The sequence below is a fragment of the Haemaphysalis longicornis genome, unplaced genomic scaffold (genome assembly GCF_048455015.1).
Source record: "Haemaphysalis longicornis isolate Haplotype H1 unplaced genomic scaffold, Haemaphysalis longicornis Haplotype H1 scaffold_3, whole genome shotgun sequence".
Lineage (NCBI taxonomy): Eukaryota > Metazoa > Arthropoda > Arachnida > Ixodida > Ixodidae > Haemaphysalis > Haemaphysalis longicornis.
Window position 1 is genome coordinate 169,385,835 of NW_027526335.1, and position 143,607 is coordinate 169,529,441.

At 48.0% G+C, this 143,607-nt stretch overlaps 3 protein-coding genes across 3 annotated transcripts; 1 reads left to right on the plus strand and 2 right to left on the minus strand.

The window, feature by feature from the left end:
* Nucleotides 1–1,497: 1,497 nt before the first annotated feature.
* On the plus strand, nt 1,498–35,275 carry LOC144175669 (uncharacterized). Its single transcript, XM_077704714.1, has 4 exons — nt 1,498–1,593; nt 7,018–7,190; nt 12,064–12,429; nt 29,714–35,275. The coding sequence occupies exons 2-4, from the start codon at nt 7,054–7,056 to the stop codon at nt 30,021–30,023; spliced, it is 813 nt and encodes a 270-aa protein (XP_077560840.1). The 5' UTR covers nt 1,498–1,593; nt 7,018–7,053; the 3' UTR covers nt 30,024–35,275.
* A 3,432-nt stretch (nt 35,276–38,707) lies between these two features.
* LOC144175670 (glutathione S-transferase 1-like) lies at nt 38,708–66,088 on the minus strand. The gene is made up of 5 exons (XM_077704715.1): nt 65,843–66,088; nt 61,633–61,691; nt 56,069–56,210; nt 50,222–50,392; nt 38,708–38,926 (listed from the first exon to the last, which is right to left on the minus strand). Exons 1-5 carry the CDS (start codon nt 66,050–66,052, stop codon nt 38,789–38,791), a joined length of 720 nt encoding a protein of 239 aa, XP_077560841.1. The 5' UTR covers nt 66,053–66,088; the 3' UTR covers nt 38,708–38,788.
* Nucleotides 66,089–91,874: 25,786 nt separating this feature from the next.
* Nucleotides 91,875–110,930, minus strand: LOC144173522 (glutathione S-transferase 1-1-like). Its single transcript, XM_077701907.1, has 5 exons — nt 110,706–110,930; nt 104,769–104,827; nt 96,719–96,860; nt 95,920–96,090; nt 91,875–92,083 (listed from the first exon to the last, which is right to left on the minus strand). The coding sequence occupies exons 1-5, from the start codon at nt 110,844–110,846 to the stop codon at nt 91,946–91,948; spliced, it is 651 nt and encodes a 216-aa protein (XP_077558033.1). The 5' UTR covers nt 110,847–110,930; the 3' UTR covers nt 91,875–91,945.
* Between the last annotated feature and the right edge of the window lie 32,677 nt (nt 110,931–143,607).

A 143,607-nucleotide genomic window follows, 5' to 3' on the forward strand; every position in this document is an offset into this window, starting at 1 on the left:
AAAGCGCTGTTTTCGACCATCAAGCCCACCAGACGGCGCAGGCAAAATGTTACTTTTGGTATAGAATACAAAACATTCATTCCGTGACTCAAAGAGCCCACACAGTTCGCTTACAATGTGTTATTTAAAAATACTATTAACAAGTTCCGCATCAAACATCCGTTGAGCAAAAATGTACGCAACTTTTTACGAACAGCCGACTGGTGCACCACCTTGTTTCTGAATTCGCAACCACAAAGCCGCCAATTCAAATTGAAACCGCTGCAACGGCCGACCGTTTCAATGTGCGCGGAGCACCGGTTTCGTGACTGTTATTGCTGTTATGTGCTTTTGCGTCCATCAGTTGTTGAGAGGACTGGCAAAACACGAGAATTGAGTGCTTGTGGAATGACAAATGTGGGAAATTCCGCATCGGAAGGCAGCTGTCGAGGCCAGAATATTCGATTCTTCAAACAGAAGGTGAGTGTTATGCACTCCGCTAGAAAGACGGTGCAAAGGAAACCGTTGTCGCCGTCAATACTTCATTTGTGCCCTTCGTTCGAAATCTTAGCGCAAGTGAACGAGTTGTTGTGGCAAAAAAAAAAAAATGTTGTCACGAAAGCGACGTACAATTGCAGCGATCGAAATGAAATGATGTCCTGGCCTCTGTAAACTTGCGGATGTCAATAAACGATTTGTTCTCACTTGCTGCTCACTGTGGTCTGTGCCAGTCGAGGCCATCTGGTCACCTGGCGTAACATCACTTCACTAGCGCGGCGCAAGTAAACACGCGACCAGCGTGCCAGCCAGGAGCCAGCAGGAGCAGCCACGGCCGGACTCGACGCCCCTTTCGCGCGCGGGAGGAGGAGAGTCGAGTCCGGCCGTGGAGCAGCGAGCCGGCGGCCGCCGTGCGAGGGCAGCCATGTTATTAAGGAGCTCAAGCGGCCTGTGCAAAAAGCATCCGCCATGTTTACAAAGCCGTGTTTACAGCGCCATCAAGCGGGCGTACTGGGTAGTTCACGACGCCGCCACTACGCTTTTTCTGGCACTACAGGCAAAGCTAGACCTTTGCTTCTCTAAAATCCTCCCTGTTCTGTGCTTCTACCAACTCTTCCACCGTGTCATGCACCGTGTTGTGTTTGGCCATGCCTAACAGCTTCTCGGTAGACGAGTGGCGCGGGATACCCAGCGCCACCTTTGTTGCTTTGCGGAGGATCGCGTGGCGCGCTCACCATGGCGCTCACATCTTGTGGGCGCATCCAAGCAGCGTTGCAATCGGGCTCGAGAAGTGCGGACTACTTCTAAAGTTATCCGCGCGAGGCGTGCGGACAATTTTAAGTTATCTGCGCGAGGCGTGCGGACAGGGATAGCCGTTGCGGAGAAGGTATTCTAAAAACGTTGGAGAAAGGTGCGACTGCAGCGCCACTAGCACCAGCGGCGTCTGCTGCGACTTGCGCGGCTAACTGGACCAGCGACCAACTCCACTTATTGCTGCCTACTGCGCTACCGAGGCGGATTTAAAAAAAAAATGGGCGCCGGCGGGAGCGGCGCGAGTGTGAAACCGTTGGTGGTCGGAGCGGTCTGAGACTCTGTTTTCAGTGGACGGTGTGACGGGTAAGTTCTGCTTGCCTGCATCAGCCCACTACAACCCTAAAGAAATTGTGGGCACTGATGCCTCGAAATGACAACGGACCGCGTGCTTGCGTGTGCTTTGTTTGGACGTGGGTTTCATCGAAGAGTGCGGGCATTTGTCGTGCCTTGCCGGCTCTTCTTGCTTGAGGACGGGACGCTACGTTGGTTTACTGCCTTGTGCGTGTGCGTAATCTAGCACGACGTCTAGGTTAACCTCCCTCTCGCTTCCGTTTTGGCAGGTGCGGTTCCTTTTGTAAGTAAACATTGTTAGCATTCTAGTTTTCGTTATTGGGTTAACTGCTCTCGTCGATGCGGATGTATGCGAATGCAGCAGTTGTTCGGGCTGTCACTCCATGGTATTCCTACTCCTAGTATGCAGGTAGTGCCATAACTTCGCAGCTCCTTGAGAGAGCGCTGTCAGACGATCCCCAAATAGCATTTCAGTAAGTTTGCTCTGTTTCAGTGTTTGCATGTATTTTCTTAGTTTTTTCGGCGCCTAAATGCCTCAGTCAGGCGCATTTTATTTAGCTCCTTACGCATGTGAGCTTAGTCGACTTTCGCAGTAGAAGCGGAGGCGTAAAACCTAGAGTATGCCGATTAGAACATAGTTTATTGTGGTTTAAAAGGCATGCTAAGCAAACCATGCATACTGCAGTGACTGTGCTGTCGGCAGTCTGAATCACAGAATGGTTTGTGTATCTCTATTATATTTTTCTAGGTTCATTGGATAAGAAGGTGAACAGTATGCAGCTACTTACTTTGTTCGCACGCTGAACCGCTGAAAGCAGATACGGTCATTCGAAGTAAAGCAGATACGGTCATTCGAAGTTAGCGTCAAGGGGAAAAGTTGATGACGAACAACTGTTGACCGGTTCCTGTGCATCTCTTAATGCACATTTGGGTGTTCTCAGCAGTCTCTGTGGAGGAAGTGGCTAAGAGGAGAGTGGAGTACACTTGCGAAACGAATAATCAGAGAGGATGGCATAGAAAAACTATTGCTGGTTTCTTAAAGGAGCCATGAAGGGAAAATACAACTTCGTGTTATTTGAAAGAACTAGGATTCAGTATCTCACTCCGCTCCATTACAGCCCCAAAAGATGTTTTTTAACAAAAAAAAAGCAAGTATTTAAAGACTTTCAAATTTTGCACCACAGTAACGTGTTATGAGCAAGAATGACGTCATACGGGCCAACAATAAAATATAATTTTCAGTGCGTTAACTGCACGTTAGCATTCAAGTGATGCGGTCAAATGGAACTAGAGGCCCCATTACAGACGTCCAGTCATGTGTCATCGCGGCAGGTCAGTTAGACGGCCGCCAAAAGCAAAAACAAGGTTCCGTGACGTCATAGAAAAGTTGCGGGGAAATTGGCTAGGGGGTCGCGACTGCTTCACACGTTTTCTTTAATTTCTCCGTTATTTGTTCGAAGATTGCGATGATATTCGTATCATTGTTATCGGGACTAAGCAGTCTTTCTAATAAACCCAACTTGTATTTTGTCTTCATGGCTCCTTTAAGGGGTGACGCCGAGGGAGTTGTGCACGTAGCCTACTTATGTTTGTAGCTTTAAATTGAGAATATGCACAGCAGGTCCCATGTTTTGCTGTTTAATGATTCCTGCACATTTGAGATTGTTAAATACAAGAGTGCGGTTTCTTTCACAACATCCTCTCCACCACTTCTGTGCCATCAGCTGGGACAACACTATGGAAACTCTGCGGTGGTGACATTCAACAGAGCTGGGCAGCAGCTTTTGCTCGTAAAAATTGTCTCGAAACAAACAAGGGCTCAGTATAAGCTATAAAAAACGGGGAGAGAAGATTCCAAAGATCAAAGAGGCTTTAAACTACATTGGAAACCAGCTTAAAATCGTAGATAAAGTTTGTGAAGCAACCGTGATGGCTGCCTTTCTTGTATTGTCTCCTATTTAATACATGTACAATTCAGTACATATACTACGTCTCCAGATTTTTGCTGCATATTGAAGTAAAAGGAGACACACCTTATACCCGTGCTACACTAGCATCCGAATGTCATTTGAACCAAATGTCATTTGACTCAAGTACCAAGTTGTGCTGCTGCACTAGATTTTGAAATGCCATTCGGCTCAAATGACATTCCAGCCAAATGAGCACCGAGGGAGACATTTGGGATTTCAAATGCCATTTCTAGCACTCTCGCGCACAGTTAGCATAAACTGTGCATAGCATAAACAAGTTAGCATAAACAAATACGTTACTGCTGTACTTGAAACGGGCAAAATATTCTTAATTGTGGGACTTTGTTTACTTCTCGTTCACTTAAATCGGGATATCAAGATGTAATAATTCCGTACTCTCGGCATCAGTGCGAGCAAGCAACGAACCAGTGTGGCCAGACAGCACAGAAAACCTCGATTGGGATTCAGAATTGAGCAAAAACCGTGTCAAAGTTAATGTTATTGGTAATTTCATATGATTTTAATACGAAAGACTGCCGCTAAATTTGATTGTTACATTATTGTGTAAAAACAGAACTCGACAGCAGCAGCGCCATGCAGCACGACGAGTAAATGCTCAAGCTTTCAAATGCCATTGAAATTGCAGTGTTGCACGGCGGATTCTGAATGGCATTCAAAGCGCCCCATTTGAGTCAAATGACATTTGGTTCAAATGACATTCGGACCCTAGTGTAGCTGGGATATTAGACTAAGGATGCAGCCACAAAAAAGGGAGAAAATTTCTTTAGTGCCCCTTTAAGGCTTATCATTGAACTCAAACCAGCAGCTTACTGTTTTAGATCTGGTGATGTGAGGGCATGTGCCATTGCCCTGGTGCAAAAGGGAAGCCAGGAAGAAGTTTTTGCGAGCCAGCCATAAAGACAATTCAAGGCGGCAACAACTAGGCGTGTGAAACGAAGTCCTTCCAAGTAGGTGTAAGCTTCCCTTTGTACCTATCGTTGATAGCATTTGCATTCACTGTAGCAAGAACCTTGGGTAAGTCTGTTTTGGGGCCTTTTTTTTTACTGGCATTGAGTCGAGCGTAGTTGCTGTTTTCTAGACGAGAAAGCAGGCACAAAATCTTGTGTAACATGCACGGACCTTTGTGTTCTTCCTCATTCTCAGTCCTTCACAGTGGTCGAGACGGAAAGACGTCACTGAAAAATGCAATCGCAGTGGCTAATTTTACTGTAAACTAAATCGAGAAAACAGGTGGCGTGGTGGCTGTTCAATGCCAAAAAGGCGTGCACCTCGAAGCATGTGGTTGTTTAGGTTTTAGGGGCGAAGCCCCTTAGCGGCTGGGGCTGTCGGCATTTCCTGTCGTCGTCGTCGTTCTTCTCGTGTACTAGTCACGGAACTAAAACACCGAGACACTGTTTATGCCTCGCGCTAGAGAGCTTTGTGCTTCAAAGATGCGAGACTTTTACAGCAAAGCTGCATACCTCTACCACCCAATGGTTTCATCTCCGTTGGCAAAAACGCCAAGGCACCAAGCATACACTTATACACTGCATGCTTCGTCCCTCGCCAGATTTCACGTTAGTGGAGGTGGCCCGGGATTTTTTAATTCTCGTTGCATACCACCTAGATTTCTCAGAGGCAAAAGCACTAAGTGCCCCATTCCGCATAAACCACCGTTGTTGTTGTGCAATCATGAAAAGAAAATGGCCGGCACTGTAAAGAGTAGGAAAAAAAAAACGCTTATGATCTGATGGGATTTGAACCCGGGTCACTACAGTTGCAGCCCTGTACACCACTGTACTATCTCTACGTGCTGTCCGCGGTAAAACAAATGTTACTGTTCTTTTCTTCGTTGCACATACCCGCTCGGGGTATGGGACGGCAATTGGGAGCTTTGAGGGGCGACGTGCCCGCTTCACAGAACTTTGAAATGGAAATGTAAAAGTTAGAGAATATAACTTTGAGATGGAAATGTAAAAGTTAAAGAATATTGTACGCCTTATAACATCTGATTGGGGTGCCATGTAAGTAGAAGCCGGTCAAAGCAATTTCCACTGAGAGAATAAGAAACGAAACCAAAGAAAGCGGCGCTAATTATATTTAGAGGTAAAAAGTTGTTAATAAGTATCGCCAGGCCAAGCAGGGGCCATGCAGACAAAATTTAACTTTTACAACTTTATTTTATTCGAAAGTTTTGGTGTTTTATAGTGCCCTCAGCACTTGTCCGGCAGCAAACGATGCTTTATTCACTGAGAAATTAAACATTTTATGCCAAAATTTTAATTCCACTAAATCGTGTTTTCGTGATGACAATGATGTATCCAGAGGAGGGCCCAACAACTAAAGATAGCCTGCTGACCAGGGCTGCTACCATCCCACAGACGGCTGTTTGGTTATCTTGTTTATTTCCCACTTTCATAGGTGGCGCTGGAATACCACTGAAGTCCCAGTGTTTGCACTTTTCTTCTGCCCGGAATTCTATACCTGCCGCATTTTTATTATGGCTCATACTAATCGTTTCCTTAAACTTAAGCTATGACTCAACGAACATGGTCATGTAAGTGACCGTACCGCTCGTGTCAGTTGATCAGCATTCTGTCTGGCCAGTCCAGCGCGTCCGACGGCTGTGTTAGGCAGTGTCAGCCACCAAAGTGCCGCTCTAAATGCCTTGGCGTTCACGTGTTTGTTCGTAACTTCAATTGTCACCCCACAATTCTCACGGCTGTAAAAAGAATCTGCCCTAAATTTAAACGGCAATAGCTCGTTCGGCAAACTTATAAGCCCTGCCTAACTTCCGTTTGCTTTTTTCCGGCCTCAGCCAATCGCAGATCTGGCTGGTATGACATCATAGGTTCTGTTGCGGGGAATGATCTAGTGGGTCGCATGGCCATTTCCTTTTTTCCTAATTGTGTAGCTTATTTGAGCGAAGTTTATGTTGAAAGTGGTGTCAATGTGATTCTAAGGAGGCAATGTTTCGAATGAACCAAACTTGTGTTTTGTCTGCATGGTCCCTTTAAAGGCCCGTTCACACTTGCAACGAAGCGACGCGACGAAGGCGAAAGCGATCGCCACCCTTGCATGATCGCCACCCTTGCTTGATCGCCTTCACACTAGCACGCGACATCAAGCGACGGCAACGACGATTTTTTGCTGTTATTTTTTGCTTATTGTCTCGCGCTCGGAGTGAGACTTCACGGGAGTTTCGCCGCTTGTGGAGACGCAGCATCTGGGTGCTTTGGCAGGAAATGACGTCGGGAAGTCTCTCCTCCTGCTTCCGCTTCAAAAGCGATGGAGCGATGAGGAGGCGAGAGCGACGAAAACGATGCAAGGCGTCGGAAGCGACAGAAATTTCCGTCGGTTTCGCTCGCTTTCGTCGCAAGGGTGAACAGGCCTTAAGTGCCTCTAGGAGTTTTTTCTGTTTTGTGCACAGCTCGTGAAGGCTCGCTCGCTTCCCTCGTGCTTGCAGGTGCCGGCTGTGCAGTCTCCCCAGCCGGCAGCCAGGATGGGCGACGAGGCGGCGTCCGATGCCCTGCTGGGTCAGACGTGGCACTGCCACTGTGCCCCAGCGTTTTCTGACTTTAGCACTGAGCGACTCAAAGCAGTGGTATGCGGCGCCCTGCCATCACTGCGCGACTTGAGGTACGTGGTCGAACCGGAGCTTGTTTCAGTTTGGGCTACAGTTTGTGAACTCCCAGCACCACAAACAATAGTGAAGAGAAGACGAGATCTCGCACAGGCGCTGCGTGTCTCATCTTTGTTTGGTGAACATTGAAGTGCGACTGCGACAAGGACAATAGACAGACAACGAACACAAGCGCTTGTGTTTGTCGTCTTTGTGTTGTCCTTGTCGTAGTTGCGCTATAAATTTTACCCAAATATTCACCAATTTCCCTTGGTGCAGCTTCAGCGCAAAACGCGTTGGGCCATGATGCCCCTACAGCAGTAATAGCAACTAAGCCACTGTTATCCCATTGACAGGGTTTATTTTTCACACACAGCTCAACGATATACCAACTGAAAAAATGTGTCCGGCAAGTCGTCTAGTTACGTAGTCAGCTAGGGAAGTGCTTTTGCATCATCATCATCATCATCATCATCACCACCAGCCTATCTACGCCCACTGCAGGGCAAAGGCCTCTCCCATTATTCTCCAATTACCTCGGTCCTGTGCCAACTGTGACCAATTTATTCCCGTGGTGCAGCGATGGCGTAGAGGTAGAACACCCGCCTCGCGTGCAGAAGGACCGTGGTTCGAATCCTGGTGCCGGACAATTCCCACCGGATTAAAAAAAAAAAAAAAATCCGCGTATTGATGGAATTGCACAAAGGGGCTTGGGGTGCGGCCTGACCCCGGCGACCATTGCGGGTAATGCACTCCCTCACCAGAGCAGGATTGGCCACCCTGGTGTAGTAACGGCCACAACCTCCCATGAATACGCCAGCTTTTGCATAAACAAATGTTTAATGTTGCTTTGGTCCATTCTTTTAGGTATAAAGTATGGAGCCAATACACGGGAATATATATATATATATACTTTTACTTTTACTTTTGTTTGGTGGCCGGAGCTCCACTTTTCCGCCACAACAAAACTAGGGAAATCGTTTTTCAAAGCGCCGCCAACAAAATACAATAATCTGCATACATTTCCGTAATATTCATCGATGCAAAGTGGGGGTGCGGGTTATATGCAGAGGCGGGTTATACGAGCGAAAATGCGGTAAACGATGCCCTGGTCTCGCTCTCTTGGCTGTAGCGTCTAAAAAGAACGAATGTTGAATGTGTCAGCTCCGTACCAAAACTGTCTCAACGACAAACTAATGGTATTGGGGCCCACGTCTTAATACATGAACATAATGTCTTCTGCAACTTTTTTTTTTTTTTTTTGTGGCGCCTGTGTTTCAACCTTGCCATTCTTTTTTGGAATTTAAAGAAATACCAGTGCTGCCAGCACTGGTAACGAGACCAGCAATGCCACTGGCCAGCAATGCCAACGAGAACTCGCTAGCGCGCCAGTGCCAGCCTGCGCGCGTTTTGTGAACTAGTTCGTGTAGCCATGAACGTTGCGGCCCAAAAAAAGGTGAACTCAATATAGAAAACATCGGCGGAAAACAAAAATGTTAACTTGCAAAAAAAAAAAAAAGCACGTAACCGTGGGGATTCGAACTCGTGACTTGCAAAACACTAGCATATACCTAGCGCCCCAGACAACTGAGCCACGGAGTGGGATGCGAAAGCCTTGCTAATATAGGGTATATATTGTATAACCGGTTTACACTTTTATTTAGTTTTGGCATTTCAAGCAGCTTAGGTGACTATTTGTTGTACTGCGCTCGTGCAGTAAGCGTTGCCCGAGTTTCCACAGTAGCTCACGTCTAGCAATTGCATTTCTTAGACGGAAAAGCGTTCGCAGATGCGTAGTCGTGCTGCTGACCGCTGTGCTTGTTCGCCCAGCGCAAAAAAGTGCTTCCCGCACCCTAGTTTTACGCTGTACGGTAAAAATATCAGTTGATTTTATTTCTTTAGTACCTATATTGACTTCGCTGACTCTTCTCCCGCCTTCAAGAGGCCTTATATTTTCCTACTGGCGTACCAGTCAGCGAAGCGTCGCATGTGCGCTTGTGCAGCGCTTGTGTGAAGCGACCTTGACTTGGAGCTAGATACAGTGTACAAACAAACCAAGTAAAGAAAGGCACATTCTTCCATTCACAAACGTGTCCTGGCTTCGTTTCAACTAAGCGAACGAATTGCGACCAAGCAATTTTTTTTAACCTCCTTGATTGCGACGACCCGCCGGTGGCCGGCGGACGAAAGCTGGGCCGACTGACTCTGTCTGAAGGCCGGGGAGCCGTGCAGTAGCGCGGCCAATTGCCAGCTCATCCCCTCCTGACGTCACACGAAAACGCCACAGAAAATGGGCGAGCGTAAAGAGAGGAGGACAGCATTTTCGAATTAGTTTTTCTACTAAATAAAATCGCGTAAACGCGCCTAGAGTGGTCGAAACATGGCCTGGGGACTCCGGACTACAATTTGCGCTAGTAATCCCGCAATGTTTACATATCACTTCAGTGTCCCTTTAAATGATGCTCAATCACACTAACATACCTGCTACAGCGTAATTGGAAATGTATGTGTCCATTTCAACTCATTGGAGCAGTAGCAGCAAGAGCGACTGACGGAGCGACTGAGGAGCGCGCTGCAGATACCGCGGTTATATAGCCGCTCTGCGAGAGAGAGGGATGAGAGACACGCATGCGCACTAACACACAGCTGGCATGGCGAGGAGAACGTGCTAACGCAGCTGGCGGGCGAGGGGAAAGGAGGAGGGTTGCGGACGGACGCCGGATGGATGGAGGGACAGGCCGAGTGTAAGAGATGCCTTGCATCTAAAAAAAGCAAGAAACACATTTTGATTTAGCTAGTTTGCAGCACTCGCTGTCTAGCAGGCAGGTTGATTTTTTTTTCCTTCTTTCAATACGGAAGCAGTAAGCATATTTCTAAAATAAGCTAACAAGGTTTTTGATAACATTTTCACGGCTCTGTAAAACTTTTCCTATTCGAGCGCAATGAAGGCTGTGGATCGCAAATTAGCCTGTCCCAGTGGAGTGAGATTGGGTGACTCTCCGTAAAGGTGGTGATTGATGCTCTCTTATTTCTGTGTTATTTTCAACGAGCCCCTCATTTCCTATTCTGATTCGCTGTATGTATGTATGTATGTTTATATATGTATATGTACTGAGCTTTGAATATATGGCGGGGTATGACTTTGAGACTAGGGATTTTGGAAAAAACCTCGCCTTCTATTCGAATAAATGCAGTAGGTTTGATCCCGGCCACAATGGGTGTTTTTCGGATGGGGGCGAAAAGAAAAAAACATCCGTTTGTCGAGATTTCTGCACGTGATAAGGATCTCCAGCTCCTAAAACAGCCTCCTTTAGTTAATTGTTAAGTAAACTCTATGCAACTTGTAAGTCAAGCTTTTTTTATCCCACTGATTTCAAATATTGCATTATTTTGTGAGTCAGTCAGTTACTTTCCTGGATAATTAGAGATACTTAGTCATTTCTGGAGGAACAATAGACAAAGCAGTGTGAGTCATACAACTGTAATCTTTGTATTTTTCAATACTATGAACCCTGGTGCATTCAATGGGAGAATCGGTTTTTTTATGCACCGCTTGAAAGCAATTTTACAGCTCATTAAACGTTGGTGGCACCAGTGCACAATGTTAGGATATTCTTATTCCGTCTGAATTGGTGCCTTTTTAACGGCAGAGCTGTTTAGCCTACGTAATCCGTCTGTCGTAGACAGTAAACCTCAAAGCCTCAAAAAAGAAACATGTGGCCGGGGAAGTCCGGGGAATTGAACCGGCACTTTAACGCCATGCAACCGACAACCTAACCATTGGGCCACCCCAAAGGCACGAGGGCTACCCGTTAGCAGGTGTGGGGAACATTTGCAGCGCTGCTGAGAACGAGGTCGCGGGTTCGATTCCCGGCTGCGGCGGCCGCTTTTCTGATGGAGGCGAAAAGCAAAAACGCCCGTGTGTACGAGATTTCGGCGCACGATAAAGATCCCCAGGTGGTCAAAATTAATCCGGAGCCCTCCACTACGGCGCGCCTCATCGCCTGCGTTGCGTCGGCGCGTTAAACCCCACAATCAGTCAGTCTTATTCCGTGCACGAGTGGCAAGGAACTATTTTGAATGCCCATTTCAAACGCCAAAGTTTAATGAGCTGTAAAATTAGTTCCAAGCGGTGCCTCGGAAGACCGATTCTCTTATTGCACTCACCAGGGTTCCTAGCATTGGAAAAAACGAACGATTACAGTTTTATGACGAACACTGTTCCGTCTATTGTTCCTCCAAAAATGGCTAATTATCTCTAATTACGTTGGTAACTCATGCACTGACTCAAAAAACAACAGCATATTCGAAGTCAGTGGGAAAAAAGGCAGCAAGGCTGACAAGTTTCACAGAGTTGAATTGACAATTAAAGGAGGCTGTTTTAAGAGCAGTGTGCCCCCTCAACCCGGAGCCCTCCTCCCCTACAGAGTGCCTCATAGCCCAGTTGCGACTTCGGTACATTAAACCAACGCTGCCTGTATAATCCTTGCCTAACGCGTGAGCGAAAAATGGCCAAACAGCCTGTTGCTCTCTCCTACCCTTTCCCACTCCGTAGCCTTCCTACGTGCTTTCATGTCCGCCAGCCAGTGCTGCTTCTCGGAAACTATGCAAATTAGTTGACAGTTTTTCTAGTGTTCCCCAGGCAGTGCTCCGACGCCTTTGAGGCAAGCTGACAGACACACGCTGTAGAAGTGGGGGCAGTGTTCGCAACTCGCGAGCAGTGACGTCAGGCGGGATGTCCGCCGGCGCACGCCACGTACCGGATGAGTGCTTGAACTAAGCGTCCCTACCACTCTCATTGGAAAGCGGGTGACGTGTCAGGCAATGTTTATACAGGCGGCGTTGGTTAAACCATGCAATCAGTCAATCATTCAGCTCCTTGCCACGCAGCGGTGATCGGCACCTGGTGCGTCGGGTGCGGCCCAGCCAGCTTGTGGATGGGTCGGCGGTCGGCTGCGAGGTGGTCTGCGTCTACTTTCTGGTGGCTAGCCGCAAATCAACGGAGTTGCTGGCCGGTGGCTTCGTCTGCAACACCCAGGAAGTGGCACTCGTCCTCATCGCGGGGCAGCCAAAGGCGCGCGGCTTACTGGTTGAGCTCCTGGGCGGGGAGTTCAAGGCAAAGCTGCAGCCCCTGCAGCTGGCCCCCTGGCAACTGGCTATGGCTACGGCTTATGGCTTGACCCTGGCCAAGTCCGAGGACCCCCCGGAGAGCAGCCTCGAGCTGAGGTTGGAGGGCGGCGTCAACCTCGGATTTGAGTAAGCGGTGTCCCTTTTTTTTTGCTTTTCACTCGGGGGTCGTGCCCGACTTTGGTAATGAGTTTTCTCTGTAACAGTGCTCGTCAAAAGTTCATAGGCCACGTCAAGATTGTCTACGACGAATTTAACCCTTTCACTGTCGGGTGTTTCTCGCCGCGACGCACTCTCCCAGTGTTGGCTTGGTTTCCGGAATATGAGGGAGGGAACAGTGATTTATTTGACTATGACAGCGTTTATAACTTAACGCGTCAAAAAGGAAGAGCGCAGGTGAGAAATTGCTTTTCTTCCAGATATTTTCAGTTTGCCGTGCCCGCTTCTGGGACGACCCCACCACCGTTTCAACATCGGAATCTGATCCTGTGGAACTCTCATCACCCCTTCCTCGAATGAGAAACTCTCAGAATGTGAATCCGAGCTTGGATTTTATTTGAATTGGAATCTAAGAACCATCGCTTGTGTCCGCAGTCGAAGGCCCCGCGCGGTCAGCCATCCGAAAGTGACCGCATGCATTCAGGGAGCACGTTCAGCAGCCTGCGCAACACACAGAAATGAGCCAGCAAAAGCCGCGACTGAGTCGTGTTTCGATCTATTGGAAAGGCAACGGCGTAGCTGACGCGGGAACAGATTAAAAAAAAAAAAAATCTATGAACCCGTTGTAGATGGCAGAACAACCCTTGCAATCGCACTCGTGCCACATGGTCACTCATCCTGACAGAGTACAGTGCGCGGAGCAGCCAAGCTCCCCTCAACGAAAGGTGGGTGCAGACGCTCCATGCTCTTCAATGTACCGTTCAAAGAGCTAGCAAGTGAAAATACGAGCTACTAGAAAGGTCTGACAGGTGGCGCAAACAGTCCATCCGCACCCGCTCTGCGTTATGGCGCGAATTTTTGAATGCACATTGGAGGACGTACCGGTACGTCAGTGACACTGCAGAGGGGGAATGCGAAAACGTGCCGGTACGCAAGTGACAGCGAAAGGGTTGAAGTCGTGAGCAAAAAATGAATTTGCCTTTGCGTAATTTTATCTGCTTGAACAACCTTTTAGGAACTAGAATCCAAAATATTCTTGCAATTAATTGCTCATGCATTTTATGAGACGTCTTTGAAATGCTCCCTTCAATGTGCGTCTCAAGAGATCACGCGCCACTGTTGGTCGGCACAGTCCAGCTTGCAGTGATGTCATCCTAAAGATAGGCGAGTGTTAAGTGCTCATTGTGCATATTATTCAGCACTGGAGTGGACCACATATTGCGAAAATAATGCATCCTTTATTGATTGCCACAAACAGTTTTCTATCCTTGTGACCAGTGACACGGTTTCTTCGGCAACTCTACTAGCAGAACTCAGACCTACTGGCTCTTTGCACACAGTTTTCCAGCTGGAGTTAGTGTTGTGCTGTCGAATTCTCTTCGTTCCCTTATGTTTGTCGTATCAGATGGCACAAACCGGTTCAAGCAAGAAGAAAGGAAAAGTTTCCTTGCGTGCATTTCGAACTTGCGGCCACCGGGCTTGTTTGCATGCGAGTCGGTTACCTTAGCCCTTTGACCATGGGTGTTACGAGAGCGACGAGTTGAAAAATGCAGCGGAAAAGGCATTTGGTATTTTTAGTCCAGCACTCTGGTCTTCCATAAATTCTGATCTACCCAGAGCTTTAACCAGCAACTTCCTGTTGAATGATTTTGCAGTAAGCCGAGGGCGAGTATATCCAGCGGACTAGATAGCGTTGAGAACATTATTTATTGCAGGAAAGCGATCTAACTGTGTGGAATCGAAACCCTGCAACGTGCACTATCACCAGAGGTCGGCAAATTCATTCACGAGTCCACTCACTTAGACTCATTTGGACTCAAACTCACGCGTGAGTTTGAGTGAGCGTCAGGCTTGTGTGGCTTGGTGAGGAGTTTGAGTCCGATTGAGTTTGAGTACGCCTGAGACCTAGTGAGTTCCGAGTCCCATTTTAAGTTTTTTTGGGGGTTCTGAGTCCATTTTGAGTTCTGAGTCCGAGCGAGTTCTGAGTCCGAGTGAGTTCTGAGTTTTGCGCTCAATGTGAGTTCTGACTTTGAGTGGGTGGTGATTTGCAAAAAAAAAATTGTGAGTGAGTTTGAGTGAGTCACGCCAACTTTGCCGAGGCGAGGTATGACTATCACTCTTTCTTGCTTGTTATTTTACTCTTGGTGAGGGAGGTTTAAAAAATTTGGCGAGTTTAAAAAACAAAAAGGCAAATTAAAAAAAATTTTTTGCTACTCGGAGTTCCTCTGATAAACTTGTTCACGCAGCGAATCCTCGTTTCAAGGCCATTTATCTCATCAGGTCGGGAAGTTAGTGCCCGCTTCAATCACGTTAGAGGCTGTGCGATTACATATGTCGGCAAGCTTGAGCAAGAACATCGGCTAGCAGAACGATAGTTTAGACTAAAATGAAACAGTCTGCAAATATTGAGTTTATTACAGTCTGCAAATATTGAGTTTACTTGTTACCCGTTTGCTTGTGTTGTTGTTTACTTGGTTACTCGTGCCTGCACCACTCACTTGGGCACACAAATATTTTTGACTGGCAATTCGGCCATGCTGATCTGTCAATCACAGGTCAGACATTCTGCGTTCAGTTGTGTGCGAATGTCATCATGACACCACCGACATAGCTGTATGTGGCCCTTTGCAGGCCGATTCTACGCCGACGTGCTGTGCAGACAGGTGGGAGCTTTGATTGGCTTCTTAACACGGTGTCATGCCACAATATGAGGATGAAAGCCCCAGAGAAATCGTAACTGCAGTTTTCTTGCCTATTTGGCAATATCGTGCACTGAAACAGCTGTGCGTAGTTTGTATGTCGAGGGTCCACAGTTCTGAATACCCACACAACATAAAAATAGGATACGTTTTGCACACCTTTTGGTTTGGAAACCGGGTACTATGTGAGTACGCAGCTGGGATTTCTCATCTAGAGAGTAATGACCACTGCAGCCTGATCGTTATCGGGATGTGAAAAGAAGCAGGAGGATAAACTTGGCCTAACGCCAAGGAGATGAGAAGCACTCCTTGGCATCAGTAGAGTGCGAGTATTGTTTCGTTGTGCATTCGCGTATAGAACACTGGACTTAGAGCTTTGACAGAGACAGAGAGTACAAGTGGCCGCATGGCTGAAAGATGGGAGAGAAAGTGAAGTGGTGGCCAGGGTGCCGACGAGACCCAATGTGTCGTCTGCTCAAAGTTCCCTGTGTGCTACCTAAGGGAGAGGTGGAGAGAACTCGCAGGACCACGTGTTGGGTGCTGTTCACAACTTCCCTCTGGGGGCTTGGTTGGGGCTCTTTCATCATGGGTTATTCCTCCGCGCTTGGCTTGGCTATGTGGTGCCATATTTTAGTTCCTTTTGTAAGTTTGGGCTAGTTGGCGGTGGTGATGTATAGCTTCGTTTAGCGCCAAAAAGCAGAAAAGCAATTTGTTTGCCTATCTCCTATCGTGTCCCTCTCTTGTTTCTCTACTTTTGTGCTAAACAGAAGCCATGGTTTCTCTTGCTTCTCTGCATGTCACTGGTGTAGTGTGGGAAAGCTCGTCACTTATAGCGGAGTGCATCGGTGCATGTTCGCGGCGGCTGATTCTAAGTGCTCTAATGGCGATACACCTGGCGCCTAACTACAGCTAAACCTCGATACAGTAAAACCTCGTTAGAACAGGCACTCAAAGGACCCGGAGAACATGTCTTTTGTAACCAAGGTCTCTTGAAACCGAAATTTTAAAAGCTGCGCGGAGTTGGACATGACCACATTGTTATAAATCAGTAGAGAGTTATAGCAGAGCGCAGAAACAGTCCTGGTACGGTACCCGGTATGCCTGCGCATGCGCACAACCAGTTTTTTTCGCCTCGGTGCACCCGCAGTGGCGCTGGTCGCCTACCGGGTACTGTACCCGAAGCGGTTCTCCGCTCCGCTATAACTCTCTAACCTCAAACCGTATCCAGACAGGTTGACAACGAAATTCTCACTATGGCTTAAGGAAGTCGTTCTTAGTAGTTTTAGGAACTACAGATTGTATTAGCTTCCTGCCAAACTTTTGTAGGCAAAGCGCTTCACTTTGCCAGCACCGGTATCGTTAAAGCACCGGTACCATTCACAGTACCGTTAAAGGGCTCTTGCACAGTTGTCAGCCTCAACTGCCGACACTTTCTGTCCTACAATAGCCTCATCATCCTACTCCTCTGGTTCATCCTCTAGGGCACCATTTACTTGTGTGAGGGTTACATGATCTGTAGGCTCCTCAAACATACAAGGTGCACACCTGCAGACGCGCTCCTCAGAAGTTTCTGGAACCTCTGTGGTCTCTTGGATGCAGGCCCAGCCTTCGTCTTTCAGGGAAGTTTTCCACAAGGTCCTTCATATAAGGCCCCCCTTTCATCGTGTCTCTTCTAATTAGTGAAGAACTTTTTCTAGGAACTCAAAAAAAGTTGCGTTTAGGAACAGAGTGTCTCTTGTAACCATGTCTCTTGTATGCAGTGTTGCTGACATGGTGAACATAGGAAAACAAATCAAACAATTTTCGAATGTCTCTTGTTACCAAGTATCTCGTTGGGAGGCGCAAATTTCATTAAATTGTAGTAAACTTCGCAAAATCAAGGTTTCGATTTTACAGTTCATTTAATCAGTTATTGAGCTTTCACAACCTTGCTCGTTCCCCAGAAACAACTGCTATGGGAGTTGCCTCTTTACTTAAAGCAAAATTTGTGCTTGACCTGGTCGCGAAAATCGTGCGATTTAAAAGTTTTAATTCTTGGGTAACGAAATTCCAATAGCCGATAATAGTTCCTGCGTCATCGTAAAACCAGTGCTTCTTCCAGAGCGTCTAATTAAATATGATAGCAGAGCTCACTTTATTTCCATTTTGCTTTTTTTTTTTCGGTTACTACAAAACGTTGTTGTTGGAAAATTGAACCTGTGTCCATGCACCCGTGAACCCATGTCCTTGAACCGCACCGGACGCGCGCACTGATCAGGCGAGATGCTGGTTTGAGGTTACGCCTCTTTTCGTCCGTTCGGTGTTGTTGAGGGATACGTCGGTTGTGCAATAGCGGACAGGTCCTGTGAAACCTTTGCATTACTTTCTTTTTATGCACGAAGGCTGTGCAGAATGGGCGAGTGCTGCAGCCACAACATTGGAGATGAAGTCGTGACCGTGAGTTGAGCCGACTGCTTCTCTGTGTGGAGCAGCGCTTACAAACTCTTGCTAAAGTGGAAGGCCTACTTTAAACATCTTATGGGCGAATTCTGTTGAGCAGTTAGTTTTATGCCCACTGAGCTCTAGGGAAAGTGATTTCCACACCGCAGCTGTCAAATGAACATGGGTGAAATGAGGATGGCCATGCTCAAAGAGAGCAATTTATTGTCACCAGCGCTTAATGTTCAGCCTCAGTGTCGTAATTTCGTCTTCAGTGGAGCTTCTTCTCCTTTGTGGCGTGCAGCTGCACTAAAATGAAACGACAGTGATATCTATCGCAGTAGGCATCAATGAGGAACAATTCCCCTAAAAACGAGCAGTTGTGGCTCCGTTCTTTATGTGCTAGAAGAACTTGTATGTGATGGCGTCAATTGACACTACCAGGGCTGAAAGGGTTAACAAGGGTCATAACATGTCTATGGGATACACTTTCTCCCTCTTTTGTTTTGTTGAAATCATAATCTCCTCTCGGAAATCATCCATCACCCTGAACGTTAAGCACCGTCGAGTCCCCTCCGTATATCAGTAGAGGACGGGTTGAAATCCAGCGGTGTACTTTTTTCATCAGTTGGAACGTAAGCAAAAAAAAAAAACCCTACAGCAGCCAGGCAGATGCTACCTATAAATTCGATTGTTTCTCCACCTAGGGTAATTTGTTAGCAGTGACCTACTCGAGCGGGTGAGCCAAGATTACGTTAAAAGTGAGCTTTTAGTTAACTCTTCGTCACTCATTATTGCTCTGATAAGTGGGGTGCATTTTGAGGCAGCTATTACGGATGTGTGCGTACCGCATCCTTCGCCACAAAACCGGCCCCTGCACCCGCGCCCCTTCCTTCCCGGAGGCAGGCCACATGTTGTGCATCTTACAAGTGCACACACTTTTCCTACACCAAACACATACCGTATTTTCGCACATATAACCCACACCAAAAATGCAAAAACGTCAGTGGCAAAGTAGGGGCGCGGATAATGCAGGAGTTTTTCCTTTAGTGCAGCTTCACGGCAACGCACGTTGTGCCATGAAGCTCCGACGCAGTAACACTGACTAAGCCTTCCATGGCAGCGATTGTGCAAAACATGCAAGGACAGGGAAGAAAAACCAAGAACGAAAACAAGAAAAAAATAAACTGAAACAAGGATGGAATCGAAGATGACCTTGTGTACAACAGTGAGGACTGCGGCTCAAGTGATAGCTCTAGCGAAGCGCTTCATTTGACGAGTTGCTTGAGCAGTAGCTTTGGTGCAGCCTTTTGTGTATCAAATGGGCAGGCAATGAATGAATGAAAAGTCTTCATTTATTATGGAATGGCTCTTTGGTCTAATAGGGGCGAAGAAGGGTGTCGGAGAAAAGACAGAAACAAAGAAAGAAGAGAAAGAAGTGCGTACACACATGCGTGTACATGGTGTACATTTGCAATCGCATGCGGCGATCGATGCCTGTCTCATGAGCGAACACCCAGAGAGAGAGCAGGGTGTCGCGGCTGTTGTTGTTGAGGGTGGTCCATTGATGCAGAGTTCTGATGTGCGGTGGCAGGTACTGGGCACGGAGGTTCTGGTAGCCAGGGCACTCCCACAGCAAGTGGGTCACTGTTGGGCACACTTCCATGGTGCATGTGGAGCAGCTCACTATGGGGCCCTGCTCCTTGTCACCGTCGTCGCTGTCGTCGTCGGTAGCCCCGTGCCTGCATCGGTGGTGGGCCCGCCATTTGGCGAGCACGTCTTCTGTTAGTGCGGCCCCTGCACGTGCTTTGTGGATGAGGACCTGAGCCCCCCGGGGCAGTCCTCGGGGCAGTAGGTGGTGGTTGGTGGGGATGTGCTGCCAAAGGGCACGCCTTCGCTCCTTCTTGGCTGCCAGAATTTTGGCTCTTGGGTCGGGGTCGTCTGGTGCGAGCATAGTCTGGGTCACCAGGATGGAGTGGTTGTCCATTAGCTCGCTCGCCAACGCTTGTGCGGCTCCATCGCCAATGCCACCGGCGTGACCTGGTACCCAGTCCACCCTCACCTCCTCTCCATAGTGCTGGTACAGCACTGTGCTTGCCATTTCGATCCCGTGAGCAAGCGTGCCAGTCCTGGGGGTGCGGCCAAGGATTTTTATGGCCTCTCTACTGTCTGTGTAGATCACCACCCTCTCCCCTGTCTGCCTCAGTCCTCGGCGGTTCTCCCCACAAACCTCGTCTACTGCACACAGGATGGCGGACAGTGAAATCTGGTCTGGGCTGGGTTGGTGCTCATACGCGTGGATCTGTCTGCATGTGCCGATTGGGGAGATGTGCCCACAGCTAGCCTGGCTCTGTGTGGGATAGGGTCCCAGGTGGCTGCAGTGAACACAGAGTTCCAGGTTCTGTCAGTACGGGCAGCTGCTGCTCTACGCTCAGCTTCATGATCCTGCTGATGGAACTTTTTGGAGAGTGGTTTTGGAAGCTTGAGGAGCACATCGAGCCAAGGCTCCAGCAGGCATGGCAGTTTGGGTGCATGGGGGGGTAGTTCTTTTGTGAGGGTGAGGAGTCCCCTGCCCGCAGTTGTGTTTTGCCGTCGTAGTTCGTGGCCTTCATTGTGTGCTTCGATAAAGGCTTTGAGGGGAGGGAGGCCGGAGTACCTGTAGAGCTCTTTTTGTGTGACGCAGCAGGCCAGTTATTGCGCGGAGACATTCGAGATGGAGGACCTCCAGTTGTGCGTAGCGTGTTTGGTTCAATATGAAGCAAGCTGCTCCGTAGCATGCCTTAGAAGTGAGGGTTGCCAGGCATAATGTCCTGATGGTGCGTGTGCCGGCACCGCCAAAGTGGTTGCCTATGCAGCGAATGAGGTGGAGGTGTCGGCGCCACGTTGGCTTAAGCTAATGGATCCATTCCTTCGGTCCACCAACCTCACTGAGGGGAACCCCAAGGGTCCTCACCCACCGCTCCGCTGGTCGGGTGATGGTCTTGCCAGCCAGTGTAAGGCTTATCTTCGCTCGCTCCGAGTCGTAGCCACCTACCAGGAGGAGGTTAGTCTTTTCCGGTGACGGCTGCATGCCAGTGAAAGGGAGGTAGTCATCGATGGTGTCCAAGGCTTATTGCACGATTCCCTGTACATCTGCTGTGTTCAAGTGCGTGCCCTTGGGGTCCACCCACAGCGTGATGTCATCCGCGTAGAATGTCAAGCCCAGGTGTGGAATTTTTCGTAGCTCTACAGCCAGCCCTCGCATCACGATGTTAAAGAGGACTGGAGACAAGATGGCACCCTGCGGCACTCCCCTGGCATTTGAGAACGTCCTTGGGTGGCCTGGGCCAGATTTGACCTCAAACGTTTGGACTAGCAGGAATAATCGCACAAAGTTCATGATTCGTGTGCCAACTCCAGCCCCATCGAGAGCCGTCAGTATCGCTGTGTGCGCCACCGCGTCGAAGGCCTTCTGCAAGTCTACTGCCAGGAGGATGCCAGGAACCTAAGGCGAACCCAACGCCTCCCTCCTACCAACTGGCGCAGTAACAGAAGGCTGTCTTGAGTGCACAGCCCTGGTCGGAAGCCAGTCTGGGCTGGATCGAAAAAAGCTGGGTTCTCCTCCTCGAGGTGGTATGCGAGCCAAGTCAGCACCATGCGCTCGAGGAGCTTGCATAGCGTTGACGTTAGAGCTATAGGTCGGAGATTCTTAATGCTGTGGGTTTTTTCCCTGACTTTGGGATGGGGTAGATAATCGAATGTTTCCATTCTGCTGGGATGCTCCCAGTTCGCCAAATCTCGTTCAGCTTGTCCAGCAGCAGGAGCTTCTGTGGTTTGTCAACGTTGAGGAGCATTTGCCAAATGATACCATCCCCGCCTGGAGCACTGCGCACATTGGCAGCATCCAGGGCCCGTGTCAGCTCTTGCAGAGTGAATGGTGCCTCAGCTCCTAGGTCACTAGCTGGTTTCCTTGGTTCATAGGTGCGTGGGTCTGCTGGGATGGCCGGTTGTGGGAAGAATGCCTCAGCAACGGCCACCTCGAATTCTTCTGGCATCAGGTCTAAGGCCATTTGTATGTTGAGGGCCGAGTTTAGTGTTTTGTGCTTGCTGGACATGGTTCGGTGGGTTTGCTGTAACTTGCGAGTGCTGGTGTGCTTGTCAAAGGTTTCGCAGTATGCAAACCACCTCGAACGGGCAAGCTGCTTGGCATATCGGCGAGCCTGAGCAGTTTTGTTGCGCACTCGGAGGAGATCCCCGTATTGCCGGCCATTGGCCAGGTAGATTTTGTGAAGGCTCTCCCGTGTGGTCCATAGGTTCAGTAAGTGCTTATCCGGGGTAGGAGCTGACTCGTCTACCATCAGATGTCGTGTGGCCTCCTGTGCTGATCTAAGGAGCCGCCGGGTCACCGGGACCCTCTTGTCATGTTCTGCCACTGCTTTCCGGAACGCATCCCAATCTATTGCTTTGGACCGGCGAGAGCGGCCTGTGCAGCCCCCACAGACGGCTCCAGCCAGAGCGGGTAGTGGTCTGAGCCCATTTGGTCCGCCCCGCGTCTCCGTTCCGTCACTAGGCCCTTGTCAGCCCAGGTGATGTCTGGGGTGATGTCCCGCTGGTCCGCTCGGGTCCGCTCTGGGGCAATACGCAAGGATTTTTCTTTTTTTTTCTGCCGGGCTGAATGTAGCGGTGCTGGTTATATGCAGGGGCAGGTTGTATGCGCAAAAATACGGTATGATACACTTTTGTCCACACCTCTTTGCCACCCCTACCTTCCCCACCTGCGGGGCACTCGACACTCGCTATAATTCCCTCTGCGAATGCCCCGCGCCCCCATACCCCTCTTCCCTTCCCTCACATCTGGGAGCAGATGGGTCCCGACTGGCGAACGGGGGGAGTCGGGCAAAGTCCTGACCACCTCCCGGGCTCTGGCAGTTGCGGCGGCCGTTTGGGCCTCTTCCAGCCCCAATGCCTGATCCCCGAAAGACAAAATAACATCTCTCTCTCTCTCTCTTTCTACAAATACGTCTCCGTAGCGTCTGTCCACCGTCCCCGTTCCGTCCACCAAGCTGCGGAATCGTAAAACAGACGGTGTGATTGCAAACTGAACACTAATTAGACTCTCGTTATGATATGGCACTTTTATTTTTGTGTTACTTACGTTCCTGTCGACAGCAGAGACCACAACAGATTTTAAAAGTAAGCGCATTGGAAAAACAGTACTTATCGTTTACATGCAAATAAGCCCTCGATCCATGTTTTCATAAACATTTCACTTTATTGCATACAGCATTTAGACTGTGGCTGCCGATTCGTGCACCAATTCCATGGTTTAAAACGACACAACATGCAAATGGCAGAGAAACAAAAGCAATAAGCACACGGAAAATGTAAAAAAAAAGCTTTGTTTGACACTTGAGATTGTTCTGTACGAGTTTTGTAGCTATGTGGGCTGGCTCCTACTTGCAAAACGTGTGGAAAGGAAAAGAACTTGACCTCGTAGTTGCCTGAAGAGTTAAAATCCCCTCTTATTCTCACCCTGCCACCACCAGTGTTCAAGGATAGCAAATGCTTTGCCAGGTACGTACTACAACTGCCACACTGATATATTTGGCAGCTACTGACTAGAACACTACTACGTTGTCCTTTATACAGGCGCCCCTTGAAAACGATATGAAATCTCTCAATGGCACGAGCAGAACATTGTAAACATTTGTGGCCCAAGCTTATGCTTGTTGTCTCTTGAAAGTGCATTCTGTAATTCCAGCTCGCTGCACATTTCTACAGCTGTTCTTTTTCCTCCTCCTCCTTTGTTTTGCAAATGTGAAGCTGGGAGGGAATTAATTGGCGAGCGACATAGGTGTATGTTGGCTGGTGTCTCTGAGCCGCTACTATATAAACGAAAGGAAACTGACGCGAGCGAGAATAAAATGGAACTTTCATGCCAAAGGAAAAGCGCACGCTCAGCCAACGAGTGCACTAGCTTATGAGCACTTGCTCTTCTTCCTGTTACCGTATTCTCACGTGTATAGCCTGCACGAAAAATGCGAAAGTTTCAGTGGCAAAGTAGGGGTGCGGATAATGATGCACGGGGTTCTTTCTTTAGTGCAGCTTCACGGCGTTGCACGTTGTGCCGTGAAGATGACCTTGTGCACAACAGCCAGGACTGCGGCTCAAGTGATAGCTCTGGCGAGAGCAGTGACACTGAGTGAATTGCGACTTTCGCCTTGCAGTCAGTATACCCTGCTTGCTAAATATACGCTTTTTCTGTCTGCATAGTATGTGATGTGTTGCTTGAGCAGTGGCTTTGGCGCAGCCTTTCCTGTATCAAATGTGCAAGCAATACGCGAGGAGTTCTTTTTTTTCTTTTCCGGCGGACTAAAAGGGGGGGGGGGTGCGGATTATATGCAGGGGCGGGTTATAAGTACAAAAATACAGTACGCGCTGCCTTCCGTCGTGAAGTGCATGATTGGTTGGCAGCGTTCACAAAAAAATGCATGCGTGCAAGCAAATAAAAGCTCATTACCTGCATTGTCAGCCGATGGCGGTGTTCGTCACAGCCAATCATTCCGATTTCTCTTTCTTTCAAAATGGTGCATATGAGTAGTGCTGAAGCATTCGGTGAATTTGTCTTCTAGGAACGCAATAAATAAACCTCGGAAAAAACAAAGATGGGTACGGCAGCGCATCGTAGTCGCAGAGTTTGGTCAGCTCATCTGGGCTGTAGCTGCTGTTTGTGTCAAGCGCACTTTAAATTGGAGCATGCATTTTCTGGCTGCGTATCCGCTTGTATAGTGCAAAAGCCTACGATCACTTTTCGCTACCGCAAAAGTGAGTAATCATCTTGTGAAACAGAGTTGTAGCACTTGCCCAACAGCGTCAAATTCTAGGTTGCCGGGTAATTCGTCAACTAAAGCTTGATTTTTTTTTTTTTTTTTTTTTTGTAGTGGGTGTTGTGTTCAGGCAGGGGCCTACAAGAGATCGCAGAACTGCTGGCTGAGCGTTTCTTTGATCTGGGGACAAAACGAGGTTGCAGAAGCTGATGCAGTTTACACTAACAAGAAATTTCTGGGGCGTCGGGTGATCATTACTATTGCCACCGCACTGCCTGGCGACCCCAAAAGCATTTTCAACGGGGTCTTTTTGTTTATTTTGGATGTTAGAAAATACAGGACACCTGCGTGCTTCCTCAGGTAGTCCAGTAGTGATAGAGTGCTGCTGTTGATGACGCTGCTGATCATCCTGGAAATAAAAAAAAAAAATGTGTAAAAACACTTGCGTGCATGGAGGTACACCGAATACTGCCATGGTATACGTTTTGTACCCCCGGAAACCGATGTACGCTACACTCGGTTACAACTCAAGGACGGCACCACCTAATGTAGTGTATCACTCCTCCAAAGCGCCGGACCCGTGACGTCAGTGCGCGCGCGTTTTGAAAGGGGTTTGCTATGAATGCGTGATATCGTCTGCCTTGTCTCACGCAGTTTGTTTGTCGTCACTGGAGAAGTTTATAAGCATATTAAGTCCAAAAAATCACGGGAACGGCTCACGCCATGTTCGAAATATTCCCAGTAACGCCCTACTTGCGCCGCGCAGAGAAACATCCGGCTACGGTGATAAGGCACAGCGGCACCGAGTTGTCACCGAGTATAGACATAAAGATGAGTGTCAGGGAAAGAGATTCCGCTATCAAAACTGTTGTGTAGTTTTCATGAGTGACTGTTAAGCGCTTTATTTTCCTATCTGCTGAGGGACCTCGAACAAGTTAATCATGCTGACTAAACTTAACATTTAGTGCACCACTTCACTGTGTTTTTAAAAAAAATTTTATAACCATGGCAGTACTTGTATGCACACGCGTTTGTCCGCGCATTGCTGCGCCTAAGGCACAAACATCCCTATTAAGGCAGTAACTATTTTTCGAAAATCTTTCGGGCCAGCCTCCGCTATCTCCTCGGTGATGGTGACTCAGTAAATGCATATGGTGGGGTTTTTTGAATAACATTAACTTCTACCTAGAAAGTGAAACGTATCATAGGCTTAATGCTGCCCCATTTTGGTTTCAACTCCTCCTTGAAGGAATGGAGCCCACGAAGAACTTGGTTTCCAAAAAGCTGTTAGGCGTAATTTACATGCATTTTCTCGAAGTTATCGGGTTTGATGTGTGTTTCCTGGATACCGTGCATGACCCGAAGGGTGACGCTGCTCCCGTCAACACATCTCTGACAATATCCAGCGAGACCTGGAAGGTAAACATTGCACATTTTGCGTCTGTGTTGTTTTCACAAGTGGGTGCGGTAGAAATTTGGCGCAACGCTCGAATACTCTGACGACAGAAGATGAGAGATACGTAAGTAACTTTAAAAATAAATTATTTAAGGTTTGCTGCCATGTGCGTTTGAAGTCAGCCGTAATGATGTTAGTTTTGGGGTTTGGCATATAGGTATGCATAATGCTCATAACAACTATTTCATTACGAAGTTATTTTTTTCATCCGATACATAATCGACTTTGCAGTACGAGAGTTCATATGAGCTGGGTATTTTAAGCAGCAGCTAATAGACCAAAATTACTAATGCACGCACTCTTACCAAGCCATCGGGGATGTTGTTGTTGTGCACAAGGTTGTTGTGCAAGCACTTGATCAAGTGCGGAAAATTGGACATGAAGTGCAGGAACTGACTTGGATCTCGGGGATGCCTGATATGGGACCTGATGTTGGTTGAAGTCGCCTCGATTCCCAAGACTTTCCACATTTTACGATTCCACGAGGCGCCGCCACATGTTATCAAGTCAACGAGGAGGCCGGCATCTTCTGCAAGAATAACCGCCTCAATTAGAATTGTGGGCAAAAGTTCTCCTTCGACGTTTCCGTGAGTTGCGAACACCGCAAGGATTTGAGTCCACTTGGGGGCAAACGGACAGAACATGATTAGCATTCCGTGGTTACAGGGCTCATGTTTCTGGCTGTTGGCTGTAAATCTCCCGGGGTTGACAAATTCGTCCATTCTTGCTGATGGCGTGACAGACAGATGTTCGGAAAGCTTAATTTTGTCGCCAACAAGGCCTGTGTGCAGTTTGAAAGGATCCACGTTTTTGGTCACTCCTTACTTTAGCACAGAAGCTGAAGCCCGTTCTGTATGACTCTAGGTACTTCCTGAGCGTGTTTTTACGAGGAAAGATGGGAATTTTGTTTTTTGGCATGTGTCTGTACAACTTGGCGCTTATGATGTCGATTAGTATGCACCAGTACCCAATCTTGGGTGAAATCCATTCCTCGAATGCTTGTTCTCCTAGAGGCGCGAAAAAAAAAAAAGAAAGGCCGACTGTGGTTGGTTTCGTGGAGGGTCCGCGATCCTTTCTTTGACGTTATCTTCTTCCAGTTCCTGCATTTTTTTCCTCAAGACATTTTTTGAAATTCCCTCATTCTCCGGTGTCTTTGCCAAAAAACTTTCATTTGCGAAGTCTTCCTTTGGGTAGCCAAGATGATCACTTTTGCCTTGTATTTCTTCCGCATCAGTCAGAGCCTTGCCCTGGCACACGGTGTGCACGTACGTGCCTCCTGAAGGAACAAAACAGAAACTAACAAAACAGAAACTAAGCGCAGCTGAATGGACGACCAAATTTAAGTTTGAAATTTTCTACTTATTGCTAATGCCTGAGATGGTGAACAATTCCCTCGCACTGGTGCACAGATACCCCATACCATGTTTTCACGCGTACAACCCGCGTCTTCATATAATCCACGCCCCCACTTTCAGCCTGCCGGAACAGAAAAATCCTCGCATATTGCCCGCCCACTTGATACAGGAAAGGCTGCACGAATGCTACCGCTCAAGCTACACATCACATACTATGCAGACAGAAAAAGCCGATATTTAGCAAGTAGAATACATTGATTGCGAAGCAAAAGTCACAATTAACTAATAAAATTCAGTTGTTAGAGTGCGCTCGGTTTTTTCTTCCTTGTCCGTGTATGCTTTGCGAAATCACTGCCATGGAAGGCTTAGTTAGTGTTACTGCGTAGGAGCTTCATGGCACAACGCATTCTGCGTAATATCCGCACCCCTACTGTGCCACTGAAATTTTCGCGTTTTTGGTGCGGGTTATACGCGTAAAAATACGGTATACTTTGTGGGGATATTAATGCGACTGCTCCCATTATGAAGGCCCGCATTGCAGCGGGGCGAGCAGTACTCCTCGCTCCCTCTCTTACTGTAAGAGGGTACAGGTTGATTAATGTGCGGTGATCTGTGGATCGCGTGGGGTGTGAGGTAGTGGTGCTGCCTTTAGGAAACTCACTTGTGGCCGCGCACGCGCGCCGGTGTTGCCTGCGAGAGACGGCCAAGCACCGGCTCTGACAGGTACGATGCGTGTTGCTCGCTTCGCAGCTTCGACTTGAAGCGGCCACCGTATTCCCACCAGCGTGCGGTCGGCATTCGTACCGGGAGTCTGATTTGCATGCGCCCACTGGCTTTGCGCTCCCTGCGTGCGCAGGTGATGATTGAGTTGTTATTGGTTGCTAGGTCAGTCTGGTGGTCCATTCCAGTTATCTCCAGAATCCATCGTGCACGGCGCTTCGGTTGCTCCCGCTGCTGGATCAACTGATTCCCTGCCCCACATGGTCAGGCTTTGGGGCTTGATGCGTACAGCCGGCAGGTGCCCCCCTCTCTGCCCCAGAGCTAGGAGTGCTCTACTAAGACTGCTTGTTGCATCGTGGGAAACCATGAATTAAAACCGGTTCTGTGGAGCTGCTTTGTTCTTTTGGAGTGACTGCACAGACATGGCAAGGGCCACCCTGCCTTACGGTTTGGCTCGCTCGAACCCATGGCGAGTGCCTTGGTAGCCTGCACTGCATTACACTGGCGAGTTCCACAACCTAAGTCTTCTAAGGCCTCCGTATAATTTTTGTAACCCATCAGCAGCACACACATGCAAAGAACAGGCTGTGGCATTAAACTGCACACAAAGTAAATTTCAGCACACTGTTTTTGTTTCCTGCGAACGTGCCGTCCATCGGGGGGCCGCATGGGGAAGAGCAGGAGGAGGGAATGCCTCGGTCCGTTGGCATTAATAGCAGGCAGCAACTAATGAGCTCCAGCCGGGCTTCAATTGAAGGCAAAAGTTGATTGCACATTTTTTGTGCGAAGCACCAAGTGCAGTTCACGCATTTATAACAAAAAAAAAAAATAATGGATGGGCTGTTGTTGCCTGCGACCCTCAGAGAGAGCAAGTCCTATGCTACTGGCTGCCCGTCACCATGCACAAGTACCACGCACCTCTGATAAGTAAGCACCTCTAATTTTGTATTTGGTGATCAGCCGCTTTAAAAAAATGAAAGGTCTGCGTGTGGCATAATTAAGCAGTGTTATCTCTTAGTGTACGTACCTTCTTCGGGGACTTAACTTTCACAGTTGGTGCTGTAGAAAACTGGTTTGTACATGCATACAGAAGCTGCCATTTGCCCAGTCAGCGGGAATTCTACTCCTCGAAGGCTCTCCCTGGTCACTGCTCCGCGACACAGAGTTCACCGTTTTCACCTCCGTTGCAGCCTCCGGCAAAGACAGCTCAATTTTCTCTGCACGGGCTTTTCCGATGAGGTGCATTCCACAAGAAATTGCGGCCTTTTCACTGTTGCACAACATACACCATCAAAGTTTGGGAAGGAGAGTTTTTTTTTCCAGCCTGGAGGAGTGTGAATCTGGCGTAGCGCACCCGTATCAGGCACATAAACCATGCACAGGGGTGCCTCACCAACCTGCTCGAACTGTTTGTTGCTTTTGAGGCTTCCTGGATGGTCAATTCTTGGGGCTTTCGAAGAAAATCCTTCCTCTGGCTGGGAAGCTGTGCCGCCTAGGCCTTTTGCATGTTCAGGTGCAGCCAACATTGGTCGTGCACGGGCCCTTCTCGCGTCTCGGCCATTTATTATGCGCACGTAATCCCGCTTCACCGATTCGGGAGAAAAGTGTAGCTCGCAAGGTGCGCTCGAATTCATCGGGAGATTTTTGGCCCATTGGCAAGTTTTTTTTTTTTTTCTCCCATTGCCGTCTAAGGCAGGGGCTTGTTGGCACCGAAAACAGTGAAAGGTTGCTCCGGCTGCCTCTGGTCTTGTAACTCAAGTTGCAGCCTGAAACGCAGCACTCCTCTCCTGTCTCTCGCAGAGCCAGTGTGCTTGCTGAGGTGCCGGTGACCGAGGAGGTGGCCGAGATTGCGGGGCGGCAGACGTTGCAGCGTCTGTATCGGATTGCTTCGTCGTCGGTTCTCTCGGGGCCCTACGAGCGGCTGCGGTTGCGAGGCGTCATCTTCTCCCGGTTATTCTCCCTGGACCACGGAGGTGTGCTGGAGCTGCGCTCCGAGGTGGCTGCTGTCAGCATCCCCGGCATGCTGCTGTCCATTGCCGGGGAAGTCGTCTTAGGGGTGGCTGCGCCACAACTCGAGGAGGCCTCGACCTTGGAGGAGTCGGCCACCTGAGGATGAGTCTGCCGTCGAGCATGCCTGGAAACTGCCCTGGAAGTGGTTTAATGAGAGCAGTCTGGGAAGACGAGTGCGAACAAGAGGCTGTGCTCGCCAAAGACAATGGGCAGTCATGGAACGTTCAAGTGACGAGAGCTGAGACGAATGCTCAATTGTTCCTGTCTATGTGTGTTTCGCTGGCACGCACGTGGACACTTCGTTTTTAACTTTTAACGAAAACATTGCACGGGCATTGCATTTTTTTTTTTTTTTTCATTCTATGCCATGCAAGTTGGAGGAACGAGCAGGGAAAAACGAATGTTTGGAAGGTTACGACGGTTTCTGCATACCAAACTGCTTACGTGGAGTATAAGCACTTCTTGTTTTTGAATATATTTCAAATGCCCTGTTTGCTTTTTAGTGTGCTTTTAAGTGTTTTTTAAGTGTTTTAAGCAGACCACTTTCATTTGTCAGTATGTCGTGTGCTTTTAAGTGTTTTAGTGTGCTTTTAGGCAGACCATTTTCATTTTTCAGTATGTTGTAACATTTGCTTACAATTTTTCACCGCCCAAATTTGGGAGAAAGTGGATACTTTTCTCGCCAGTTTTCGAGTTTCGCGGCTGGGATCTAAAGCAAGTGCATTTGTATTCAAAGAATTCCTCAAGTTGTAAATAAAGTGTTTTAGCTGCTAAATGTGTAACCAGTTTCTTTTTGTCTGAAAGCAAACACAAAGGTTAAAAAATGTAACTGTTTCAGCCAAGTAGATACCCTCTGTTTATCCATTAAAACTGTGCCCAACCAACGGTAACGTTGGATGCCAAGCATTTTGTTGCACAAAACTCAAAACCTAAACTGGCTTAAATTATAATCTTGGCCATCGTCCAATCACATCGCAACTCGAATATGCGTCGCTGCAGTTAGTAGCGCCGGCCGCCGCGAATGTCGCATGGTATTTTTCTCGTTTCAGAATTATTTATAAATACTGCCTTATCCACCCAATGAACGACCAAAAGTTTATTTGAGCCAGTCTATGCTGTGCGAACAAAAAATTCGGGGAAGCTTGCACGCCATCGCACGACTTGAATGGCGAAGCTGTTGTAGGTGAGCATTGCCGGACACATAAGTTTCAGTATCGTTGTTTACTTGCATAGTGGCGGTGCTAGTAATCGTTGCCATATGCATTGAAGAGGTCGTCGTCCTCTTCGTGGCGAGTGGTGGATGCAAAGTCGCCCTTGGCACTGCAGACTTCCACCATCTTTTCGCCGTCAACTCGAGGCAGTGGTGGCAGTTCAGCAAGGCGTCTGTGAAAGGATTGGCACACTCGTAGCCTTGTCACCCATTATCCATAATGGCTTCTATACTCAGTGACAACTTAAGAACGGCACCGGAAGTTGCCGCTGTGCCTTATCACCGTAGCCGGATGTTTCTCCGCGCGGCGCAAGTAGGGCGTTACTGGGAATATTTTGAACATGACGCGAGCCGTGCCCGCGATTTTTTGGACTTAATATGCTTATAAACGATTCCAGTGACGACAAACAAACTGCGTGAGACATACTAAATAAAGGCGCAAAAAAAACGCGGGACAAAGAGAACTACGCAGGACGAGCGCTTCTTCTCTTTGTCCCGCGTTTTTCTGCGCTTTTATTTAGTATGTCTCCATACCAACTTGCCCACTTGTCGGTGCATGAGACAAGGCAGACGATATCAAGCATTCATAGCAAACCCCTTTCAAAACGCGCGCACACTGACGTCACGGGTACGGCGCTTTGGCGGAGCGATACACTACATGAGGTGGTGCCGTTCTTGAGTTGTAACCGAGTATAGAGAATGCGGCGGCTGCGGGAACCCCTCCCAATGAGGGTGTCGTTTAGACGCTTGCGCGCGAGGGCTCTTCTTCGGTACCGAGCGCGTGCGCACGATGACACGAGGGCAACGAATGAGGAGCGTGCGCTATGACGTGTATTTCTCCTTCCGAGCAACGGTTGCCGCGATTACGGCGAATGGTGGAGTGTTTTTTTTTTTTCTTGCTAAAGCCACTGGGCGTGCTGGGGCGCTCGGTGGTTGCTGCGAGGCACGCATTCAAGAGTGCTCGGCATTTTTTTTTGTATTTTTTTCCTGCAACACCGAACGAACTTACGGCCAGTAACGACAGCTCCGCTGTTAAAATGGAAGTTTGGCACATTCACTTCAGTGTCTTTTTTTTTAAGTGCTTCGGTGGGTTCTGTACATCCCTTGCGAGATCCTGACCTCTGCCTATACCGGTGGCTTCCAACATGACAACACTGCTACCTTACTTGCATCGGGGTGACACTTCCAAAGACCATGAGGGCCATCGCTGGCTTCGGGGTGAAAGGGACGGCCCGGGGCTTCAACTGGGAGCGATTGGGAGGCTGCGGTCGCTAAGCTGATGGTCTATGTGACATGGTGCAAGGAGCGCAAGCGGTGGTCAGTTTCTAGTTTCTCCCTTTGGAGAAAAGAAGGGCTTCGAACTGCAGGCCGGGTGTCGAGCGGTGGCACGAGGGGCAAGGCGCACATGTGGTAGTGTTGTCTGAGCATGGAGTCAACCAACTCAATGGGTGGGCACACGTTGCAATCACTGGAGCTGCAGTCAGTTGACAGGAACCCTCAGTGTACATATTGTGTGATCACCGAAAATGTTTAAGACAAAATATTTCAGAGCGGAGGGCGGAGGGGGGGGTGGGGGCAGAACCCCCCTGCTCCCCTGTTTACGGCGCCCACATGACCTTGCATAGGCCATTCGCTAAGCTGTATTCGACGATATTTTCAAGAGGGAATGATGCCTCTTTACTCGCTGCAGGTGGTCTGCTTCAGCCCAGCTGGGGAGAGAATTGTTAGGAGTCGCGCTTGGCCAGAGATGAAATTGGTACATTTCAAGAGTAAATGAAACAAGTTCGGCGGGCAATGGGTATTGTAGTTGGAGCAACGCTGCGGGAGAGAAGTGGGAGGCCTTTTCATTTATAGACGATATGAGTGGGGCGAGTTGGCATCATAGATTTTCTTAGCCATAATTTTCCCCAGGCCATGTTAGGGTGTTTAGGGGACTAGGGGTAGTTATTTCAATGTGCGGGGAAAAATAAACGCATCCGAACTGCGTGTGATCTTAGGGTGGGTGGTTGGTTCGCGAGCCTGTTGAGTGTCCATAATCTGAATCCTGAGCACATATTAGTGGTAGCAGAATAATGAGGCCTACCAAAGTGCTACATGCCCAGAGTAGAATATAGCCTCTGTTGGGCATTGAACAGCGCTTTATAAGCACTAATGTATGCTACTTTCGGACAATATTTTGTGGTGGGTGCTAGCAAACAGTCTGTGAATTTTAAAGACAATAGTCCATTTTGTGCTACTGAAATGCAGAAATTTTGGTCTGTCTGTCTATCTGTGACCCGATTCGGCCAGCCATCTAAAGTGAAAATGAAACTGCGCAATAGTCTTATATGCGTATACCGACAGCAAAATCTAAACGTCTAAGTCCGGTGTTAATGTTCATACCTGTCAACATCGTTTGGAAAAGGCAAGATATTGTAGCGTAAACTACAGTGGCCGAGGTTGAGCAGTTTCGCGTGGACCTTGAAGGGCTCTGCTGCGCAAGTGCAAGGAGCATTTGATTGGATTGGACTGGATTGTATTGGATTAGATGGGAAATCCAATCCAATTGGAGTACGGGTGTGTAGAGAATTGGGTCTGCACATTCCAAGGGAGTGACGTCATAGCCACGCAGACGCACTGGCGCTTGCGCGTGCGCAGCTGGGCGCCTCCGTTGCGCAGTAGCCAAGCCTGACGCTTTGCCGGAGCCGCTTGATAGCCGTTTCGCGTGACTCCTGGAGAACCGTGCTACTCATGCGGGAGGAGCAGTAGACGACTGGACTGGACTGGACTGGACTGGATTAGATTGGATTGGAAATCGTTTTAGCAGCAGTAAGCATAATAATCAGCTAATCCTAGACCACCAGGAACCCTAAGAATAACCAGCTGAACTTAACTCGCAGTCCGCATATCCTGGCATAGCCGTGCTAAGCCACTGCTAATTTTTACGCAAATGGTAGGCAGAAAATCAATACATGAGTGACATTTGCAGCGCTCCTTTATTCAAAAATTCACGTATGTTTGGTTTTTACGATAGCAAATGCACTATACTACATTAACTGCAGAAAACCATCGGCTGCTGTTGCCTGCGCTACCTGGCGTCATTTAAAAAATGAAAGAGAAACAGCAACGAAAGGTTCGACTAGATGGGTTCCCACGTTGCCCTATTCCACGAGCGTTCCGTTTGGAACTCTCGTGGAATAGGGCAACGTGGTTCTATCAACATTGTAGAGTGCCTCAATTCACGCACGTCTCCGCCGTACGGCAGCGCGGACATTTGGGCACCCGACTTGGAGCAGTGGAACACGGTAAATTTAAATTAACTTCAGCAAACTTCTACCGTGTTCATCTTGGGAGGAACGAGACGGGAAAGGAACAGCATGAGACGTGAGCCAGAAAGAGAAAGAAGGTTTTTGCTGGCCAGGAACGCCAGTCCACTATCGTCTTTCGTCGACATTTGCAACCGAAGGAGCCGATACGTGGCCATTTTTTTTGTTGAGAGATAGATACCCGTGAATACGATTCTTAGTTTGCAGAGCGGGGTATTTATTCGTGTTTTTTATTTCGTAATGTCCCGAGACGGTTTTCAACTAAAAATGTAAGAGGACCTTATGCGTTGTGGCAAAGCCATTTTTCTACCTCGTCCCAGAGGGTTTGTGGCACAGAACGAAATGGACGTAAGGAGGTTTGGAGACCCCCTCCCCAAAATGCCTTTGGCCATTCGAGAACAACTACATAGTTGTCAAAGCGTTTTCTGGTATTGTGACCTGCTTTCACTACTGTTTTGAGTACACGGCGGTTTTGCTTTTATTTACTGTAAAGGTGTTCTAATTTCTCATTACTTTTCTCCTTGCAATGTCAAAGTGTTTATATCTACTGCAAGAGTCAAATGTAAATATGTAATTCTTGTATCTTTGTTTGTATTCTGATGTTTCGCTGCTCCGTACGGAGTGCACTGCTCCTTTACTCCGATTGCCTGCAAATATGTTCAATTTTACTAATCACTTTTCTCTTTCGATGGCTTTGAATATTGTACATTTACAAAGAAATCACATGGCTTCTTACGATGAAGGGCCACATCACACAAGCCGCTATTGGCGTAGATGAGCCCGTTTCGCTGTAGCGTTGCTTTGGTGATGAATAAAGATTATTATTATTATTTTATACTTGAGCAATGCTTTCTATACTGAATCTGACCATTTTGCTTTGCAACTTTAATTGCTTCACGGCACAGTTGGTAGACTCCGTGCCGACTGAAACTGATGCGCTGACGAGTTCTCGTTGGCGTGGTGTTGACATAAGCACCGACTACTTCCGGGCGCAGTGCCAAATCAGTCGACCCTCGGCCTGGTGAGAACACGCCTTTTAAGACAGGCACGAGCCATGAAAGCTACAAATGGGGATGCAAAACATCTTACGATGACGCGGAGGGCGCTCAGCCGCTGCGTAAGATTGGGTAGTGAACGTTATGATTCCAAGCGGTGCTGCCAAACTTAGATGACGCATTCTACAGCCTACAACAACATGATGCTAGCGCGGAATGTCGATTCTTGAGATATCAGGGATGCACAGACAACGATAACGTCGGATGCCAACACTGTTGTTGCTCAGAACCGACACCGAAACTGGCTTAAATTATAATCTTGGCCGTCGTCTAATCACATCGCGGGCCCTATTCTCGACTGCACAAATTGCCGGCATTTCGCCCATGTTTTTTTGCGTAAGCACGGCGTAAGCAATCAGTGACGTACTGCACCTATAGCTATTACGACATGCAGTGTAATTTGACGAGTCACTCATAAAGATCGCTACAAAGGTATCAAATATTGTGCAAGAAAGATATCAAACACTAGGCATGTGCTATAAAAATTAAGACGGTAGCTGAGGCTAACAAGAAAAACACATTTCTGTAGGTCAAATTTGGCGCCAACACCACAAGGCGATCGAGTAACGTTGATCCAAAAGCGAGCGAAAGGCGGATGTTGAGCTAAAGAACATCACACAATTTTTTGCCGTATCTATTTATTTCTTTCAATCGCTTTTATTAACATAGCTGGGCTCTCTGCTTCAATGCAAGCTTTGTTGCGTTATCACCTTCCCTGCTGCCACCGCCGCCACGCCATCGTCTGCTGCTATGTTACAAGTTTATGTCGTGATCACAGAAAAAGACGGCCGCGACCATCGCTTCTATGACACATAAGAGCAGCGAAGCGCTACGCCTGATAACCGCGGAGCGCACCGATGTAGCCGATTCACTCATTCGTCACGCTCGACTTCAATCAGCGTTGTAATGAACCAAATAGTCACTTTTCTTTGTTATTTTTCTCTTCAGGTCGATCATGTGACCCAACAGCTGTGACCCAAGTATGGACAAATGCCATGCATTGGGTTCTCTTTGTCATGGAGAGGCTTGTACTGCCCTCTTATGTTGCGGTTACGCCAAACAAATAATTTTTATTTCATCGCCAAACATAAAAGCAAAATACTGCATGTTATTTGTATGTTCCATGATCGCTGACTTGGAAGCAGTTGAAACTATAATTTGTTTCGGTAGGAAACATGCTTTAAACAGCGCGCACGTGAAACTGCGCCTGCTGAAAATTGCCGCACATTTCGCGGCGCCGTAAGCCGGGGAAATATTTTGCCCTATTTTGCTTGTATTTTGCGACAAAAACAGCCGCCATTTTCAAGCTGTTACGTAGCCTTACGTCACTTTTACGCAGACTGAAGTTGCCAATGCATGACGTAATCGTTCCCGCCAACTGTATAAATTACGTCACGCCTTCTCAGCCAATCACAGAGGGGGTGTGTATTACAAGCAGTATTGTTGAATAGCAAAGACAGGCCTACGTTGTCATGTCTAGTGCTTTTTGTCTGGTTTTTCATTGCCGGCCAAGAATTATGCGCTTTCAGTGAAGAGAAATAAGGCAAACTTTAGAACTGGTGCCCGTAAACGTCATAAAACGTCAACATGACGACAGCACACACAACCGCTTTGTCAACCGAAAGCACGTGACCAAAATTGAAAGCCAATCAAAAAAGACTTTCGGCAAATTGCCGGAAAAATGGCGAGTTGCCGGCAATTTGTGCAGTCGAGAATAGGGCCCCGCAACTCAAATATGCGTCACTGGGGTAAGTTCTTGCGGCCACCGAAAATGTCGCATGGCATTTTTCTCATTTCAGACTTTATAAACAAACACTGCTTTATCGACCGGATAAACGATGAAAAGTTTATTCGAGCCAGTTTATGCAATGCAAACAAAAAATTCAGGGAAGCTTGCCCGCACACGCAAGACTTGAATGACGAAGCTCTTGTGAGCATTGCCGGACACATAGTCGAACTTCAGTATCATTGTTTGCATAGGTGCGGTGCTAGTAATTGTCGTCATATGCATCGAAGAGGCCGTCGTCTTCTTCGCAGTGATAGTGAATGCAAAGTCATCCTTAGCACTGTAAACTTCCACCAGCTTTTCCCCATCGACTCGAGGCAGCGGGATGGGCAAGTCGTCTCGAAAAGTATTTGCACACTCGTAGCCTTGTCTCCAGTTATCCATAATGTCTTATCCATAATGGCGAAAGGGTCGGCCCGGAGCTGATGGCTTCGATTGGAAGCAAGTGGAGAAGCTGCGGTTGCGGTGCTTATGGTGAACGTGACACGTCGGTGTGATGAGCGCAAGCGGTGGTCGGTTTCTCCTTTCGGAGAAAGGAGGGGTTCGAACTGCAGGCCGGGTGTGGAGTATGCCGAAGGGGGGCACGAGGGCCAAGGCGCACATGTAGCAGTGTTGCCTGCACGTGGTATGTTAACCAGCATGAATGGGTAGGCACACGTTGCAGTCACTGGAGATGCAGTCAGTCGACAGGAGCCCTCACAGTGTATATATTTTCGGAGCACCGCAAATGTTTCAGACAAAATATTTCAGAGGGGGGGGGGGGGGGGGGTCTATGACCCTTACACGAGCCCGTGAAGGCCAATCGCTAAGGCGTATTCGACGATCGCATCAAGAGGGAGGGATTCCTCCTCACTCGATGCAGGTGGCAAGCTTCTGTAGCGGCTGGGGGAGGCGTTTGTTAGGAGTCGCGCTAGGCCACAGATGAAAGTAGTACATTCTGAGTGGAAATGAAACGAGTTCGTCGTGAGATCAATGTTGTAGTAGGCGCAACGCTGGGGTAGGGAAGTTGGGGGGGAGGGGCTGGCCATTTATGCATTATATGAGGGGTGCATGGCCGAGTTGGTACAGATTTTGTTATCCGTAATTCTTCCCGGGCGTGTGAGGGGTTTTAGAGGACTGAGCGTAGTTAGAGTTCTGTGCGGGAAATAATAAATACATTCGGACTGGGTGTGATGTGACGCGCTTGGTGGGTGGTCGGTTCGCGAGCCTATTGAGTGCCCATACTCTGAATTTTGTGCATATATTAGCGGTAGTAGAATAATGAGGCCTGCAAAAGTGCCACATGCTCAGAGAGCAGAACATAGCTTCGGTGGGGCATTGAACAACGCTTTATAAGCACTAATGCATGCTACTTTCGCACGATATTTTCTGGTAGGTGTTACCAAACCGTCTGTAATTTTTTTGATTAAGAAATACTCGTGAATCTGATTCTTTGTTTGCAGAGCGGGGTTTTTATTCGTGTTTTTTTGTTCTTTAATGTCCCGAGCAGGTGTCTGCTCAAACTGTAAATCACTTCATCATTTTCCATCCCTTTTGTGCATGGGCGATTGCTGGCCTGTATACTTCCTCGAAATATGGAAGCATAGCCTTCACACGCTGGTAGTAGCCGGTTAGCTCGGGGAACTTGGCAGTGTCGACGAAAGGAATCTGAAAAAAGGAAAAAAAATCGAAATCCTAAACAACCACGTGGGCAACCGAAACAGGCAATACATCATTTTGTTAAAAGGGACCGTATTCTTGGTATTGGGCAGACGTTTTCTTGAAACCAGTACACGTGCTCCCGCGATTAATCCCGTGCGCTGAGTCTTGGCTGTGGCTCTGTGGTCGCGGCATCCAACCTAGGTGGCGTATACAGATAAGACAGCATCATGAGTCGTTGTGGCGAGGCTTAACGATATCTCCATTCGCCACGATAGTTGTTTCGTTGACGCCTTTACTCCCAATATCACAAAGACCCCACGACGCTCTGTTCAACATTTTTTCTATATCCTTAATGCTTTCATAACGCAGTGGACAAACACAACCAGTACTTATGATGGAAGATCACAAAGAACCGCAGCCAAAACATTACCCTCTATGCCCATCAGGCAACTTAGAAGCTTGCTCAAAAATTTTCTCTTTTCCTTGGTATTGGCGTTCTTCGCGCGCTCGAATTGCGTCATTGAAGCGGTGTGGCGACTATTGGCCCGCTTTCTTTCAGTTGCAGCAATGAATGCATTCGATAGCCACTTCAAAAAGAAATCCAGAAAAAGCAAAGCAGAAACGCAAGGTGAATCTGCTCCGACGAACAAATCACGCGCTGCCACTGAGTGCTGGCGATAAGTATGGCTTTCGCAGTGCTTTATGGCGCGAAGAAAATAGCGAAAGAGTTTATCAAAAGTGTTGCAAAGTTCGGTTAAGGCAAAAGCATTAGATGCCAACTCAGCTAATTAGCTGGCGTTAGTGCCGAGGCGTTGCGAAACACATCCTTTAACTGAGCAGTAGCAAAGTGTGACCGGCCACGCCAGTGCACGGCAGATAAAGTATCCAGGCAGGGGAAGAACTCAGCCAAGCAAGCGAACAGACAGGCAGCGAAATCCACCATCGTCGGCGTCGACTGTCCCAGCACATAGCTGCTGGAACGAGCAACGACCAAACACGTGGGAGACAGATCGAAGCCATTCGGAAGCGTAAAGGGGCAGCGTATCGCGAAGCAAATTGTCTGAAAAGGCAAGAGGACTATAAGGTCACCGAAAAGAGGGAGAGGAATCCAGGCGTCTATATAAGCCTCCTATATAACTTACTAAAGGAGGCTATGTGCCGGCGCTACGACAGCAACAAGCAGCAAAGTTCAGGGCATGCGGCGACCACGAGGAAAGCATGGAGCACCTGGTGCTGCACTGATGCAAGCTGCGCCCACCCGCCAGAGTCAACGCCACTGTACAACAGGCGCTAGGGTTCGAGGACGGCGTCGACAATGCCATGGACGTACATACAACGAAAGAACGATTGCAACTCTGGCAGCGATCGGTTCGGCTGGGTGCGGCTGTGGTGACGGTGCAGTGAACGCACAAGTCAACTGCAGTGAATGGTGACAGTGCAGTGGACGTACATACGCATGCAGTTTACCATATGCACAAGACTGCAGGAAAACTGCTACCTTTAGTTTTCTCGCTGGTGGAGACGGTGCAATGACTTTAGGCATTCAGCCGTTTTTTTTCTTTTTTATATGTATTTAACTTTTTCACCTGGCTTGGACATTTCGGTGTCCGCCCGATACAAAAGGCTTCTGGCCACAACGATCATCATCATCATCAAACTTAACGGGTGTCCCTATTCGCACACCCCGTGGGAACAATTTTTTCCCGAAACCATGATGATGATGATGATGCTTGATGATGCTTAGTGGCTTCCCCTTTCTAACGGGTGGCATTGCACAGCGGCCTTAGTCGCAACGCCACTGTAGAATCACCTCACCAAGAAAAAAATACAAACAAAATACATAAAAAAGTTATGTCAAAATAAAAAGAAAATACTTTTACGAAATTTTTGTGCTAGTCTGACTTCTTTGTTCGCATGTCTTTCCAGATTGTTCTCTGCTCTTTTCCCACCAACATTCTAACCTTCTTTTACTAGCCTCTACTGCTGTCCAATTCACTTTTCCCCTAACCTTAAAGCCAAGGGCTTCCGGAAGCTGGATGGCTCCATCACTGAGGGCTGGACGGATACTTTTGCACTCCGTTACAATATGTCGCATGGTTTCTGGCTCATTCCCGCAGCCTGCGCATAGTTCTTCCTGTACCGGCTCGCGGATAAGCGTTTTTGTCCGCAAGCAACCCGCCCGGGCTTCAAAAAGCAATGCACTCCCTTTGGTATTATCGAATAATTTTTCCCTTGCGATCTCCTGCTTCCCGATCCTGTATATATCTAAGGACTTCTTCGCATCCATCCTCTTTTTCCAGGTCGTTGTCGCTGTTTCTTTCACTTCATTTTTTATTGCGTTGGTCGTTTTCCCTGCACTTCCAGGTTTCATATACTTTGTCCTGGGCCTTTTGGTTCTTTTCCTCCATTGTGTGTCCACGCTTTTCATGTAAAGATACCGTAACACTTTGGCCGTCCATCTCTGATCATCCATATTTCTAAGTCGTTCTTCAAAACATATTTTGCTCTGTGCTTCTCTCACTTCGAAGGATGCCCATCCCATGTCTCCCTGCACTGCCTCATTTGTTGTTTTACTGTGTGCTCCTAATGCCAATCGACCTACGGCCCTCTGATTTCCTTCTAGCCCTGATTGAACATCTGATTTGACACACACTACTGCGTTTTAAAAGGTGAGTGCTGGTACCATTACTCCCTTCCAGATTCCTCTCACTACTTCATATCTGTTATATCCCCACAGTGCTCTGTGCTTCATGATAGAGACATTTCTTCTGCCTTTCATTCTTAAATGCTCTTCATGAGTTTTTAGATACGCCTGATCTTCGTTTAACCATATGCCCAGATATTTGTATTCCGTTACCCACAGTATTGCTGCTTTTTGAACGAATACCGATTCGTTACGGGCGTTGTCATTAAAAACTAGAACTCCTGACTTTGCTGTGCTAAAACCCCAGTTCAGCTTCTTCCTCGCAGATATCTGTGAGCTGTTGCAGACACTGTTTGCTATCTGCTAGTAGTACTATATCATCTGCATATATCAGTCCCGGGATATGTTGTTCCACTTCCTGTCCTTTGTGGCTATAACATAGATTGAAACCTATTTTACTGCCTTCAAGCTTTCATTCTAGTCTAGCCATGCACAGCATGACAACAATGGCGACACAGGACAACCCTGCTTTAAACCTCTATTTGTGACTACCGGTTCCGTGCACTTTTGGTCCTCCCAGGTAATTTGCACCTCGCTCTCATTGTAAATTCCCTGCAACAGCTGTATAAAGTCCTGGCCTAATCCCTTCCGCTCAATATTGCTCCATAGAATTTCTCTATCTACGTTGTCGTAGGCTCCCTTTATATCGAGAAGTGCTATCCGTAGTGGTCGATCCTGAACCAATGACCCCTCTATGCATTGGGTTAGGACTAATAAATTGTCCTCTAAGCGTCTGTCTCGTCTGAAACCATTTTGCATTTCTCCCAGTATGCTGTTCCCCTCTATCCACGCCTGTAGTTCCGCTTTTATAGCTAGCATTGCCATCCTGTATGCCACTGAGGTAACTGCAATAGGCCTGTACGAATTGGCATCAGCCCTGTCTCCTTTACCGTTATATATCATCTTCATCCTGCTGTTACGCCAATTGTCCGGTACTTGCTTAGTTTTTATAACTTTATCAATTGCTCGAATCAGTTGTGCCTTGCTTTTTGGACCCAGTAGGTTGACCAGCCGTATATGAATTTCATCCGTCCCTGTTGCCGTATTAGCTGGAACATTTTCGTCGGCTTTTTTCCAGTTTAGATTCTCTAACTAACTTTAGCTCTCTATCTGTACGCACTTCGCTTGCCCCACTCCCTGAATGCTGTAGCCCTCTCTCCGTTGTTCAGAACTTCTCTTGTATCATTTAGCGTATGTGAAATACCGCTTCCCCTTTTAGTACCTGGCCTGCGCCGTTTATGACATGACGTTGTACTTCTTCGGTCTTTTTCCTTAGTTCCTTTTCATGATTCCAAAACTTTCTCGGCGCGCCTTTATTCTTTGCCAGTATATTCGAGACCCATCGCTCACTTTCTCGCTTAAGTTTTTGCTGTACAAGTTTTTGTAGTTCCAGCTTCTTAAGGCGGTACCAATTCCACTTCAAAGTTATTTCCTCGGTTTGCATTCCCACTCGCTTGGCCTCCCTGTGCTCTTTCGAGGCTTGCTGCCTTTGTGTTATAGCTTCCTTGGTTTCCTTGTTCCACCAGATTCTAGGTTTTCTTTTTCCTTTCCAGTAGTTGCGTTCTTTCGCGTTCCTTATCTTTCCTTGAATGAAACCAATCAGTTCGCTGTATTCCCAATCTTTCGTCGGTTGTCTCTCGATTTCCGTCGCCAGGCTTTTGGCAATATTAGCCATTTGCTCATCGTTTAATTTCAAGTCGTGTACCACCGTTTTCTGGTTTTGACCTTCCGTTTTTCAACAGTCAATGTTATCCGTTTATGGTCACTTCCTAAGCTGTGGGCACCTATTTCATCTATTTCCATTAGAGTCAACCTTTCATACACTCCTTCTGAAAGGAGGCTGTAGTCTATACTGGACTGCTTTTCCCCTCGTTCCCAAGTAATTTGTCCCTCACATTTATTCTCTGTTTACTACAATGAGATTATGTTCTTCACACATATCTAGTACGAGTTTGCCGTTGCGGTCTGTGTATCCGTCCAGGTCCTCAATGTGGGCATTCATGTCTCCCACTAGAATCAGTCTCCCACTAGAATCACTTCTCCCGATTGTCTTAACTGATCGAGGTTCCGCTTAATGCATCCTACCAGTTTTTCATTCTTTTCTCTAACCTCCCTGTCACCACCTGACCACAGATAGGCGACTCCCAACAGCGTTTCTCTTCGTGCTAAGTGACTCGAGGGAGGCAATCGCCAATTTCGCAAGGAACCAAGTGTGTGCGAACGCAGTGAGGGTGTGCGGAGCCCTGGACTCGCGGACGCCGATAACCTTACGATGGTTCCCGGCCCACATGGGCAGCGTGGGACCCGTACGCAACCGCAACGAGGACGCGGACAGGGCGGCGAGGGCGCTAACCGGACGCCCCGTCGGCCCGCGCGCCGCGTCACCTCGTGCGGCCAAGGAAAACAACGACGCCAGAGACAACGACAACGACAACGAAGACGACGCGGGGGTGGAAGAACAGGAGCCCGCCCCGATTACAACGTACGGAGGGGTCCTGGAGTGGCACAGGGAGCAACGTAAACGCTACCCTGCGCCGCACCCGGACCTCACCCGGCAGGAGGCGGCGCTCCTCCTACAACACCGAGAGGGGGCGACGTGGACCCCGGTGTGGGCCGTGCATGTCACGCCCGAACAATTCATTACGGACCAGTGTGCGGTGTGCGGGGCCGCGAGGGCGACCATGACCCACATGATGTGGGAGTGCAACGACGCGGAAGCGGAAACGAACATACTACCGCCCCATCTCGCTCGTGCGGTGCGCGAGACGGACAAGGACGCACAGAAAGCCGCCGCGCAGTTTGCGCTGGCGGCGATCACATGCCAGCAGTCGCGGCCGGCACCCCCCTCCTAGCGAGGGAGTGAGAGCCACCGTGACCTTTTAGCCGGCAAATAAAGATGTTGTCCCCCCCCCCCTCTTACCGCTATCGTGCCCTTAACCCACATATGTTCTTCGCAGTTTTCGTTTACTCTGTGCCAATTGGCTCCCTGTTGAATAAGCATGCCGACCCCTCCCCCCCTTCTAGTACCTACCGTTATGTTACAGCCTTGCCATATATATTCATGCATTGCTGAGGGCTCTTCTAAATCTTGAAGAAAAGTTTCTGTAAAGGCATATACTTCAGTTTTTTCTAGTTGACCGCGAACCTCTAACCATTTTTCCCGTGATCTGCCACCGTTCATGTTTATGCAGCTAATCTTAGACACCCCACGCTTTTTCTTTCGGTTAAAGGAGCCATGAAGAGAAAACACAAGTTTGGTTCATTCGAAAGATTGCCTCGTTAGAACCATAACGACACCACTTATAACGCAAACTTCGCTCAAATAAGCTACATAATTAGGAAAAACGGGAATGGTCATGCGACTCACCAGCTCATTTCCCGCAACAGAACCTATGCCGTCACATGGGCTAAGCTCTGCGATTGGCGGAGGCCGGCAAAAGCAAACGCATGTTAGGCAGGGCTTACAGTTTGCATAGCGAGCTAAATGCCCGTGAAACATACTGCACATTCTTTTTATGACAAAAAACGGTGGAGTAAACGGTTGAAGTTCCGAACGAACACGCAAGCGTGTGCGCCAATGCGTACGAAACAACCGCCTGGCCGAGCTCGACATCTCGCCGTCGCGCAGACGAATTTTCGGGTTCGAGGCGCTCTGACCTTGGAGGAAAAATGCCGTAAACACCGCGCATTGACGCTCGTATCTTTCTGGTCGAAGCAGAGAGCTCGCGCGAACGGCTTTCCATACACGACACCGGCCAACTGGCATAAGCGATACTGCTACTGAAGTTGAACTATTATTAACCGTAATAAAAATACGGCACATACGTACCAGTCTGTATTCGTCCGTGGCGACGGCGCTGACGAGGCAGCGGTGCCGACGGCAGGGCGTTCGTCTGTTGTGGCTATCGCGGAATGGTCGCTTTCCCGTCCACCGCGTATCCCACAACTCTTGCCGCTCGTGCACTTAGATGCGTTGAGCGTTCAAGTGGTGTGAGGTTGTTAAATGCAAGCCGGAGCTCCTCGGCGAGAGTTTTGTTCTCCGGATCAGGCGATTCCATGACTAGGGCTGCGGGTGCACTAGGTTTTACTAGCATTTTTAAAATGGCCGCCGTCTCGGTCGACTCCCGCGTGTGGGTGCTATATGGAGTCGACATACTAAGTATCTGTTTCATGGACCGGCCCGTGTGACACCATTGCTCACGTCACCAAATGTGCAATTTTAGCGGGAGATTTAAAATTTTGGCTTAAATTGCCTTATTTCTCAGTGAATAAAGCATCATTTGCTTCCGGGAAAGCGCTTGGGGTACTATGAAACACCTAATCTTTCGAATAAAACAAACTTTTGTTTTCTCTTCATGGCTCCTTTAAGCCCCTCATTATCACCACTAGGTGCTTCTCTTGCACTGTGTCCCATACCTGCTCTTTCGCCTTCGCCTTTTCCAACCAAGAGATTGGTACACAGTGCCGACAACGGCGGATCGTCACAGAAAATGCGAGCAATAAGCCGCGAAGCTCACCAGCGACAGTCAATAGGTATGGCCTCAATGACGTCGTTTAGGCCATGCCAGGGGTGCTTAATGGGGAAAATTGAGGGGAGCACTGTTGGTTTTCCCGCGTCATTCACAGTGATTTACGCGCTCACCGCTTCACATGCACGGGTAATATTTGGCTCAGGTATTCCTGGCAGTGTAATCTAAACGTCGCGCAGGATTAGTTGCACTGCTCAAAGAGTGTTGCAGGGTCCCTTTGAGTAGTAAGCTTCCCCTCTGTACTGTATCAATAGGGCGTATGGTTGGTCGTGTCAGTGTGCTCGCGAAGTTGGATGGTTAAGGAAAATTGATCGCTGCAAACGAGGAGAGAAAGAACGAAGAACGACGAGACAAGCGCATCTGTCTCGTCGTTCTTCGTTTTTTCTGTCCTCGTTTGTAGCGCTAGATTTTCCTTAAGCAATGAACCAACTAGCCCAACAGCATATTTTACTGAAGTTGGATGATCAAGTGCTTCTTCAAATCGAAGTTTTATGCAAAGGTAACCATAGACTGGTACGGAAGTAGATTTCTGAGGGCCCTGACATCTAATTGTTGCAGGTGTAAGGACATGAGCCGCAAGTCCACTTGTCCTTGGGCTTGGTAAGGCGGGAGCGGCGTTTGGGACGTCCATAAAAAAACTCTTTCCGTAAAAAAGAACTGTTTCCATAAAAAAGGTAATCATAGTATTCAGGCATTATTGCTCCTGGTGACCAGTTCATCCGGAGATCCAAGGCCCTGTGATTTCTAGGCGACTCTTGATGCCCGTGCGTGTGTGGGACAAAATACATGTTTGTTTTATTCGAAAGATTTTGTTTTCACGGCCCCCAGGGCTTGTCCGGCAGTAAACGATACTTTATTAATAAATGATTCAATTAAATTTAAAATTTTGATTCTCGCGCCAAATCGTGCGCTTCGTGACACTGTCTGCGATGAACATGGAGTAGCAAGAACAGTTCTTCAAGCGAACAATAGTGTGGCGTTATGCTCTGCAGCGGACTGCGGAACCTGTAGTTTACCGTCAGCCCTCCCAGATGTCGCAACCACACTGTGCCTGACCACTGTTCGTCTTTGCTTTCTTTGAGACCTTATTTTCCCCTGGCTTGATTTTGTCACGGTAAAAAGTAATCGCTTCGTGAAACGTGGGGTATGCTCGACCAACTGGGTTACGTAAGGCAATGCCGCTTATCTCTATCGGCCACTGTCGTGTGAGACTGAGACCCCAAAACGCCGGGGAGCTGCTCAGCTATAGGAGACAGCAGTACGCACTTCTATGTTTAAGTGCACTTCCGCAACTTCCCTTGTTTACACCACCATTCATGCTGCTAAAAAATGACTATGCATTACATTCAAGCGAAAATAGCTCGTTCTGCAAGATTACAAGTACTGCATTACTTGAGTTTGATTGCGCTGGCCTTGAGCCAATGGCACGGCTGTGCACGGATGGCGTCATATATTTTAGTGCAGAAGTGAGCTAGTGAGTCGCACGACCATTCCATTTTTCCCTAATTGTATAGCTTATTGGAGCGAAGTTTACTTTAGAAGTGGTGTCAGTATAATTCTAACGACGCAAACTTTCGAGTGAACCAAACTTGTGTTTCGTCTACATGCCCCCTTTAAGGGGGAGCTTCCGGGAGCATTGTGTAACTGGTTGTGATGAATAAACCATTGTTGTTATTGCTATCACAGTCTAGCTAAGTGTTCCTTACATACACACTAAGCTTTATTGCACCCTTCTTGCCGAAAAGAGAGTAAAAATCTTGTCCCAGGGCGCTCACCTTTGAAATGAGTTTTGGCTAAAAAACGGTGTAGAGATAAAAAAAAAGGGTGTTCTTGTGAACACCCTAAAAGCGTGTAAGGTCTTAAGGCCCTTGGAGAACGGTGTGAGCAGCGCTGCTACGCGTGACAATATGGATCGTCTTAGCCCGCAGCATGACATACGGACACATTAAACAAGCACAAGTCGCACTTGGGACCACAATCAATTGAGCAAGGAAACCAACCGGATGCATGGGGAGAGCGATTACAAACTTACTTACAAATACATCTGCTCGTGCTTTTATAGCCAGCAGAGGAATGTCCTCCGATATAGTCGGTGGGCTTGTCGCGAAAATCAGATATTAGCGCTAATTTTGAGATTATGCATAATAATGTGAGCATAACGAAGTCAGCTTGTGGCTTTGCAAAAACGTTCTAATCGGGAGGTAGTTATTATGTTGAACAAGTCGTAGAATATTATTAAATACCAAATTCTTATTCCACACCATTCGAACAATCACCAGAAAGGGTATTCATTATTTCAACGCCCTTTTTCACACAAACGTGTACAGCTACAAATTAGGGTGTCGGAAACTGAGAAAAAAGTGTGATACTGCCGACTAAGAAGAAAGGTGTAAAATATCTCCAACTTTGCAGGCATTTTAGACCCGTTTTACATGGGTGGACAGAATATTTTTACAAGGGAAGGGATATTTTGTACCCCACGATGTATCAAACAACACGACTTGGCATAATTTATTAGCAGCGGAGTGGTTTAATCTTGCGCCAGGTTCGGTGGCGTTAGCAAAAAAAAAAAAACCAAGACAAAGAACTGCACCCCCTGTAAAGGTTACACCACCAAAGGTTGGGTAGTATATCAGTGAAGCCGGCTTTCGAGCCCGTTCGAGTGCGCGCACAAGGGGCGCATGTGTATGCGCACCTCTTTGTATACCATTAGTATTTTTGGGATTCCAAAACGTAAAAAAAAATTGGTGCAACTTGCACCGGTGGTGCAAAGCCAGAGAAACAGCAGGGCTGGGGGCCGACCTAGCTTGTTTCCCCCTTGGATCCGCTGTCAGTGTGGAGGACAAACGGGAACAGCCTGGTAAAATTCGGCTAAACTCGGCCTCACCCCTCAGCACTTTTCCTAGCGTAGCAAGAACATTGCACAATCTAAAAAAAGCTTAGCACAGCCAGAGTCCTTCAATGCTTTGAAGGACTCTGGCACAGCTTACCAAAACCTTGCAAAACTTAGCAATGCCAGAAGAAGCTGGTTTGACCCCCAGCTCCGCTGGTTATTTTTTTTTTTTTTTGCAACTGAACACATATGTCACATCCTTTCAACACCCTACAGAAAATCAATGGTGTTGCAGTCGGTCAACACCGTTTTCGCCACACAAAAAGAGTGTAAAGCTACAAATTATGGCGTTCTAACCTAAGAAAAATGGTGTAATGGTGTAACTTTCCAACATCCTTATTCCACTTATACAACACCTTTTTAAGCAATAAGGGCGTAAATATTTTATGTTTAGTTCTAGTATTTCTTAATTTTAAAAGTTCAAATTGACGTTTCACGTGCCAAAGCTAAACTTTGGCCAGGAGGCGCAAAGTCCATGGAAAAGAGCCATCACTGCACAATATGTTTTTGCTTTTGAACATTTCTTATGAGGTGGGCAGGAGGGTACGAAGGGATGTCTGATAAATCGCAGTGTAATTAGACATGATGCGTGGCCATAATGAATCAACGGCTGAACACCTTTTCCACACCCTTTCAATGCCCTACCAAAAACCAAGGGTGTTGAAGTTGGTCAACCCCCTTTTTTCCACAAAAAAGGGTGTACAGCTACGAATGGGGATGTTCAGATTAAAAAAAATTCTGTAATGGCCTCCCAAAACCTTTTTTCCACTTACGCTATACCCTTTGTGGCCAAAAAAGGGTTTTAAAAAGTTAACTGTGCATAAAGGCATGGGGACTTCCACCTGTCCCCATGCGCCGTTCACACAAGTGGTCGGCGAAAGCCTATTTCTTGAGCGGCACTGTTGATCAGCGGCAAGTTCACGCGTACGTTAGCTCCCTTTCAGACCACGCACGGCGCACAGTTCTCGCTGCCCCGCGCGACGTGCAGAGGAGTCCTGGCCTCCGAGAACGTACTCTGGTTGGCCTCTCGTGTGGACCTTTTCTCACTAAGGCACACCCTCGCTTTTGTTTCCCACTTCGGAAGTGCGTGCCGGTTGGCGGCGGTCGCAGGAGACAATATCGACGGATTCGCCACGGCCGCGACGACGACGAGATGACACAGAACCGCGGCTTACCTCTAGGGCTATGGCCAGATAAGCGAAAACGGCGAGATCGGCCAGAGACAGCTTGTCGCCTGCAGCGAATTTTCCTCCGCCCAGGAGCTTCTCGATACCCCTGAGCACATTCTCCTCGTAGGCAGCCGTCTCTTGGTCGGTTGGCTTTTTGTGCAGGAAAAAGCGGCCCATCTGCAAAACACATGATACGGTACAGTATATATATCATGGCCGCCACCATCACCACCACCGTTACCACCAACACCATAAGCTTTCTCCTGGCGTGTGTCGGCGTTTTTGAAAGTAACACTGCGATTACAAAAGTGCACGGCGCTAAAAAAGCGATTACGGAACGGTAGATGCAGTGTATTTATTTCTCGGTTTACTTTTGCTTTTTCACTGCTAACCCCTTTTCGGGACGATCTGCTCTTCTCCAAATATGGTTGTTTCATTCAGGTCGTAGTTATTCAGTATTCGATATAGCTCTCTCTCTCTCCCTCGTAGTAGTATTAGTAGTAGTAGTAGTAGTAGTAGTAGTAGTAGTAGTAGTAGTAGTAGTAGTAGTAGGAGTAGTGCGTGTGGGTAAGAGCGAGTGCTCGGAACTTCCAGGATTACTCGTTACGGGATAGTGAACAAATATCTGCGACATTCGCATTCATGTCTTCTGAAGTAGAGTTGGCGTTGTTAAGTCTTTTCAGGAAATTGTCTCCGCAATGCCTTACAGGGAAACCGCTGAATTCAAGCTATCAATGGGTTCGCCTGAACGCAGCGCTCCAATTTTTCAGTCCAACAAATACATTGGGACTTCTTTAGTTTGCGTCTTTAATTCTGAATCATAACGTGAAAATGAGAAGCCGTACTTATAAGTTGCCGCTGGTATCCCATGTTTCGTTTTGCTCGTAATCACATAACTAAAATGACTCCGTTGCGGCTCTACCGCCTAGTAAAGAAGCAAGAGCGAAAATACCCCGAGCAGTATGCGCATTACTACATATAGTTTTTGCAACGATCCAGCTTTCAGAGGCTCTCAACAACCGAAACTTGATGCAAAGAGCTAAGGAGGGTGTGAGGACAATGAACAAACTTCACTGCGCCCAAAAAAGGGGATGGAGAGGGCCGGGATGGGGTGTTCAGTGGGTCCTCTCCGATCAGATGTCGGCCAGGAGCCCGTGGGCCCTTGCGGTATCCTCAACCAGTCGGGCGACTCGTGGGACTCCGCGTCGGAGCTGAGCAGCATTGCATCTCACTTCTACAAAGTATTTATGCCGAAAATCTCTGTTGTGGGTGTTGTGCAAGTGGGATGCTGTGGGCAGCCGCAAATATTATGATGGAGGTTAGATTTCGCGGCGCACCACTGGCATGAGTCTTTATAGAGGTCAGGAAAGAGGAGGTTGTAGTCGGCGGGGTTGGGGAATGTGTTAGACTGAAAATAATTCGTGCCACAGATTGCCACCTGGTCACGGAGTGATGTGGCGGTGGGTATTTGAGGCGGCCTAAACGATAGGGGTTAGCTATTTCATTATATGGGACTGGCCTGTCCTTGCTCCCCGTGTAGAGCAAACGCTCGGAAGAGTCGAGGAGGTTCTGGCAGCTAAACCGCTGTGCCGCCGCATGAGCGTGCTCGCTTCCCGGCCGGGATGAATGGGCTAAACTATTTATTCAAGCAGCGGAACGCAGCCCGAAGTGAACCAATGCGCAAAATTAGAGGCGTGGGCTGCGAAGTCCGGAGTGTTTCAAGAAAGCGCGCTAGAAATTAAAGATGCCCAGGCAGGAAATGAAATAAAATGGTGATGCATTAGCAATACCAATGAAAGATTCCGTCAACTCCGCTATAACCAACCTCGATTACTTGGGCTTAATATATGTCGCGAAGGCCCTGTGAGTGCCCAAAGGGCCCGCGATACTTCTCAGATGATCGGAACTGATGCACTGCAGTTGCTGCACATATGTACAAACTTAAGGGGAATTTTCGCTGCCTATAATCAACGCTCTTACACTATAACGAAAACACCAGACAGCACCCTTTTAGAGGGTGTTTTGTCGTTTATAAAACCTTTACAAGCATGTTTTTCCTGTGCTTTTGCTAAGGACTAAGGGTGGTATATATATATATATATATATATATATATATATATATATATATATATATATATATATATATATATATATATATATATATATATATATATATATATATATATATATATATATATGGACAAAAAGTCAGCTTTAAGGACGCAAATAAATTTAGAGTGCAGTAACTATGACGATACATCCGCCACCACGTTTAGTCGAAATATTCCAGCTCCATTCAAAGTTAAGGCTACAAGTTTGATTGAAGGTAACGAAGTTGTGCGCAACCTTTACGACCATCACGAGGGATTAAGTCCATGGTTGCACCGATTTGCTTCGTCTTCGCTGCCGCAAAGACCTTTACTTCTTACTTAGTCGACAGGTTTATTTAAAATTAGGCGCTCAGATTTACAGGAACACCCCCTCTACAGTGAGGTCATGCGCCCAGAGGGACACAGAATTGGGTAGTAATTATTGATGTCGGTGGCTTAATTAACTAAAATTGAATAATTACTTTTTATTGGCTGCAGTAAGCAGGCATGTTTGTATTGAAAAGTTAGACGCAATCGTCTTTTTACGAAGTTTCATTTGGCAGAATTCTTCTAGCGCATCCGGGCTCCGAGATGTCGAATTGCGAAGTTTATTTGCCATTCGCATGATTACGCATTCTAGGCAGTGAAGACCGGCGCAAGGCTCCTCCATTTTGTTCCGTGTTTCGATAGCGGTTCCGAGTTCTCGAGTACAGCAGCAAATAACGCCAGCCAAGACTGAAAGGGTGCCAGTTACCAATTCTGCCTATGCCTCCACCGCGTTCGGAAACTGAGCACCGTACACAGCAGGCATGCCACGAAAAGGCGAGCTTTGCTGCGGCCCTTACTGCCTAGCACGCGCAATTATGGGAACGGCAATTCAAATTCGCAGTCGGATCTCTCGGAGCACAGATGCGCTAGAAGAAGCCGGCCTAACGAAACTTCGTAGAAAGACGATTGCGTCTAACTTTATGATACAAACATGCCTGCTTACTGCAGCCAATAAAAAGTTAATTATTAAATTTTAGTTAATTAAGGCACTGACATCAATAGTTACCACCTAATTCTGTGTCCCCCTGGGCGCATAACCTCACTGTAGAGGTGGTATTAACGTAAATCTAAGCGCGATATTAAAAAAAAAGAAACCTATCGACTTAACTTTGATCCCCCTGTATAGGAAAGCTCACAGTAACGCGTGAGTTATCATTAGACGATGAACGTTGTGTACGCATTGCCAGTTTTCACCACGCTGACACCGCTGAGTTAGAGGTGTGTTTATTAATCATCATCGAGTGAGGTGAGCACTGAGCAGCACGCTCTGTGGCCACGTAGTCCGTGTTGGCTCTCTGTACTCGTTTCCGTTTTCGATCCCTAGCGCGGCGAGCCTCGAGGCGATCGGCCTCCTCATCTTGCGTGTGGCCGACCTGTGGCCGACCCATCTCTGCGACTGAGCCGGCGAACTTCTAAGACTACATCCTAGCGTATGCGAATGGCGCACTACCAGACACGCACTCCTGCCTTCTCCGGCTGTTGTGGGTTCGGCGGAATACGCTCCCCGTTCACATTGCAGTGGAGGGCTTGTCAGCCTACGTGTATTCCTCAGCCGCTGCCAATAGTAACAACCGGTCCACTAGCAAACTTTCCCCAACGGGGGGACGATCTGCGTCGTGCCACACGTGCCCTCATCCCACCGAGTGGAAAGGACCTCCCCAGTAGACTTTCTTGCTGGGAAGAGGCTTCACTGCGCAAACTTCGCGCTGGAATGGCTATTTCACCAGCTGTGACCCGGGCGTAGCCACTACGCCAGCACGGCCCATTCGATGACACCTGCTCCTTCTCTGCACCTCCTGCCGACTAAGCTGATGCAGACAATCTAATATGGGCGTGTCCTTCATTGGACTCAGGTAGAAGTCGGCACCTTAGATGCACAGGCCTTTATCCTGGAAGACCCCCGATCTCTAAAGCGGTGGCTGCCGGGACACCACCACCGCTCCCTTCTTGCCTTCCTCCGAGAGACGGGTGCCCATATCTATCTGTAAATAGGTCATTTTTATGTCAACGGGCACTGTATCGCAAATAATAAAATAAAACGAATGACGAACGCACAGCCCTAAAAAGTGGGCGCAGCTATAACTAGCGAGTAACGTGAGCAGTGTGATTGCGATAGCGAAAGTGTTGTCAGTATTCTGGCGAACGCTGCAGTTCTTTTTTGCGAAGTGGGGGGGGGGGGGTGCAATCTTGCCTAATTTCCCTAAGTGGGTACGCTTGGCTTGACAAACGTGCACCGAGGACACTGGCGATCTGCGCGTGGCACGCACGCACAGGCGCTAGGCATTTTCTTGGATTATTAAACTTCACGGCGGTCGCCGCGAAGCACGCGCTCAGGCACGCTCAGCATTTTCTTGGTGTTTTTAACTGCGGAAAGGAAAAATAACGAGTTGGTAAAGAGGTTCGCTGTTAAAAAAAAAACGACGTTTTGCAAAACTGGTGCCCGATCGACAAGGTAGTTTAATACAGTGGGCCATCCTTCCCCTGCGGCTTCGGGCCATCCTTTCTTAATAAAGTTTTCTTCCTTCCTTCTTACAGTCCGCAAGAGTGCTGCGCATCATTTTCCAAGATGCAGTCAAAATGCGGTGTATAATTCTGGCGTTAATATGGAGCCGTTTTGCTAGGGTCACGAACTTTAAATCGCCCTTTTAAGCCAGCAGAAAAAAAGGGATTTCACCGTAATTTATGGGCAAACTTTTCGTCTCTAAAGAAACCACGGTTGAACTACAAGGCAAGAAGTGTTATTCTTCAAAAAAAAAAAAAAAATACCGGGCCATCTCTACTCACGTGAAATTTGGGGTGGGGTGAAGCACGCAGTGTATAAGTCTATTCAAAGATTGTCTCTATCTTGCCTCACGGCGCGCGCTGATTGGGCGCCGGAGAAGCGCTGGTGGGAGGAGCAATCGCTTGCTTGCTAAGGCGGTGGCGCCCTCTCTTGCGTTGAACCGGGTTTAAAGAAATAAATGAGAGACAGACTGGCCGTAAGTTGTCTTCGTTTCACACGCCCCAGCATGCTAAGATGTATGCTTTACAGAAAAAAACCTGGCGTTTGAAAACAATTTCTGAGACGGAATTTTAAAAAAATTCTGTTTTATAATGGAATCGAAGTCAGATAATTTCTATATTTAAAATTAGTTTAAATCATGTTAGTTCATTTTGAACCGATTTATTCATTATACACTTGTTTTTTGACCCTCGTTTGCCAACTTGATTTACCGCGACGACGTAAGACGACGACAGGAGACGCCGACAGCCCGAGCCCCTTCGCCCCTAAAATAATCGCAAATTTCAGAAAAGGGGGCACTAATTCAAGCATAGCGACACCTGTAGCGCCTCCATTGGCAACCGATTCAAACTCTCCAGATACTTTAGGGAGACCTGTTGCGCTGTTTTGTGTTGGTGACCCTCTGCGTTGGCTAATGAAGCGTCAGTGGGAGTTGCGTTCGAATGTCCAACCTTCTGTTTTTAATTTTTTTTAATGCGTTAGTGGTGGCTTACAGTGTTCAGTAACGAACTCTTAAGAGCCTATATGTTGACTGATGCGAGTTCTAGGTAACCATTACAAGCCTAAGGTGCACTGCCGCACTGTTCAAAGCGCGGTGAAAGCGACTAGTACGTGACACTGTTAAAAACAGGATAGTGTTGCAAGAACGAGCTGCTGAAAAAAAAAAAAACACAAGTACGCTCACAATGGAGACCAAGCCCACGTAAGGCTTACCGTGAAAGCAACCGCTTGAGGGTGGATGGTGCTTGAAAGAGCCGCCAACGTCTGGTCGATGCGGGCGCAAAATTTCACGCAGCCGGGATAGAGGTCCGACTGCGGGGCGTACTTCCGCACGAGGTAGTAAGCGATGGCGTTGCTGAAAAAAACGATAAAAGACAAATGTGGCCGCTTTTTCTCGTTGTTTGGCCGTGACAGGGCTAAAGCATGCAGTGCATTGGTTCATTGTAACCATTCGGGAACTACGGGAAGCCGATCGGCGGGTTGTGTGGTGGCAAGGGCGTGCTTTTCCAGATCCAGACAACAGCACGGTGCATGTTTGCTTATAGCAGTCCCTTTCTGACGAAGAAAGGAAATACACATTTCATTCTCATTTGGAACTATAATAACAATTTCTAAGAGACTACTCGAATGACTAGAGGCGTCTATTGGTCATCGTTGAGCAAGACCAAATGTGTTGATTTCTCTGTCACATAAAGTGATTCATATCTCTACACGGCAGAAAGACACCCAAATTCCTGCAAAAACTATGAACTAAGGTAACTATCCCGCATCCATCCGATGTAAAGTGTCCAAAGCTTGTGCGTTTTGGTAATTATATTTGGTGCTTGACTGCTTGTCAAGAGGCAGCTTCGCTGGATAATTTTGGCCTAACGACTGTTATTATGTACTTGTATAATTGGTATGTTGATGAATATCCCCCTTTAATTACCTTTTTGTATAATAATTCTGATTTTTAGTAACATTATTTGGCTGGATTGTGTAATCATGTTCTTCGTGTATTTTAGGATTGTTACTGCTGTTAACCGCGTCAGGTGTACTTTTCGTTCGTACTTGTTGGTAGGAGGCCCTTGCCCAGTCTATGACTATGGGACCTCCTAGAGTTATTGATGCACTGTACCATTTCTACTGAAACAATAAACTGAAACTGAAACTGAAACTGAAACCCTTTTTCATGTCGGAGTGAGGCAACCGCGTTCATGTCACCACCGGCCCATAGAAGGTACTATGGAGAGCATGCGGCGGTCACAGGCTTTAGGCTGATTCACAGATTGGGTTTAAAAATGATAGTTTTTCTTCTGCCACTTAAACGCGAAAATTTTGGTCGGTCTGGGTGTTCCTCCAAAAGTTAAACAAATTCTTGAACGAGACGTTTATGTGGGCAAACCTTTTCAAACTACTAAATCTCGTGGCAATGTTCGTACTGGTAAACATTGTTCAATAAATAGAAAACATTAGGCATATTTGAAGGAAGGCATCAATACTCAAGGGGCATTTTCATTGTTCTTTCAATTATAAGTACATGGGTGCTTGATTTTTACAATAACAAATGAAAATACGCCTTAAAAAGGTAATTTAACTCTGAAGTATACATGATTGATGATTGATAGTGGTATCTCCTTTGTAGCGGGGTGGTGACGCGTCATCTTACAAAAAAACAACAACAACAACTATATGCCTATGTTTTACACTCTTCGTTTAGTACTAGCGCTGCTCTTAGGGCAGGCACAAAAACTTATTAGGCACAAAATACTTATTTTTTGCTGTTACAGGTGGTAGCTGTCCTATGCAGTATACCCCTCTCTGCTTTTCGTCCACCCGCATTAGAATCCTTTTCGTCGCCTCGACAGCCTTGAAGTTAGCTGCCTCTGTGCTACCCTAAATTCTAGGGCTTCTGGAAGCCGAATATTTCCCTCTAGATTCGGATGGATACTCTCGCATTCTTACACTATGTGCGGCATAGTTTGTGTTTCTTTTCCGCAGACCACGCATACCCCACCATTTTGTGAACACACAAAGCTCTTCGTTCGCAAGCAACCTGCTCTACCGTCAAAAAGCAAAGCACTGCCTTTGGAATTATCGTAGAAATTTTCCTTTCTGTTGTCTAATTTTTCAGCCGTGTACATCTCTAACGAAGTTTTGGCTTCCATTTTTTTTTGCTCCATTTATTCGTTTCTACCTGCCTTGCCTCTTTTTAGGTTGTCTTGGCTGTCTTGGATTCTCCACTGTTCTTTCCGTATTTCAACGTTAGCCTTCCAGTCTTCCTTAGCCACTGCGTGTCCACGCTTTTCATGTCTAGGTGCCTAAAAACTTTTGCTGTCCACATATGTTGATCCGTTGCTCTCAGCCTCCTCTCAAAACATACTTTACTCTGCGCTTCTCGAACTTCAAACGACGCCCATCCCATATCTCCCCGCACTGCTTCGTTAGTTGTTTTGCCATGCGCTCTTAAGGCCAAACGGCCTACCGTTCTCTGGTTCACTTCAAGGCCTGCTAGAGCGTCTGATTTTAAGCAGAGTACTGCATTCGCAAATCTGAGACCCGGAACCATTACTCTTTTTCAAATTCATCTCACTACTTCATATTTGTTATATCCCCACAGAGCTCTATGCTTCATTATAGCTGCGTTTCGCTTTCCCTTACCCTTACGTTGCTCCTCGTGCGTTCTTAAGTAGTTACCCCCTTCGTTTATCCCCACTCCCAAATATTTATATTCCTTGACTCTGGGTAATTCGACATGCTGGATTGACACCGCGTAAGTGCTAGGGTCATTGAAAACCATTATTCCCGATTTTTCTGCGCTAAAAGTTAACCCGAGGTCGGTGGCTTCCTGACCGCTAATATTTATGAGCCGTTGCATGTCGGTCTGGTTATCAGCTAAAAGAAGAAAGTCGTCTGCGTATAACATTCCCGGAATACGCCGTTGTACCACTTCGCCTTGCAACATATTCGTTAGGTTGAACCCTAATTGACCTTCTTCTAGTTTCTCTTCAAACCCTGCCATGTACAGCATAAACAGTATTGGGCTCAAAGGACATCCCTGTTTCAGTCCCCGATGGGTGTTGACCTGCTGTGCGCATTTCTGCCCTTCCCACGCCAAGTGCACTCTGTTATCTTTACGAATTGCTATAAGGACCTTTATTACCTCGTAATCTAATCCCTGGAGTTCCAGCATTCTCCACAGACGTTCTCTATTTACGTTGTCATATGCATGATGAAAAAAGCGCTTACGGCGTCTCCTCGTGGTGGCATTCCAAGATTTACAACAGTAACGAGAGATTCCAGTACATCACGCGCCAGCCGTGCGAACGCGCGGAAATTGAATCCGCCTCTTTCACAACCCCACTGCGCATGCGCAATCCCCTAGCGGCCAAGTCCCTAAGCAGTCCAGTAGGGGCAGCAGACGACATTCCCCACAGCTACCGCACAAGCGGGAAGGGGTCGTGGTTGTATTTACATCGTTTGATTTTTTGTGTGTGCATGCTCGTTATGCGCGGAACAATGTCCACAACTTGTGCTGCGTTCCGCTGTAACTCGGAGTGCCGAAAAGGGAACGGTGTCGGCTTCTATCGCTTCCCGTCGGCCGCACGCGATCGGCTACGGCGGCTTGCGTCGCTCGCGTCGGCTCGGGTGATGGGAAGTTTAGGCTTAGCATCCTGGCAGATATTTGATCGCTGCTATCTGTGCAACTGCGAATGACAATCCGCAACACAACTTTTCACTACACTATCACCCCCTTTCTCGCATGTGGAACTGTATTTAAGTTATGGCTGCCGTTTGAGCGATCGGTGACCAAGACATCTGCGTAGCCTGTTTCGATGCTTCCGCGCAGGTATCGCCATCTCTCGGCCGCTCGGCGCACCGCGCGCCGCGGCGACCGGTCAGCGTAGGCTTCCATCGCGGCAGATATATCTGATCGCCGCTTTTAAAATAAGCCCTGACAACAATCCCTAGCACAATTTTTCACCACACTAACACCTACTTTCTCGCATGTGGAACTTTTTAGCGATCAGATTGATTCAGAAGAGCAGCGACAAGCGCGGTTGCTACCGTGGTCTGCGCCGGTTCGAGCCGCTGAGTGTGCCGAGCTGGCAGGCGCGGCCGGCGTGTGCGCGGACTGTTTCCGAAGGCAGAAAACGCTTCACGATTGCTTGCTTTATCCATTTCTTGCGAACAAACGCGCAGAATCTACAAATTCAGCTAAGCGATCATCGTAGTTGACCATGGAGCAAAAACAATGGGCGGAGCGACGCCGACGACGCATCTCATGCGCGCATCGGGCTGTCTCAAATTCACGCGTACGACTAGTCGTGGCGACAGTCGTAACGATCAGTCGCATGCGAATCGCGTGTACCAATCGTACATGTGTCCAGCGCTTAAAGGCATTTTGCGAACTACCGGCCTTTGTTGAGCTGGCGATCGCACTTCATGCCAGACGACTCCAAGTACTGCTCGCTCTGCTACTCGGACGGCACACGGATCTGTCCGAGATTTCTCTGCCAGCCCTCATTCAGTGATAAGAAGCCGCCCGGTATTATGTGATGACCAGGGGCTGTCATCTTAAGGCGTTATAACACCAACACAGAAGAAAAACTTCGGCTGCTCCTCGCCGTAATGTGGGATTGCCGTGCATACAACGAGAATGCAGCCGGAGGAAACGCCGGCAAACCCTACAGCTTCAACTTCCGCTAGGCACACTAGGTGGCAGCACACCGCAATGAAAGAGGCGGATTGACATGATTAGACCTTCACGGTGTTTATCATGGGCGAAGCGCAACGGTAAGGGAAGAGCGTGAGAGGTGCACGGGGAAGAGGAGACGCTTTATTTGGCAGTGGCGGCAGAGGACTATCGTCCTTGGACGACATTTGCAGAGAAGGAAGCGGATACATGGCTAGTTTCTAAAAATTCATGGCTGTGCTTTGAATGATTTGAACTTGTAGTATTTTGTCTTCGTGGGTTCTTTAAGGGAGATAAGCAGGTAACACGAGTAAAAAGGCTCGCAAGGGCGGAGCGAACCAACAACCTATCCTGAAAATAAAGAAGCGAAAAGGACGCAGGACGAGAAAAGAAATGTATACAAGCAACACCGTCGGAGTTGTTAGGCTATAGCGGTGTTGTTTGTGTGTCTTCTTTTTCTTTTCCTGCATCCTATTCGCTTGTTCATTTTCGGTACATGAACCGACTAGCTCAGCAATTCACGCTTTTGAACCAATAATGCTTGCTATGGGAATGCGGGCTGCGCGTGATCGAGTGGAAGCTTTTAGTTTTATTATTTGTTGCCGGGCTTACTGAACCGTAGTAGTCATTCAAAGCAAGATGCTTCTACCAAGCTACCGTGCTCATCCCTTATTTCCGATTCTCAAGTTCCTCTTACTTAACGCCCTCGAGATCTAAGACCTTTTGTCGGCTTTCCATGGGAACTATAGTGAAATCGTACAATAGTTCTATATTTTAACTAACCAACGTGCAAACACGACGCGACAAATCTTTTGGACATCCACTTTTTCGTCCCCGAGCGTTGGTTGGTGGAATTATAATTTCGCTCTTGGATCCCAAAGAGGCGCGGAAAGCACTGCGCAAGCAGCGCATTATTATTTCGATCAGGAAAGCAACGGCACCTGAGTCTGGCTACTTTAGCCCAGTTGACGTTACCAGGTGGCGACCGCAAACATGAAATCGCAAGTTCCACTACAGTTTCTGTGTTTTTCGCGCAGATAACAAAGTTACGCAAATATACTGCGCGCGCAAAGGAACGAGGCAACAGATTTTGGAGACATACCTCTCGTAAAGGATAAAGCCTCCATCGTCGATCGCCGGCATTTTGTGAAAGGGGTTGATCTGGAACGGGAAATACGACGTGCATTTAGATAGCAGTTCAGAAAAAAGAAACAAAGATATCTGAAGTGCAAATACAGATTGAGGATAACGAAGAGGCGTTTTGGTGTTGTAAATAATAAAGGTTTCTGTCTAATCCCGTTTCGTAACAGTAGCGCAAGCTGAACCATCCATACACATGTCGGAAGTCTCAACGGCCAAGCAGAGCACCCCGCAGCACTCATATATGCACTGTAGTGTACAACGCAACTCCCTGACATTGACGTCTTCAACACACCACCGAGTAAAATTTGCGAAACCCTCGCAGTGACGCAGCTCACTCAGGACCAGCTCCGAAAGAGCAGGGCGGTAAGGTGGAAGCAGCTGACGGCCTCATTTTTACCGGCCGACGTCAGAGATTTCAGCTGGCAACGCGGCTGGGGGGTCCTGCCCACGGCAGACCGCATCGCAAAATGGGGTGTGGCACCCTCCAACAGGTGCCCACAGTGCGGGCAGCGTGAAACCCTGCAGCACGCGATTTTCGATTGCAAGGTTGCAAAGACCTACTGGAAATTGTTAGCTCGGATGTTTGGACACAAACTCGACGCACGCACAAAGTCGCGCGACGCATTTGTTCTGTTTTTACTGTGCGTTGGTGCCCAGATCATCTGGAAAAGGCGCGGCTTTGCGGCTCTCAGAGCGCGGCCGCAAAAGTACATGTTTCCAATGCTTCGGAAAATGCGCTCGCGTCTATTCGATCACCTGGAGGCTGAGCTCGCCGCGCTGGGGGAAGAGCAGTTCCTTCAGCGGTGGTCCACTCGGTTTATCCGTGTGGTAAACAAACAAATAGAAGTGTCTATTCTACCCTATTGACTGTTGTATTGATCTTGACGTATTGTTGTGAACTTTCGAGGATGTGATCTACAGTGATCTTTCAGAGTAATTGTGCTTCTAATAGTGTGTGTACTAGTGAACTATGGAGAACTGTGGAGTGAACTGTGTGTGTAGTGAGTGGTGTAGTAAGTGAAGTGATACATGCAGTGTGTATGGTTTAGGCGACCCGTGTAGTATTTAGCACAGCGGGTCTTTGTATCGGCGATTAATAAATTTTTTTGAAGAGTGCTGGGGACGATGGTGATGCAATTCTTGACAATGAAACCTTCTCGGTTAAGTGAGTGGACAGAAAGTGGAACGAATAAGTGCAGAAGATGAACCACAAGCGACGGATTGTTTCCGCAAAAAATGTAGACTTTTAATCGTTTGTTGGTGGCCGGACGATAAACAAGAACCTCTCTTACGCTCCATCCGGTTGTCCCGAGCATACGCGTCCTTCAGATGCACAATAGAAATGGCACGTCTTTGTTTAAACGGGGAATTCACCACGTGCACCCGATGGCGCCGTAAAAGCAGCTTCTACGGGAATCGTTTACACAACTCGCACCTCAAAAAAATACTTGGGGCTGTAGTGACGGTGACAGGTAGTTACATTAGGAACGCTTCAGGTTTTTGCGCAGGTCCTATGTAAAGAACAGGTTTCGGTTAAGCATTTTATACCCAAATTTAGTGGAGCGGTGTTCGGCGAAGCTGTAATTGCTCTCCTACCTTGGAACATTCTTCCGACCGCAAGGTTCTCTTTCGCAGTTGGCTTTACAGGAAAAAGTGGGTTCTGGGTTAGGGTCACAGTTAATGCATGATTCAACGAAGTTCTAGTGCGGAGGAAATCATCCCTGTTTTCTTTGTAAGCAGTCACTTAAATGATTACGTCACAATGTTGCCGAAGATTCCTACCATGTGATACAGCTAATAATCTATGGGTATGACGTTGTCACGGACTCTTTTCCTTGGCTACTTTGACTCTCAATTGGACCAGTGGGCAACACCTCTCGACGGGTACGCGCCTCTGTGCTAAACCGGCCCATAGGTTGCCGGAGGAAGACGAAGACACTCGGTGATGTTCGTGCGCGTGCTGTTCCGGGGACATCGCAGCTGTTACGAGAAAGAAAAGATGACGGCGTTGCAAATGACAACAAAGCTGTGGGCACCACGCGGCCTGGCTGGGCGCTGTCGCGGCGACAGGCCGGGGGCCCTGCTAGACAGCAATTTTAGATGCGGAGCATCTTATGGTCAAAGCTATGTCCTTCCCTCCGCCGTGCAGCGTCCACACCCCCACTGCACATGCCTGGCCAGGCACCGCTGATGATGATTGTGGCAGGATGCCCCTAGGGATTGGCCGACCAAAGAATCCATCACGAGATAGCTTCGCGTTCAACCACCGTCGTCGTCTTCCCGTAGGGGAACCCTGAGTAGTTCCCGCTGGTGATGATTGTGGCAGGATGCCCCTAGGGATTGGCCAACCAAAGAATCCATCACGAGATAGCTTCGCGTTCAACCACCGTCGTCATCTTCCCGTAAGGGAACCCTGAGTAGTATGCGAGGCATTCCTCCTCTCCTCTCCGACGCTCCGCTCCTCTCCGGCACTCCTCCTCTCTTCTCCGAAGCTCTTCTCCTCCCTGGGATTGCGCAACGAATGGCAACACCTGCGGTAGCCGCTGCATACTCCGCTGGGGGCGCCACTGTAGTTCCGCGGTATGAATGACTCATTTCGCTCCCCTCATTCTCCTCCCACAACGCCGTGATGAGTCAGCGTCAACGCCAGTGTCAGCGCCGCGGAGAAGAGGGCTCGACCCACTGCCACGAAACGGCAGCGGCAACAGGCCGATCCCGAATTTCGGGCTCGCGAAGCCGAAAGGAAACGTCAACGCCGCCAAGACGCTGCTACTGATGCAACGAGGGCTCGCGCAGTTGAACTAATGGGAACTTGAGTGGACCCCATGGCTGCTTCGCATACTACTCAGGGTTCCCCTACGGGAACATGGTGAAATTTTTTTCATTCTTGATTTTTGTCCTGATGAATCTGTTAAATTCCAAAATTCCTTTTTAGTTGTCTCAATCTTCTCCTCTTTCTTTATTATTTTTTACTCTAAAATAAAACGGATCACAGCCTAATCGTTACAGGCAGTTTCCTGGAGATCCTCCAGGTGGGTATGCACGGTGATTAAAGGGTACCAACCAAACAACCATGGTCGCCATGTACAAACTGTAAATAGATCGCTTAACATCCTTGACCATCATTCGTCTCATTTGTTCTGCCGCCAGGTAACATCTTCGTGGACGGTGCGAAGTCATCCCCTTCCGGGTCCATGGATCGCAACGTCTCGGGCCGGGCGCAGTCGTCGACGGAGCGTGAACTGTGTCGGGCAGCCCCAGCCTTGCCGCAACCAGCATCCGACAACGTCCCTGCCTCGCTTCCCCAGCCCGTGACCACACCAACAACATCAGCCGCGACAAAGTGAGAATAGGTGAGACCAAGGAAAGATGCCATGTCCCCAGCCCTCTCTTCCGGTGGGGATCCGACTAACTGAGACGCTTCGTCGCTGCCTTGACGACGTCGCTGCTGCGGGACTAGGCATCGTCGACTAGATCATCGACGTCCATGGCTGCAGGCAATCATCACGGTTTTATGGTCATCGCATCGCTCAACCTTATCGCACTTGTCTTTGTTGTGGCCTCTACCGGGATGGTCGCTTCCAGCCGGGGGGTTAGTTACGAGAAGGAAAAAAGGACGAACTTGCAAATGACGACGGAGGGGCTGGGAGAAGGCAGCATGGCTGTGCGCTGTCATGGCCGCGCTGTACATACTGTAATCAGATCGCTGATCATCCTAAACCATCGTTCGTCTCATTTGCTTTACCGGCACCAAACAATACATTCCCTTCGCTACCACGTCACAATATAGCCGCTCATAAATTACCGCACCTGTTGAACCATTCTAGGAACAATACCAAGCGTGCCAAACCACCAAGTATCTTCCACAAACACGAAATCTAAAAGGTTAAGCTTAAGCTAGGGACCCGCCGCGGTGGCTCAGCGGCTAAGGCGTTGCGCTGCTGAGCACGAGGTCGCGGGTTCGATTCCCGGCCGCGGCGGCCGCTTTTCTGATGGAGGCGAAAAGCAAAAACGCCCGTGTGTTCGAGATTTCGGCGCACGTTAAAGATCCCCAGGTGGTCAAAATTAATCCGGAGCCCTCCACTACGGCACGCCTCATCGCCTGCGTTGCGTCGGCGCGTTAAACCCTACAATCAAATAAAAATAAAAAATCAAGCGAGGGCTCGTACCTTGAGGTATTTCTCGCCTAGGTGTTCCTTTGTGTAGTAGTCGACGTCCTTAATATCTATCTCGAGGCCAATGTGTTTGGCCACGGAACGGACGAAGAGGCAGGGCGAGGCACCGTCCAAGTAGTGCAGCACGACGGGCATGTTGGCGGCAGAGAAGGGGCAAAAGCCTGGACGACCAAGGAGCGAGGCGGCTGATGTGCGACTGGGCATCGGATCATCACCTGACGTCCATTTAATCGATCGCAGGATGAGGGGAAGGCGGGCAGGAGGGAGCATGTTTCATGGGACCTGCGCAGGATGTTGCTGACATTTAACATGAAGAGCAAATTGCGGAAAAATTGCTCTGTTGACGCGGCCTGCGAGCGGTTAAGGCAGGATGCATATAGCGGCTAATGCCTTCCGGATGCATGTCAGACTAGAGCTCTCTCTGCGAATGGCTGGCGTACTACAGCAACATTTCAGGTCAACGTTTTAGTAGTTTAGCACATTAGTTAATCCCGTGTTTTTTTATTTTGTGTAGTGTGGCTTAAATCGTGTACTCTTACTTCAGAAGGTTTGAAGACGCAAAATTTCTTCATAGTCTGGAAAAACATCAGCATTATTCCCATTAATAAAAAGGGAGATTCCAAGGACCTCAAGAATTACAGACCCATCAGCCTGCTCTCTATTGTGCTCAAGGTTTTTACCAAAGTTATAGTTAGTCGCATAGGTGACAGTTTGGATTTCCGACAACCAAGCTGGCTGGGTTTAGAAAAGGGTACTCAACTATGAATCACATTCGTGTTGTCAGTCAAGTGATAGAAAAACCCGCAGAATGCAATAAATCCCTCTACATGGCATTTAGCGACTATGAGAAAGCGTCTGAATCCGTACTCACCGCAGCCGTGCTAGAAGCACTAAAAGACCTGGTAACAGAAGAGACCCACATAAAACTTCTAGAACACATATATGAAGAATGCACGGGCACGATAACCCTCCACAAGCAAAGCAATAAAATCCCGATCCGGAAGGGAGTAAGAGATGGAAATACCGTCTCTCCAGAACTATTCACAGCACGCCTGGAGGGGGTAATTAGAGAGCTTGAGTGGGAAAACATAGGATTAAGGATGAACGGGGATTGTTTGATCCATTCGAAGTTTAAAAACGACATAGTGTGCTGAGTCAGACTGAACACCTGCAAACAGTGCTTGAGAAATTACAATCAGAGAGCACGCCCGCGGGGTTAAAAATACATATGAGTAAAGCTATAGTAATGAGAATAAGCATGCTAGACACGTCCTCTTCAGCTTAGGGAAGGAAACGCTAGAAGAAGTAAAAGAATACAACTACTTCGGACAGATGATTAGTGCTGACCCCAACCACGAAAGAGAAAGCCGACGCAGAATAGTTATAGGTTGGGGAGCACTCGGCAAGCACTCCCATCTAATGAAAAGTAAGCTACCTCTGTCACACAAAAGAAAAATCTACAACCAGTGCATACTGCCGGTGATGACGTATGCAGCTAAAACTTGGCCTCTTACTAAACAACAAAAAAGCAAACTTAGGTCGGCTCAATGGGCTATGGAACGAATAATGTTAGGAGTAACACTCAGGGACAGGAAACGAGCTACCTGGGTCAGAGAACAAACTAGAGTAGATGATATCATAGCTCAAATACAGAAGAAGAAATGTACCTGCTCTGGTCATGTAGTGAGGCGAACTGACAACCGCTGGACAATTAGGATAACAGAATGGATATCAAGAGATGGATGTAGAAGAAGGGGAATGCCAGTAATCCGTTAGAGGGTTCAAATAAAGAAACTCGGAGGCAAAGAATGGACTCGAGCGGCGCAGGACAGGAGCGGTTGGAGGTCAATGGGAGGCGTATAGGCGTTTCCTAGTCAGCACAGCCAAGCGACGCGTGGCGCCATCTAGGGGCATGTTTGGAGCGATGTCCACGTGCATGTGGCCCTCAATTTATTCACTCAGAACCGCTTGGTGTCATAGTGTAGTTGTTCCGCTCCTGTAAAGCAATCATCTTAACCCGGTGCAAATCCCGTTACCGCTTTTTTTTCAATTTCAAGGGTTTGTAATACTTGTTTATCAACATTTTTTATCTCGCATCTAATTTATTTATGACTTCTTTGTGCATTATAAATGAAATTTGGGTACTTTCGTTGCCTTTAGGTCAGTTTCAGCTACTGCTTCTTGTACGCTTTTTCGGGTTTCCCCTTTTAGGTCGGTTTCGGCTATTTCTGTTGAATATTTTTCTACATTGTGGTTTTCAACCATTGCAGGTCCGTTTTGGCTGTTATTTATTTCAGTTCGGATGGTTTTGTATGCTTTAGGTACGTTTATGCTGTGATATAACCTCCACACACAAGCTCAGGTGACGGCTGGCTGTACTGACTAGGAAACGCATATACGCCAATGGGAGAGGCCTTCGTCCTGGAATGGACTTGGGTAGGCTGATGATGATTATAACGATGACGACGGCTCTCTTAACTGTAAGCTGATTGTTGCAATTTTGAGCACGGAACATAATTGTACGCTAACTTGCAAGTAATTTCCGTGCCGATATTGACACAAGTGTGTGAATGTGTCAATATTTTCTTTGAGGATGTTTACACCAGGGAAATTCACTTGCTCTTAACGACCTTCATGCATATTCAGGGCAGAATTTATGGTTAATTTATTAATCGTGACGCCGGAGTAACTCAATTAGGTAGATATGATCACTGCGCACTTGGATCAAGTATGAATGCCCAACTAAAAATTCCAAGTTTAGACTTTGTGGTTGTGTTGGATGCAAAAATGGTTTTTAACCTGTTGACTCCAACCATCTTTTGCAAATTTTGACCGGCGTACATTTATTTTTGAGGATGAGGGTTGGCGTAGGTACCACGTGGAGGGGCAGTACGTAGCATTTGATCAATAGTTACACAAAAGTCACAGGTTTAAATAGGGCACGATCATTATACGGAGCAAAAAAGCATAGCTGCTCCACAGATAATGACGTATTTCCCGCAACTTTAATTGAGCTTAAACTTGCTGTTCACATGCGTTGCGAAATGAACAGAGACAGGTCGTTTCTTGGTCCCTACATTCCAGTTAACACCCGTTACAATCTTCGAATAGGTGTTCGTAAGACCGCATTTATTAGAACAAATTATGGAAAGCAAGTACTAGAGTTTTCCCAATGCTACAGTTAGGGAGAGGGAGATGTCATAGTTGACATAATTCTACAATTTAATTCTTTCAATAAACTTAAGGTATAAAACGGCATTATTTCCCTTAAACGGTATTGAAGAGTGCACTGTTGTACTTTGTGGAAACAATTTATGCGCAATGTGTTCAGTTTCCTGCTGCTGCGTAGCACTTGATGTTCCCAATCCCGCTTTTTGAAAGGAATTGCATAACGTTGTTCCTTTTGGTCATATTTCATTCTTTTGCCATCATCATGGCTGCGCAATGTCGATTGCAGGCGTAGTAGGCCGCTGTGCGGCAGAGTACATCTTCCTTTTGCTTTTGTACCACAGACAACTTCTATGAATGAAGTTTCAAAGCTTTAAAGGGACACTGAAGTGAATTTGTCAAGCTCCCGTTTTTGCTTGCACTGCGTAGACTGGCTCAAATTGGCACACTTTTCATCGTTTATCCGGTTGACAAATCGGTAATTATTTTACAAAGCGCGAAAGAAGAAATACTACCATGCGCGGTTTGCGGCGGCCGCACCAACTAAAGCTGTGACGTTGGGAGGAGCGGGCACCGTGATGGGACGATGCCCAAGGTGAGCAACCAAACAAGTTTCGGTTTCGGTTTCGGTTCTGTAAAACAGAACCGGTGGCGTTGTTGGATGGGCATTCTCAATAACTCAGTAATCATCGTACCGCGCTTCTGCCATGTTGTCAGCTGTAAAAATTTTAAAGATAAGCCTCCCAGGACGGCTTGGAATCGTAGCATTCACTAGCCGAGACCTACGCAGTGCAGGAACGCCTTCCGCGTACCCCTAGACGCCCAAATGTCATGCGCTTTTCCCCCATATTTGCATATTTGGAGCTTGCCTCCCTCATGCCTGTATCGTAAAAAGCGTGTTCGCACCAGGCCAAGGGTCTGTTCATTCTGGCCTGTGCCTACTGCCTGCAAGAGTCGGTGCTTATGGCAACAGCACGCCAACGAGAACTCGCTAGCGCGCCAGTGCCAGCCTGCGCGCGTTTTGTGAACTAGTTCGTGGAGCCATGAACGTTGCGGCCCAAAAAAAGGTGAACTCAATATAGAAAACATCGGTGGAAAACGAAAAAGTTAACTTACAAAAAAAAAAAGCACGTAGCCGCGGCGATTCGAACTCGTGACTTGCAAAATACTTGGGGTGGCATACCTGGCGCCCCAGACCACTCGGCCACGGAGCGGGCTCCTCAGCCATTGCTAAGATAGGGTATATATTGTACAACGAGTTTACACTTTTATTTAGTTTTGGCATTTCAAGCAGCTTAGGTGACTATTTGTTGTATTGCGCTCGTGCAGTAAGCGTCGCCCGAGTTTCCACAATAGCTCACGTCTAGCAATTGCATTTCGTAGACGGAAAAGCGTTCGCAGATGCGTAGTCGTGCTGCTGACCGCTGTGCTTGTTCGCCCAGCGCAAAAAAGTGCTTCCCGCACCCTAGTTTTACGCTGTACGGTAAAAATATCAGTTGATTTTATTGCCTTAGTACCTATATTGACTTCGCTGACTCTTCTCCCGCCTTCAAGAGGCCTTATATTTTCTTACTGGCGTACCAGTCAGCGAAGCGTCGCATGTGCGCTTGTGCAGCGCTTGTGTGAAGCGACCTTGACTTGGAGCTAGATACAGTGTACAAACTAACCAAGTAAAGAAAGGCAGATTCTTCCATTTACAAACGTGTCCTGGCTTCGTTTCAACTGAGCGAACGAATTGCGACGACCCGTCGGCGGCCGGCGGACGAAACGTTGGACCGACTGTCTCATCTGAAGGCCGGGGAGCCGTGCAGTAGCGCAGCCAATTGCGAGCTCGGCTCCTCGCGACGTCACACGAAAACGCCGCAGAAAATGGGCGAGCGTAAAGAGAGGAGGACAGCATTTTCGAATTACTTTTTCTACTAAATAAAATCGCGTAAACGCGCCCAGGGTGGTCGAAACATGGCCTGGGGACTGCGGACTACAATTTGCGCAAGTAATCTCGCAATGTTTACACATCACTTCAGTGTCCCTTTAAATGAATTTAGAGAACATCGGTGGCGTCGCAGCAACACAACGCAGAAAAGGTTTTGTCGGCGGCGTGATCCGAATGCGTAATGCAGGGACACAATAAAGAACAATGTGCCGCGCACTGCGGGAGTTGTGCTCGCCTCAACTCTCGGGTCTTATTCTTTCTTTCTTCGGTTATAACGGCAGCTCTAAGTTCGTAAATCGAAATTTGGAGGGGGCAGAATTGACTTATTCTTTCTTAATTCGGTTATAACGGCAGCTCTAAGTTCGTAAATCGAAATTTGAAGGGGGCAGAATTGACTTCCAATAAGCGGGAACCCGTAAATCCCAGAACCCATAGCCTGAGAAGTTCGAAGGCATAACATGGTTTTCTGGGTGAGATTCACAAGTTCACACGCATCCGCGAGCTTTTTTTGTATTTCACAACAGTTAATTGACCCCGTCTCGTTGGCCAGTGCTGATAGTTGTCCTCTTCCCTTCAGAGGGTAGCGAGCACGAGAAGCGCAAAAGCAGGAAATATCCGAGCCACATTTTCTTCTGCAATTACACAAACCAAAACGGTCGCTCCAGGCTTTACGACGCTCACATCCGGTGCGACTGTGGAGTGCGTCTCCTGCGAGGCGGTGGTTTTCTCAATCGCTAGCCGATGCAATGACCTCTTTTTGGGCGTTCGCATGGTTTCACGCCGGATGCGTACCTGTACAACTTTCGCACTGACTCTGTGTGGCTCGAAACTGCATCCGCTGAAATGAGCCCTTAAAGTGCGTTAGATGTGCGGCATGTCCCAGCTGGGTACTGACTGGACAGCTGCGGTATCTTTCGCGGAGAACGTTCGGCTGACGGCGGGATAGTGTGGAACTCTGAAGCAAGCATGAATCGTTATGCCAGTAGTGTTATTAATAAGCGGGGATAGTGTACCCGAATCGCTTAAACTTTTAGAGACGCAAGTTGTTGATACGCCTCAGGCTCACTCACAAGTTGATTCACTCACTCACATTTATGCGTGAGCTGCGATAATTGAGGGTGTACTAGTTCTTGCAAAACAAAGGGCAATCAGGAGATATGGTGGCGGGTGATGGGTGTGCTCATGTGGTTTAACACCCCCCCCCCCACACACACACGCACGCACGCACGCACGCCTTAAAAGCGAAGAAAAGCATGGGTGAAGTGGTTCACTCTGTTTTGGATGGAGGTAGCCCTTCTTTTTGAAAACATTTGAAGCGGACAAACGCACCCAGGCTACCGAAAAAAAAAATAAAACCCACAACACAACTTGGCGGCTGTATTCTCCGCCACTTTCGGAGGTATGTGTGCTCATGCTGCTGCATCCTAAGCTCGGTGTGGTATCCTTAGGATAATGGCTTGAAGCCATATGCGCTGAATGAGCCACAGTCAAACACGGTTTATGGCAGCGCCCCAGAGCGTAGACTGACAGTTGTATTCTAAAAATCAGAAGCCCCTCCGTCCAATGACTACGATTATTGAAAGACGAAACTTTTTTTTGCGTGCGAAAATCGAAATGGAAAGTGCCAAACTCAAAGCCGCTGCAATCAAAGTCCAAGCGTCAACGATCAAAGTGCAAACTGCCGGCGAGTCGAAGTACAAGCTCACACGACAGCGAATGAGAATGCTGAGCGACCCCCACCCACCCACCATCGTCGTCTTCCGAAATACAAACTGTCAAAGTCCAATGCCAAAGTCCACTGAACTCTGCCGCCCGCCTTGGTGGGTCAGGGGCTATGGTGTTGTGCTGGCGAGCCCAATGGCGTGGGTTCAATCCCGGTCACCCTGGCGGCTTTTCTGATGGAGGCGAAAAGCAAAAGCGCCCGTTTGTAGAGATTTCGGCGTGCCTTATGGCCCATTTGTAGCCTCGACGCGTTAAACTCCACAAAAAAACACTTCAACTCAGCCAAAGTTCAAAGCCAACGCCCGCCCAGCGAATCCAAATGAAATGCTGGGCGACCCGAGTGCGATGATGGCGCAGTCGGATAGACGCCGGCTTTATAACGTGAGGGACCCAGGTTCAGTTCTGACCACGGGAAGCGGTTTTTTCTTGTTCGCAGTGTCTAGAGTTACGTCCGACGGAACCCAAAATCGAAAACTAGAGTTACGTCCGACGGAACTTTAAGCCAGTTTCTAAAGTTACGTCCGACGGAACTCAGAATTGAAAATTAGGGTTACGTCTGACGTAACTTTAATCCAGTTTCTAGAGTTACGTCCGACGTAATCCAGAATTGAAAACTAGGGTTACGTCCGACGGAACTTTAGGCCCGTTTCTGGAGTTACGTCCGACGGAACCCAAAATTGAAAACTAGAGTTACGGCCGACGGAACTTTAAGCTGGTTTCTAGAGTTACGTCTGACGGAACCCCAAATTGAAAACTGAAGTTACGTCCGACGGAACTTTAGGCTAATGTTTTGAGTTACGTCCGGCATAACGTAAAGCACAGAAAATTTACAGGTCTTGAAGACTCTTGAACCAATTTACATGGTTCAAGAGTAATGGTTGGGTGTCAGTTAATATTTCAACCCGATTAATTGACATCGATTAATTCGATTATGCATGGATTATTCGGTTGTGTGGTTTTTTTTAGAAAAAAAAATGACCAAAAATAATTATGTATCTCATACACTTGTTCAGACACATTCCGGATGAGGTAAGTACGTCATCATCACGGCGCATGATGCGGACGCGACGCTTATCAGCTCGTTCGTCACTCACATTTTTTTACATTGTTACCGGGTTGACCAGGACCCGTCTGCGCCGCACGTGCGGAAGGGCGAGGAGGCGCGTACGTGGCGAAGGCAGGCCCGGGGAACTAATCCTCCTACCGCGACGTATACACAAGTGCCCAGACGGGCCCCGTCAACCCGCTAACCCATACACGACGGAACAGACGGACCGTAGCAGTCCGTCTGTTCCGTCGGGTACGTAGTTACCGTGTTGACCGGGACCCGACTGCGCCTGCGCGCGCGGAAGGGCGAGGAGGCGCACCCCGCCGTGACAAATGCGCGGGCATGGCGAAGGCCGGCCCCCGGAACTATTCCCCCTACCGCGACAAATGCACAAGTGCCCAGACGGGTCCTGGTCAACGCGGTAAGTACGTACATGGCGGAACAGACGGACTGCTAAAACTCTTTAATATTTCATCGACAACTCTTAGACTGTACCTCTCAACTCGTGTATTTTCATGCCAGAGGCCAAAATTTCAAATAAGAACTACAAATATACACGGTACAAAAAACCCATTGTATAAACTATTTCTGTATTAAGAAAAGCACGATGAATCGGCGCCATCGGCACTCACGGCGGGTGCTGATGTTCCCGATTCTAGAAAAGTGTGAGTGACGAACGAGCTGACTAGCGTGTCGCCCGCATCATGAGTCGTGATGATGACGTACTTACCTCATGTGGAATGTGTCTGAACAAGCATGTGAGCATATTGATCAATAATTATTTTTGGTCTTTTTTCTGCCAAACCAACACAACATCTATGCATAATCGCATTAATCGCTACCGATTAATCGGGGTAAAATATTAACTGACGCCCAGCCTAATTAATTACATGTATTAAAAGACTCTTGACCCATGGAAATTCGTTCTCGGCACAAACTGCAGACCCTACAAACTGGCACTGCGCCCAGGGCAAGACATTCTATTTTTGTTAATTCCTGCCTTCTCCTTTCCTTGCATGTGTTGGATATGGAAAGAAGTCTACAAGGACTAGTACAGAAAATTTTTGAATTATTTAATTGAAAAATCCATCAACCCAGCTGGGATTCGAACCCACAGCGCTGCATCGTACATCGTACGTCGTGTATCGTAGAAGTGACAGATTACACCTATGGAGCGTCATGGTATTTGGTGCCGTTAGCTGTAATTTTTTTTAATGCTTTACGTTCGCCGGACGTATCTCAAAACATTGGCCTAAAGTTCCGTCGGATGTAACTTTAGAAGCTCGCTTAAAGTTACGTCGGACGCAGCTCTAGTTTTCAATTTTGGGTTTCGTTGGACGTAACTCTAGAAACTGGCTTATAGTTCCGTCGGACGTAACTTTAGTTTGCAATTTTGGGTTACGTCAGACGTAACTCTAGAAACTGGCTTATAGTTCCGTCGGACGTAACTTTAGTTCTCAATTTTGGGTTACGTCGGACGTAACTCTAGAAGCTGGCTTAAAGTTACGTCGGACGTAACCCTAGTTTTCAATTCTGGGTTCCGTCGGACGTAACTCTAGAAACTGGCTTAAAGTTCCGTCGGACGTAACTCTAGTTTTCAATTTTGGGTTCCGTCGGACGTAACTCCAGACACTGCGTTTCTTGTTTCGTCCTCATCATGTACCCTCCCGTTGTGTAAAGTGTTGGCTTTCCTGCCGTGCGTTTTGGTAACGACATCGTAATCAGCGAGACCAAAAATGTGTCGCTTTAAAACGGGAAGGATTGGAGGCTGCTGTTATAAGTCCCAGCAAGGATCGAGGTTCAACTGGTCCTGGAAGTCGTGGCCGTACGGGCGGAGGAGCGGAGGTCCTGGATCATCCGTCCCGACCTGCTCTAGACGTAAACCGCCATGAACAGCAGGCACCAGGATGAGAAGTCGCACTGGGGGGCCCTGGACCTTGGTCGCCGGCTCCTCCCCATTACCTGGGCCGATTAGATTTATCTCTTTCCCTCTCCCTCCCTCCCCCCTCTCTCTCTCTTGGTGGGGCAGTTAGCACCGCTCCGACAACTCGGTGGTAAAGGACCTCCTCTTTAACCACCCAGGCCGTGACTCGAGCGTCTACAGCCTGTCAAGAAAAATGCGGGGGCGGGAAACCCTCTTGCCCTGCAATCGGCACAAAAACTGCGTGAACCGAGGTCTTCGATACGTGTTTACAGGCGCGAGCTTAAGTTTATGGTCCATGGGACCGCTGGTGAAAGCTAACCGTTGCGCCGTCTGTTTGCGCGGCGCCTTCTGTCGAGAACCGCCCACTGCGCAGGCGCGGCCGATCAGTATCGTGTGCATGCCACTATCCCTCGCTTCTTCGCGACTGCTCTTGCTTCAATAAATCAGTATCAGGAGAACTACGCTGGTTAGGGGAACACTGCAGTGCACCGCCCTATCTCTGAAACCGATTGTCGTAGGCCTTAATATAGATCGCGGAGAAGTTAAAAAAACAGCTATATGGGTGCTGAGTTTATGGGTGCTCTGTAGTGACATTGGTGGAAAATAAACCTCATTGTATTGTATTGTATTGTATTGTATTGTATTGTATAGGTGGCGCCTGTGCTGTGCGCGCTCTCGGCAGCAGGCGCCGCCCATATAGACGGCGCAGCGGGTAGCTTTGGTCACCGCTCTCATGGTCCGTAAACGTAAGCTCATGGCTGTACCTAATGTATGCAGGAATGAGGGACCTGTTGAATAAATACAGAAAGAAAGGTCAGCAGCCTGGAGCGCTAAGGAAAACACAAATGAAGTAGTGTTTGGCTTTTAAATGACGATCACCATGTCTTGAAATGTTGTGAGAGCTGAGAAAGAGGCTGCAGAGGGCATATAGCTTTCATGTGCCTTTAAGTTTTAATACATGAGAAGTGAAGCGATACTCCGTCGTGGAGGCAGCGTTTCGGATGAAGCTGCTGCATTCACAATTCATTTGCTCGAAGCGCAGAAGGTCAGCTGAGAGAGTGAGACTGTCAGCAACAGTTTTGCAGGTACCCTGCATTGTACAGAGGCCACGAAGACCACACTACTTTTCTTATTATATTTGTCTGCTATGCAGGCTAGGCTTTAGCTTTATTTTTCATCATAGGGCAATTTTATTAAATGGTTCTGGCAATTGATACAAGTGTTTGGACCGATAACCAAAAACTAGAGTCCGGTCAAATACATACATCCAATATTGAATTGCAAAACAAGGTAGATCGCAGAAAAGTAAATTATAAGAAAATACGTAACCACAGAAAACTATACATGTTGATTAAACAAGTGAAATATTTTCCACGTCAATTCAACCATTCCTGCAAGTTTAGTTTCAATCGTTAATAGACAACACACTTACATCCTTCAGCACCACTGAACATAATCAACCTTTCACCATACACGTTTTTCCAAACAAGAAGGTGAACATTTCCGTTTGTAGCATATCTCGCCGTAGGAGTCGGCAAAGAAAACAAAGTTAAGGGCCGTTGAGAGTTAGAAGTTACGGTGCTGTTCAATAAAATTGCAATTCACGTAGAGATGTGAAAGACACCGCTCGAAGTTCGCAAAATAATGCGTTATTTGGGTGATCAAAAGAATAATGTGTTATTAGATGCGGAGCAGCTTATGGTCACGCCTGTTACCTCTGCCGTTGTGCGTCCGCCATTGTGGGGCGTCCACACCCCCACTGCGCATGCGCATCCTTCTGCCCCTCCTCTCATCTCCTTGTCCCATCTCCTCACCTCTCCGGCATTCCTCCTCTCCTCTCCTCCTCTCCTCTCCTCTCCGGGATTGCGCAACGAATGGCAACACCTGCGGCTCCGCGCTCGATAATGCGAAGCAACTTAGGGTTAGAGGCGCGACTTGTAGCCGCTGCATACTCCGCTGGGGGCGTCCCTGTAGCTACGCGGTATAAATGACGCGCGCGCGCGCTCTCCGCTCCCCTCATTCTGCTCCCGCAACGCCGCGATCGAACTGAAAACTAATGGGAACTTGAGTCGACCCCATGGCTGCTTCGCATACTACTCAGGGCTCCCCTACGGGAAGATGGTGAAATTTTCTTTATACTTAATGCTCGCCTTTGGAGTCATTGAAGCAGAGGTAAATAGCTCACGGCTCCAAGTTTCAACACAGTAATTTACATGGAAGTGTAATAATGAGAAGTATAGGCAGCGAAGAATAGTCAGTGGAAAGTTCTGACGGGTATATATTAGTGTGTAGCTATCAAAAGCAAGTTTACTACATACGCTATCAATTTGTTCTCCCCAGTGCACGTTTTGATAAAAATAACTCCGAAGTACTGAATACAAAACACGTTTTAAACTCTACAATTTTCCTTAGCTAAAATAAATGTATTTAGATCTTGAAAGAGAAATGACGTCTTCATTTAATATTAATAATAGTTAATTTGTTATACAAGAACTGCATTGAGAGGTCTGATAAATTCGCTATGATATTTACTTTGAAGGGTTGGCAAAGCTTCACCAACTGCAAGTAAAACAGTCTCTGCGTACATAAAAAAAACTTCTGAAGACGCAACGGACTAAGCAAGGTCATTTATGAAAATAGAGAATAAAATTCGCCCCAGCACGGAGTCTTGAGGTACTCAAGATGGGATTGCTTTATACGGAGAATGAGTTACATATTCCTACTTTCTGTTTTCTATATGATAAATAGCTTTGAAAGGGTTTGTTCGAGCCATTAACGAATCCACATGTTTCCAATTTCTTCAACAACACTGTATGGCAAACCGTATCAAATGAATTCCTCATATCTAAAAAAAGATTGTTACTGCAATTTCGTTTTCGTGAAGGGCGGAGTTAAGGATCTGGCACAAGGTCAGAACGGCTGTGGCTGTAGATCTATGTGCAATAAAACCATGATGTTGAGGACAGAATATGTAGTTCGCATGTAGAAATAGATTTATCTGTGCTGAGATAAGCATTTCTAAAAGGGCAGTAATTATGCTTAGTATGGATATTGGTCGGTAACTTAAGGATCATTTGGATCCCACGATTTAAACACTGGTACGACCTTCGCAAGTTTTAGTCCATTTGGGTAACCATGAGACCCAAAGGCATGATTAAAATGTGACACAGTGGGGTGCACAGTACATGATTTGTTTTTTAAAACCTTTGTATGGATGCCATAATGACCAATTGCTTTGTTAATTGAAATCCACTAACCAATGACAAAATTTCGCCTTCGGTTATGGGGACAGAATGACAGTCATTATTAGCCTTTATTGATAAATATGAATGAACGAGTGAGGGTGGAAAGAAGCTATTTAGGAAATTGTCAATAGTACTAATGTAATTGCTGAAGTTGTTTGCTACTTCTACCGTGACATCATCAGGGAATCGCTTCTCATCGTGGAGGGAAAAGCACGCGTCAAGCACAATTGAGCATAGGCGGGTGGGAATCACAATGTTGTGGTCGCCACGCCCCTGTGCACACAAGGGAAACCGAGCTAAAACTAAACGAGATTCCTAGTGAAATGGGAAAGCGTAAACCCAGCTAAAGAATCGACGCAGGTAGTTTATGAAGCTGCAAGGGTGTTGCGGATTGTGCTGGGAATGCAAGGGAAGGCTCTATTTGGAGCAAGATTGAGGATATCCTCAAGACTGACTTCCGCTGGGCGAAACCATTCCCTCAGCAGCCAATCCGAATGTGGTTGTGGTTTTTTCTGTTTTACCATCCTAAATTAGGCTTGACCATTAAAACAACACATTTATGATTGTGTTCCTTGACATGTTGGCGCGACGTGCGTCTGCGGGTGTTGCTGAGCTTGAATGGAAGGCGACCGTTCGAGAGATTAGAAGTGCGTATGATGGGAAAGTTGTGGTGGTGCCGACGCCTGGTAGCGTGGCGCCATATATCGTTTGACAGATAGAGCTTGTGGTGGTGACGAAACCGTAGGAGGTTTGAAAAGTAATTAGCATGTTCGTTCAGTTGGACGCCTTCACTGGTACAATTTATAATAAGAAGACTCATTTTATTTTGTTTCTGCTCTTTACGCAGGCATTCAATTCGTTTTTAAACCCACCAGCCTTGCCGCCATTACAGCGTATCGTGCTCGTGCGGTAACCTTCTGCATCAACCACCAGCTCATCCCTCTTGAGGTGTTGAAACTTTTCGCGCCTTGTGTGCCGGCGTTGCGCCATACTAGAAGAATATTGAACCTGTGGCGCTCTGAGTTGCGGCACCAGAACTGTCACTACCAAGTGTGTCTTCGCATTCTTTCGGCATCCCTGGTCAACGGCAACCAACTGCGTGAATCCATGTTCCGGACGTTCTCTCGCGAAGCAGCAAAAGTGACCGAGTTTCTGTGGGCAAGAACTCTACCGTCCCTGCTTGCCTGGACCAGAGCGCGTGAGAAGAAGGACTGCCGTTCTGGAAAGGTGACGCTCCTCGGAGATTGTGCTTTACCTGAAAATGTACAAAATGTGTTGGACAAGTGACCTAAGTTTTGCACCGAGGTCCATGAAAATCCTGTAGAACTGCTTTCTGTAGTAAGGAATGTCGCTAATGGAGTTCTGCCAGATGAACAAAACCCGGTTCTTTCAGAAGGTGCGGACTGCCTTATGTCTAGAAGACCCAGCAGCAATGCTAGCCTCCAAGTCCGGGACACCATAAACATTTTGAAGAATAATAACTTAGCGCTCCTGGTGTCAGATAAAGAGGGTGTATTTGTAATGCTTCCTAAGGGCGATTTTTATGAAAAAGCACAGCAAGCTGTATCGAAGAATTTTATTACACTTAAGTGCTCAAAGAAATAATTAAGGAAGAAGGCATTGGCTCTTTGTGATGAGATTAACTTGCAAAGCCTGAAGAAAACCATCATTGGTACGTGCGAAAAAAGACTTCTTAGATATGTTTTTTTTTCAGCAAAAACGCACAAAAAGGGGATTCCATTCAGGGCGATTGTGACGGAGAGGAATTCATGGCAAGGAACTCTCATAAAGAAGAATAACTTAGCGCTCCTGGTGTCAGATAAAGAGGGTGGATTTGTAGTGCTTCCTAAGGGTGACTTTTCTGAAAAAGCACAGCAAGCTGTATCGAAGAATTTTATTCCAGTTAAGTGCTCAAATAAAGAATTAAGTAACAAGGCAATGGCTCTTTGTGATGAGATTAACTTGCAAAGCCCGAAGAAAACCATCGCTGGTGCGAAAAAAGGCTTCTTAGATATGTTTTTTTCAGCAAAAACGCACAAAAAGGGGATTCCATTCAGGGTGATTGTGACGGAGAGGGATTCATGGCAAGGAAAATAGATTTTTGCAAAGGCATCTTAAGTCATCTTAACTCAGAAAGCGTTTTGACCTTTATTTCTGAATACGAATATCCTCAGCAGCCGCTGCATGCCTTTTCCATAGACGTTGTAGACCTGTTCTACTCAATCCCATAAAGTGAACTTTTTTTTGTGCCGTTCGTGAAAGCATCGACAACTTTGGCTGTGTTGCTTTCAGAATTCTATTGGTTTTAATATTGGCAATTGTATGGAATTATTGAGATTTTATCTGTCCTCTACAACAGTTGCTTTTAATGGTACACCCTTTCTTCAAAAGGAGGGGATTTATATTGGTTCATGTATTGCCCAAATTTTAAGTGACCTGTTTTTATCCTTTTGTGACAAGCGTATTCACACGTGGCTTGACACAGTCTGCGGTGCTAAGGTTCTAAACGTCTTTCGGTGTGTAGATGACTACCTGGTTCTTTTGAAGGATGTGCGTGCTGAGGATTTGGCTGAACTCGTGAACCAAGCTCTGGGCATTTTTAATTCATGTGGAAAAAGGCTAAAATTCACCTTTGTGTTACCTGAAGACGGATGCCTTCAGTTCCTTGATTTAAGCATCATTTTCCATGACGGTCAGGTGTGCTAGAGATAGCGTTCCCGGTCCAAAAAAACCACTCAATAACTACTATTCGGCCCATTCCAAGATTGTGAAAAGGGGTATCGCCAAAAAACTGCATGCGCGCTGCTCTCAAAAAGTCCTGTTGCCACCAAGTTGCATGTAGCCTTCAGCACCAAGCTCGACGCCTGCGCAATGCCGGTTTTCCTGCAGAATTGCTGACTTCCATAGCTGGAAGCTTGATCAAAGAAGCAAATTCAGGGAGCCAGGCTAGAGTGAATCAACCTAAACGCCAGAAGGCGCGGCCTGTGGTCGTGCCGTGCGTGCACAACCTGTCCCACTGGCTCAAAAAAGTGGCGGGAAGGTGCGGCACCCAGGTTGTTTTTTCGGCGCCAGGCAAGCTTGCACGTATGTGCAAAGCCGTGAACAACGAAGCTGGGAAGGCTGGCTGCACAACTAAGCACACCACACGCTTCGTGGAATGAAAAGTAGGTGTGACGTACACGATTAAACTGGATTGCGGAAAATTCTACGTCGGACAGACCGGAAGCTGCATTAATGAAAGATTGAGAGAGCTCGGCGCAGCCGTAAACTCATTGGCGGAGGGAGGACATTTGGCAGATCACTGCCGGGGGTGCTCTTGCACGCCTGACTTTCAGGGAACACGCGTCCTGCGCAGCTTTAGGACGCAACTACAAAGAGAAATCTTCGAGGCGTTCTGTATTATCAAGAAAAATTACGAATCCGTAAGCACTCCGTCGCTGGCTTTGCACACTAAAGAAAAAGCCTACCTACAGCGTCAATCACATTTTCTGTGAAAGATGCGCCTTACGTATCTTTTTAGTGTTTCTGCGCATTTGTGTGTATGTATATAACCTTTCTTGTCAATAAAGCCTCAGTTGATGTTTAGCGCTCGTCCCGTGTCACTGTCTTTTCTTCTGTCCCCATCTAGTGCGCTTTTTACCATGCCGAAATGTTAGAGCTAGGGACGGTGAGTTTGTCATGTACACTCAACAACAGACGTTTACGGACCACGAAAGCAGAAATGTTGAGTTATTTCTCTGCCGCACGGCAGCCCGGAGTACTATGCGTGGTACTTTTCACTAGTTCAGTACTTATAAGTCATCTCGCATGCATTCGGCAGTTTGTTGGGCTGCATCAGGAAGAGAAATACCCTAAAATTGCAATTTCTCTGGTCCGTAAACTTTTGATCTTGGCTGTGTGGGTCAAAACCAGCGGCGTCTGGATAGAGCACTTATTTCATAGAGCGGGACTTCGCGACGCTAATGGACTAATTCATCAAATATTTTGTGTTGCGTTTCTTTCCTGTTAAATAATTTGGCCAGCAAAGCCGAATGCTTGCTGAATCCAAGGAGTGCCCAGTCTGACTCTGTGATAGAGTTAAAAATGTCGGTGTGTCTTCAAACTCAGATATTGGTGCTGGCACAATGTCTTGGTCGGTCTTCGTGCTTTGGCATTGGTGTCAGCGCTGTTTATTACATACCATCCACCTCACCACCACTGGCATTCGATTGCTGTAGTGTCGACAGGAATATGGCAGCGCCTACCGCGTCTTTCTTCGAACGGAAGGATTTTGACGAAGTCATGGATCAGTTTTACCTCTACTTGTAGCACAATTACAGCGGCGCGCTTTATATTCATTTTAAGGACACCCTGTTTGTGCTCGTCCCGACGAATATCAGGCCATAGCAAGGAACCGCAAGCTTCGTATTGTACCGAGGCGAGGACGCAGCGGGAATGCATTTACGGTATTTACAACGGTAACACTACTCCAGCTGGGCCCTATGATGCCGGCGTCCGGTATAGCTAACCCCGCGCTAAGCCGAATATCCGGTAACGGGCATTAAACGCTGGTTTCCTTTTCCTGTTGCATATTGGGCCAACAGCCAGCCTTCTTCGTTCCTCTTTCAGACGCGCCGTGGCATGATTCCTCGGTGACGGAAGCGTCGCACACGCTATGAGCAACTTGTGTCCAATTATTAGCAGGGCTTGAGCCGCGCGACGTGAGCAATGTCAGTAAATGAGGGACGACTCGACGGGGTTGGTGAAACCAGGCATCGCAGAGTTCACGTCTGTGACGAAAAAGCGATAATCGCCGGTATTGGCGGTGAGATCTTTGAGTGGCGCCCCCTGGCTCTGACGTCGGCTTAGGGATTCGCGCCGCTGTCGTCTGCTACACTCCGCTAGTGAGGGGCAACAGTGCCTGGGATAGAAATCGCCCGCTTCGTTGCTGTAGTGCGTTAAAAAGCGTATTTCTAGCGACTCAGTTATTTTGCCAGCTTCTGCCGCATCTGAATAATTTGAAGCTGTGTCCCCCACAAGTTTCCAACACACGAAGAGATAGAGAACAACTTTCTTCAGAGCATCGGTCAGAAGATCGTGTGTAACCCGTCCTTTCTTGCTTATTCGCGAGGATCAGCGATCAGAGATTCTCGATAAGTATTTAAAATGCGTAGGCTTCCCTGCAGTATTTTTGAGATGATCCTATGAAGACTCAACAGTCTAATAATACGTTCCAAGCAGCGGCCTCTACACGCGCATCGCACAGCAGGAAATAAAGTGGCTTTCTTCTGTTTCTTTCGTTGTTGTCTTGTATCGGATTAATGTTTCCTGCTTTTTTTTCTGCCCAACGCATTATTTTTCTGCGCCGTCACCAACTTCTTATTAGGAGGTTTCGGGATGTTTGGGAGCCTCACAAAGGTCGTGTGGATATTTCCTTCATTTTGTATGGCATACATTCCCTTCTTCACAAATTGGCTTTCATTACGGCTGCGTGCAAGAAGGTGCATATCCGCAGCGTGCTTTGTTTATTCACATGCAAATACAGTGAGAAGGTTTGTGCTACGCCACCGCGATCGCGCCCTATACAGCGTGGTCCACAGTACTCGAAGGAGGCTTTTGTGCTCCGAATTTCTATCGTAATTATATATATCGTTATCATAACGAACTGACTGTCAACTCGAACAATGATGACATGATTACGGTGTTGAAGGCATGATATACTCGCTAACTAACGTAATAAATAGTATACCTTCATATATTACAAGACTCGAAACCGAAGAATTCCAATTACTATTTATTGCTTTTCAACCCTTCCAGGCGCGAAGAACAAATCCTATTCTACTCGGGATGGCGTTGTATGATTTGAAGAAAATTATTTTTACTCTCTTGTCCTGGGCTGAGGACCCGGCCCACTAACCAGATCGACTTAATTGTTAAACAAAGTTTTCCCCTCCTCCCCTTACTCCTCCTCCTCCTCTTGAGTGCAGTTTTCCTATAACGCATATCCGAATATCGGGAACATATGGCTGTGCAAAATGTTCCGCAATATCCCTCCAGGTCTTAACAAACATATATGTGTTACTATAAATTTAACGAAGACGTGACTCGTTTTGCTCACTAAACCTCCATACTGGTAAGATGCCTGGCATAGAATCAGCACACTGGGTTATTTGGAACTCAACCTACAGTTTTTGCAGTTTATAGTGCATGTCGGCAAACCTTCATGCCTTGACAACGTAAAGTGATGTGACAAAACGCGTTCGAGCGTTCGGCAAGGTTGCAAAAACTGTTTTGCCTTACATATGATTACCGGGAATCGTGATGCCTTCTGCCAAAGCCGACAGCCCTGAAGGCCTAGAATTTGTTTTGGTCTTCCATTTTCGCTGTTGTCGGTTATTAGGAGCTGACTGTTCCTTTTACATGAGAAGCTAACGCCTAGCTCCGACTCTTCGCGCTCCGCACAGGACCTGCTTCGCAAGGAATGGGGTGGCGCCGGCAATGTTTCTCCCGTAGCGGTATCCAAAACTATACTTTAATTGACACCATGAGCTAGTGTATGCGATTTTAAGCCTATTATTATGATAAAAAGTTACCCACACGCCAATTCTGGTGCGGACAAGCGTCAGACGTTGACCGAGCGCAAAGAAACAGCAGGGAGAGCAATCCTGAGTGAAGCAGACGACAGATGCGAGAATCCCTAAGGTGACGTCACGGAGCCGCGCTCCGCAGCGCCGCCTGTGTTCGCGCTCACCGCCAATACATTAAGGAAGAAGTTCTAAAAACGCCAACCGAACTGGTTGGAGTTTAAAGGAGGGCGAGTATCTCGGCGCCAAGTGCGTCGTGCGATGTCCACGGTCATAGGTGGGTTTGTGAGTGAGCCTTCAGATTAATAAAGGCAGACCTATCTGCCGTGCATGGTAAGCGCGAGTAGTGGCATCACGGACGTATTCCGAACACAGAGACGAGTGGCTATTATAGACACAACAAGGTATCCAGTGGAAGGGTTGGGCTCACGTCTGGGAAGGAAGTAAAACGGTGAAAAAGGCCGTCTCGCCGCGGGACAAATCATAGATACAAAATCATTTACGGCAGCGAGGCGCCCCAAGACATGACTTTGTTCATTCGTAATGTGAAAACAGCTAGATAAGTAAAGATAGCTGTATCATTGTCGTCAGACTTGTCAGATAGGTGAACAGAATGGCGAGACAGGCTGTCGGCATCTTGATGCAAGAGACCAGTCTTCTGTTTGGCATCTAATGTTTACTCTTCTAATTCAAGCGCCCAGTGCCCTGGCCGTACTACAGGATCTTTCAGAGGAGGAAGCTAACAAAACACGTGGTGGTCAGTCACGACTGCGAATGGTCGGCCATGCAAGTAAGGGTGGAACTTGTGGACGACCGCTTGAACGAGAAACTAGATGCCGCGATAGAACAGTTCCGCTCGGGGCGGAAAAAAGTCGGTTGGGATAGGCGATAGCACATTTCTGCTGGCATCTGGGTGAAGTTTTGCAGGCACATTGTCGTCAGAATACGTCAAACCAGGCGAAGTTCTAAGAAAGGGATCGGGGACGAAACCACAGCCGCTTTGTCAGACCTCCCGGAAAAAGGTAAAAAAATTCTTGAGGATGGTCGTGAGAGAACGTGCAACATGCGGAAAGTCCGTGATAAAGCGGTGAGAACAGTGGACGAACCCTGTGAAGCTGAAAAGGTCTTTCGCAAAGCGTGGTTTTGGGAAGTCTCGAAACGTATTGGTCAAGTTGAGCCCTCCTGGCTTCGACGAGGTGTTCTAGGACAACGATTTTCTTGCCGCCGAAATGACACTTCCAACAGTTGAGCTGCAGACCCACCCGTTAGAAGAGTATCGGAATGTCCGCAAGGTGTTTGAGATTGGTTTCAAAGGCAGCAGACAAAAAATTGGAGCAGATTCACATTAGTTGCGCCAAGACTGCGCAAACAACGAAGCTGGCGGCCCCACCTATAGCTTATTCTCGGTTCGTCCAAGTTTATGCGTGGTCATGCTTGGATTGATTGGATAAACTTTATTTAAGCCGGCAGAACGACGTTTTTACGCGCCGCGACGCGGGCCTCGGCGTCATCCTGGTGGCTACTCATCCGAGAGGTGAGCTCGCCGTTGCCGACTCGCGAGTGGCACGCCTTGCGAGCGCCTGCAGGACCTGCTGGAAGGCCCAGTTTTGGTGTTCGAGATTCGCTGAAGTTATTGCGTGGTGTCATCGTTAGCCCCGCAAAGAGCAATGAATATTCGTCCATTAATGTAAAATGTACGCGAGCTTGTAACTCCGTATTTTCTGCAATTCACTGACGTTCCGCCGCCGCTTAACCGGCGCCATATTCGAAATTGAACCGAATATGACACATCCGTTGTCGAGGACGCGGCGGCCGCCTCGCGCCGGAGGAGTTTTTTTCTTAGAATCTTTTTGCTAACGCCACCGGACCAACCTCAAGCTTCTACAGCTTCGCTGTTAAAAAGAATAATGCCATTCAGATAACAGAGAGCGACGAAGCACCGAGCACACCATGCGGTCGAAAGTAGCTGGAGCGTTCCAGGGGCCGGTAGGTATTACCTTGGACTAGTGTCTAGTGTCAGACGTTGGGAAGGTAGTTTTCCCCAGGTTCATGCCACCCAGATATGTACCAGTACCGCTAATGAAGACCGTCGGAGCGACTGTAGTTGTCGCTATAAAAAGAGTGGAGGTCGTCGTATTTGCGTGGTAAAAAATAGACATCCCTTTTGATTGCCGCCCTCCTACGATGTCCATAGGCGGTTGTCCGTATTAGGCGGTATCCATATGATCAACTTGCTGCTGAATAATTGTCCTGTCCACGCTGGAAACTCGCTAAAGGAGTTTGTGCACGGCGCTTGTGGTGCTTGTGCCTGTTAATGCCAAACAAAAATGGCGCCGTAAAAAGTCAAAGGCGGCGCGCAGTTTTGGCTCTCGTGGGTAACAGATCAAAAGTCAATATAGCCGTGAATTGGACAGTCGTTGCTGAGCCAGTCTTGCTGATCGACACTAAGCACTCAAAATTCATACTATTTCAACAAGGACAAGATACCATTACCTATTTAACATGTGGTAACAAGATACAAATAAATTACCCTCCAAGGCAAATCATTTTTTCATGAAATGGATATTGGAGTGTCTACATTGGAAAACAAAGAATCGACAGCCCCGTCCAACAGAACGTGACCAGTAGGCATGACCAGTATTGAGGCCTTGAAAGTTTATTGGCAGGGAAGGTTTTAGCCGCGCCTGAGCTGAGTTGATTGATTGATTGTGGGGGTTTAACGCGCCGACGCAACCCAGGCGATGAGGCGCGCCGTAGTGGAGGGCTCCGGATTAATTTTGACCACCTGGGGATCTTTAACGTGCGCCGAAATCTCGTACACACGGGCGTTTTTGCTTTTCGCCTCCATCAGAAAAGCGGCCGCCGCGGCCGGGAATCGAACCCGCGACCTCGTGCTCAGCAGCGCAACGCCTTAGCCACTGAGCCACCGCGGCGGGTGAGCTGAGTTAGTCATGTGCCTATATCCGTGTGGATGCCAGTTGACCTACGACATCTTCCTGCTGTCCATGCATTCGGGGGGGGGGGGGGGGGGGAGGAAATCTTACTGCCGGCCTGCTCGTGGCCCCCCCTGCCGGCGGACTGGGCTGCGTCGGTCGGTTTCGGCTGTCCTGCTTTGGTCCGTCGCAACGGCAGGAGCCAGTGGTGTACCAGGCCCACTGTATTGGGTATTCAACACCCAAGGGAGTTTGCAGCGGCTCTCAAGGTACTTTGAGGGCAAGTGCCTTCCAAGAACACCGATGCGTGATGCGGACGCAGGCCCGGACAGCCTGGGTGGCTACCGAGGTTGGTGCTTGGAATGGTAATTCGGAAAAATTCGCGGTTGAAATTTCTGCGGATCAACTAAGACTCTCTTTGGCTAGGGGAAGTAGCGAGCCCCCGTAATCCAGTGTGGGAGGAGGCCAAAGGCTGGGGGTGGTAACGCGCCTCTGTCATCCAGCGTGGAGGAGGCCCGGGGGTCTATGTGGCGAAGTTACGACTGCGCTCACGCAGTACAGTTCGTCCATGCTGGGCGCACCATTGCTGAAGCGAGGGGTATACCAGCATGGGGCCGGGGGTGTTGCGAACCTCTGTAACCGGTGCTTGGAAGGGGCCTTCAGGCAAGGGGCCTTCAGTCTGCAGGCCGAGGGTTTCGGCCCTTGTAACTCGTCTCGGGGGCGAGAGTGCAGGAGGACGGGGAGTTCCGCAGAAAAGAGTCCTTTGAAATTCGAGGACACCGCACCTTCAGCACGGGGATTGTGCTCCTGGCTGCCGCCTCGGAGGTTCCTGGTGAACGAGAATCAGGTCCTTCGCAAGGGGTTGGTGGCTGCGGGCTAAACACTCTCTTGGTGATGCAGTTGGGGCTGAAAGTGGTCACGGTCGATCAACTATGACCCTCTCTGGCTAGGGGAAGTAACGAGCCCCCGTAATCCAGCGTGAGAGGGAGCCAAGGCCGGGGGTGGTAACGCGCCCCTGTAATCCAGCGTGGGAGGAGGCCAGAGGGTCAACGTTGCTAACTATTGCGCTCACGTGTACAGTTCGCCTACAGGCCGGGCGGAGCGAACCCTGTAACCCACAAGGCGAGAGGGGGCCTAAATGCGAACCGGTCACTGGCCGAGGGATTGACGATCCCTTGTAACCGCAGTCTCAGGGGCGGGCGGTACAGTCTGTATGTGAGGCTGGGAGCGCCGCAACTCCTGTAACCCACAACGCATGAGGGAGCCTAAATGCGGGCCGGTCCGTCACGCCAAGGGAGATGGATGACCCCTTGTAACCTGAAGTCTCGGGGCGAGAGCGCAAAGTTATACCAGTCCCAGAAATGGGCGGTCCAAGTAACTATGACTCTTGTTGGCTCGGGGTTGACCCCATTATGACCCAACGGCCGGGGGTAGTAACGCGCCCCTGTAATCCAGCGTGAGAGGAGGCTGGGAGTTCAATGTTACCATCAGCAAATATTGCATTCAACCGTACAGTCCGTATGTAGAGGCCGGGGGCTGCGCAACCTCTGTAACCTACAATGCGATATGGGGCCCAAGTGCGGACTGGTCGCTGGCCGAGGGACTGACAAACCCTTGTAACCTAATGTCTCAGGGGCGAACTAAGCCGACGGCCTTGGGCAAGCCGCCGTGACCTGAAGTCTTAGGGGCGAGAGTGCAGAGTTGCTTCCCAGGACCATCAACTGTGTACCATGAGTAAACTCCGGCAGCAGATCCGAGGGTTTGGGAGGAACTACGCTTCCAGCCCTCAAGCTAGGCTGACTTTCCTGTCTCCGATGGTCGGGGCAAAGCTCACAAGCCCAAAGGGTAGCGGTTACCCCGTGCAGGGGCCGGAAGATTGGCGATATTGGCACTGTCTGATGACCTCTCTGAGTCAACTCAGTCCTGAAAAGGAGTCGGACATCAAGGATCAGAACAAAAGACCGCTGTCCCCAATCCCTTCCTATTTCCCATAACCCCTTCCCTTCTCCCACTTCCCTTTCCCTCATCCCAACCCTTCCTGCTACTTCCCAGGGGAGATCAGGGGAGTCTTCCCGGGCCCGCTCTCCTGGCTGTGGTGTCGCTTAGTAGCATTTTTCCCACTTTATTTTATTTCCACCTTCGGGTGGTTCAAACCTCTCTTGCCGTTTGGCCTATTCATTTATTTCACGATTGGCAAAGGCTGGTTATACGCAAGTGGTACCGGCAGAGGCAGTATATATTTTACAATCATTTTTGGAGACTCAATTTAATCTATGTCCATGCATTCGGTGCTGGTTCCATTGTGTTCGTCCCATGGCACATTGCAGGGGGCAGTTGACAGATGTCTGTCAAAACCTTTGAACCATTGTGACGCTTCCGCCCGACTAAGCAGGGCATGCCGCACCGCCCTCTCCGACATAGAGGGCCGTTGAAAGTTGGGCTCAGCTCGGACAAGACGGTAAGCATTATCGCAAAGAAACACGAGGATGTGCCGGTGAGAGACATCTTAAGTTTGCTTTATGGTTTACCGACGTTACCGCTTCACACATCTCTGCTTGCCACCCTCTGGGTCCGAGTGCCTGCGCAACCTCCCACTATCGAACTTTTTTATTGTTCTCCATCGGCATCAACCACCTATATTGAGTCCGGGGTGATCGTGGTTGTATGGTCCACTCCTGGGCATAAATCGGTAGTCGATAAGGAGCCGTGGAGCTACGGGAGGACGCGATTGACGGATGTATTTGGGAGGTTTCCACTTTCGTCCTTGTTTGCTTTTCACAGGCGTGAAATCCAATAAGATCATAAGAGGTTCACCATTTGCAGTCTGAGAGACGCACGCGCAGACTGCGATGATGTGGAAGTAACCCAGTGATTCTGACACTATTTGAAAAGGCTCAACGGGAAGAGACACTAGGGTGCCTTACGCCTCCGTAAATTAATTTGTAACGATAAGGGAAGGTCAATGTGTTTAAACACTGAATACGACTCAGGGAACCATATTGTCCTTGCGTATGGTGCTGTTTCTGGGCCGCACAGTTTGTATTAGCTTCATCTTGTGTGCTCTGCAGAAATAATGTCGCTCCCGGGGAGCATTGCAGTCCCCAAGTTAGGGCACCTGTTTCATGATGGGCTTTCAAGCCGTGATGACGTGACGACGGCTTTGTACCCTTTTTTCTCTACGCAAACATTTGTGGGTTATCAGTGTTAGCCGTTAGCGCCTGGCTTGTGTGGCATGGTTGAGTCTGTAGACGCGAAAGTTTCCAACCTCTCAGGCAAGAGCACAAGCCGCCTCATCACTCTGGAGAACGAATTACTTTGACATTTTGATGGGAACGGATAGACAAGAAATAAAACACCTTGTGATAAAAGAACTAGTTTTAAATGATATAGCTCAGAAGGTGTGCACCGGCGCGCAATGTCACATCCTTTGGTTTTCGTTTATTGTCTTGTGCATTATGATTTTATTGACCAATACGCATGATGCCGATGCGTTGTTTCAAGAGCAGGGCGTTTATTTGGTTTTTACGAAAGCCTCGAACTGTTTCTAGCCCACACTGTAAATCATTTCATTTGTTTCCATGTCTGTTGAGCGTGGGTGATCGCTGGCCTGTACACTTCCTCGAAATACGGCAGCAAGGACTTGACACGCTGGTAGTAGCTGTGCAGCTTGGGGAACTTGCCAGAGTCGACGACACCGACCTGAAAATAAAAAAGAAAGATACGAAATGTTAAACAACGACGTCGTACGCGAAGCTTGTTGGCTACTTTAACGGGACCGTGTTTTCGGTACCATGACAGAAGTAGCCTCAAAATCACTGCACGTGCTCCTCTGGGTGTGCTTCAGACCACGCGTGGAGCCGTGTCGGTGGTTCGTCGTGTCATGGAATCAAAACCCGAGGGAATCGAAATCTGAGTGCTAAGACTGCGTAATGCTCAGCGCAAATGAAAAATTTTCTATAGTGAGGATAAGCGGTAGTCACAGGCGAAACGGGCGCCATGTCGTTGATAGCATTACTTGTAATTGTGGAGTGCACTGTGCTTGAACTTCAAAAGATCGCAGTTCCAAAATCGTGATCAGAATTTGGGAAACGTCACGGCTAGGCAACAGTACCACAGTGTTGGCGTAGTGCTAAACGTCAATAATTATAAGCAGTATGCAGCACCGGCCCCTTTTGCCCCGCTCCAGTTGAACAGGCTACAGAAGAGCACCTGGTGTGGAGTTGCCCTGGTCTGCGAAACCTACGCGCTGTGCACATCGCCACCTTCGGCCCGCGCCCCGGACGTCAGCCAGATTTCATGGCAGGGATACAAGGACCACATCATGGCCCCCTGCTCCGATTCCTTTGCGAATTCGGGGTGTATCTGTACATTTTATTTCCCCTTATGCTGAATAGCAAACTTCCGCAATAAAAAAAAAGTAGACCATAGATGCAAAAGGACCTTAAAGGCCCTCTGTAAATGTGTAACTACACGAAAGTTCATGCAGTAGCTAAGCCTTAGCGTACTTCAAGCACTTCAAGATTCAGCACATCATTTACGGATGGCTGAACAAATGGAAAAAATTCCTGGTGCACGTGCATCTGCTTATCAGGTTTGAAGGCGAAAGCATTATGGTTTCTCCTGGCGATACCTATCAAAGTGTTTTTACTGCTACTTTGCGGGTTTGTTTCTCTTTAATCGGTATTTTTTTGTCTTTTGGCGCGAATTGATTGGGCAGGCAGACTGGGAATCTTTACACCACAGCTCCTTCAGAATGAGTTATGCGTTGTTAGCGGGCACCAGTTCTACTCGTGTGCCGTGAGCGGAATAGATATTCCCTATTAACGGGTATCTTTCTCTTTTCTCAATCAGACTTTCTAAATACCACCTGTAGACAGACTTTCAACAATTTCCGAAGATGACGCTTCCTCATCTGACCCTTTTCCCATAGGGAGCGTACCACTGTTCAAAGTCTAATCAGAATATATTGTGCCTGACGCACGCCCTATACATACTCCACGAGCCGTGTGCAAGCCGTATCTACATCCCGGTCTCTCGAGGCTCCCATTACTACTACGGTGCCTTCTGAATCGCGCTTTTTTCGTAGTCTACAAATGGCACATGCCCTTTTACACCATTCTAACGCGCTTCCGATTATGACGCGCAGGTGGGTTTGCGTAGAAAAATTTGAAGAAATAATAATTTTATTCCGATTCTACCGCGCGGGTGTAAAAGACACGACACGACGTAACTGGCGAAATACATTTTATTTCACGCAGGCAACTGTGGCTGAGAAAATCCCATGCATTTCATAAAGTTGCCTGTCCAGCTCCTTCTCGCATTAAAACTGAGAAGGGAACATGGACAGGGTTTGTGATGTCAAGTGCCTTGGCCTTTATAATCTTAGCGGGCCGTTGCTTCATTTGCTCCTAATTTGTGAATTTCACCTGGGAGCCTTGAAGTTCTCGAAAACGTAATAGCGCAGGGCCGGTTTAACCCTGCATGAAAATGTGGCTCCATTTTGTTTACGTAAATGGCCCATTCACGTCTCCGGGGCGGCCAGTGTGTATGATGCCGCTCGGTGAAACGAGGTGTTAAGTGCAGCCGCAGAAGTATGGGCAACAGCGCTTGAAGGGCTGCCCATTGAGGAATGCTTTCACCAATAATTACTCACTCGATGCCGACGGAATGTTTGTATTAGATAAAGTTGCATTTTTGGACGCAGTCTGTGTCTGTGAAAATGCTGCTGGTCGCTTTGACGCCGATTTTGGTTTAGAGCCTCACAATAACGCGCACACAAATTGGAAGGATACTTTTAGCAAAAAACTTTAGCAAGAATAGTGCTAATTCGGTAAAGACAAATAAACTCAAATATTATCACATGCGAACAAATGTGCAAAAGTATATGCAAGCAGATATGAAAGCAAATGTACGCCGCGTTATATTTGTCCATTACCTGGTTCTTGGAATGAATGTGGTCTATCATTGTGTAGCCTTTCTTAAATTCAGCCAATGCCCTCGCTTTTCGCAGCCATAACAAACAACTTGATAAACAACTTGTTTACCTTAGTGACGAAGTTGCACACAACGGAAAGTAGGTCTGCAACGATTAAACTCTTTGTCATCACTATTGCTTGGAATTGGAAGTAAGCTGGTGTTTTTCCAGGCTAGCGGTGCGTTGATAACGTCCTGATGCATTCCGAGAATACATGTGTTTATCTTTTGCATTCCACCTCGATTGCTTTCAGTGTATGTTTCACACAGATTGCAAGGAAGCAACTTGTCTTGATTTTTACCCAACTGGGTAAACTAATTTACTTTGAATTAAACGTCGACTGCGAGCACCAGTTGTGCATTTATGTTTTACCTCAAATATGCCGAATGTCACTGTTTGTTTAGCAATGTCGACCAATATGAAATCTGTTCCAAATTTAGTCATTTGAAAAGTTTTGCCTATAGAAACATCTCGTTCAAGAATTCTTTTAACGTTCTTGCCGGATGGCTAGCCTGGGGGAGAGGCAGCCATACGGAGGCTGACAAAACGTTTTCGGTTTTAGTAGCCCAAGAAAGACTACTGTTTTTACAACATCACTCTCAAGGTCGCTGCTCGACGGGAGACGGTCAGGCGCTGGGGGAGGGCGCATATACAATGAATGCGGTGCAGTCCACCAGCGGCGCTCTCCTGAGTCGTCGTCTTATACGAGTGCGGAGGGGCATACACGTATTCATTCGCGTTGCACTCTTTAGTGTCACACAGATGGGCGTTTTAAAAAGAATGCTATTCGCACGTGACTGGTCGTGGCAGCAATGGGACAAGACCGGTATCAGCATCGTGCGCTCAACAAAATGTCTCGGGTGCCGCTGTCCCCGTTCATTTATTTTCTATAAGAATGCACCGTGATAGCTTGAGGGTGAGGGCTTTTTCCAAAGTTTTATTCAAGTTTTTAAAATTCCTTCGCGGGCCATAATAATAAAAAAACTGACGCTCCTTCGTGATATGACAACGACGGTTGAAGCGCTCATATTTCTCGTGAGGGATTCGTTAAAATTGTAGAGGTCCCCGGAGTTTTGGTGGCGGGGTGGTCCCCATCAATGAGACCAAGAAGGCTTCGATTTAAATTAAAACTGCTTCCAATGTGTTAGAATGGCGCCATCGGATAGACGTCGGCTTGATATCGCGAGTGACACATGTTCGATTCAGAGCGCGGGAAGCACTTTTTCGTGGGGCGTTTGACGTGCCATCGCTCATCATTATCATCATAGTTGTGTGAAACCCATTGTGTAAGTTGTATTTCCTGGGGTGTGTTATGTAGCGACATTAAACGCCATCAGTCAGGCATAAAAAGCTGCTCTTTAAAAGAAACAGGACGCCAGAACCTGCATTCTAAGTTTCTCGTTGGCGCATTTTTCTGGGACGAACACAGTGTTTAAACTTCGGTCGTCAGCGTCGGTTTCGCTTGGACTGAGCAAGGGGAATACGTAGGACGTGCTCGCAGGAGGAGCAGAACCATTAAGGCTGCGATGAAGACACAACCTAGACGTAGACATAGCCTTACCTCGATGGGTATGGCTAGATAAGCGACGAGGGCTATATCGGCCAGGGACAGCTTGTCGCCGACAGCAAATTTTCCTTCGCCCACAAGCTTCTCGTAGCCTTTCAGCACGTTCTCCTCGTAGCCTGCAGTCTCTTGGTCCGTTGGCTTCGTTTTCAGGAAAAAGCGGGAACGCTGCACAATACATTTAGATCGGCTGCTAAGGTGCACATGGCTTGAAGCGCAACGAAACACGGAAGGTGAGCGTAGAGCAGACAGGACAGGACCGTCAGCGTTTATTCGTTGCGCTTCGAAACATGGGAACTACCCACCAACTTCCCCAGCAGGAAGTTCTACTCTGTTAGGGTGCATTAAAATAATATTACTGCAATAACAGCAATAAGAATAATAGTGATCGAAAAAATGGACCGATGTCACGGTGTTTTAAATTAGCCCTGTAAATACGAAGGCGTCAAAGGGTAAAGGAGCCATGACTATGTATGGACATTCATCCCGTAGCAATAACTTTAAGCAGCCGGAGCGCAAGTGTAACGCGTATGGCGCCACACCACGTGACCGGCTACGGACAGGCGCTGAAGTTACCGTTGAGAGTCTAAGCGAACCATTACAAGCCCCCGGTTTTTGGCGACATCGTTCAGTAGGCACTCGCTTGAAAAGGAGTAGCCAGGGTCACCGTGAAAGCGCAAGCCAGTACAGCAAATGAATGAGCGGCTGAAAACTAAGACAACAAATACCCCGGCAATAAAAAACAAGGTGGTGCAGTGCGGTAGGCTACATTTTGGTGGCGTTGAACAATGCTTACGAAGAAAGCTCGCGAATCAGTTTGAATAGAGCCTGCAAGAGTGGCCAAGGTCTGGTCGATCCGGGTGCAAGCTTGTAGACATTTGGGGTAGAGGTCCGACTGTGGGGCGTACTTCCGCATCAGGTAGTACGCAATGGCGGTGCTGAAAAAATAGTGAAAATCAAAGTTGACTGCACTTTCTGGGCATTTGTAGGCCTAAAGCATGCAGTGTGCTGGTTAATAACAACGAGTTGAAAACTACGCTATGACCATCTGTGGCTTGTGCGCTGAGCAGCGTACCTTTACAGCGATAACTTCCCAACCAACCCCTCACGCGAGCAGTGGGAGAGTACGCTGGCCAGCTCTTCTCCTGAAACGCAGGTTTTGGTAGCGGAAAGGGCGAAGACAGCCGGCCGTAGCAACGGAGTCTTGGACTGAAGACCCCGACCACAAATATGCTCATTTCAACTGTGATTAAAGTTTCTTTCTCTCTCTTTCTCTCTCTCTCCTATCGCTCGTACTTGCGATACGTAGACAAAAGCGAGGCGGCGCTTTCTTTACAGCAGTCCCATACAGACCGTGAGATGCAGTGTTACTTTCATTTGATCAAGCATGATAGAACATTGGGTTATTGTGGCCAGTTGGAAACCGCGCGATGACCGTGCCTGGCTTGTGCGATCAGAAATGCATCGTTCAAGCGATGCCTTCACACCTCCTTCGTATTTATTGCCAAGACCAAGACACTAGCGTGACGCTGGTTCCCTTACAGGAGTATTTCAGCCGGAGTGAAATGCAGTAAAAATTCATTTTTAAACGCGATTGTCTTTCCTGGGGTACTTGAACACATAAAGTTTGGTCTGTCTGTCTGTCTGTCTGTCTGTCTGTCTGTCTGTGTCTGTCTGTCTGTCTGTCGGTCTGTCTGTCTGTCTGTCTGTCTGTCTGTCTGTCTGTCTGTCTGTCTGTCTGTCTGTCTGTCTGTCTGTCTGTCCCTACATTCAGCCACCCGGCCAAAGTTGACGAGGAGCTGCAGGATACGTTTATATACCCACAGTCGAATCTAAACGTCTACGTCCGGTGGAAACGTTCCTACCCGTCAACATTGCTGAATAAGAACAAAACATACGCAAATACGAGCCAGAAAATAAATACATATGTGATACTTGCAGTGTTCCTTTATAAAAACTTCATAAATACTTGATTTTTGCGATAGCAAAAGAAATACTACATCCACTGTAGCAAAAAAATTCCCTCCATCGCCTGCTGTAACCAGCGTCACAAAAGCTCCAGGTGGCATTTTAAGAAATCAAACGGCAACCGAAACAAAAGATTCCAGTCTAGAGGTTCCACGTTCCCTTTGGAACGCACGTGGTGCAGGGAAACGTGATTCTATAAACGTCAGGGTATGGCGCCTCGATTCACTCTCGTCTCCCCCGTACGGCATCGAGGCATCCGGCCTGGAGCAGTGGAACGCGGCATATTTAAATTGGCTTGAGCTAAACTCTAGCCGGTTCATCTTGCAAGGAGCGAGACAGGAGAGGAACAGCATGACAGGTGAACAGAAAGAGAAGCGAGGCATTTACTGGGCAGGGGCGCCAGACGACTATCGTCTGTCGTCGACATTTGCAACGAAATGAACAGACAAGTGACGAATTTTTTATGGGTACTTGTCACGAAATGTGGTCGAAAAAGTGCTTCCCGACAGGGGAGCCGAAGAGGCGTACTTGGTACTGCAAATGTTAATCAGCAAGAAGGCGAGGCGGCACATTTTTGTTCTTTTGCAAGGTATTCGTACCCCTACGGCGCCCGAAGCACGGAAAGAATGAAGGCATTCTATAAAAAAAATCCCGGGCCATCTCTACTAACGTGAAACCTGGGGAGGGGTGAAGCATGCATTGTATAAAAACATTCCTGGTGCCTTGGCGTTCTTGCAAAACGGAGATGAAAGCGTTCCGAGGTGGAGGTATACAGCTTTGCTGTAAAAGTCTTGTCTTTGAAGCACGAGGCTGTCTAGCGCGAGGCGTAAACGAGTGTACCGGTGTTTTAGTTCTGTGAATGCATAATACGAGGATCACAATGACGACATGAATCGCCGAAAGCCGCAGCCACTAAGGGGCTTAGCCCCTAAAACTTCTGGGAACACCTAAGTACTTCTCCCTAACCAACCGTATATGGAAAAACATTAATGTAAAATGGAAAGCACCTGGCTTCTCCTGCCAGCATTTCGTTGCGATTATTTGTGGCTGCTGAGGCATTGGGTGAGGTTAGTGGCGAGGGGATCGACATGCCACCGAACACGGCACTCCAAGCCGCAGCTACACTCTCCGCTTTCCACCTGCCTCCACAGCGGTCCAAACGTTGCCTAGAAGCTTAGTCCTTTCCTCATGTTTTAGATGCGAAGCATCTCATGGTCGGTGCTATGTCTCTCCCTTGTCGTTGTCGTTGTTGCGCCGTCCATACCCCCATTGCGCATGCTCGGCTTGCTGAAACCCCGGCCCCTTCTATGGCTCCTGGAGCGACAGTGTTGCCGGTGTCTTCCTGGGCCGGCACGAGACGAGCACGCTTCCCCTTTAAGGGCTCCTGGAGCGACAGTGTTGCCGGTGTCTTCCTGGGCCGGCACGAGACGAGCACGCTTCACGCGCCTTCGACGTTTCATCGTCGTCGGCAGCGGCGTGCGTCGGCAGGTCTCGGCGGGCCGTGATTACAAGCAGCCCACAACCATCCGGGAAACGTGCATCGACCTCATCTTCAGCAACTTTAGGGTTCATTCACTACAACAGCCCTTGACTTTGCATTTCACAGACCATAAGGTGGTCATAATCAAAACGGAACGCAAACCACAGCTCGACGTCACCTTCGTTGAACATGATGATGATAATGCTTAAATAAAGTCAAACTCATACCACGCACAACGTCTCTCTCTCTCTACCTCTCTCTCTCTCGTTAATGCCTCTCCACTCTAACACGCCTTTCCCTCCAATAAAACTACACCATCTTCCCGTAGGGGAACCCTGAGTAGTATGCGAAAGAGCCATGGGGTCAACGCAATTTCCCATTTCGTATTTACGTTAAGTGAAAAGTGTGGTAGTTACCATGGAAACGAAACGGTAAATATAACGGTTGCTGCGTACCCCAAACTTCACGGAAACGACGAACTGAAAACTAATGGGCACTTGAATTGACCTCATGCCTGCTTCGAATACTACTCAGGGTTCCCCTACGGGAAGATGGTGTAATTTTTAATAGTGCGTTGCTAGTGCATTAGAACTCTTCGCAGTAGCGTTGTTGTTGTTCTCGGCCATCCAAGACCTTCACTCAATGAGTTATTTATGGTTTCGCATGAATCTAATTGGCCGTAGTAGCAAACCCGCACAACGATTTCACGTGAAGTGGCTAATTCCGTTGCTGCCACAAAGAACGTACTTGCCGCCCCTGCTTAAAGGGACAATGAAGTGATTCATAAACTTTGTAGGATTACTTGCGAAAATTCTAGTCTGGAGTCTCTAGGTCATGCTTCGACCACTCCAGCTGCATTTAGGAGACTTTATTTAGTATAAAAAATCGATTCGAAAGGACTCTCCTCGTCTCTGCATTATCCTTGGTAATTTTCAATGACGTTTCGTATGGCGCTCGCTCGTGATGGCTTGGCTTGACTACGCTACTGCACGACTCACCGACCCTCTGACAGAGTCAGTCGGCTGGCCGCCGGCGGGTCGTCGCAGTTCGTTCGCTCAGTTGAAACTAAGCCACTACACGATTTGTGCCTGGGTGTGTATTTAGTTTGTTAGTTGGTAGACTGTATCAAGCTCAGAAAAGTTTATGAATTCCAAGTAGCTCGACACACGCGCACATACTATGCTTCGCTGACTGGTATGCTAAAAATCTGAAGCCAATTGACGGCGGGTGAAGAGCAGTGAAGACGGCGGGGGAAGAGCATATGCACTTAAAAATATCGAATCAACCGAAACTTTCATTGTAAAGTGTAAAACCAAGGTAGGGGAAGCACTTTTTTGATTGATTGATCGTACGGTTTAACGCGCCGACGCAACGCAGGCGATGAGGCGCGCCGTAGTGGAGGACTCCGGATTAATTTTGACCACCTGGGGATCTTTATCGTGCGCCGAAATCTCGTACACACGGGCGTTTTTGCTTTTCGCCTCCATCAGAAAAGCGGCCGCCGCGGCCGGGAATCGAACCCGCGACCTCGTGCTCAGCAGCGCAACGCCTTAGCCACTGAGCCACCGCGGCGGGTGGGAAGCACTTTTGCGCAAGGTGAGCTAGCGCAGCGGTCAGCAGCACGACCACACATTTTCGATCACTCTTGCTGCCTAAGGAACGCAGTCGCTAGAGATAAGATTTTCGTGGAAATTTGGTATACGCTTACTGCAGGAACGAATAAATATGAATAAATCGAAAGTAATAAGGAATAAGCATTCAAAGAACGTCCTCATCAGCTTGGAAACCAGACGCTAGAAGAAATAAAAGAATGCAACTACCTCGGACGGATGGTTAGTGCTCACCTCAACCAGGGGAGAAAAATCCGGCGCAGGATGGCTTGGGGAGCACTCGGAAAACACTCCCACATAATGAAAAGTAAGCTATCACACCACAGAAAAATCTGCAAGTGCTACTGCCGCTGATGACATATGGAGCTGAAACTTAGCGCCTTCCTAAACAACTAGAAAGCAAACTCGGGAAACTCAGGTAGGCTCAGCGGGTCATGGAACGAATAATGTGCGGTATCGCACTGAGAGAGAAGAAATGCTCTACCTGAATCAGAGAACAAGCTACAATTGACGGTATACTAGTGCAAATAAAGAAAAGGAGAAATAAATAGAACTAGGCTGGCCATGTTGAGGGACGAACCGACAACCGGTGGGTAATCGGGGTAACAGAATGGCTACCAAGGGATGGGCATAGAAGAAAGGAAGGCCAATAACACGATGGAGGGATGAAATACGGAACTTCAGTGGCAAGCTGTGGACTCGAGCAACGCAGGACAGGATCGATTGGAGGTCAATGGGAGAGGCTTTCCTGCTCAGTGGACCTGAGCAGGATGATGGTGATGATGATGATTATGATGATTAATGTATGCGCGTTATTCAAGAAATAGTGATTTACACTATTGGGAATGCTGTGACTAAAAAAATGAAATGGCTGTAAGATTTATACTGCCTATTTCGCACCAGACATCGCTGCGCATGTGGCTGGGTGGTATGAAGCACTGCGTGCATTGCTTCGCAACCAGAAAGTTCGAAAACCCGATATGATTTGCTTTTTAGGGGCGGAGCTCCTTAAGGCATGGGTATGTCCATCCTCGACGCATGTATGTAGCCACCTCTAGTTTAGTTCTTGGATTGTTTACTAGATGGCGTGGCTACCTCTACTTTAGTTCTTGGATTGTTTACTAGATGGCGGTACTTGTATATGATGAAAAGATGCGCTTGGATTGTTTACTAGATGGCGTGGCTACCTCTAGTTTAGTTCTTGGATTGTTTACTAGATGGCGGGGAGCGTTGTAATAAAATCCGTTCGCTGTTGGCGCGCGCTCGGAGTCGCCCGATGGATAAGGCTGCAGATGTGCGAGCCCGCGAGGCAGAAGCGCTCCGTGAAGCTGCGCGACGCCGCCGCCAAGATCCTGCCGTGCGAGAGCGGGAGGCCGAAGCGTGTCGTCTGGCTGCGCGACGACGCCGCCAAGATCCCAGCGTTCGAGAACGAGAGGCCCAAGCGTCACGACAACGGCGCGAGGACCCTGCCGTACGCGAAGCGGCACGGCTGCGGCGCGAAGAGGATCTCCAAAACGTCAGAGAAAGGGAAGCGGCGAGAAAGCGCGCGTATCGGCAGGCAGACCCCGATGCAGTGAGAGCTCGTGAGGCGTCTGCAAAACGCATCAGGCGAGCTCAGCACCAAGGTGCCGACGCGCGGTTTAAGCGAGACTTTCTAGACGTTACGTTCGGACACAGATGTAGTGGGCGAACTTTCACTGAAGAGTCATGGTTTTACCGATGATTTCCCCTCAGGAGCTTCGCCCACTCATCATCATTCACCCCGTGGATATGCTGTGAATTTGTTTGGAGTTGGTTTTTTGTACTTAGGAAATATTGTTTCTACTGGATTCACCAGTTTCTACTGGATTCACACTGACGCGCTGGGCAGTTCTGGTTGGCGTGGTGTTGACATAAGCACCGAACGCTTACGGGCACAGTACCGAATTAGCCGACCCTTGGCCTGGTGCGAACACACCTTTTAGGACACAGGGACGAGCCAGGAGAGTTCCAAAGGTGGTTGCGAACCGCCTCGTAATTCAGCGTCTCCGATGCCGCGCTGGGCCTTCAGCCACTAACGTTCACTACCATTGGCTGGTGAACGTTACGATTCTGAGCGGTGCTCGGAGGCTTATCTGACGAATCATACATGAAAGATGGCCCAAGCGCGGTATTTCCATTACTGGGATATCTTGAATGCCCAACTACCAATAAGTTTGCACGCTAAACATGTTGTTTCCACAAACCAAAACCGAAATAGGTTTGAATTAAAATTTTGAACATCGTACAATGACATCGCAACTCGAATACGTGTCACTGCTGTTAGTTGTTACAACCACCGCCAATATCGCGTGGTATATATTTTTTTCAGGATCTATAAATAAATATTGCTTTATCGACCGGATAAACGAGGCAAACTGTATTTATTCGAGCCATGCTAGGCAGTGGAAATAAAAAAAACAGGTTTACAAATTCACTTCAGTTTCTCTTTAACGTCGTTAGCGTTGTTGTGCCTATGCGGTCATCGTTATTTAATGAAAATCTCAGGACGTTGTGAAACTACATTCCCAAAAAATACAACGTGGGCAAAAATGTATTTCGAAAACCGTGTGCACCATCTTAACGACTAAGGTATATCGGAGTCTAGAACTATATTTGTGGTGCAAGTAGAAATTTTGAAAAATTCAGTTGCATAAGCTCAACGACAAGAAGTGGAAGCCATGCGATACCGAATATCGGCATTATTTTTAAAAATTAGCCCACCTTTACTGAATTATTCTCGCAAACGCTGATGTTCACAGAGTACGTACTCTAATCGAAAGGCTAAGCTTCATAAAGCCCGTTCACTCCAATTCAATTTGGCCATATCCTCTTGTTTGCGCCATCTATCGGAACGTTTTGTTACTTTTGAAGTGGGAACCCCGCCACGAGATGGCGTTAGTAAGCGCTTTGTAGATGTTGACCCCAACACATTTATTCAAGGCATGTTTTTTATTAAATATAGCAGAAACGAAGCAGCCCCGTATTTTTAATTAAAAGTAAAATGCAAATAACACCTATGCATTGATGTACGGCCTCCAAAATGTCTAATGTTTTCTGTCTGCCCAACAATGTCGAGAACTGTAAAAGTTGCAACCAGACTTACAAGTTAAACAATAATTTGCCTGAATAGAAGTCTGGTATTAGAACTCTAATTCCTTTCTCCACGCGTGCTTGACACTTGCTCTCCCCATCGCCAGGCTATGCCCTCTCCACATATCTGCGCCCGCGTTATCATGCCAGGTCCCGTGACTGCCTCGGGCAAGAACAGCTTCACTGTTTAAAGGGCCCACATTACAAGGTATGATTAGAGAAACTTGGTATGATGTCTTCAGGTGCGCCCCTCTTCAATATTACGGTTAGGCGACACGTTGGTGTAGAAAACGGCGCATGAAACCTCCACGAATAGTAGGATGGAGTGTCATGAAGGAGTTTCCTACAATTAACATCGATATCTATGCCTGCAATGCTTGTTTCCCTGGTGTTTCTCGTAGTGGGACGTCCATTGCTGACATCACAACCATAAAAACGACGTGATTTTTCAAGAGGAGGCAGCCCGTGTCTCACGTGGCCTGGCTTTACCACAATTCTTCACTGAGATTATGATTCATGCTACTTGAACTGGTTTACCTATAGAAGCGTCCGCAGCGTTCTTTCCGAAGCAAATTTTGTTACATTACTGTGAGAAATCCGCTGTTCTCGAAGATAAGAAAATTATTTAATAACAACAGAGTGCACACATGAACTAGAAAGCAGATCCAGGGACTCACCTCTCGTAAACACAGAATCCTCCATCGTCAATCGATGGTACTTTGTGAAAAGGGTTAACCTGGAATGGGAAACATATGTGCGAGTAAAGAATAGTTGAAAAAGTTGTCAATGCCACATAAATACAGATAAAAAACTAGAAAACTCTATGGATCTTCGATTTTGCTATTTTCAAAGGGTTTGCACACTCCTCTTCTGCATGTAGCGTGGACGGAACAATATTCTGCTTTTGAAGTTCGCAGCTGAAAATCACACTAGATAGTTGAGCACTCAAAAAATCTTGCATGGTATAAAATAAATTAGTGACATATCGGCAGTGTCATCATAGATGACGCTTCCTGTGGTATCGTGCAACGAAAAAAAAAACTCCACTTAAAAGGCTTTGGCAAGACAGAAGACTGGAGAGATAACCAGTGCAAAGGTGGCGGACACCTCTCCGCGAGGGCACAATTTTATGCGCTCCGAAAGCAGAGCCCCACAAATAGAGGCGAACAACTGGCAACTGTGCTTTTAACACTGTTGAACCAAAAATCTTGGGTGGGAAGTGTCCTTGGTTTGTAGAAAAGGAAACTCTCTGCGAATAGAGCTGCTGTAAAAAAAGTAAAATATTTACAACAGAGGTTGCATAAAAGAATAAAATAGCTGAAGGGAATAGACTGTGTACACGTTGGTATGAAAATGTTTTGAGAGAAGTTTAGTAACAGAGGAATGCGATGCTGTATAGGGTTGAACGCACTGACATCTTCCTGTGCACGCCGACGTATGTGCAAACCCTTCAATCTTGATGATCTGCGTTACCACGTCCGTGGTCTTATCAAGACCAGCAATTTAAAAGAAAGTGCCAAGAAGGAATCCTGCTTGAAATCCGCTGAGAACACCGTCAGTGCGCCGGTGGCTGGCTTCTGCCTCATGTAAAGTGAGGGTACTGGTTATAAAACTTGGCTTTACGAATTCTACCCTGAGACGAAACCAGTCTTCTCGGAGAAAAAGCCCGTGGTGTTCGCGAACAAAACTTTGTTAAACTGCCAAGCCACTTTCTAAATGTGTGAAATGTTCGTAATTCACAGCGCCATTCGCTTCAGGCTTTGCTTGCCGTTTTTCTTTTCGCCTAAAATTTCGCTTCATGACTAGTTCTTGCCTCAGCTACACGAGCTACTCCAATTCAATGTATTTTGATTCAAGAAAATTTCGCGCTCATCTCCGAGCCCGCAGTGCTTCTTAACAACCGTTGCGTCCAGAAGAACGTGCGGCACATAGTCGCCACCACCAACTGCTTGAATACTGAAAACATCTAATTCCTGTGGCACTGCACATAGCCTGATCGATTGGCGACTAAGAAGTTCATGGTATTAAACCGGCCAGGGGAAGCAACGCTTTTTTAGTGTTCCAGGCCACATGCAACAAGATGGAGGTACCTACGTCATCAGACGTCAATGCATGCGTCAGTTGTTTGGGTACCTCACATGAAGCTTACTCGGCTCTTTCAGAGGTGACAATAGTTGGTGAGGATGCAGAAAGAGGTCCGGGCCTTGCCACGGGCATCATCATCATCATCATCATCATCATCATAAGACTGTCTACGCCCACTGCAGGGCAAGGGCCTCTCCCATAGATCTCAAATTATCCCGGCCCCGTGCTAACTGCGCGAATTTATCCCCAGAAAACTTCTTGATCTCTCCTGCCCATCTAACTTTCTACCGCACCCTGCCACACTTGCCTTCTCTAGTCTCTAGGAATCCACTCTTTTACACCTAATGACCAACGGTTATCTTGCCTTTGCGTAACATGCTCTGCCCACGTCCATACACGTTCTTCAGGGTTAATGGTAGGCTGCCATGTATTACCCTCACTGTGTAGCACTATGTAATACCCTTAAAGTAATACCCCCTATGTAATACCCTCCTACGGAGGCCCTTTAGGGGTACCTGAAAAAGAAATAAAATAAATTGGCGCGGGAGAGTCTGTAAACACAGCGCACTGGTGTTTTGGCCGCTCGATGACGGTAGTGAACGCAACACACAGTGCGCAATGGAAGCTGTGTAGACCTTTGCCGACTGAGTAGGCCTCTACAGTAGCTCTTAAGGAGGAGCCGATATTTTGATTGTAGTGGATGGGCCTGACACAGAACCGACAGTGTGCAGACGAGTGTGGGTTTGTGTAATAAATTCAACAGTAAACTAATGATGGAAATGACAGGAGCCGTAATGTGGTGCGCGCGTGCAGTGCCGGATGCTGCAGTGAGAAATTGTAGAAGGAAACATTTGGGGCGAATCTGGAAACGGAGCACGTATGCTTTCGCGGTAAAGGGTCGCGCCCTGCGATGGAACAGCTGGGCGCCATATGACGGCCGCACTGCATTGCCATAAACCGCACACACTTACAAGCTCGATGGATCTGTCCAATAAAGTTTTCTCCTCCTCCTCCGCACACATGCAGCAAGCAGCTCCCTCGTCCCCGAAAGGGGACTGCCGACTTTATACTTTCAGCGATCTATGAGAGAGGATAGCGATTGAGAGAGAGAGAGAGAGAGAGAGAGAGAGAGAGAGAGAGAGAGAGGGAGAGAGAGGGAGAGAGAGAGAGAGAAAGAGAGAGAGAGAAAGAGAGAGAGAGAGCTTTAATGAAAACTGAAAAGGTCAGCGTCACTAACGGCAGGGCTTGTTACAACAAGTTCAGGGGCGAAAAAAGTGAAAGGAAAAAAGCAAGGGGGGAAGCAGGAGTATTACATCGTGATGTACATGGGGATTCGGATTGCAATAACACCATGGTAAGCAAAACTTACACATCTAAACTCAAAGCAACATGTAGCTGCCCATCCAAAACCCTGGGGAGATGTACAGGTATTTAAAATGTATATGTTCACAGGACCTCATCCAGCCCAGAGTTCGAAAGAAAAGTGAACAGTGTTTATGCCCGCACGCCGCCTCGTCACGATTGCTCCAGGAACAAGGAGCATTAGAGAAAATAATGCCACAAATAATAAAGGCAGAAGAAATTACAAAACTTTAGAAGGCGGAATGATTGAACTAAAAAAATTCGCATTTTGAATCTGAAGTATTACATTTATGAACTGTTCTTTTATACTACAATGAATAGAACTACAAATCTCATCCATAGTAAGGGCTTTTTTGTACCAATCATCACGCAACACAAGCCCTTCGTCAAGAGAAATGAACAATGTACGTATTTTATTCTATTTCATCAGCAAACGCACTAAATAAGGCGTTCGCAGCCATGCGACGTTGCGGTAGATACAATTTCTTCATTTTTTTCATGGCTTTGGCTCATGTTGTCATCTTTTATTTTATCATCTGAATTTGTCGCGTAATTGGCAGGCTTCTGTTAAACTTAGGTGGTGTGGGAGGACATTTATTTTTCTTGTTCTCGCTTTTGCTTCCCAGTTACTAGATAAAGTATGAATTGTGCTTGGAATACCAACATAAATTCTGAAGATTTGCGCTGGAGCGCTCTTTAGTGCTGTGACATTTTTTAGAAAGAGACCAGGACAGGCAGGCTGTATGGCGAAAGACCAAAGAAGAGCAGTTCGTATAGCCAGGGAACCGCCGGCTTTGATGGGAAGCATAGGGAAGACTGGGGAATGATTTAAGGTTATTCTTTACATGGCTAACCTGTGGTGACGATGGGAGGGCGCTGTCACCGCCAGGAACTTGAAGTTGGGGGCATTTAAGAGCGAGATTGCAAAGCGTAGGATAACGCTGGCAAGCATTCCTAAAAATACCACGTGTGCTTTTTGTGGAAAGTGTTGAGCACTCTGGTTCCTGCCTGAGGCCCAAGGCAACGCTACGCGTGTTAGGGTGAATTGTTTTTCAGGCGTCTTAGACCTCAACATAGTTAACGAATGCGTAATCTAAAGCTTAGCGCAGTTTCAGTGTGGAAGAAGTACATCTGCGGATCAGCTTTTCTCATCCGCAAGTCTGTTTAAATTGGCTTTGGACCAGCGCTGTGGTCTTTTTTGTGCCCTTGTTCGAAATGATGTCATTGGAGAATGGGTTGATGTATGGGCAACACGTATGGGTAGCGGCTATTACTTCAGTCTCTTTTGTTAGTATTTTTGAGCTATGTGTCGTATTTATTCGAATTTAACGCGAGTATTTTTTTCCAACTTTTGGTACCTGAAGTCGACTCCTCGCGTTACAACCGAATACCGAAATTCAAGTAGCATAAAAAGTGCAATTGTGCACCCAATTCTCATTGACGGCTGCAGTTTTGGCCATTTCCTGATCTATGTTGGCAGCACGGGCCATAGCCATTTCGATCCACTTCAAGCCAACATAAGCTCTCTTCGTTTTTTTGTTTTTCTTGTTTTTTTTCCTACGCTGGTAGCGACGGCGTTGACGGCGTGCGGAGGCCTTGGTGGTTTTCGTTGCCCTAAAGTGTTTGGACTCCTCTTCGGCTCCACTTGCTATGACAACGTGTCAACCCTAGTGCGACGCGTATTTCAAGAGACGCGCTATTTTGACGGCTGAAAAAATGGGTTATTCAGCTGCTGTCGGAAGAATTGACGTGAACGAATCGACCACCCGCGGATGGGAGTTCCAGCGGGGACGCCTTTTCACAAGCGAGCGCGGCCAAAAAAGGTTTCTGTGGGCATTGCCACAGCTGCAACGTCTAATTAGAGAAGCGTATTGATGATTTCGTCACAGAACAGAGCAGCCGCCACATGGCGTTCAGTGTTGAACTGATGCAGCTCATAGCGGGCGATGTCGCACAGCAGATGGACATCCCGCGAACGAAGTTTAAACCGTCACAGGTGTGCATCAAGTCGCAGTGTTTAATCAATAAAAGAGCTTTTTTTCCCGTGCTTCCCATGGCCTATATAGTGTTCGTACTTCGGCGGTTGTTTTTCTTTTTTTTTTTTTTGCTCGGCGCGACTAAGTCTGGATAAAATAAAATGTCACCCTTCGTGTTAAAATCGTGGCCGCGTTACAATCGCGTAAATACGGTACTCTTCAAAACAAAATGTTCCACGCTTTCACTGTAGTAAAATGGTCGCGAAGCGATCTTCGCAACGAAATATTCGTATTGAAATAAGTAAACAGCAGCTGGGAAGAACAGGAATATGTTTTCCAGGTAACCAATAACAACGACCAAATATTTCGCAACAAATATGAACTTTCAAAACGTTAGGAAGTGGCCACACGGTAAAGCAGATACCTCTGTTAAACGCTATCTTGGTCAGAGTTGATGCTTACTTTAGCTGCATCATAAAAATTACACTGCTATCTTAATACTTGCGCTACAAAAAAGGACACCTTAAAATTACGCACCGCACAATATGCTCAGACTCAGGCGTTAACACAGTTTTTACGCGAAGCGTGCAACAGAGTCACCTCATTCTGAAAAAAAAAAATAAGAGCTGGACATATGGGTAGGAGAACGTAAAATTCGGAAGGCGTCATATTTGTGTGTAGGTCCAAAAATAGGAATAAGTGCCTGTTATGCGTTTTCTACGCAAACGCGGCCGCGGAATATTTGCACGAATCGGAACTCCTTTACAGCAATGCGTTTTGGGGAAAAAAGGATTAGGCTTCGTGCATAGCCAGCATTACTAGAAAGTTATACTGATTTGGAGAATAGCTGCCAGAAACGTTTAGAACGTTCAGCAGAGTTCTCTTTAATAGGACTGAAGGCAAAAACTTTGCGTTTATTATCAAACCTAATGCATGCTTCTAACAGCCTTCCGAAAGAGGAAAACCGTCAGAACTTACTCCATGGACAGTGATTGGTTACTTACAGCTATGAAATATTTCTATAAACGTGTCTTTCTCAGATCGTACTCCAGCCATACGCTTACGCACGCAAAATATCAACCCTGCTAAATGGTACTAAGAAAAGCACGTAATGTTCGAAAACCCCGTGTACGGTGAAGAAACAGCAAATTACGCGGCATTTCATAAACCTCCCGCCGGAGGCGTACTTACCTTGAGGAAAGCCTCGCCAAGGTGTTCTTTCTTCGCGAAGTCGAGGATCTTAATTTCTAGCTCCACGCCTACGTGCTTGGCCACTGAATGGACAAAACAGCAGGGCGAGCTGCCGGGCAGGTTGTACAGGACGACGGGCATGTTTACGGCAAAAAAAGGACAGCAGGAGCTTCGACAACTGAGAATGGCAGTGGTTGCGGTGCGACTCGAGAGGCGCTCATCATCAGACAGCCTTTTTGTAATCCATAGCAGTAAGAGTGAAAGGAGGATAGGAAAGAGCGCGTGCCACGCCTACTGCCTTTCATGTTTTTAGACATTTCATGGAGGGCAGAACGAAAGGAAAACAGCGTTTTAATGTTTCCTGCAGGGCGCATAGAATGAATTATCCTGGCCGGATATGTGTCAGACGTGTGGTTTCTGTGCGACTGGCTAGCTTAGTTCAGCGAAATTTACCCCAGGTCTTGTGGTCGAGCTCATTCATTCTAGTGTACTCAAATGTAGCTTCAATCACATTGTTTATTCATGTTTAACCTAATTGTTATATCATTTTCTCCCGCAAACTGATTTTGTTCTAATGCGCAACTAATCGCACTGCGGATATTGGCATCAACCCATCTATACTTTTCCTATGATGATCAAACAAAAAAAGTTCCTTGTTCTTCACTGCCTTCTTACAAGTTCAGCGTCGACCTCTCCGGGTTATCGTCGGTAATAGAAGAATAGCGAATAAAACGAGCACACAGGAACAATAATGACCGGACGGTGCACGATTAGCAACTGAAGTTGATTGAAAAATAGAGGAATACATTAGGAAATCATCGGACCACAAATTTTATGGATAAAGAAGAGGCAGTCCTGTTTGCTGTGCACATGAATCGAGTAAGAATTTAAAACTAAAAATACCTAGCTCAGAAATTGTATACCGTCTTAACTTATGTTAATTGACCCGCCGCGGTGGCTCAGTGGCTAAGGCGTTGCGCTGCTGAGCACGAGGTCGCAGGTTCGATTCCCGGCCGCGGCGGCCGCTTTTCTGAGGAAGGCGAAAAGCAAAAACGCCCGTGTGTACGAGATTTCGGCGCACGATAAAGATCCCCAGGTGGTCAAAATTAATCCGGAGCCCTCCACTACGGCGCGCCTCATCGCCTACGTTGCGTCGGCGCGTTAAACCCCAGAATCAATCAATCAACTTATGTTAATTGAATGGCTAATGTTTATTCCCCGTTTGAAATTTCTACCGAGGTCACCTCTTTTTAATATGATCGGTACGTGGAGTAGGGTGTAGCTGGCGCGTAAACGGGAGGGTCCAACACTTGAACAAGGGTTACGCGAAAGCAATATGACGCATCAGTGCTTACCATCGGGGTGATGCTGCTTCGCAGGACATAGCATAACTCAGCGGACATTGCTGTGACCTAACCAAGATAACCTAAATGACGTTTTGCTGATGGCACGATCTGAATGCGTTGGGCAATGAACACGTTAAAACCAGTTGCAGCCTGCACAAATACACAGATATCCCCCAACCCTTCGCCTCGAACACCGAACTCTACTGCCACCCCACGACATGCTGGCTAAGTAAGAAGCCAGCGCCTGCCAGCGCCTCCACATGTTCACATCCCTACACGGCACCCCACCTCATCCGACTCCGCCACATGTAAATTCGGCCCCGAACCCTGCACACTACAGGACCTGGGAGTTTCCCGCCACATGACCACGCAACCTTGCGCCGCATGACCTGGGAGGGCTCCCAAACTCCTTTCTTGTTCCTCACCCTCTTGCCCAGTCATTAGCAGTGGAAGGGCACGCTAGCCAGCCCGGACCCCGAGGATCAGCTTAAGCATGCCAAAAAGCCCGTCTGCCAGTGACTGCGCAATGTTGCATCCGGGAAGGCGTACCCGAGCCGAGCTCCGTCACCTCCGTCATGCGTGTGGTAGAGCGGTGAAGCTAGCGGCCAGCCAATGCTGCTTCCTCGAAGAAGACCAGAAGCCGAAGGCAAACTTAACTTTTTTACTTCATGGCGAGAGACGGGTCGAAGCCAGACAAGAGCAATGCCCCTGATGGGCTAGGTTACAGTACAGGACTCGAGCAGAGTGACAGCATTGATTCACTGCTCCAACAGGAGTGAACTGCAGCGCTTGGGAGGGTCTTATTTATACCCAAAGCGCTAACGGTCAAACAAGCGTTCCCTCTAGATTGCGCACACAACACGAATGGTACAGACACAGAGAACACTCTTTCCAGAGTTCGTGAGCGGTTGGTAGTAGCGGCCCACGCTGAGTCCGAGAGAGGGGAGAGAGAAGGTCTCCGCAACGGCTTCCGCGTCCTTCGGACAAGTCTCTGCGTGTTGCGTCGGCCGCCACCTAAGTTTGAATCATGCCGGTAGCGAGGCGCCAGCGATCCGACTTTTCCAGGCGTGTAGCGGCGTCTTTCGATCCGTCGGCTGCAAGCGCGAGTCACCGACAGGGGGGCCTGCTTGCAAGGCGCACGTAGTGGAGGCTTCGCCACACAGCCGAGGAGTGCTGCATAAAGCCCGAAGCAAAGTGGCGGGCTGATTCGTAACACCAAAGACTTCTGGACTAAAAAGACCGCCCCCCCCCCCCCCCCAGCCCCAGTCGCCCCATCCCTATGCGTCCAAATGAACTAACTGTTAGTTTTGATCATGATTACTCCCCCTCCACGTGATACGTAATAGCAAATTTTTACTGCTATATCTCATTCGAGCCTCCGTCTTGGCTTTCGCTTCATTATCTTCGGGTGCGAGTTACTTCGACCTGCTTCTGTTCTGCTTCACCGCGTTTCCGTCTCTTTCTCCGGTTTTGAAAGCGGCCACAATGGCCGTGATCAACTCCGCGTCCTCGGGCTGAGCAGCACAACACATTAGCCACTGAGCCACCCCCGGAAGTGCGTCTATAGAATCGGCCTTCTGCGCGGCTAGTGTGCACTTTTCTAGTCCGGTCACATGACGTCACGCGGCCCACAGTATTCTACAACGTTTACATTTCCAAATATAGTTTTGTGAATTTCGGGAAGCAAGCACGTCAGCACCTCAAAGAGCTCCAGATCCCTGGCCAGTCCCCCGATTGGGTATGTTTTACGAAGAAATGAGCAATAACAGCGACAGCTTTTGTTCACTGCTGGCACTGTGAGGTCTACTAGTTGAGAACCTTCATCGGATTAATTGATTTGATTGTGGGGTTTAACGCGCCGACGCAACGCAGGTGATGAGGCGCGCCGTAGTGGAGGGCTCCCGGATTAATTTTGACCATGTGGGGATCTGACGTGCGCCGAAATCTCGTACACAAGGGCGTTTTCGCTTTTCGCCTCCATCAGAAAAGAACCTTCATTAGAAAAGCAGGTCTTCTGGTCGCGATGGAAGAAAGGGATGGGGAGGTAGGCTAAGAAAAATAAACAAATGCTGCAGTTTCTAAAGCGTCAGTTGATTGAACGAATTGGGCAGTTTTCGGAGTGTGCAGTTCATGGTAGTTCATGCGGCCAGTTCATGGTAACCTCAATAGAGTGAGTAGTCCATAAGGATCGCCAGTTGTATCGGTGGAGGAACCACTCAAATAATCCGCGCTAGGCTTCTTTTAGTTGAGTAATTGTCAGTCCAAGTGCCTGGGGTTGCAGAGATCCGGGTTTAAATCTCATCGTATCAGGCATGTGTTTTTTATTAATTTCCCTTTACAGCGGGGCACCTTTGCTTGAATGGAAAAAGGCTGTTTTTCTCAGAATGAGGCACTTGCGGCTGTCGCCTTAAAAACAGACCCAGTTTCTTGTCGTCTCAACTGACTCTTCGAAGCTTTTTTTTTGTTTCTTGCAAATAAATACAAATTTCGCCCGACTAATTTGGAACATACAGATGCAACTGCCTACAGTTTAGCAAGTGCTAATGAGTGGGATTGGTGATTCTGTCAAATTCTTTTGGTAACGTACTTTCACGACCACAAACTCAATCGTTTTGCAAAAGAATTAAAAGTTGGGCAAATTGGTGCGTATGCAGTTTGAAGGGCAACAGCGCGAAAAAACGACGAGGGACACACAAAATAAATTTACAATACGGGCGCTGCGTTTTTGTATATTGCTTTTGTAATCAAACCATTTGTATATCATATCGTTGTATATCATACCATTTGTTTATCAAAAACGTTTTTGTGTATCATAATAATTCATCATGGTCCATCGTGAGCTGCAAAGCTGTAACTGCCACGAGAGTTGGCCTTAGTTTTTCAAAGCGTGAGTGGAAGGTGAAAAAGAGAGAAAAAGAATAAACATTTGTTTCGAAAAGAAGACGCGCTGGTGTTGGGGCGCCTGCCCGGTGAGGGCCCTGAGGAGCCTCCTAGTCGAAATAGCCCTGGGCTTCACTGGCCGCTCCGACTCTCCCAACCAGCCGATGCTAGGATGCAAGGTCAGCGCTGGTGAGCTATTTCGCCCACTCCACTGCTCGCACTTTGGATGGGGTTTAGGGGTTAGGGATGGGGTGTGTTGGCACTGACATATCTTGTGGAAGACGGTGCAAGGCAGGGCGCAGAATTTGCAGGTGGAATGGTAGACGAAGGAATACACTGGAAGGTGAAGTTCGAAAACACGAAAAAACTTCCATAACCTGTTATTTGCCGTTAAAAATAAAACAAAATCGTTCTTGTATATTTCCTAACGCTCATTTCCGGCGCCAGCGTGGAGGTCGCTTACTTCCACGAGGTGTTTTTCTCGCTAGCAGATGCGGTGACCTATTTAGGTCATTCGCCTGGTTTCCCGCCGGATGCGTACCTTTGCACTTGGGCTAAAGACTTTACGAACCGGCACCGCATGACACCGAAACTGCGCTGAAATTAAACGTTCACTTTAGAGTTTTAGCTGAAGCTTGCTTTAGCGCTGCGCGGAGTTTTCCAGCTGCGTACTGGCTGCTCAACAAAATACTGCATATTTAGCCGAGAAAGTTCGGCTCACGCTTTGATATTGTGAGACTCATGGAAAACAACTAGTATCAATCTCTCGATGAAATGTGTTAGCAATAAGCAGAGAAAGTGTCGCGGGATGGCGCTGATCCACACGGCCTGTAATTATTGATATATCTGCAGGCAACCACAAGGCGTTCAGTCACTCGCTCTCACGCATGAGCCAGAAAATGGGGGAGGGGGTACTTCCCTTTGAACAACATTTGGTAAACACGCAGATACAGGGGCCGGTGATGGGTGAAATCATGCCGAATACAACGCACGGGCACAAATATATCTTCATAAGAATTATCATCATCACCAGAAGCAGTCCATTTATGTCCAGTGCTGGATCAATGTCTCTGCCATTGAATTCTCTTCCAGCTGCTTTTACCGTACGCGATCGAATCCCACGGTTTATCATCCAAATTTGCTAAGTTCACCCCCCCCCCCCCATCAGTTTGGAAGCCGTCTTCCATTCCTCGTCCCGTCCGCTGCTCCACTGGTTTGCCCTGTGCACATTCCACACGCAGCCCAAATACACTTTGTCTTAAGTTTAGCTAAGCTGTTGTCTTCCCCCCGAGTTTGGTCACCAATCTGAGGCGCTGGTGTGATACCTCTAATCGTTACTCCTATCATTCTTCTTGCCACTTATTTCCGGGCATTACGTATTTCGTGTTCAGTTAATCCCCATGTTTGTGCCTGATAAGTCACTAGAGTGAAATCTCGTTGCTACAAAGCCCACATTAACGAATTTCTCAAATTTACGAATGTTTTCAAAATCCCAGCGAGATATTTGGGTGGGATTTCAATGTAAAAATATCTCAGTACTACGAATTTCAGTACAGCGTGTAATTCAGAATAACGCACGTAATTTATTTTCTAATTTAGAATACTTTTCCCCTTTACAGCGCTGCAACTCTGGCGTGAAAATGAAACTGCAGTTTCTGTGTGGATCCTTCTCGAAAGGAGAGCGCGGTGGGTTTACAGGCTGGAGTTGGCCAGGCGGACTGGAAGCATGAGTCTTGTACTGATGACATTGAGTGCAATTTGCGACGTATTGTTTTGTCACTTGACGCGTTTTGGGCCAGTAGGAGAGCTGACGCGTGCGGTGAAGCGTCTGAGCAAGTCCCATGTGGCCAGCAGGGGCACCGTTGTGCATGGCGGGGTGAAGCGAAGTAAGCTTTTGGGAACTAGAAGAAGGAATCGAGATCCGGTTGACGAGTAATTCTTTTTGTATATTAAGCCTTCGTGTACACAGAAGGAGCTGCGCGTTTGAATGCACGCGCGGAAAAGAATAGAGATTTTGAATAGAGAAATAGAGATTTTCAAATGCTGCAGTGTCTTGAACGTTTTGAGTTCGGGGAACTCCGTTGCAAGATAGTCGTCGAGGTTGTCAGTATCGACGTCTGGTGTTTGAATTGGGAGCCGGAAAAGACAGTGTGACAGTGTGCGTCGGAATGTTTGCGGCCGCTCTTGTAGGGGACCGTAAAGTTGAATTTCTGTAGCCGCAAAGCCCACCGTGCAAGACGGCCTGAATGGTCGGGGAGGTTCACAAGCCAATACAGTGAGTGATGGTCCGTAACTACGATAAAACTATGGCCGTACAGGTAAGAACAAAAGGCTGCGTAACGCATATCGCCATGACCGCATAGTTACGCTATGGTTTACTGAGCGGAAAACTGGCATAAGCAATGAAGTGTTCTTGGTTAACGTGACACTGAACAAGCACCACTCGTGTGAATTTCTGTACGGGCCAGACGTTCAAAATTACGCAGGATTGGCCCCGACATGAGTAGAAACTTCAACTGTCGGAAAGCTTCATTGCATTATGCAGTCCAGAGGAAAGGGACACATTTCTGAAACAGGCGCGTTAGGGAGGCGCCACGCCAGAAAATCTGGCCCCGAAGCGTGAAAAATACGAGCAGAGGCCGAGAAAACATTTAAAATACGTAACAGTCTGTGGTTCTTTGAAGGATGTCACGACGGCTTTATTCTTGTTTATGTCTGGTTGCATACCATCCACCATCCTTGGCAACCGAAAGGCCTAGGACAAGGGCTTGTCGCGCCCCGGAACGAAATTTTTTTTTAGTTTATTATGAGCCTGCGTTCTGTATGTAGTGAAGTACAGCAGGTAGGCGCACGTTATGCTCTTCGAAAGTGCGACCGAACATAAAGACGTCCTCAAGACAGCACATGCATATGTCGCATTTCAGGCCACGCAAAAATGCGTCCATGAACCTTCCGAAGCTGGCAAGCGCATTACGCAAGCCAAAAGGGATAACCCTAAGTTCGTATATCCCACTTGGTGTGTTACCGTTGTTGTTGTTTTTGTCCCTTTATTAATGGTGTTACGAAAGCTATCGTTTCTTTGTAGCTAGGATGCATAAGAATCTGCCAGTATCAGGATCTTAAGTCGACGGAAGAAAAGTAAGAAGCTGAGTGGAGGCAGTCAACAGCATCGCCAACCCAGTTAGGGGATTTACATCCTTTTTAGTTACAGCCGTCAAGCGGCGGCAGTCAGCACTAAATCGCAATAAGCCATCTTTCTTCTTCACTAGGATAACGGAAGCTGGCGAAGGACTAAAAGACTCATCAACCGCGCCTTGTTTCAACATTTGGCCGACTTGGTCGTTGACTACTTTTAGCTGAGACGGTGACACTCGATACGGTTTCTGGCCAATCGGTGTTGCTGAGTCGGTATTTAGGACGTTATGCGCCCGGGATTTCGGAATCTCAGCGTGGAGCGGGTCTGTGAAAGATGAAATACCGCAGAGTTCCGGGAAAGAATGCTCAAGAGGGTCCGACGTTGTCTGAACGGAAATGTTTATCTATCCTTCCAATAGTCTTGGCTTCTTGAGGGGAAGGATCGAGAGACTGAAATCGGGTGTCGGCAGGCAGACATGGGGCTGCTCCGTATGGAGGTGGTGGTTACAGAAAATGTGGCTCATACCCACTCAGGGGGATTCACCAAAAAAGGGGCGCTCACCAAGAGAAACTATATACTCACTAATGAAATAAATACATTACACGAATGCATTTAAAATAGTTGCTGAGGGCGGAAATACAAACAGAAAAAAAAAACTCCCACCTCCCCTCGCGGGAACCCCTATGTAGATGCGACGCATAGGCGGAGCGGCGAAGGGACCGCGTTTTATAGCGCGCATAACGTTGAGGGGACTGCGTAAGCCGGTCCCAGTCGATGACGACGTTGGCGTACTTGTAAAGCGGCGTGGACTCTATAGGTGTTTGAGACAAGCGTGGATATTGCTTCGCTGGAGAACGGCACACCGGTTATATGCGCAGCGCGCCCGAAGGAGAGGAAACCGCGGAAGAGAGTACTGCACATTCGCCAGCCCCAGCGCGTCTGCCGCGGCTATGACGCAACGTGCCGCGGCTATGACACAACACAATCTAACACAATCCACTTTAACCCAATCCAATCCAATCCAATCCAATCCAATCCAAGCCAATTCAATCGAAACCAATCCAATGCCCCTCGCGAGAGAGTGTTCGCTATCGGAGAAGAGAGGGGGTGAGCGTCGGAGAGCGCAGCTGGCGCGGCTAGGAGAATGGGGGACGGGCGGACAACGCCGACGACGATGACGACGCCGGAGGGACAAGGCGAGTGAATCAGATGCTCTGCATCTAAAAACTGCTCGAACATGAGATGTAGCTGCAGGTAGTGTTGAAACAAATATAAAATCAAAACTTAAAAAATTGAAGGAGCAGAAAAAAAAAACATGAATAGTATGTAACGAAATAAAACAAGAAGAGAAGTTGGTGAAGGAGAGGCAGTGGGCGGGAATGCACTGATAGCAGTGATCATAGACGCTCGGATCGTTTTGCGGGAAACTCGGCATGACAACCTGGGGGCTAGCACGGGAGATTACCAGATTTCGAAATGAATAAGTGTTCGGCGGAGCAAAAATCTGCGCTGCTAAAACCCAGTACCTTCGCCCCGAATGGTAAGATTAGAGTGGAACAGACAGTGGGAGGGCCAATTGATTAAACCTGTTTTCCATGTAGCTTTTTCGTATAAAGGAACACCGTCGGCAGGAGAGGAAAAAAAATGATGTCTCTAATTTGTTACAAAACGCGCAGAGTGGTGAAGCGGCCAGATCGAAGCGGTACTAGTAATAACTTAAATTTGGGAAACCACAGCGGAAGCTGGTGAGGGTAACTTCACAAGCCCGTGACTGACTAATCCGACACTTCCATGAGTGGCGGAGGTGATCGAGGTCAGAACTTGCGTACGCAGATTCAGCCATGCGTTGTAGCAGGTCTAATATTCGAAAGCGTGCCGAGGTGAGAAAATCTATGGGCGGTAGAACCTTTACCACCGGGCCATTCAATGCAATGCCCGCCAGAGTGCCGGCCGATTCGTTGAGCCAGATGCCTGCGTGTCCAGGCACCCACACCAAACGAAGTTTCTGTAAAAACGGAAGCAGTAAATACCCAAGGGCTCGACGAAGGGGAGATGTCTTTGGGCACAATAGAGCACTGCAAACAGAAAGAGAATCTGTAAGAACAACTGCGTGTTGTGTAGCAGAATATATATTTCTAAGGGCCAGGACAATCGCTAAATATTCGGCATGAAAAGAGGTAGCAAAGTAAGGCAATCGGAGGGAAAAGACCCAACCAAAACTGGGAGAAAAAATACCCACTCCTGCCTTCTCATTCCGGTAAGGTAGTCCCGCAAACCGGTAAGGTGATCCCGCAAAAGGCATGATAAGATACTAGATCGGAGTAATTAGCATTCGCGGGAGAAATTTCATGGAAGGCTATCTATAAAGATGAGACTGAATGATTAGGAACTGGGACAGACAAAAGGTTCACATGTAACGAGTCTAGTAAGGACTGTACAAACATAAACGGCGGGCATTTGAACCGGGGCCATGTACTACTGAAAAACAACGAAGGGCATGCTACCATGGCAGTTTGCGGTTTGGATATGGGCGATGCCATTGCTCTTATGATTGCGTGAACAGTGAGACCACATGCATGTGGGAGAGTAATGGGGGAATTCGGGCTTCCATGTACAGTCATGGGCAATTCAAATACGAACCGCGGAGCGCACGGCCGAAGATACCGGTGCCGTCTCCTGGCAGCGGCCGTGGAAAACGAACGGACATGCGCAAGTGAGATGACGGGAGCGAGGCTGCGTGTCCCACTGCGATATGTTGCCCTCTCCTCGCTCGCATGCTTGCCTTGTCACCATGCCACAAGAGCGCTGCAAGCACTGCAAGTACCTCCGCCGCTGCGGCTGGGGGTGTTGGTCGCGTTGAGTGCAATGCGGCGCGTAATTGCTTGCGGCTGCGGGCAGTGCTTGCGTGGGAAACACGTGCACACTTGAGCTCATCATGCTTTCTTGAAGAAAACCAGCGCGCATAAATGGAGACAAAAATAAATGCATGCCGCCTAACTTCTGATGGCATTGCATTGTTCTGCGTTCGTGGTGCAGTGGCTCGGGAGGGTGTAGCCTGAAAGAACCCATTCCCGTTTGACCTCTTCCCGTTTGAACCCATTCCCGAAACGCCCTTCCCGCTTCACCCGTCCCGTGTGCGCCCGTTCCTGAAACGACCTTCCTGTTTCAGAAAGTTCCCAAAACGCCCTTCCCGTTACAACCCGCTCCCAAAGCGCCCTTCTCATTTGAACCCGCATCGTTCCAACCCATTTGAATTTCTGAAAACATGCGTTACCGTCTTCGAAACTGTTCCCCAAAATGTGCTTAGAAGCAACGGGTCATGCACTAAAAACTTGTATGCACCAAATTTTCCGGAATCGACCGATATTTCCGGCCGATAAAAGTTTCCGAATGCCTTAGGCCGCCCTCTTGACACAAAATTTGTAGCGGCGAAAGTGTACTAGAAAGATACCCAATATCTTGAGTAATGCACGCATTGGATTTTTCTGGAGTTGGTGTTCGTACGTGCGGCTGAAATTTGTTTATCAGCCGGGCTTATTCTCATTGTTTGAGCGTAGCTTTGTCTTCGGGTTCGAGAGATCTATAGATCAAAGATGTCCGTAAGAGAGACTTTAAAAAAGGCAAAACCATGTGCAGAAATCTGAGAATTGGCTACTAATGCCTTTCCTACGTGAGTAGTGGGCAGATTTTTTTATTTATTTACCAATACTTTACGGCCTGGTCGGGCGCATGCAGGAGTGAACATAAAAACACATCAGTATTCGTTATCGTAGTTGTTTACTCGTCCTTTGATGAATATCTTGAAGCTTGAGTTGAAGTTAGCTCTAGAGTGTGGATAAAATATATGTTTGTGTATAAACCTTAGGTTGATCGTGTGTGTTAGTAGCTCCTGCTCACACTCTTTCGGGACACGGCCTTGATGTCGTCGTTTTAATGTAACAAAACTTAAGTGCCTGGTGTTTTGGGGGTGGATCTAAAGAATCTAAAGACAAGAGTCAGTCGACCGAACAAGAGCAAACGAGGGCAGACGCAGGGCGACCCTCGCAACCTAAATACATTTAGTTAAGTGCATTTAGGTATTTCGCTGTTTTAAGTGCGAATGCACTTTATAAGCGACCCCAAACCATCCACCGCCGGCGGCGGCGGCGGCGGCAGCGTCGGCGGCGGCGGCGTCCGCAGTGCTCCTCTATATTTAAAAAAGAAACAGCATCCGGCGCCAGGTTTCGATCCGAGGACTTTGCGGCCGCAGCGCGACGCTCTACCGACCAAGCCACGGACGCGACGCTGATATCAGTGTTAGTGATGCGCCTTATATCTTTAACGCATTCAAACTACGTCGTCAGCGGCGTGCGTTGGCGACTCAGCGGCGTTATAGCGGCTTGATAACTGCGTGGTGTACACGTGATACTACAAACCCGATGGAAGAGATGGAAGAGAAGGCGGTGAGGCGGTGGGCTGCGGGGGCCGAGCGCAAGCGCCGCAAGCGGGCCGTCAACCGTGCATTCGCACTTTCACATTCTCCCCCTCGGGGAAATGCGGGGGAATTTTTTGTTTTCATAAACGACGTGTTTTTAATTTGTTAATTTGTTGTTAATTTGTTATTTGCTTGGTAATTTAAAAAATGTTTGTTAATTGTTAATTTGTTTGTTAGGATTTGTTAATTTAAAAGATTAAAAGATTTGTTAATTGGTATGACTTGAATTGTAACGAAATGTCGTCGTCTGTAGATTAAAAAAGTGAAGCCCAGGTTTGAAAAGCAGTCAAGGACTCTGGATGTACTGAGCATGGTATCACAGCGGCTGTGAACAAACGGAAAAAAAGAAAAAAACAATATGAAAATGTTTTCTATAACGTTTCATAAACTTGGTACGTTATTCCAGGAAGGGGCTAAACGAAAAAATTCGAAGCGGGAAGGTTCTTTCGCCCCGGGTTGAAATGGGAAGGAACAAACGGGAAGGTTGAAATGGGAACGGGTTCAAACGGGAACGGGCCAAGTGGGAAAGGGCGAAACGGGAAGGTCGTTTTGCGCCGGGTTGAAACGGGAGGGAACAAGTGGGAAGGATGAAATGGAAATGGGTTCAAACGGGAACCTCCCGCTCCGGAAGCTGGTGCAGCTGGCCGCCGAATTCGCCTTTGTTCGACGGAGTCATGGCTGAGTCACTTGCGGATTTAGTGCTTGTAGCAAATAGATATACCACTAGAATTCGTCTCGAATCATATACATTAACTGCAAGCATTGTGTGGGCTGGGAAAATCACTGACAGAATTCTAATATTGACGAAAATAAAAAGATGTGCAGGTCCAACAATTCTATAGGCCAGTTGCCCTTGCACATCAAATTTGGTCTCCCGATTTTTTTCGTTTTTTTGGCAGGCACCTCAGTGCTTGTAGAAATCTGCGGAGCGGGCATTACTGAGCATGATTTGGGCGTGACCCAGGTGTCCATCATTATTTGATCAAGTTATTGCCTTCCATATGCAAAGCTATGTCGGCAATGTGACGCCGGCACACACGGGGAGCAGGCGCTCGTGTGAGCCGAGCACCCAGTCGCCGCAGACACTATCTCGCGCCGCATCGCTAACAATTGTTTTCAGCGCTCTGGCGGCAGGGCGACAAGGCAAGCATGCGAAAGAGGGGAGGGCAACATATCGCAGTGGGACACGCAGCCTCGCTCCCGTCATCTCAACTGCGCATGTCCGTGCGTTTTCCACGGCCGCTGCCAGTTGACGGCGCCGGTATCTTCGGCCATGCGCTCCGTGGTTCGTATTTGAATGGTCGATGACTGTACAAACTGTTGATCGGCACATATCGGCGAAGACACAGGCATAGTCTTAGGGCTTGCCGTTCTAGCATTACCAGTGACCGAAGTTTTTACTGAGGGCTTTATGAAAAGCGCACACAACCAAATTCTAGGATTGGCCGGTCGTACATTCTGTAGATCATTAATAAAGTGTCAGGGTGCATACCAAATCTCTTTTTACTTAGGCGTCTCAAAACAGAGACAGAGCGCGCTCCTTTGGTAGTAATATAATCAATGTGTGGGAGCCAATTCATATTGTACTCGTATATTATTCCCCGGTATTTTACAGAATCGACCTGGGGAATGGTTTGTTAGCGGTAACTGAGAGAAAAGGAGACTAAGCGGCCCCCAGCCGAAAAACCCAGGAGATAACATTGGTGCTCATTCAGGGTAAAGCAGAGGCCATCCAGCAAAGTATCTAAGGCGCATAAATAGGTCTGCAAACGTAGTTGCAACATGTGCACATTGATGTCCTTGGCTGAAGCTAGAAAAGCAATGTCGTCAGCATAAACGTACACCTGAACGTATGGATTTATGGGAATAGAGCTCACCAAAATATTAAAAAGCACTAGAGACACAACAGAGCCCTGGGAAACACTTTGGATTTGAGTGTATACTGGAGAAGGAGAGGCCCCTGCTGAGAACAAAAGAATTTCCTACTAGACAGGAAATTACTGATCTGTGATATGATGTAGTTTGGGAAAGGGAACGCTTAAGGGTGTTAAAAGGGTTCTGTACTAAACGCTATCGTAAGCTTGTAAGGTGACTAGGCCGGTAACTTCTTTTCGTGAGCCTGCGAATTGAACGCGCTCTCCAGGTGAATGTGAGCAGACCATATTGAGCAGTTGTGCCTGAAACCATTGCAACCTGTTTGCTCAAGTGGTTTTCGCATTCCAAGATATTCTCAATTCTCCTACGTAACATTCTTTCTACCAATTTTACCACATTGGAAGTGAGGGAAATAGGTCTAACATTATCTCTCACGAACCCAAACCCTTGGGTTTCAAGTAGGGGAACAATCCTTGCCAGCCGCCACTAAGGTGGGACCCACGAACGGTGCAAGGAGTGGTTAATTACATGTAAAGGAGATGCAGGATACTCACTGAACGAGAAGTTTCAGCACGCTGACTGTAATGCCATCATGACCTGGGGCCGCATAGGGGGTTCGACATAATCTCTCCTCGAGCTCTTCCAGTTACTTATCCAAAGTGGCCCTGCCCATATCCTGTAAGTATGGGTGGCCCCACCGAGGTTAAACACATATGCAATCCCTGAGCAATACGGTTGAGAGAATCCTGGGTTTCATCTGGGGAATTTTAACCGAACCAACGTTCTGATAGGAAGAAGCTACTGCGTAACAACTTAAACAGAGTGCCTTTTTTCCGTCGGTGTTATGAAAAAAAAAAAACCGTTGCAACTTATATTCCTCCTTGGCCTTAGCAATATTTATGAAAATTTCGTGAATGAATTTAAAACTACTCAAATTGTCGGGGCACTGGTTGCGAAGCAGCCTCTTTCACGCAGCATTTCTGCGTCTGAACTCTCGCGTTCACTCATCGTTCCATCAGAAACTGCAAGGGCCATCCCTAGCCGACGAGGCTGTGAAGTTGCAACGTTTTGTTACACAGCTAATCAAATTTAAGATCTCCGTAGCCATACGCTCTTCGTCAACTTCGGCCATTGAAGAAAGTGCTGTGGGTAATTCTTAACTAAAGCGCGTCCTATTTGTGAATGATCGGACTTCCCGGTTTGGAGTTCGCTTGGAGCTTAAGATTTCGAAAAACGCTGGAACGGGATCACTGTTGGTAGCAGCAGAAACTGTGACCCACGCTATTACGAGGCCTGGCGTAGCAAGAGTCAAGTGCACGACAGAGCGGGACTGGTCACTTACGCAAGTTGTCACCCCGGAGTTATGACATGAAAGGATGTGATCTCCAATCCATTCCCATAATCGCCTGCCGCATGCATCCGTGCGTATGCCCGAGGATACGGGGTGAGAGTTAAAATCACTCGCTAAGACGCTATGGTACTTACATGAGGCGAGAGCGGCATCTGATGATTTCGTCGGTGTAACACCAGAAGGGAAATATGCATTAATCACTGTGTAGGGAGTAGCAGTTGAAATACAGACGTAAAAGCCCAAAATTTCGCATTCCTGTGATCACAATGTAAAATAAATAGACACCCTGTGGCAGAACGAGGTGGAAACTAATGTAAGCAAACCTCCGCCCCCACCTTGCCGGTCCAAGCGGAACGAGCGAAACTTACGGATAGGAAAATATTTATAGGGAGATAGCCATGTTTCCTGGAGAATAATAATATCCGGTGAGAGTTTAGATACTTGACAGGAGAGGTCATGAGAAGCACAAATCACGGAGCGGCAATTCCACTGCAAAACCCGCATCCGCCACATAGCGACTCGAGCTGTGCAAAAGAGATTGCCGGTTTTACAATGTCTCCAGACGGAGGAAATTGAACTGTGCCTTTTTTCGCTTTCGACTTAGATCCCTTGTCTGTTTTTACATCTGCAGCAAAGCGAGTCCTCTTGTTCTTGAGGCGAGACGAAGGAATACCAGTCTCCGTCTCAGGAGAGCTATCCTGAGTGGATGAGGAGACCGGAAGGGCATACATGCTTTCAGAGGGCTGGGAAGAGGCGAGGGTTGTATCCGATTACAAAGACACTTCAGTGGTTATCATGGAGGAGCTGGATGTACCAGAAATTATCTCCTGAATACCCTGAGCTGATGATGGAGCAGAATATGACGGGAGAGCAGTATCTGCAACGACTTCCGGATGTTGAGTGCGAGGGGAAACAGAAAGAAGGGAAAACGCCTGAATAAACTCCGAAAGCATAGCTGTCAGCAAGTGCATCTGGTCGAGGAACTGGGACATCGTGAAAACCAGGTGCTCTACATGTTTCGCAACTGCTTTCTCTGCTGCCGCGCCCATCATGCTCTTCAAAGCCGTCTCCGTGAAAGGGGGCTGTTTGGACGTAGCACCTGCATAGCTAACGGCCCGTTCCTTGACGGAAGCTACAGCTTCTCCGCGCGAGCACCGGCGCTTTTCACTAAGCGTCGCTAGCCACGACATACGGAGGGCATACATAGTGTGAAGGCACGTTCGCTTCGTTCATCTTACGAGGTTTATTATGCTCTACGAACTAACAAAATAGAGGCACTTTCGTTGCGGCTCGAATCTAATCGGGTCTACTGGCCGCCTTGGTCAACGAGCCTGTCGTACTACGGCAACTTTAGCTGCCGGTGTGTTCGTATCGTCGTCGGAGTAATATGACAAGGCGATCTCTGGATTAGGCGTAACAGCAGGTTATCGTCACTGGCGGTGTGAATGCCTGGTGTGACTGCGATGGGACGCGGAATGGGGCGTTCATACATGGTGCCGTGTCGGAGAGCTCCTATTTGTTCACTTTCGTTTCGGGGTTGGCGTGGGTCGATAGAAACGAAAAATTCACCCTTCATGTTATGGTTTGGCCGACAGTTGCATTTGTAAGTGTTTTTGTTTCCTGCATTTTGTTTTCTTGATGGGGGACGAACCCGGACGCATGCTTTCACTGCACGGGCTGAGTTACAGCCGCAGACAGCAGTGGAATCACCGCGGAGCGTTCCGGCCGACCCCTGCCAGGCTGTTTACGGCCTCCTCCGCCAGGGCCATGCGCATGTGTGGCAGTACTCCAAACGGGCATTCTTTTCCAGCACGGTCAGTCAGCGGAGCTTTTATCTCCCGGGTTGGTATACAGGCAGGACGGGTCGTAAAGCAACTGTTAAAGCAATGCTTTCTTGGTCTCACTGGTGGATGTGTGGTTACCTAAAACGCACAGCAGGAAAGCCAACTTTAAACAATGAGGTAACATGATGATGATGTGTGGACTCAATAAAAACTTGGTTGGTTCCTCTGTCATAGGAATCGGTAAAACAGGAAAGTGAAATGTGCAGCGAAATCTGAAGCTGAGCATGATTTGCGGATCGGCGGCTGTCTGGTGGGTGAGCGGTGAGCGGGGTGAGCGACGTCCTGCTGGCCGGTCGCTTCGGCGAAGGTGCACTGTCGTCATTTCCGTGACGGATATGATGTCAGTAAAATCGTGGTGTATACCGGCATAATACGCCTTCGTGTTAAAATATAAAACCCGAAAACGAACAACCCTAAGTATAACGTACTCTTTAGTGCTAAAAGTTTGCTTCCCCTCAAGAAGACACCATCTGCAAGGGTGCACCTTTTACAGGCCGCCTGCTCCGTTGTATTGACGTCGTTTCCGTGACGGATATGACGTCTGGGAAGTCTTTGTGTATCGGGGAATAAAAAACTTTCGGGTTAAAAACACTTGCCGTGGTCGGATTTGAACCTGAATGCCTTGCGTTATGAAACCTACGACTATCTGATTGTGTCATTGTGACTCTGTCGAAGCAGTTTAGATTTTAAAGCGAATTTGAACGTTCACTGTGCACGACGTCGATCGTTCTGGGGTGGCGATCAGGCTTCTCGTGGGAAGTCGACTGCGGTCATCTGAGTTTAGACTTTCACTCGCAGGCAGTTTTCCCTTTGATCGCTGACGCTTTGGCTTTGATTGCAGTGGCTTTGACTTTGGCACTTCGCCCTTTGATTTTCGCCCGCACAGAACCATCGCGCTTCAACCATCGCCGTCGTTAGACGGAGGGGATATAAATTTTCTGAGCAATGGTATAAAATCCAAATTGAAATGTACTGAATAGTTTGATGGTCAGAGGCGCCCTTTTTTGTGTGGTTTGAAGGAAAGGAAAGGAAAGAATGTGCGCTGGGAAAATTTTGGGCTCGGCAGAGAGCTCACCTGCATACAGTCAGGTGCGGGAAAGGGAAGCATAGAGGAGTGAAGGGTAGATCACAGTGTACAGAGACGGAGAAAGAGGGAAAAAGAATAAAGGATACGGCTAAATCAGACCGGTCACATCAGCCATTAACAAGGCATCAGAGGTGCCTTGTTTCTCGTCCCATAAGCAGCGTTGGCATCGGTGAGCAGGCAACTATAAAGAAGAATCGCGTAGAGGCTTTGTGGGAGAGATAGTCAAGTGCACTCAGGGTACAATGAACGGTGGAGCCTGCGGGGGCAGAGACGTCTTCCCCACCGCGTTAAAGATGGTGAATAAGTGCACGGTGCCTGTTAGTTGTCCGGAACGTTAAAAGCTGAAGTATTTAAACGGGGATGTGAACCGCTATTTCAGCGCCAAACCTCACACTCCTCCCTCAGAGAACACGACACAGGTTTTGTTACCTGTTCAACAGGCCTGCTGAATAAAGTACTCGTGTCTTCCGAAGGATATTTCATATGATAAACTTAATAAATTTCGGAAGCATCAGCACGGTGCCCTGAGGCTGCCAGGTGTTATACGACTGATAAATCCGGGTGACGCTTGTGTAGTATGCAATTCAGTGTTTCTCTAGTTCTACATACGCCTCCCTAACAAAGTATACAGATTAAATGCCTTGGGCATACAAATTGAAGGTGCAAATGCATAATTACAGTATTGCTTGCATTGACAATACATAAACGCACTATTTAAATAACAATGGGGCCCGTACCAGTATTTCAGGTTTTTGGTCATGTTTAGATTTTGCATTTGCTTTTGTGGGCTTTGCGGGGTGTGCAACGGTCTCAGCTTTGCCGCACAGAGCCGCCGCTTATCAAATTCGTGTGCAATAAAACATATTTACACTGTGGTTTCATTTTATTTTTCTCGGCCCTCGTTTATAACGCGCCCCAAGTGCGGGGAGTCGTCCCGAGTGGGCATCTCAAGAACATGCCCTCAAGAACATGCGGCTGATGAGAAGAGTGTATCCGCCGCCCCACCGGACGCTGGGTCGCGAAAAGGCAACGTATCTCAGAAGACTACAGACGGCGTCGGTCACGTCACCGGCAGCGCTACACCACATGTACCCCGACGAATACCTAATGCCCAATGCAGCGTGTGTAAGAAAGGGCCGGCCAATCGGTGACACGTCGTGTGGGATTGTGCCTCCGACCCACACGGCGCAAGTTTCGGAGAAAAGCCGGCAGAACTCCGAAGAGCCATCCAATCAACCAACAAGACGGATCAAGCATGGGCCATCCAGCAGGTCTTTACTGCGCTCGAAAGGCACGGGCTCCGCAAAGGGGTAGGGTTTAGTAGGGCCGCAGAGAAGATGCGATGGCAGGCCACGTCGGGGCGGGGGTCGTAACAGACTCCAGCCAACGTCAGGTTTTATTGAAATAAAGTCATTTCCAGTCCAGTCTATACTGTGCAGCCAACGTTGTTCAGAGAGCTCACAACGAGATTCCCCATCTCCCCAGCTCTAGCTCTTGTTGTAGAAGCCGCTGTTGCGACCGGAGAGGCCGACCCGAGCCGAGCTCCGTCGCCTCCGACATACGTGTGGTAGCGTGGTGTGAAGCGAGCGGCCAGCCGCTGTTGCATCCGTGAAGAAGTCCAGAAGCCATAGGCTAACGTAACTGTTTACTTCATAGCGAGAGGTGAGCCGGAGCCAAAGAACAATGCCCTGACGGGCGAGGTAACAGTACAGGACTCGAGCAGAGTGACAGCCTTGATTCACTGCTCAAACAGGAATGGGTTATAGCGCTTGAGGGGGTCGTATTTATACCCGAAAGCGTCAACGGTCAAAACAAGCGTTCCCTCTAGATTGTGCACCCGCCACGACGTCACAGACACACACAACGCTCTTTCCAGAGTTCGTGAGGAGTCGGTAGTAGCGGCGCACGCTGAGTCCGAGAGAGGGGTGAGAGGTGGTTTCTACAGCGGACGAGGGGCTTTCGTGTCCTTGGGGCGCGTAAAGACGTGCCTCGCTGGCAACCGTCGAAGTTTGAAACGCGCCGAAAACGAGGCGTCTGGCCCGGGCTTGCCGAGACGTGAAAACATGAGTCACCAACACGGGGGGGGGGGGGGGGGGGGCTCGCTTGAAAGGCGCACGTAGTGGAGGATTCGCCGCACAGCCGAGGAGGATCGAAACGAAGTCCAGCGGCGGGCTCAATCGTAACACCGCTTAGGCGGTTAGCGTGAAATGTTCCCAGGAAGCATTTGCGTACATGTATAAATGTACAGGGGTCATAGCGGCGTTGAAGAGCCTTGATAACTCCGGCACGGCGCGGCGGTCTTTCAGTGGTGCGATCTTTCGGCGTACCAACCCGACGGCATGCAGGGTTGGGCGATCCTCGCTTGCTGGAAGATGAAGTTTAAATGCAAATGGACTGCACTTCATAAACGTTGGGTCTGTGACTCAATTCTTACGATCGAGAACGATTTGAGATTCTTCTTTGGAAAGTAATCGGTTGAAGTTTGATTTTTAAGAAAACAGGCGTAGCTTATCCTTGCGATTGTGCAAGCTTTGCTTAGCTTAGTTTAGTTTAGATTGCGATGCGTTTGATCAGGTCGGGCTAGCATTTTTATTATAGGTGATAGTTAGGTCACGTTTCTGAGAAGGTGACGTCTCTTATCTTTGAGAAGTCCAGGCCAGCAAGCCTGTGTTGTTGAACCTCAAATGACGGCTTCAAATTCCCTCTAGGGAATAGTTCCGCTGGAAACAATGAGTATTAGGTCCCTCCATCCATAGGCGAGGACGAGGGCGAGGAAAGCACCTTCTGAACAGAGCATGGCAATTAGGGCGGCCGATCAGAGGCCTCCTTACGTTGAGCCCTGCGCACATGACTCCAAAGAAGTATCCAGTTCTTCTAGATCTTGGACACATCATTCAATCGCCAAGCCCATTCCAGATTCAAGCTAGTAGCCATCTGGCGCCAACCAGGTCCATATTATTGCGCCGGCGAGGAGCCTGTTACAAAATGTATTTCGTTGGTAAGAAGACGATGACACCGAAGCAAAGGTGAGCGGCCACCGAACGGGCAGCAGGGTTCGTGACATCTCCGTTCTTAGAATAAGGTTAGCCGCTGGAAGGTCCACAATAAAGCGATATCGTTTAACCTGCGTATGCTGCCGGGTCTTCAATATAATCTCACATTGGTGAAAATTTTGTTTGCAAGATTATTGATGTACACTAAGAAAAGAAGAGAACCAAAAACTGACCCTTGACGGACATCTGATAACATATACACATCTGATGAAACTGCTCTGTCAAGCACAGCACATTGCTTTTGCCCATAAGATACGCGTCCAACAATTACAATAGATGAGTCCGTATTTTAAAGTGGAAATCTTTTTAATAACAGATTGTGCGAGACCAAAGAAAAAGCTTTCCGGAAGTCTAGAAATTTCAAGTCTAGCTGTTGACCACTGTTTAGTGAGGCTACTGTGTCATGTGAAAATTGTGCTATCAGTGTGTCGCATGAGAAGCCGGCTTTAATCCATTTGTGCATAAAAAATGATTATTTTGAATGTGACTAATTAGAGTAGTAGAAATGACATCCTCCAATACTTTACACATTTTTCACGTTAGGGCTATAGGCCTGTAACCGCTAGTCATTGATTAGCCTTTTATATATAAAACTTTGGTACAGTGCTTTCAATGAGGAGGTAATTTGCTTTGGTCAAAGAACATTCTCCACAGCGTTACTAGGTACAGGGCGATTGAAATAGGGCAATTTTTAAACACATATTTGTGCACTAGATCTGGAGCAGGTGCTGAATTTATTTAACCTTCTGCAGCAGTGACGCACCTCCCTAAATGAGTTATATAGTATCGTCTTACGATACAATATAATTTCTTTCAGTGAAACTGTTTCAAACTGGAGGATAAGTAATCTGGTCCGTGGGTTGTGAGAATACTGACTGAAAATACGGGTTCAATCGCTCAGCCTTGCTCCCCAATTCAGTTGTACAAATGTTACCGTTAACTACACCACCAATTGTGTTTTCGGTGCTTTCCAGACATATTTCGAAATTTCTTTTTCCAGCCTTCTATTTTCAACATATTTCCAGACTCCTTTCAGGTTGCTGTGCAAATTGTCACGTAAGGTTTGCAGGAACGCACTCTCAGTCCTCTTAGTTCGTTCAGCAACAATGTTGCTTTGAACTTTCAACTAATGAGTTGAGCCCTTGCAAGTTTACAATTCCGACGAAACAGACGATTTTATATTGATTGAGTTACTGAGTTCTGTATTTATTCGAAGCTTATAATTACGACGTTTGGCTGAAATGACACGGGAAGAAATAAACGCTTGCGTCAGAGACAATATTTTCGTTTTGAAAAGATTCCATGCAGTGTTAATATTGGCTCCGGTGAGCAAGTCGACTATCCATCTGATCGACACTGTCGTCCGTCGCGATCTCCTGAGTTACTGCTGAAGTAGTTTGTACCACGGCCACTGCCCACTTCTCGATGTCGTCTATATCCATGCACCGGCGAAACTCGTTCCAATCTGTAATACGACGTGTTCGAGTAGTGGGGATACTCTTGGGATCGATGAGTGAGACGACAACTTGGAGGACGTAATGGTCGCTACCGAAATCGTTGCCCGTGTTCCGCCACCGAGCCCATCGTGAGGTTCCCTCAATCCTGATGAAGGTGAGGTCTGTAGTAGTATCGCGTGTAATCGATGTGCCAATGCGTGTAGGGTATGCCGGATCCTTGAGCAAGTGCAACCCGGCATCCGTTGCGTCTTCTAGCAGATTGCGGCCCTTGACGGTCGTTTTCGAATATCCCCAGTCTTGGTGCGGTGCATTAAAGCCCCCGCCAATCAGTGTTTCCTACAGCCAGTCGGCATGCCTTGTGTATAAGTGCGCGAAATCGTTGCTTTCGATGCGCCGGATTGCTGTATACCGTGACTAGAAAGGTACTCTCCTTGTGCTTCTTGCCCTTAATAATTCCCAATGCACAGTGCTCAATCGCGCTGTTGCCAATGAGGTCGTGTTTCGCAAATGTAATTCATTTGCGTAAGAAGATGCACACTCCTCGCCCAGCTCCCGTTGCCGCGGCGCGCGCGCTCGGTGGACTTGCATGCGTGCGGTAGCCAGAGAGCCTCGGCGTGACTTCGCTTTGTGTTTCCTGTACCATAATGACATCAGGCTTGCGGGTGAGGTGCTTGAGGTGCTGTTGTAGTAGTGCTTTCTTCCCTGCGTAACCATTGCAATTTCAATGCCATACCAGAAGATATTCTACTGGGCCAGTTATTGTGGAAATTGTCCGGGCACGGTTTGCTGGATGACGGGCCGCATTTTCTGGGGATATCCACTTAGTCCAAGGTGCGTCATAAGCATTTGCAGTTGTGCTTACATCTGCATCATCATAGCTGGCATTTTCTGGCACGTCTGTTCGAGTTTCGTAAGGCGTTCGTTGGTAACCTTCACGAAGGCTTCAAAACGGTCTTCCAAGTTCTCAAGTCGCGCTAAGATCTTGCGGTCCTTGGCAGCCTCGAGTGCTCGCTGTTTGGGCGTCGGTTCCATATCATGTTGGTGAGCCCTGGGATCTTGTTCAAGTACCCATCCCTAGGTAGCGGGTTCCGCCGGCTGCTGATCTTGGAGTTGCGGTTGTGACGGCGCTGGTTGCGGTTGTCGCGGTTGTAGCTGGAGGAGTTGGTCCAGCTTCGCATTGATGCTCTTGTTTGTAGGTTCGAGATCAGCGATCTTCTGCTTGACTTGCTCATTCTCCGTACGAAGGGCCCTGACAGCAGCGTTTTCCTCGGAGGGTTGACGCTCTGGCATCTTGGGTTCCTTCAGGGTATCTGCCCAGGCAATACGTTCTGTAGTTTGTGACCGTCGTCGGTTACGACTAACACTTCGCTTATTATTAGATAGTTGCCTGCTGCTGCCACGTGTTTGCGACCGTCCTCTCGTGCGCTCGACCGAGGTTTGCCGCAGCGGCGGGAAGTCGGCTTCTCGTTCTGGGAAACGGTGCAGCTGCTGGCAGCGCAAGTCATCCATCTTATGATTCCATTGTCTGCGCTTGACAACATAGGGCACCTTGATCTTGTCTGTGCACTCCCCGGCGCCGGTCACGTGTTGGCCTCCGCACGGCTTGCATTTAGCTTTACAATGGCGTTCGTGATCCGCGTTAAGGTTAGCTTCACCGCATGCAAGGCAAACTCTAGTATCAGGAAATGGGCACGCATCGCTTCTGTGTCCAACTTTTCCACACTGTCTACACACATCGAAATGCTTCCGATATAGTCAACACCGCAAGAGGATTGGGCCATATTTTACATAATTAAGAACGTTGGGTCCTTCAAACAGAACAATTACTGTGGTACGTCGCATTTCCAATTATGTGTGCCTGAATTACCAGCGGGTTGGCAGGGTTCACTATATTAGCTATTATCTTGGAAGGGGAGTCTTCAATCGCTACTCCTCTTATCACTCCTTTCACTGTAGCCTCTTGTGCCGCCTGATAAGTGCTCACTTCATTACTCTTTTCTTCCATAAAGAGGCCTCGCATCCTGATATACAACCCTGCGTGACGTTGGTCTGGGGTACTCACAACGATGATATTTTGCGCTACATTGGTGCAAATTGTGTCTTCACTGGTTTTCATTGTCAGTACACCTTCCGCTGCAATAATGGTCGACATGATGATCGATGCTTCAGTTCTGGCTATATTGAGTCCGCCACGTGGCCTCACAATAATCTTGATGTCGTCTTTCGGAATTATTGATGGTATACGTGCTGCCTTCGTGACTGCTGCCGCAACTCTTCTGGCATAATTAACACGTTCTCGCGATCTAGATTGATGGTCAGTGGAACAGGACTCACCAACTTTCGAAGCGACGTCGACTTGCTTGGCTCGCTTGCCTGAGGCCGTCCACCCCGCCGTATCACTGGGAATATGATGTTCGCCTTGGACTTCAACACTGGTTCTTCCTTTATAGCTGCCAAGTTACAACTCCAAAATCTTGCTTTCCTTCATTGGCATACTAACTTCCATCGCTGTATCCATCTGGGTCATGATTCTCGTTGACTAGGCCTAACGGCTAGGCCTGGCTACCGGGGCCGAACCGCCCGGAGCCGTACACGTGCTAAGCCTACTGTTAGGCTTAGCGAAAACCGCACGTGAGTCGAGAGGAAATCGCCAGAAAAGTAAGAAAATTGCATACCACTTGGGCAAATTTGGTCTCCGTCGGAATCGGATAACGTTCCGCACACACTGGTAACAACGAAAACGTGTTATCTAATAGTTAGCACTACGAAAATTACAATAATAGTATGAGCCGATGGGAGACACGTCCGCGCCCTTCGGCGACCGCAGCACCACCTCAAACCGGCCTAAGCAAGCAGCGGGTGTCCCTTCATGAAGCTAAAAGGCCAAACTCGTCACCGAAGGAGTTGTTCGACAACATGTTCGATAATTTTGGTGCGTTTTAAAGGGCGAGTACATATATGTACAACGAACTATTGACGCTATTGATATGACGACCACTTCTCGCGGCACTTTCTAGTTCGTTATTACCGGGTTTGACCGTATAACTTTTTAACGGAATCCTACATATTTAGTTTATTTCGGTAGCGCTACAGACAAGACAAAACACCAGGTGAGGTTGGCGGCCGCATTGCGAACTTCGTCAATTTCATCACGCAGACGCGCAATTTTGTTTTACGCTAGCCGTGCTGATTGGTTTTAAGGTTAGTTGTATTCGGGGTTATGAGCAATTTGTTAACAAGAACGAATTTATACACAAACCTAACGTAACGAAGTGATAACACATTTCTAACTGTTGTTGCTGGCCCTGGAAGCAGAACTGATGTCGAAATGCGCAGTTGAACGAACCGATTATGAACATTTTATCGCTTACTTAGTAGGCGCGATATCTCGCAAGGAGACAGGTACAAGCCACTCACGTCCCGTGCTATGTGAAACGCTAATTAAACATGCTGACCCCCACACTTAAGCTGAACTAAAAGATTTCTAACCCCCTAATCTACAACAATAACGTGTGGAGTTGACCTCACGCAAATTTTTTCAGTAAATAAATCACGGGTCCCGGCAAGAAAACTTAGCACTGACGGGCCCAGAACCCTCGCCCCCGATTATAACCTTATGATATATACTGCTTAAAGGAGCACTGAAGTCAAAACCGAAGTTGGTCTAAATTGATAGATCGGCATCCCCAGAAAATGAATATACCACCGTCTGCGGCAGTACCTCGAAAGTAATCGCGCAAATAATCAAAAATCAAAGCTACCAGACGTTTAGCAGAAATGACGTAAACGGTGACTGAGAGGATGTACCAAGAGTCAAGTGACGAACAACAGAACGAGAACCACGCACACAAGCTGTCAAAGAAACACATAAAATCTTCCTTTGCACGTTAACTTTCATAAGTCATGAACAATGAGTAATGTACAAGTATAATTTAAGGCGTTCCGACATTCACAAGCGGCCAAGCCGCGGCGGCGGCGCCACTGGCGGTTGCGATGGTTATTGGAGGTTCGGCGTAGCCACATGCCGGGCGCCGCTCCGGGGCTCTTCCTCACCACCGCTGACACCTCTTTCACAACTATTTTCCCCCTCGCCTCCGCCGACGCCCGTTTGGAAACATGCGCAGTCGGCAGCTAACGGCGGTAGTGCGGTTATCAGATGATTCAGAAAAATAAACAGAAACACGGATGGGCGTAAAAAAATGCACTCACGGTTACTACACTCCCTAATAAGCAGTCTTCTCGCTCACGGCGCATTTCTGCTGCGTCTCAGGAAGTGTTCGCGTGATCAGCGAACGTACGGCGGTGTGCGCTACTGTGCTGCTACCTCGCAGTTCGCCGCCGTCGGCCAGCATTGGAACGCCGGCGTGAGCCAATATCACTTCTTCAGAGGGCTTTCAGGGGATATTTTCCGTGGCGCCTGTCACTTCTACGCACGCGCACATGACCCGTGGCCGGTTTATGAGCGTGCAGGTTTCTAGTAGAGAATAGTGGGAGGGAGGAGGAGAGGCGTGCACGCGCAGATGTAGTTTTCATGCCCGTACTGTTGGATGGCATGTACGTTGTGCTGCTGCGAGATTTAAACGCGGACGTTAAACGGCGCAATGGGACCAGTCCAGAGTCCTTAGTGGTGCAGTGGATTGGGTTTGTGTGTTAGAGTATGTTTAGATTACCGACGCGAAACCCGTATCGTGATCTATGGACGTACAAAAAATGCCATGTCACGCAGTTCGGTAGGCTGAGATGTGAAACGACGTCATTCTTTAAAGTTGTTACTACAGTTGCGTCAACAGTCTGAACCCGGCCCTACACAAACGGTAAGATGCTTACGACGCGGGAGGGACACACGCAGTTCCATGTTTATATGCAAGAACAAAGCTTGGATCCGTCAGAGGTTCATTCAGGCAATTGTCTAGGAAATATGCTGCATCGCAAATTACGAGAAACTTGTTTTGTTTCGCGCCCTCCGTGGACTGCGTCCAGCTTTGCAGGTCATCCTTCTTCACAGAGTGGAAGGGCGCCAATTTTTTTCGAAACCAATTCTTTATTGTCTTGAAGCTGAATAAAATGTGTGCGTCAAACCGGAACTCCGATTCGGGGAATTGTGTGCTGCTATGCTTATACGGTGCGCACTTAGGTAAAATGATATTTGTATCACGCTATACCCGTTTTTCATTCCATACCGGCGTTAAGGGGTTTGTTAGAAGTGGTTTGGGCGCTCGTAGTATAGCTCTAGTCACCCTCCTGGTAGATGGGCTAATAGGCAACTGACTTCGCAAGACATTCAAAAGATGCCGCAATAAGCGTTACCATCGTGACGGAAAACTGACGAAACGTTGTACAAAAACTCGCGTCGCAGTGCCGACGTAGCGGGGCGCACAAATTTAGCATTGCGCGCTGTCACAAATTAAACTGACAGATGGCGCCACACTGCTATGCCGAGTGCACAGAACCGACTAACTTGCTGACAGGGAGTCGGGGCAGTTGAAATTTCAGCTGCGCCGAACTTACTTTTTGCCTTCAGTGTCCCTTTAAGATAATACAAGGAGAGGTCCAATGGAGCGAGCATGTGTTCTGGATTGGAAGTATAGAAAGCTTGACTGGGCGTGCCTGGAACGAAATGTCACTTAGTGGGCAGACACGTCCAGTAACCCAGGAAGGCCCAGATACTCCGTATTTTATTTTTTACGAATTCGAATTTCCCACTTTGGTCGCATTGGTTGCTAAAAGGCCTGATCAAGAAAAGCAAACAACCGAGAACGGGGAGAGTGTTGGCGGAATTGTGTGCAAGAATGCGTTACCGGGGCACTTTATTGAAATGCCTAAAGTCTCGAACAACTGAACAATCACAGTTTCAGATTTGTACTGCGCTGCTGTTTCGATTGCATTTAACATAAAGAGCCCATAGCATCCAAATGGCCTTTTCGCTGGATAGTTTTGGACGCGTCTTGTGGTGTTAAGAATCTCAGAATTTTCACCGTTCTTCTGCAGGATAGCCAGGACCAAGGAGCCAAAGGTTTTATTACTTCAAAGGACACCAGTAGAACCACAGCTGCTCAATCGGGGGCGAAAAAGGGCTCCGCTTCTATGGCGGAAGGCAAGAAAGGCGCCGTTTCCTCGCCTGAAATGAGGAAGAGCTCCTTGTCGCTGCCCAAGAGCAAGAATGGTTCCCTTCCTGCGCCTCGCACCCAAAGGAAGTCGTTTTCTAAACAGGACGACACGATAAAAGGCCCCTCCCAGCCGGGGAGTAAGACACGACCCACTTCTCAACACGGATCGGAAAAGGGTTTTCCTGATGCCGAGCTCGCCATGGCTGGTATTGCGACGGGCGAAAAGAGAGCTTCTAGTCCAACGCCGTTCAATGGCAGAAGGGAACCGCATGCTAAAGAAAACGCCGAGCTACGTCAACAACCTGTTCAAAGATCAAGCGGAGGGTAGGGGTCCGCCGCCATTTTCAGGTCCCCCTACGGCACCGCAGTTTTGTCCAGAAAAAGACAACACAGCGTCGTACTCGGCGTCATCTGGTCCTCGGGGTAGCGGTCGTCGTCGTGTAGGCGCTGCTGACCTCAAAGACTACTGGCTCCGCCCTGCAGGCTTCGCACTCCGTGGTCGTGTGCGACTCAGAGGAGTGCCAACGAGTAGCGAGGCAACTAAGCCGAGGTCTGTCCCCTTCGTCGCCGCCCTGTGAAGACTTCTACGAGTACGTCTGCGGTGCCTGGAAGGGCCCGGTAAGTGAGGATGGGTCAAATGCGTGACGGAAGTTAGCGATCGCGTTCAACAAACTGCATTCCCAGACAGGATTGTGGCGGGCATCCCACAAGGAAATCGCCAGTGTGCGACAGATTTGGGACCGTTTACAGGAGTAGTGGACGTACAGACGGGCGTACGGACAGACTCAAATTTTCGCGCTTATGAAGCCCAAGAAAGACTGCCGCCGTTTAAAAAAATTCAGGCCAATCCACCATGTGAATGTGGTTGGAAAGCAAAGCTGTAAACGGCACCCACAACGATTACCCATGAGGCGTCACTTAAATTCTCTCACGTCGCTCTACAAATAGTGAAACCAGAGAGAAGTGAAATGCACTTAACAACACCCGTTGTTACTTCAAAGAGGTATTATTGGTCTGTAATAAATCAATGCATGATGTATAAACGGTGATCGCTTGAGTTGTTTTGGTGTAGCTCATGAGTGGAACCTTTTTTTACAAAATTTAAGGATGCTCAAACCCGGTGTTAGACGATCTCACTTCTCCGTTTCTGCCGCCGCGAACGGAGGCGACGAGATCGGCGGCATAGAAGCAAGGAGGAGCAGGATGAGGAGGAAGAAATCCTTCTATTCAGATTTCTGAACGGCATAGACTGCGGCTCAGAGGAGTGATTCCTTCTCCACAGTGCGCGCCGCCTGTCCACCAGCTGAAGCTGGGTGGCCGGAGAGGGTCTGGGCAGAAGCATCTCCCATTGCTTTTGTTGGGTAGTTGACGGAAAGAGAGGAGGGTGCTCAGGGATAAAGTCGCACACCCCGCGTGTGTGGCGGAGTGTTCATACTTCTGAGCAAAATTTACATTCAGCGTCGTAGCGATTCGGGTGCATTAAGGGAAAAAACGTCGGGTGTGAGAAGGAGCCGGATTGTATGTTGTTCTCTGTTGTTGTTGTTCTCTGGAAAGGTCAGGGTAAGGCAAAGGTAGGGTCTGTCTCTGAAGGCGATAATGCTGGGTTATGTCCCAGAACGTGACGAGCAGGTGACGTTCCTCGTGCAGCTCCATAGCCGGGGAGGGGGGGCGGGTTGAAGTGCAGGCTTGTTACTGGGCGTGTTCGGGGCCCTACATTGAAGCGTGAGCTTGTGCCCAGATGAGCTGAATGGAACCGTTTGGAGAGTGTTTGTCTAGCCCACGCAGTGCAGGTCGGGACACCCAACCAGACTGCTAATTTTGGTAGGCTTTGGGAAGAGGTGACTACCTTCCGAACCCCTGGTTGAGTGAGAGCCAAGGCGATGGCTGCTTCTTCTGCTGCCGTCATGTCTTGGGTCTTGAGTGAGGCACACGCAAGGAGGTTAGTTCAGGAGGTAGCCACGATGAAAGCGTACCGCTGTTCTCGATGTTGGGAGGTGTCTGTGTAGACGGCTTCATAATCGCCACCGAGGATTGGGTCGAGCGCTTGAGCCCGTCCTTGTCGGTGACCCCCGTCGTGTGAGGGGATCATATTTTTAAGCAAAGGGAGAATCTTTATTTCTTGTCGCCAAGAGTTCGGGAGTACATCAAGCGGAGTTACATTCTTTGCTGGCCATCAAGGAGTATTTGAATGTGCTCCTTGATGTGTCGTTTGGTGTGAGGGCGGACGACAAGGAGCTGTGATTTCTTGCGTGAACACTGGAGGCCACAGGCTTTAGGACATTGGCGTAGTAGAAGTGAGATGACATGCATTGGTGCGAGCGTCCTTTATTTTTGTAATTTCTAGCACACCCGCAAGGCGCACGCAGGGCCGCTAGACGTACCGTGGGCGGAGCGCACAGCGGTGCGAGAGGTCACGTGACGCTATCACGTGGCATTCAGCGAGAATGCAGGGGGTAAACCCGTATATGCGCTCGGTGAGTACACCACCTGCCTTCCCCGTCTGCGGTTGGGGTCGTAGCTACATCGGTAAGACAACGGGCTCTCGCTTTGGTACTCTATTAGTTCATTCTTCGATTCCTGACGGCGCCAGGAAATTATTTTATTTGTTCGCGGGAGTTTTCTGTTGACACCAACGGTCGCGAAAAACCCTTGGGGGTAGAGGTAAAAGCTTTGCTTTAAAAAATACTGACGAAGCTTGCACTAAGTCGCACAAGGTTTGAATGATAGCCACGCTACAGGATTTCATTCTATGTGAGCACTGAAGGACACATTATCACGCATTTGTCAAGTTTGAAATTGTGTATTGACTCTTTTTTTCTGCAAGAGTTTGCCTTACGGCATAACAGTTATATGTAAAACATTTCATTTATTTCACGCAGAAACGTCAGCAGAGACGTTCCGCGGTCTCTGCAGTGTGCTAGTAGTGGTAATCATCATACGCATCGATATCGTCATGTTCCTCATGCCAAAAATTTACCAACGACTGTCCGAAGCAAGGTTGTTGGCAGACACCAGCAGCATGCGTGAAAAGCATCGTTGTTTGTGGGAGCTCATTGTGTGAGCTCACATAACGCGAGCTTAACGCGCGATTTTACTGCATTGTTAAAACAGCTGCGGGAGTGCGGGCTTCATAAGATCATTTATACCCACACCCAAGCTTCTCTAAACGTTGGGAACCGCCAGTGACCTTGACAACATCAGTTTGTCTCCGCTGCCTGGTGCGTTAACTTACCCTCGTTGAGGAACGTCATTTACGTCGAAGAAACATCAGCGTACTCGCAGCTAGTTTAATCCATTACAGAAATTCAGCCACCTTCCTTGTATTTCGAGGCTTTGTTCCGGCAGCAGACGCTTGGCTTTTGCCGCTGCTTCTACTGCCTAGCTGGGGTGCTGTAGCCAACGGTAAAATTGACGGTACTGCATCGACTGCGAGAGCGCACATCTTCGACGTTGAGTAGTAGTTCCCCTCCAATCTCTTAAAAGTACTGTTTCGTACACCCTAGCATCATTTCTGCACGCGATTGCTGCAGATCATGGATTCATTTGTTTATTTTACACAATGTCACGGTTTCTTGCCAGCTGTGTGTACCGGCGTTGCAGTACGTCCTTTGCAAAGCATCTGCACCCCATTTTTTCGTTGCGCAAGCACAAAATCTCACTTGTGTGACTGCTCAACGGCTACCGCGGCACACATTCACTTTGGTTTAGTGTTGTAATACTTTTTTTTTTATTCTTGCCGACTCAAAACACCTGCCCAGAACACATTAAAACACTGCGGTCGGCAGAAATGCTTTAGCAAGCTTTCTCCAAATTATCCTCTGCTCCATCGGCCGGCGGGACCAGCCAAGCCGCGGCAAGCAGACATCGAGCAGACGACCAGTTACAAAAGGTGCCGAGAAGACCCGATAAGGCGCCGAAAAGATCCGAACACCTCCGAGTGGCTGGCGCTCGGGAAGCTTCTTTTCTCTAGCGCTGGATCTTGGTGTGAGAGGCGTCTGCTTGGCGGCTTTATTGCAACGACAAGTAAACTTTTGTTTTGCAAGCTGTTTCCTCACCAAATAGTATATCTTACACAGTGCTGGCAGGAGAGTGTCGGAGTCGATCTCTACGCATTTCAACGTTTTCCGTCCGGCGTCTTTATGGTCTTGCCGGAAGCCGTATATGCAAAGCTTGCGAAGGGAAGAGTTGAGACCCGAAAGTAATGGCGTGACGCCACAAGGAGGGTGAGCGAGAGCAGAAAGAGGACGAAGGAACAGAAAGGAGAGGAGGGGATTGGAATCCTAAAAACGGAC

What these genes read in the sequence shown, in the direction of transcription:
- LOC144175670 (XM_077704715.1), bottom strand. Translation starts at nt 66,052, where the DNA reads ATGCCCAGTCGCACATCAGCCGCCTCGCTCCTTGGTCGTCCAGGCTTT. An exon ending in TAGGCGAGAAATACCTCAAG is followed by an intron (nt 61,692 to 65,842) that starts GTACGAGCCCTC and finishes TTCCCGTTCCAG; the next exon opens with ATCAACCCCTTTCACAAAAT. An exon ending in ATCTGGCCATAGCCCTAGAG is followed by an intron (nt 38,927 to 50,221) that starts GTAAGCCGCGGT and finishes TCCTTTTTTCAG; the next exon opens with ATTCCTTTCGTCGACACTGC.
- LOC144173522 (XM_077701907.1), bottom strand. Translation starts at nt 110,846, where the DNA reads ATGCCCGTCGTCCTGTACAACCTGCCCGGCAGCTCGCCCTGCTGTTTT. An exon ending in CTGATTCGCGAGCTTTCTTC is followed by an intron (nt 96,091 to 96,718) that starts GTAAGCATTGTT and finishes TGTATTGTGCAG; the next exon opens with CGTTCCCGCTTTTTCCTGAA. An exon ending in ATCTAGCCATACCCATCGAG is followed by an intron (nt 92,084 to 95,919) that starts GTAAGGCTATGT and finishes TTTTATTTTCAG; the next exon opens with GTCGGTGTCGTCGACTCTGG.
- LOC144175669 (XM_077704714.1), top strand. Translation starts at nt 7,054, where the DNA reads ATGGGCGACGAGGCGGCGTCCGATGCCCTGCTGGGTCAGACGTGGCAC. An exon ending in CCATCACTGCGCGACTTGAG is followed by an intron (nt 7,191 to 12,063) that starts GTACGTGGTCGA and finishes CTTGCCACGCAG; the next exon opens with CGGTGATCGGCACCTGGTGC. An exon ending in GGCGTCAACCTCGGATTTGA is followed by an intron (nt 12,430 to 29,713) that starts GTAAGCGGTGTC and finishes TGTCTCTCGCAG; the next exon opens with AGCCAGTGTGCTTGCTGAGG.